This window comes from Schistocerca americana, chromosome 2, assembly GCF_021461395.2.
Source record: "Schistocerca americana isolate TAMUIC-IGC-003095 chromosome 2, iqSchAmer2.1, whole genome shotgun sequence".
Lineage (NCBI taxonomy): Eukaryota > Metazoa > Arthropoda > Insecta > Orthoptera > Acrididae > Schistocerca > Schistocerca americana.
The window spans coordinates 138,325,724-138,469,902 of record NC_060120.1 but is presented as its reverse complement, the minus strand read 5'-3'; the positions used below and the strand labels follow the sequence as shown (position 1 = coordinate 138,469,902).

General features: G+C 42.5%; 1 protein-coding gene across 1 annotated transcript; it reads right to left on the bottom strand.

Moving 5' to 3' along the window:
- Positions 1-37,207: 37,207 nt before the first annotated feature.
- On the bottom strand, positions 37,208-142,354 carry LOC124593834. Its single transcript, XM_047132182.1, has 7 exons — positions 141,930-142,354; positions 132,018-132,267; positions 120,649-120,994; positions 102,736-102,931; positions 101,104-101,315; positions 71,467-71,654; positions 37,208-37,501 (listed from the first exon to the last, which is right to left on the bottom strand). Exons 1-7 carry the CDS (start codon positions 142,352-142,354, stop codon positions 37,208-37,210), a joined length of 1,911 nt encoding a protein of 636 aa, XP_046988138.1.
- Positions 142,355-144,179: the final 1,825 nt, after the last annotated feature.

The following is a 144,179-nucleotide window of genomic DNA, read 5'->3' as shown; positions in this document are numbered from 1 at the left end:
TCCAGCATCTCTACGATCGTCTCCATGGGAGAATAGCAGCCTGCATTGCTGCGAAAGGTGGATATACACTGTACTATTGCCGACATTGTGCATGCTCTGTTGCCTGTGTCTATGTGCCTGTGGTTCTGTCAGTGTGATCATGTGATGTATCTGACCCCAGGAATGTGTCAATAATGTTTCCCCTTCCTGGGACAATGAATTCACGGTGTTCTTATTTCAATTTCCAGGAGTGTATTATCACCTACATTGAGCAACTCTTCAAAATATTCCCACCATCTGCCCATGGCATCCACAGGATTCACCAGCAGTTTTCCTGACCTGTCCAAAATACTTGTCATTTTCTTCTTACCTCACTTTCGAAGACTGCTAATTACACTCCAGAATGGTTTTCCAGCAGCTTGACCCAAGGTATCCTACCTGTTTCCAAAGTCTTCCCAAGATTTCATCTTGGATGCTGTAATTATCTGTTTGGCTTGGTTTCTTTCTTCAACATAACTTTCTCTGTCTACCTGAGTTTATGTAGCCATTTTTGATATGCCTTCTTTTTCCTTTTACAGGCTGCTTTGACTGTGTCATTCCACCAAGCTGTTTGCTTCATCCTACCTTTACACACTACTCTTCCAAGACATTCTTTGGCCACTTCTAGTACTGTGTCCCTGTACTTTGTCCATTCCATTTCCAATGACTGCAGTTGACTACATTCAACTAACTGGTACCTTTCTGTGATCACTGTTATGTACTTGTGTCTGATTTCCTTATCCTGAAGTTTCTCCACTCTTATCCTCCTACACATGGACCTTATCTCCTGCACTTTCAGCCTCACCATACCAATTTCACTGCAGATTAAATAGTGATCAGTGTCATCAAAGTATCCGCTGAATACACGTGTGTCCCTCACAGCCTTCCTGAATTCCTGATCTGTTATTATATAGTCAATGATAGATCTGGTTCCCCTGCCTTCCCAAGTATACCAGTGAATGTTCTTATGTTTAAAAAAGGAGTTTGTGATTACGAAGCCTATACTCGCACAGAAATCCAAGAGCTGTTTCCCGTTCCTGTTGGCCTCCATATCCTCTCCAAATTTACCCATTACCTTTTCATACCCTTCTGTTCGATTTCCAATCCTGGCGTTAAAATCACCCTTGAGCAGAACACTGTCCTTGTCCTTTACTCTAACAACTACATCACTGAGTGCGTCATAAAAACTATCCATCTTATCTTGATCGGTCCCTTCATAATGCGAATATACGGACACAATCCTAATTTTCTTGCTAGACACTGTCAAATCTATCCACGTCAGTCATTCGTTTACATACCTTACTGCAACTACACTGGGTTCCATTTCTTTCCTGAGGAAAAGCCCTACACCCCATTGTGCTATTCCTGCTTTGACTCCTGACAGGTGGACCTTGTATTCTCCCACTTCCTCTTCTTTCCCACCCCTTACCCGAATGTCACTAACAGCTAAAACGTCCAACCCCATCTTACTTGCAGCCTCTGCCAGCTCTACCTTCTTCCCAGAGTAGCCCCCATTGTCTTGTGACAGCCAGAGCGAGAGCACCAGCAGCAGCGAGTACTGTTTGTATAAAGCGTTTATTTTGCATTTTGTTTACGACCTTCCACTAAGGAAGGGATTCTATTTGTGTTTATATGCTCTGCATAGTAACTAACAGTTCTTGATAAAACTATACGTAGTTTTCGTGTTAGATTTCTTAGTGGTTTCTTGATCGTTTAGAACAGAAAGCGCCCTAAAACCATCTTTTGTTTGTTTCGCGGCCGTTAGCCACTAGTCACTTGAATCAGCAGTTGTCTTGTGACAGCCAGAGCGAGAGCACCAGCAGCAGCGAGTACTGTTTGTATAAAGCGTTTTTGTACTTATTTGCTGCGCTTAGCTTTTAAATAGTTTTTCTGGGAAAACCTAGCGTAGTTTTCGCGTCTCGTATTTCAGTGAGTGTTTCTTGATTATCAGAGTAGCTCATCAGAAGATTATCTTGGGAATTTGTCACCGTATAGAGTAGGGTAAACATAGTCATGTGTAGGGACTGTGGTTGTTGTGAGCGGACGCAAGGAGAATTGGCCACTCTTCGGGGGCAGGTGGAGGCTTTGTCTGTTAGGCTCATCGAGCTCGAGGCGCAGGCGTCGGCTCGTGGTGGCGTTGGGGCAACTGTGGTGAGACCTATGCCTACTTCGGTGGCCTTGGAATCACATGGAACCCCTGATGTCACTGCGTCTTCTGGCAGTGAGCATCTTACCGGTCAGCCATCACTCCAGGGTGAATGGCGGACAATGGTGGGCTCGCGCGTGCCTGGCCGAAAGGCGAAGGTGGGATCTGGCCGCGTGGCAGCTGCCTTACCCCTTTCCAACAGGTACGGGGTGCTTCCTAGTGGTGATGACATCGTTTCCGAGCCACCACAGGATGCCTCGCCTGTTGGGCCAGTGGCCGATTCTCCGGCAAGGTCCCGACAGTCACAGAGGGCGGGCCTATTAGTTATAGGGAGCTCCAACGTTAGGCGGGTTATGGAGCCCCTCAGGAAAATAGCGGGTAGGTCGGGGAAGAATGCCAGTGTGCACTCGGTGTGCTTGCCGGGGGGTCTCGTCCGTATTGTGGAGGAGGTCCTTCCGGCAGCTATTGAACGCACTGGGTGTGACCGGCTGCAGATAGTAGCACATGTCGGAACGAATGACGCCTGCCGCTTGGGTTCTGAGGCCATCCTTGGTTCCTTCCGGCGGCTGGCTGATTTGGTGAAGACAACCAGCATCGCACGCGGAGTGCAAGCTGAGCTTAATATCTGCAGCATAGTGCCCAGAGTCGATCGCGGTCCTCTGGTTTGGAGCCGTGTGGAGGGTCTAAACCAGAGGCTCAGACGACTCTGCGACTATAATGGTTGCAAATTCATCGACCTCCGTTATTGGGTGGAGAACTGTAGGGCCCCCCTAGACAGGTCAGGCGTGCACTACACACCGGAAGCAGCTACTAGGGTAGCAGAGTACGTGTGGCGTGCACACGGGGGTTTTTTAGGTTAGAGGGACCCCCCCTTGGGCGAAACGATAAAATACCTGACGGCTTACCAGAGAGGACATTATCATCGTTGATAAAGAACGTCCGTCCTCAGAGACCAAAAACAGGAAAAGTTAACGTAATATTGGTAAACTGCAGGAGTATCCAGGGCAAGGTTCCTGAATTAGTATCTCTTATTGAGGGAAATAGTGCGCATATAGTATTAGGAACGGAAAGTTGGTTAAAACCGGAAGTGAACAGTAACGAAATCCTAGACACAGAATGGAATATATACCGCAAGGATAGGATAAACGCCAATGGTGGAGGAGTATTTATAGCAGTAAAGAATTCAATAATATCCAGTGAAGTTATTAGCGAATGCGAATGTGAAATAATCTGGGTTAAGTTAAGTATCAAAGGTGGGTCAGATATGATAGTCGGATGCTTCCATTGACCACCTGCATCAGCAACCGTAGTAGTTGAGCGCCTCAGAGAGAACCTGCAGAACGTCGTGAAGAAGTTTCGTGATCATACTATTGTAATAGGGGGAGACTTCAATCTACCAGGTATAGAATGGGATAGTCACACAATCAGAACTGGAGCCAGGGACAGAGACTCTTGTGACATTATCCTGACTGCCTTGTCCGAGAATTACTTCGAGCAGATAGTTAGAGAACCAACTCGTGAAGCTAACGTTTTAGACCTCATAGCAACAAATAGACCGGAACTTTTCGACTCCGTGAATGTAGAAGAGGGTATCAGTGATCATAAGTCAGTGGTTGCATCAATGACTACAAGTGTAATAAGAAATGCCAAGAAAGGAAGGAAAATATATTTGCTTAACAAGAGTGATAGGGCACAAATCGCAGAATATCTGAGTGACCACCATCAAACGTTCATTTCTGAGGAAGAGGATGTGGAACAAAAATGGAAAAAATTCAGAAACATCGTCCAGTACGCCTTAGATAAGTTCGTACCGACTAAGGTCCAAAGCGAGGGGAAAGATCCACCGTGGTATAACAATCATGTACGAAAGGTACTACGGAAACAAAGAAAGCTTCATCATAGGTTTAAGAGTAGTCGAATCATAGCTGATAAGGAAAAGCTGAACGAAGCGAAAAAGAGCGTAAAGAGAGCAATGAGAGAAGCATTCAACGAATTCGAACATAAAACATTGGCAAACAATCTAAACAAGAACCCTAAAAAGTTTTGGTCATATGTAAAATCGGTAAGCGGATCTAAATCCCCTATTCAGTCACTCGTTGACCACGATGGCACCGAAACAGAGGACGACCGAAGAAAGGCAGAAATACTGAATTCAGTGTTCCGAAACTGTTTCACTGCGGAAAATCGTAACACGGTCCCTGACTTCAGCCGTCGCACGGACGCCAAAATGGAAAATATTGAAATAAACGATATCGGAATTGAAAAACAACTGCTATCACTTAGTAGCGGAAAAGCATCCGGACCAGACGAGATACCCTTAAGATTCTACAGTGATTATGCTAAAGAACTTGCCCCCTTTCTATCAGCAATTTATCGTAGATCGCTGGAAGAACGTAAAGTACCTAGCGACTGGAAGAAAGCGCAGGTCGTTCCCATTTTCAAGAAGGGTCATAAATCAGATGCGAATAATTATAGGCCTATTTCGCTTACGTCAATCTGTTGTAGAATAATGGAACATGTTTTGTGTTCTCGTATTATGACGTTCTTAGATAATACAAATCTCCTTCATCATAACCAACATGGATTCCGCAAACAGAGATCATGTGAAACTCAGCTCGCCCTATTTGCCCAAGAAAATCACAGTGCCGTAGACACTGGCGAGCAGATTGATGCCGTATTCCTGGACTTCAGGAAGGCATTTAATACGGTTCCGCACTTACGTTTAGTGAAAAAAATACGAGCTTACGGAATATCAGACCAGGTTTGTGATTGGATTCAGGATTTCCTAGAAGAAAGAACACAACATGTCATTCTTAACGGTTCAAAATCTGCAGATGTAGAGGTAATTTCGGGAGTACCGCAGGGAAGCGTGATAGGACCTTTATTGTTTACAATATACATAAATGACTTAGTTGACAACATCGGTAGCGCCGTGAGGCTATTTGCAGATGACACGGTTGTCTACAAGAAAGTAGCAACATCAGAAGACTCGTACGTACTCCAGGAGGACCTGCAGAGGATTAATGCATGGTGCGACAGCTGGCAGCTTTCCCTAAACGTAGATAAATGTAATATAATGCGCATACATAGGGGCAGAAATCCATTCCAGTACGATTATGCCATAGGTGGTAAATCATTGGAAGCGGTAACGACCGTAAAATACTTAGGAGTTATAATGCGGAGCGATCTGAAGTGGAATGATCACATAAAACAAATAGTGGGAAAAGCAGGCGCCAGGTTGAGATTCATAGGAAGAATTCTAAGAAAATGTGACTCATCGACGAAAGAAGTAGCTTACAAAACGCTTGTTCGTCCGATTCTTGAGTATTGCTCATCAGTATGGGACCCTTACCAGGTTGGATTAATAGAAGAGATAGACATGATCCAGCGAAAAGCAGCGCGATTCGTCATGGGGACATTTAGTCAGCGCGAGAGCGTTACGGAGATGCTGAACAAGCTCCAGTGGCGGACACTTCAAGAAAGGCGTTACGCAATACGGACAGGTTTATTATCGAAATTACGAGAGAGCACATTCCGGGAAGAGATGGGCAACATATTACTACAGCCCACATATATCTCGCGTAATGATCACAACGAAAAGATCCGAGAAATTAGAGCAAATACGGAGACTTACAAGCAGTCGTTCTTCCCACGCACAATTCGCGAATGGAACAGGGAAGGGGGGATCAGATAGTGGTACAATAAGTACCCTCCGCCACACACCGTAAGGTGGCTCGCGGAGTATAGATGTAGATGTAGATGTAGATTAATAGCTCCCCATCTCGTTACCATTCGTGTGCCGAGTCATATCTTAGGAGTCCCTGGTTTGTCAATTAGAGGTGGGACTCCGTCACCTCCAAAGGTCCGAGGCATTTTGCTCTGATTGTTGCCAGCATCATATTTATAGTACCAGGGAAGCAGGTTGCTTGCCTTACTTGCCCTGGGTCCCATTGAGTTTTACCCCTAACGGTTGAGGGACTAACCGGTGGATTTGGTAGTCTTTGCCGTCTGAGCACAAAGGTGGCCAAGACTCGGAATATGTCCGAGATGCCCTGCCTTATTCCAAAGTAACTGGTATCTCGACTGTCAGGACCACTTACTTGGCCACTCATACGTTGCCCGTGGTTCATGAACTAGGACATGATACCAGGAACCCACACCATGAACCACCTGTCACTCGTTATATTCACCTAACTGCAGAGATCTTATGACTGGTATAGCCGAAACTGCGAAATAATTAAAGAAACTTTTAACAGTGGCACAGACTGTGTTATTCACAAAATAATATGAAGGTACCACATACATAAAGCTTGTAAGTAAGCTGTTTAGGATTTTATATTGGTAACGCCACGTAGCGCTCTGTATGAAAATCACTGGCTCTGCTGTGTGCAGTCTGTGGCTGGTTTGCATTATTGGAATTTGCTATTGTAGTGTTGGGCAGCTGGATGTTAACAGTGCGTAGCGTTGCGCAGTTGGAGGTGAGCCGCCAGCAGTGGTGGATGTGGGGAGAGAAATGGCGGAGTTTTGAAATTTGTAAGAACGGATGTCATGAACTGCTATATATATTATGATTATTAAGGTAAATACATTGTTTGTTCCCTATTAACATCTTTCATTTGCTAACTATGCCTATCAGTAGTTAGTGCCTTTCGTAGTTTGAATCATTTATTTAGCTGGCAGTAGTGGCGCTCGCTGTATTGCAGTAGTTCGAGTAACGAAGATTTTTGTGAGGTGAGTGATTTGTGAAACGTATAGGTTAATTTAGTCAGGGCCATTCTCTTGTAGGGATTACTGAAAGTCAGATTGCGTTGCGCTAAAAAAATATTGTTTGTCAGTTTAAGCACAGCATATATAATTTTTCTAATGGGACGTTTCATATGTCGACCCTTAGCCGAGGATACCTCACTGGAATCTTCTGATTTTTTCTTGTAGTTTGTGTAATTAGTGCAGCCTTTGTTTATTTCTACCACGTAATTGTAGAGAGAATTTCCTTTGTAGTTGTAGTTTTTTATTCTTGTAGAGTAAAACAGTTGTGGCATGCCTGTAGATTTGCACCAATTATTTCGCAGCTGCGCTTGCAATTAACGAGATATTATTTTCAATGCTATATTAATGTGTTTCCTTATTTTGCTCTTCAAATTGTGGTTTTCTCTGTTGTCGTCTGAAATATTGTGACAATAATGGCGTGTGAAAAACGTAATACTAGGCTCCAAAGTAAACTGAGAAATGACAGTGAAGACGAAAGCAGTGTGTTAGCGCCGCCGAGTAACGAATTAACTAATGTTCAAAGTAGTAATTTGGTAATTGTGCATAGGGAAATGGAGCGGGCTGCAAATAATGGTGTAGGCAGTGAAACAATTAGTGAACAGGGAAGCATTATCGATCGATCGGTAGGCAACAGCTCGCCTCAGGAATCCGAAATGACAGGACACAATCTTGCAAATACTGTAGATTCAGGTTTTGCGTCCACACCGTTTTCTCAAATAAGTCAAGACACATTTTCTGCTTGTCAAAATGTGAATGTTGCCGGTGCAAATGCACTGCCGAAAAGCATAGAGGAACAGATTCCAGACACTGATACATTATTATTGCAACTAATGCAGCAAATGAAGCAAAATCAGAGACAAACACAGCAACAGTTAGACACAATGGAACAAAATCAGAGACAAACACAGCAAAAGCTTCAAAAGTTAGACACAATGGAACAAAAGCTTCAAAAGTTAGACTCAGTGGAACATACGCTTGAACAAACACGTGAAGATTTAACTACTGAGTTACATAAAATCGAATCGAAATGTCAAAAAGTCTGTAATGATGTAAAAACACAAATTTGTGAGCAATTCCAACCTATTTTTTCGCGGCATGAAAATACATTACAGAATCACGAATTAGCCATAAAAGAACTGCAAACTATTGTTCATGAAAATCATGAGACCTTGCAAGCTAAAATTGACTCTGTTGCATCTACCGATTCGGTTATGCAACTTGCAAAATCTCAGGAAAACTTAAAGGACACAGTAGATACGATTTCAACCCAAATTGACACTCTGAAATTTGGTTCAGAAAAGCACACTGAGGAAATAAGTACACTATCGGAGAAGGTAGCCGAACTTTCGGATCAGTTCACTAACTTATCTGCAAAGGTAGATGCTGATCTGAATGACACAAGACCAGTAGCCATCACTGACACAGAAGAGTACGAACAAATTAAGAAATTCAAACAAAATCAGAATCAAATTAATACGCAACACCAAAGAGAAATCCGGGAAGTACAAGATCATTTGGCACAAGCAATACAAAAATTACATATTTCAGAGGACACTCGTGCTCCAACATGGGAAGAGGGACTTAGAAATACGGAAAAGCCACAAAATAATAACACAGGGCATTTCGGAAATTATGAAAGAAATTGGCAAGGTGCACCGAATTTTGAGATGGAACCGCCGACACCACGTAACAATCACCGATATGCTACTCGCCGACATGATGATTTTGACTATAAGCTGTTCATTACTACACGTAAATTCAAAACATTTAAGAATTCTGGCAACGACATTCTTCCACAAGCGTGGCTTCATCAATTCTCTCATTGTTTTCCTCCCAACTGGTCATTAGAGCACAGATTAGAATTTATGTGTGGCTACTTAGAGAATGAACCAGCCGTGAGAATGTGATCGGTCATTCACGATTGTCACAGTGAAGGAGAATTTTATCATGCCTTTCTCTCAGCATATTGGTCTCAAGCTACACAAGACCGAGTAAAACATAGCATCATAATGATGAAACATTTCGAACAATCTGAATTTTTCAGTCTTGTGAAATATTTTGAAGACATGTTCCACAAGAATCAGTACCTGTCAAACCCATACAGCCCCTCAGAACTCGTCCGCATTTGCTTAATTAAATTGCCTGAACGTTTACGGCATATTATTTTGGCAGGATGTTGCAAAGATAACATTAAAGCTTTTCAGGGATTGTTACAAGAATTGGAAATTGACACTGACAATCACGGAACGCGAAAATAGGAGCACAACAATTACAGGTGACATCCGTCACAATTCCGTGATGACAGATATAATAAATGGACACGACAAGGCTATTCTTACAATGTAAATCGTGACCAAGACAGACACCACCCGTATGACAACCATTGGCACAGTAGTAATAACTACAGAGAAACATTGCATTTCCATAGTAATGAATGTGACAGAGACAACCATAGAAACAGACAATATGGGAACCAAAACAGTTATTATCAAGGGAGACAGAATAACTTCAGACACAACGGTCCTCCGCGCAGTTACGACTCAGGGAGAAGTTCTCCACCACGTGCCCGACAAGAAATTACTTACAGAAATTACGGACATGACGACAGACGATATAATCATAATGACAGACCTGAATTTCATCAGAACTGTCGGGATTCAAACAGGGTTGGGCCCTCTCGACAAGGTGAATTTGTAGAAGTTAGGTCTCCTAATCCTAATAACGACGCGCGCCAACAAAGAGACAGACAATGACTCGCACCGCAGGAAGCCGCGTGCGCTGGCTGGCTCAGAGAAAATAACACAGACGCTAACATTGAGAAAAATTCCAGTATTCTTTACCGACGTATACCACATGATAATAGCTTTGAAGATGAAACTCTGCGTACTAGGAAGAGTAAAGGATTGCACCACATTTCACATGTAAAAACGTTCATTGAGAAATAATCTGTTTTTTTAACATAGTCTTTGCCATAGATCTTTTCACTTCACATTTCTAGTATGCTTTGTCAGACTTAAGAAACTGTTGCCATGCAACAATGTTTGAAGTTAAATATCCAGTCAAGAACCAAGAGAACATACTTAAACAGAAATTACGAATGCATTGATATAGTGAACAGACGACACAGTGTTTTTATTTGTACATTCTTGCTTGTCAGTTGCACGATTACATAACGACTATCAGGCTTACATACTTAGAACTTATACTGCTAATGAGATTTTAATGCAACGTTTTGGTTTACTTGAAAAGATACTCTTTATTTGAATTACATTCGGTGAGATTAAAGCTGACTTAGCATTTGGTTTCTTTGATAGCTACACGATTATATCACGACGCTGCTAATATGTGACACAATTTACATTGTTGCTTTTGCGGTTTATCTGTTTTATATCTGCACAGTTTTTCTGCATTATTCTGGAAAGTAAAACATGTTTCAGTAGTAACTTTTGTGGTATAGCTACAATGAGACAGCCTTTTTCGTAGCACAATAATACGTTACATTATAGTACTTTCTTGATCATGGTAAGATACGCAATAACTACGATATCTATACACAAAGCATTTCTTTCGTTTATGATGAGGTAAGTACATTGATTTCAGCAGAACTTTGCTTACAGAGGACGATAACTACGACACTTCCACAGAGATTATCTTACAACAAGACGCACAGTTTAGCGCTACAGGACACGCATTTGAGTGATTAATTTTGTACTTAAGACATTTATTTTTAAAGATTTTTGAATTACAAAGATACAAAGGTTTTCCGTGATACATTTCATTCCATTGCTGTAATCTGTAACATCTGAGGGTATAATTACATTAATCCTCAGGGGGGTACACGCTTACTTTGTGTACTATGTGTTTGGCAAGCACAAGGAGCCCTAGCTAATATGGCATTTGCTTATACAACTTTACACATCGGTACCATATTTCTCTAACACATAAATTACACAGCTATCTGATCACTTAACTGAGAGATAAACATTTCTTTTACTACATCAGTGACACATTTTTACGCAATTACAAAAATGGTTCAAATGGCTCTGAGCACTATGGGACTCAACTGCTGTGGTTATCAGTCCCCTAGAACTTAGAACTACTTAAACCTAACTAACCTAAGGACATCACACACATCCATGCCTGAGGCAGGATTCGAACCTGGGACCGTAGCAGTAGCACGGTTCCAGACTGCGCACCTAGAACTGAGCGACAACCGCGGCCGGCTACACAATTACACAGTTGGATAACTTCACACTTATGAAATTGTATTTTGTCTGTACTTTGTGAACTGTTCATATTTTTTCGGAACCATTGTGATACTATGAGAGCTTTGAATGATGCATTTGGTAAGGGATCATGAATTTTGAAGTACGTTTGAGGTAGATGGCTTTATTGAAGGTCTTGAAATTATTGAAAGAAGCTGCGACGATTCTGAGATGTGATTGATCTGTTATGATGTTATTATTACGATGACGATGTGTATTATGCTGTTCAGGTATGTTTATGATCAATATTTATAGGATTTTGTTTCCACAGATTTGCAACGCAAATTCTCAACCTGTGAAATTCTTATATAAGACTGTCACTGTAGTGCAAACTGGTGTGGTAAATATGTCGGTAAGAAAGTTAAGTGACCACCTTCACGTAATGCGTCGTGGACACCCAGCTGCGCGACAGTTGCCTGGAAAAAAGCAGTTAGTGTGTGCCTTTCAGAGGCACAGGTGGAGAAAAGAAAAGGAGGCCATTATCCTCGCTATTGACATTCCTTTGTAGAAAGCATCGCAAATACGACATGCTCAAACTTGAAAACATATGATTATACTGTGGAGCTCTTAATTTATGACATTTACTAAAATGCCTAATGAAATGATGAGAAACATTTTACATCTATTGTCTCTCTAGTTGAGAGAATGCTCATTTTGTTTAATGTCTGGTCTCCAGGTGTGTTGCAGCATTGGTTTTATAAAATAAAATTAAGTGCATTTGCTAATGTGAACACTTTCTGCCAACAGATCTATTAAATAATAATTTTATGATCCATATTCTTCGAGAAAGGAGCACTTGGAATGGAAAGAACCATAAGAAGGGATTAATAACAGTAACTGCATACATAATTTTCTTTTCAACTACTCGGTAATCTCTTTGGTAGAGTAAGTTATCGTGATGCAACACTCTAGTGTTAAGATGTGACGTAGGTATTAAACATGGCCATTTTTACTGTAATATTTTTTCTGCTTGAGCTTTGCCATGTTTAGGTATAAGTTATAGCATTTGCCGCTGCTGTTTGCCATGCATAGTGCTACTGAATGTCACTTTGTATTACTCTGTTAAGCCAGTTTTACTATTGATTTATTTTTCTTGTTGCTGCACATTGGCTCATATTAGTTGTAATGTTGCATTTGCTATGCTAATTTAGATTTCCTGCTGCTTGCTTTGACAATTTCCAATTTGTTTCTTTGCTGTTTGTATTAATTGTTTTATGCTGCTGCATTGCCTCGTCCCTTAGTTTAGCATCTGAGCTCAGTAGGTTTAAGTTAGCTTAAGAGGGGTAGACTATATAAGAGAACGAGTTGTGATGAATTGGAGGAAATGCATTGAGAAGCTATAAGAAAATGGTTTGGCCAAAAAGTATTTTGAAAGAGGATATGAACAAAAAAGTAGGGTTTAGGGACAACAGGTTTATGTAGGATTTTCTTGGATATAAATGATGAGGTAAGATAATGGAAAATAAATAATGAGGTAAGAAAAATGTGAACATATAACTACAGAAAGCATGCTTTGATAGAATTTTTTTGGTGGAAACAAATGTTGAAATAAGACGAAAGATCTATGGAATGAAGTTTTGGGTTGGATTGCAGTACCAAATGTTACACTGAAAACAAACCCTGCCCTTTCCTCTTGTGTTATTCTGATATGTGTTTGTATACCCTTGTATATTTGTGTTTTTCCTGTCTTTATGTGTTTAGCTGATGAGAGTTATTGTAGAATTTTTCTAATACTATGTTATTTACTTTGTAAAAATGTTTAGACATTATTTATCTGTTCTGTTCTGTTGCTCATGTGTGAAGTTGATGTTTCTAAAGTTATTCTGATGTTTTATGTATGTACTTATGTCATAATTCTTGTAACACTGATGTACATGTTTATTTCTATTCTTTTGTAAAGCCTGTTTTACTACAAATTTTATCTGTATTGTTATGTTCTTTAATGATGTATTTTGTACCTTTGTTATTGTATTCTTATGTTGTAGAATTGTAATTGACACCAGTTCATCAAATTAAGTAACTTGTAAGTTACATTTCACTGCACACGTATCTGTTGGTCACAGTATATGGACAATATGTGAGAAGTAGGGACTGTTAGTGTTTGCACGTGTGTTAATAATTCAGCAAGGGACTGATTAACAGCATTGCTGGTTCTAAGGACAATTCCAAAAAACTATGTGAGTGCACAATTGGTGGATTAAGGATTTGCAATATTCTCCGCAAGACTCTTCGATGGTGATTGTACACCTGCACAGTTGCAACAGATGGCTGCTGGCCGTCTCTACGAGGACTACAGTGGGTCTGCATCTTTGATGAACGACCAATACCATTATTTCTACTAGGACTACAGTGGGTCTGCATCGTTGATTGCGCACCAATACCATTATCTCCACAAGGACTGCAGTGGGTCTACACCTCTGGTGGCCCACCAATACCGTAATCTCTACCAGGACTACAGTGAGTCTACTCTGTGATGACCTACCTACCAATATTCTTCTGAACTTTGACTGATTCTTCGGTGGGTTTGCTCTGTTGTGGCCCATTACCTGTCTGCATGTTAAGAGTCAGCACTGTCTTTCCGTTGGAAGGACAACACTACTTCTTCTAGAGTGCATGGAGATCTACTACTTCCGTGTGCGTTTTCTTTTACTGCTTACACTTTGAGAATAACACTGCAATTTTACTATGATGAACGATCAGGACTGTCTTTATGGACTGTGAGAAAATTTTAGCTTTTGACCAACATTATATCAATAAGTGTGTGCATTTGATTTCTTTGTTATTGTAATTGTGAAAAATTTTAACAAATGTGTATTGACCAGTGCCCAAAAAAAATTTGTAAAATTTTTTGTGGGGAGCGTGGGGGCTATGTAAGTAGGCTGTTTAGGTTTCTATATTGGTAACGCGACGTAGCGCTCTGTATGAAAATCACTAGCTGTGCTGTGTGCAGTCTGTGGCTGGTTTTCATTATTGGAATTTGCTATTGTAGTGTTGGGCAGCTGGATGTTAACAGTGCGTAGCGTTGTGCAGTTGGAGGTGAGCCGCCAGCAGTGGTGGATGTGGGGAGAGAAATGGCAGAGTTTTGAAATTTGTAAGAATGGATGTCATGAACTGCTACATACACTCCTGGAAATTGAAATAAGAACACCGTGAATTCATTGTCCCAGGAAGGGGAAACTTTTTTGACACATCCCTGGGGTCAGATACATCACATGATCACACTGACAGAACCACAGGCACATAGACACAGGCAACAGAGCATGCACAATGTCGGCACTAGTACAGTGTATATCCACCTTTTGCAGCAATGCAGGCTGCTATTCTCCCATGGAGACGATCGTAGAGATGCTGGATGTAGTCCTGTGGAACGGCTTGCCATGCCATTTCCACCTGGCGCCTCAGTTGGACCAGCGTTCGTGCTGGACGTGCAGACCGCGTGAGATGACGCTTCATCCAGTCCCAAACATGCTCAATAGGGGACAGATCCGGAGATCTTGCTGGCCAGGGTAGTTGACTTACACCTTCTAGAGCACGTTGGGTGGCACGGGATACATGCGGACGTGCATTGTCCTCTTGGAACAGCAAGTTCCCTTGCCGGTCTAGGAACGGTAGAACGATGGGTTCGATGACGGTTTGGATGTACTGTGCACTATTCAGTGTCCCCTCGACGATCACCTGTGGTGTACGGCCAGTGTAGGAGATCGCTCCCCACACCATGATGCCGGGTGTTGGCCCTGTGTGCCTCGGTCGTATGCAGTCCTGATTGTGGCGCTCACCTGCACGGCGCCAAACACGCATACGACCATCATTGGCACCAAGGCAGAAGCGACTCTCATCGCTGAAGACGACACGTCTCCATTCGTCCCTCCATTCACGCCTGTCGCGACACCACTGGAGGCGGGCTGCACGATGTTGGGGCGTGAGCGGAAGACGGCCTAACGGTGAGCGGGACCGTAGCCCAGTTTCATGGAGACGGTTGCGAATGGTCCTCGCCGATACCCCAGGAGCAACAGTGTCACTAATTTGCTGGGAAGTGGCGGTGCGGTCCCCTACGGCACTGCGTAGGATCCTACGGTCTTGGCGTGCATCCGGGCGTCGCTGCGGTCCTTTCCCAGGTCGACGGGCTCGTGCACCTTCCGCCGACCACTGGCGACAACATCGATGTACTGTGGAGACCTCTCGCCCCACGTGTTGAGCAATTCGGCGGTACGTCCACCCGGCCTCCCGCATGCCCACTATACGCCCTCGCTCAAAGTCCGTCAACTGCACATACGGTTCACGTCCACGCTGTCGCGGCATGCTACCAGTGTTAAAGACTGCGATGGAGCTCCGTATGCCACGGCAAACTGGCTGACACTGACGGCGGCGGTGCACAAATGCTGCGCAGCTAGCGCCATTCGACGGCCAACACCGCGGTTCCTGGTGTGTCCGCTGTGCCGTGCGTGTGATCATTGCTTGTACAGCCCTGTCGCAGTGTCCGGAGCAAGTATGGTGGGTCTGACACACCGGTGTCAATGTGTTCTTTTTTCCATTTCCAGGAGTGTATATTATGACTATTAAGGTAAATACATTGTTTGTTCTCTATTAACATCATTCATTTGCTAACTATGCCTATCAGTAGTTAGTACCTTCCGTAGTTTGAATTTTTTATTTAGCTGGCAGTAGTGGCGCTCGCTGTATTGCAGTAGTTCGAGTAACAAAGATTTTTGTGAGGTAAGTGTTGTGAAACGGATAGGTTAATTTAGTCAGGGCCATTCTCTTGTAGGGATTACTGAAAGTCAGATTGCGTTGCGCTAAAAACATATTGTTTGTCAGTTTAAGCACAGTCATGTATAGTTTTTCTAAGGGGACGTTTCAAGCTGTGCGCTGGAAATTTCCTCGCCTGTCATCATTACGCATTTTCTCTCAGCATGGTGTCATAACTTTTAAGAAAACATTGGATAGTGATGCGTCATAGCGGCAGAACCATTTCCTTGAGCTATGACTCACTCCACGTTTACCATGCCATTTTACACTGCTGGCATTAAGAGTGCAAACCATAAAAGAGTAAAAAGTCATTACATATACTACATTCTTTGAGAAACAAATTATTAGCATTTGGGCGCAATTGCACCAAGTAAGTAGGATTAATGCTGTGAGGATAAGTCCAAAATTATGCGGAATTTTCATAAAGTAAATTATTTACATTAAATATACAGTTTGACTTACACATTACTTTTTAGTGAAGTCTCCATTCTTTGAAACGCAGTTGGTCCAGCTGTCAACAAATTTGTATATTCCAGATGAAAAGAAGGTTTTCGGTTGGTCGTGAAGCTACTGATACACCGCTTCTCACACCTCTGTGTCTGAAGGAAATCCTCGCAAAGCTTCTTTCAGAGGCCCAGGCAAAAGAAAATCTCACAGAGCAAGATTGGACTGTGAGGTGGATGTTCCAGCAGCTCGAAACCCAGTGTCTGGAGGGTTTCAAGGGTAAGGCAGGCCGTACGAGGACGGGCGTTATCGTGCAGCAGCAACACTCTCCTTGACAATAGGCCTCGTCGTTTGCTGCGAATTGCTGATTTAAGTTTGTTAGTCAACAGTGCACAGTGACAGTCTTTATTTATGGTTTTCCCCTGCTCCATCTAGTTTTCCAGTCTAGGTCCTTCTACGTCCCAAAACACCATTAGCATAACCACTCGCCGATACCGAAGACTTCAATATTTTTCTTCACTGGTGACTCTGGGTGCTTCCACTACGTACTCTGGTGTTTTGATTCTAGCTCATAGCGAATCGCCCTCCCTGTTGTAACGGTCGAGTAAGCGTTGGCAGATCTCAAGACTTTTGAGTTTGTGTTCTTCAGAGAGTTGCCGTGACACCCATCAGGAACAAATTTTGCCATACTGAAGCCAGGTTCATCATGGGTTATCGAGTAGGCAGAACAACGTATGATACTCGACGCAGACCCTACGCCATCGATAATAACCTGCATATTCTTCAAAACCATCAATTGAGCCTGCAGCATTTTGCCCGCCGTTTGGACGTTGACGGGCACACTGCTAGCAGTCTGTGCGACGTTATTACTGCAGCTTTTGAATTTCTCGACTCGCTCTAAAACACTTGACAGCAGCCGTGTACCGTTCCCGCAATGTAGTAACAGTCTACTATGAATTTCAACCCCTTTCACCCCTGATCAAGAAAAACGTATCACTGCCATTTGGTTCTTCGTTCGTGCAAACTCCTAGCGTAGCGTACATGTTTACGCTGTCACTGCCGGTTCACCTTTATTATGATCAAGGTCAACTGTGGCCCACGTCACCGCAGAAATACCAACTGTAAGCACGCTTTCGCGGAATGCATTATGAAAGTCCGTATAATTTTTGACTTAGCCTCTAAGTTCATTATGTAAGGAAAGATTACGCAACAGGTTTCTTATTCAGAAATTGCATCTGAACGTCGACTGGTTATGAAAAGATCGTTTTGAAGCCTTGTGTAAGGAGAAGAAACGTCTTCAAGGTCGTGTCAGAGTTGCACTGCGGCAGGCAGAATGGTATCCTATCGAGACTATGGATTATGGTTCTGCGACAGTACTAGTAGCTGTCTGTCAGGATCATGACTGTGATGCGAATATGGAATCGATAGCCTCAGCAAGGCCATTACCCCTTGTAGCCACACGCGTCTTGCGCCAGAGAGAACAGTCTTATCACATGCTTGCCGTGCGAGTCAAACGACCACTTCACTTACCCTCAGTCAGGAAATGGGCTTGCTTGGTAGTGCGACGTCTAGAGCACCATTGACGGCTGCGGTATGAATACTGCTGGCTGACACTTGTGCACTCAAAGGCACACGAAACACAGTACTGGAACCACGTCATTTCTCCAGACGAATCCTGGTTCTCGCTTCAGCACCAAGATGGACGTATGCCTTTTTTGCGTTACCGAGTAGATAAGAAGTGGCAGATTGCATTCGTCATAGTCATATGAGCGCAGCGCATGATGGTACAGTGTGCCATTGGGTATCAGTCTTCATAGCTTGTAATCTGAAGAGCAAGTGTGACACTTCTGTTGCGTTAAAGCCAGCGACAATGCCCTACCTTCGCAATCTCCGTGGCTTTACCTTCAACAAGATTAATCAATACTGCATGATGCCTCTGCTGAGCTGGCCTACTTCGAAATACAGGGCGTTGGACATTCGCCCTGTCCACCAGATCTTTCGCCTACTGAAAACATCTGGACACTTGGTCCCAGGGAACTGGCACCTCACCCCATGCCAGCCTTCACTGCTGACGAGCTCATAGATTTGAAGTAGCGTGGAATGTTGTACTCGTATCTGCCAATTCAGTCTCAGCTTTACTCGATGACCAGAGAGGATAAGGCAGTTGGAGCTACCACAAGTGGCGGCTGAGTGCACTGGATTTCACAAACTGTATTCTCCCAAATCATCCACAAGTTTAATCACACTTACTTCTTACCGAAATGTTCGCCTGTAATACGGAAAGATTTATCATTTGCTTTCTTTCCTGGTCTTGCAGTTTTAATGAGAACATGGGACTACGCAAGTTCACATAACCCGACACCCGTGAACCGGATTTTATTGACGACCATTTTAGAAGTTTGATGTGTTTATGTGGCTTCTTTCTTGTTAACTTCTAGAACTAGATTTTGTTATGAAGCTCACTTCGTTGAGTCTCGGGAAGTGGAACAAGACAAAACTATCAAGGATCGATATTAAATACAATTTACTTTTATCTTAAGCTAAAAGCCATTCAATTACTCCTCTGATTGATGTTAATCACAAATAAGAAATGTCTTTCACTATCTGATTTTATAGTTTCGGGCCTAGCAAACTGAGATGTACTTTCGTTGTAACTTAAAACTACTTTTTCGTAGGAAAAATGATTTCAGTGCTTCCTTGCTACAGCGACCACAGACGACAGGCTGGTAGTTAATAGTGTCTACTTATTGAACAATGGATTAGCGCTGCGCTGCGCTGCGAAGCGATTTAACAGTTATCTTTTCTCAATTGTATTTCAAAATGAATCCCTCAGAGTGAATTAAATTGATTTTTCACAAAACCAGTTGTGAATTGGACTTTAAATAAAACTGAAACTCTTTCCTAGTTGACTTTTCCCCATAGTATGTCTTCAGAACATAGGTAAGGTAATTTTAAAAAATTAAAGTTTTTAGATCCTTTTGATCTCATATATTTTCATAACTCAAGATTCATATTCTCAGATAAGCTATCACTGAACCAAAATGAACACTGAATGAGTAAACGATGTGACTGAATCAAAATGAGCTAAGAGAATAATCTGAACAAAATGAGGGCGATACACTATTGTCTTTATTGATTATAGATTAATACAAAAAAATTATAATCAAGACTGTTCTTTCTCCTTCAATGTCTTAGGATTATACTGCAGTCCTTTTTATAAGTAATACTTAAATATTCCAATTAAACTAATGAAATTTTATTTTTCATTGAAATTACGGCTTAAGGCCGTCAAAGCATAGCTACAATGGGAAATAAAACTCAATTCAATTACCCTTTGATCCTCTGTCTGTCTCTACGCTTAATCTTAAACTGCACTGGTAATCAGTAGTATTACGGTTTCATTGTACGAGGGCTATCCACAAAGTACATTACGTTTTGGAATTAAAAATAAATAAAGTATTGGAAATTTTTTTTATTATATACAGATGAAAGCCACACTTAAATACTACTTTTCTACATAGTTGCCATTTAAATTAAGGCACTTATCGTAGCGATGGACGAGCTTGGAAATTCCTTCGTCGTAAAATTCGGCCGCCTGCGCCTTCATCCACGTGGCGACTGTCTTTTGGGACAGAAAAGGTGTGATTTTTGTGGATTTCCTGGAAAGAGGCACGACAATAAAACCTCAAAGTTATTGCCAAACTCTGCTCAACCTCAGAAGAGCAATACTAAACAAGCGCTGGGGAAAGTTGGGCTCAAAGATCTTGCTGATTCACGACAACGCCCGGGCCCACACGGCAAATGTCACTCGTGAAGTTCTCGAATCTTTTAAGTGGGAGTTGTTTCCCCATCCGCCGTACAGTCCCGACCTGGCACCAAGCGACTTCCACTTATTCCCAGCAATGAAGAAGTGGTTTGCTATGCAGCGTTTTGATGACGACGCACAGTTTCAAGAAGAGGTAACCACGTGGCTGAAGGCGCAGGCGGCCGAAATTTACGACGAAGGAATTTCCAAGCTCGTCCATCGCTACGATAAGTACCTTAATTTAAATGGCAACTATGTAGAAAAGTAGTATTTAAGTGTGGCTTTCATCTGTATATAATTAAAAAAAATTCCAATACTTTATTTATTTTTAATTCCAAAACGTAATGTACTTTGTGAATAGCCCTCGTATTTTATGTTCTTCGAAGTCCAAATTTGATCTAGTGACTATCGGATTACTCCTAATACTTGCACTGGAATATATGACTAGGCTTACATGTGATATACATTGCTAATTCCCTCCTTGCAGGTGTTTGTCAACGACAGTGGACGTTTATAAGACATTCTTGCGTTACTTTTTTGTCAAAGTTATCACAAGTCACTATTTTCCGTGTTAACTGAGAGCACATGCAACACAAAGTGAATTTAATTCATTCACAAGTTGAACGCATTTCCTCTTCAACATCGATTTCGTCCCAATATTTGGTACATGCAGGACTTGGGCGGAAACGAAAGTAACAGAATTGGTGGCTCCAGATATCCAAGCGTTCAGAAAAAAATGGATTTTTGGCGCGAGTCTGAGAAGGGATTAGTCATTTATGTCAGTGTTGTTTCCAAGCAACTATTGGCACAGCGGGAAGCGTACATGTCGGTAATCCATCGAGCAGTCCCTATGTGGAAGCTTGTTTTATTTTCAGGTTTTACCTTACTGACACTCCAAATTAATCTAAATAATGCTCAGAATACTGTATTTATTAATTATTTTATAAAATACATCAAGAGGAAAGGCAAAGAAAACTTTGGGATTGCAAATAAGTTTCGAAGATGGGATTGTAAGGCGTACATAGGAAGTTGGTATGTAAAATAAGATACTTTTATTATCTTAAGGTCGCTGTTTTACACGTGCTGGGGTGATATTCATCATAAAAAAATGGTGGGCAGTAATATTCTCGGCATTTTGCTTTCGTTATAAACGCCGCATTTTTATAATTATTTGTCCTTTTTAAAGTTTCAACAGAAAACCAAAATTGTTTTACGTTCATAAAAGGTTCTCTCTCTACATCTACATCTACATCTACATGATTACTCTGCAATTCACATTTAAGTGCTTGGCAGAGGGTTCATCGAACCACAATCGTACTATCTCCCTACCATTGCACTGCCGAACAGCGGACGGGAAAAACGAACACCTAAACCTTTCTGTTCGAGCTCTGATTTCTCTTATTTTATTTTGATCATCATTCCTACCTATGTAGGTTGGGCTCAACAAAATATTTTCGCATTCGGAAGAGAAAGTTGGTGACTGAAATTTCGTAAATAGATCTCGCCGCGACGAAAAACGTCTTTGCTTTAATGACTTCCATCCCAACTCGCGTATCATATCTGCCACACTCTCTCCCCTATTACGTGATATTACAAAACGAGCTGCCCTTTTTTGCATCCTCTCGATGTCCTCTGTCAATCCCACCTGGTAAGGATCCCACACCGCGCAGCAATATTCCAACAGAGGACGAACGAGTGTAGTGCAAACTGTCTCTTTAGTGGACTTGTTGCATCTTCTAAGTGTCCTGCCAATGAAACGCAACCTTTGTCTCGCCTTCCCCACAATATTATCCATGTGGTCTTTCCAACTGAAGTTGTTCGTAATTTTTACATCCAGGTACTTAGTTGAATTAACAGCCTTGAGAATTGTACTATTTATCGAATAATCGAATTCCAACGGATTTCTTTTGGAACTAATGTGGATCACCTCACACTTTTCGTTATTTAGCATCAACTGCCACCTGCCACACCGCACAGAAATCTTTTCTAAATCGCTTTGCAACTGATACTGGTCTTCGGATGACCTTACTAGACGGTAAATTACAGCATCATCTGCGAACAACCTAAGGGAACTGCTCAGATTGTCACCCAGGTCATTTATATAGATCAGGAACAGCAGAGGTCCCAGGACGCTTCCCTGGGGAACACCTGATATCACTTCAGTTTTACTCGATGATTTGCCGTCTATTACAACGAACTGCGACCTTCCTGACAGGAAATCGCGAATCCAGTCGCACAACTGAGACGATACCCCATAGGCCCGCAGCTTGATTAGAAGTCGCTTGTGACGGTGTCAAAAGCTTTCCGGAAATCTAGAAATACGGAATCAACTTGAGATCCCCTGTCGATAGCGGCCATTACTTCGTGCGAATTAAGAGTTAGCTGCGTTGCACAAGAACGATGTTTTCTGAAACCATGCTGATTTCGTATCAATTGATCGTTCCCTTCGAGGTGATTCATGATGTTTCAATACAGTACATGCTCCAAAACCATACTGCAAACCGACGTCAATGATATAGGTCTGTAGTTCGATGGATTACTCCTACTACCCTTCTTAAACACTGGTGCGACCTGCGCAATTTTCCAATCTGTAGGTACAGATCTATCGGTGAGCGAGCGGTTGTATATGATTGCTAAGTAGGGAGCTATTGTATCAGCGTAATCTGAAAGGAAGCTAATCGGTATACAATCTGGATCTGAAGACTTGCCCGTATCAAGCGATTTGAGTTGCTTCGCAACCCCTAAGGTATCTACTTCTAAGAAACCCATGCTAGCAGCTGCTCGTGTTTCAAAATCTGGAATATTCCATTCGTCTTCCCTGGTGAAGGAATTTCGGAAAACTGCGTTCAGTAACTCCGCTTTACCGGCACAGTCGTCGTTAACAGTACCATCGGCACTGCGCAGCGAGGGTATTGATGCGTCTTGCCGCTTGTGTACTTTACATACGACCAGAATTTCTTCGGATTTTCTACCAAATTTCGAGACAATATTTCGTTGTGGAACCTATTAAAGGCATGTCGCACTGAAGTACGAGCTAAATTTCGCGCGTCTGTAAATTTTAGCCAATCTTCGGGATTTCGCGTTTTTCTGAAATTCGAATGCTTTTTCCGTTCCCTCTGCAACAGCGTTCGGACCTGTTTTGTGTACCATTGGGGATCAGTTCCATCTCTTACCAATTTATGAGGTATGAATCTCTCAATTGCTGTTGCTATTATATCTTTGAATTTGAGCCACATCTCGTCTACATTTGCATAGTCAGTTGGGAAGGAATGGAGATTGTCTCATAGGAAGGCTTCTAGTGACACTTTATCCACTTTTTTAAATAAAATTATTTTGCGTTTGTTTCTGGTGGATTTGGAAGAAACGGTATTGAGCCTAACTATAACGACCTTGTGATCACTAATCCCAGTACCAGTTATGATGCTCTCTATTAGCTCTGGATTGTTTGTGGCTAAGAGGTCAAGTGTGTTTTCGCAACCATTTACAATTCGCGTGTGTTCGTGGACTAACTGCTCGAAATAATTTTCGGAGAAAGCATTTAGGACAATCTCGGAAAATGTTTTCTGCCTACCACCAGTTTTGAACAAGTATTTTTGCCAACATATCGAGGGAAGGTTGAAGTCCCCACCAACTATAACCGTATGAGTGGAGTATTTATTTGTTACGAGACTCAAATTTTCTCTGAACTGCTTAGCAATTATATCATCGGAGTCTGGGGGTCGGTAGAAGGAGCGAATTATTAACTTAGTTCGGCTGTTAAGTATAACCTCCACCCATACCAATTCACACGGAGTATCTACTTAGACTTCACTACAAGATTAACCACTACTGACAACACAAACACTCCACCACCAATTCTGCCTAATCTATCTTTCCTGAACACCGTCTGAGACTTTGTAAAAATTTCCGCAGAACTTATTTCATGCTTTAGCCAGCTTTCTGTACCTATAACGATTTCAGCTTCTGTGCTTTCTATTAGCGCTTGAAGCTCAGGGACTTTCCCAGCACAACAACAACAATTTACAACTACAATTCCGACTGTTCCTTGATCCAAGAACGTCCTGTATTTGCCATGCACCCTTTGAGATTGCAGCCCACCCCGTACTTTCCCGAGGCCTTCTAACCTAAAAAACCGCCCAGTCCACGCCACACAGCCTCCGCTACCCATGTAGCTGCCAGCTGAGTGTAGTGATCTCCTGACCTATTCAGCGGAACCCGAAACCCCACCACCCTACGGCGCAAGTCAAGGAATCTGCAGGCAACATGGTCGCAAAACCGTCTGAGCCTCTGATTCAGACCCTCCACCCGGCTCTGCACCAAAGGTCCGCAGTCGGTTCTGTCAACGATGCTGCAGATGGTGAGCTCTGCCTTCATCTCGTAAGCAAGACCGGCAGCCTTCACCAAATCAGATAGCCGCTGGAATCCAGAGAGAATTTCCTCAGATCCAAAACGACACACGTCATTAGTGCCGACATGTGCCACCACCTGCAGCTGGCTGCACCCTTTGCTCTTCATGGCATCCGGAAGGACCCTTTCCACAATAGGAATGACTCCACCCGGAGTGCACACGGAGTGCACACTGGATTTCTTCTCCTCCTTAGCCGCCATATCCCTAAGGGGCCCCATTACGCGCCTGACGTTGGAGGTCCCAACTATCAATAAGCCCACCCTCATTGCACTGTTTCACAGAAAGCACGCGTAACGCATCATTTCGCCAAATAATTGTGACGATAGCTGTTGACGCAGAACAGAACGTATTTCGATATAGTCCTCTCGGAATGTGACTTCTATTTCTTTCACGATGAGATAAGAGAATTTTTGAAGCTTTGTGATCAAATAGTTTAGTTGACGATAAAAACAGACATCGCCGGGTACCCTCAGCTGCCGATCGCTGCTCGATCAGAGAATGAAGCCAGCAAAATAATAGGTCCTTCACGCTTTAATTTCAGTCTCTTTCTTAGAAATTTATGTGCACTACAAATATCACTTAGCCTTTCCCTTCCACGCCTTTTATGAAAATATTAATAAGTACAGTATCGTGGGCACTATTTCGGTTTATTTGCAGTGTCAGCAAAGTAAAAATTAAAAACAAAAAGCCGTTTCGTATACATACGCTATCCCAGGACCCTCTGATTACAGCTCTGTACTTATTCGGCTGCTCAAACCGTTGCCCGTAAACTACGGTAAAGTAAATGGATCACGTCTTGGCGTAAGGGTTGATTGGTTTGTGGGATTTCACGAACGTGAAACATCCATAAAGAACAAAAACAAACAATGGAGTTCACAAGAGACGACACAGGACAAGAAAGACTCAGAGACCAAAGATATAGGATTAAAATCACGCAGAATGTGACAGCAATACGAAGAGTAACAAGTTTTCAGGAGACAGTATGGTGATACAAAGCTCTAACCTTAATTCAGTCCCAGAACTCGTAACTTACTAGCCGAAAGCTTAAAATTTCGCAGTATGGGTGAACTCATACAGAGACGAAACAAAAGGAATTAAAATCACACAGAGTGTGACAGATGGTGGCCGACCATAGAGACAAAAAAGGAAAAGCCAACCACCGAGAAATCATTAAAAACTCAATTTAAAACCGTAGGCCAAAGGCCAGACTCAACACAAAAAAAGACAAACCTTTAGATTAAGTGCCATGGCAGTGTCATCTGTTGAAAGGGTAGATAGTGTATCAGGCAGCGCAAATGTCTTCTGCCTGAGCACAGCTAAAAGGGGACAGGCCAACAAAACGTGGACCACCGTCAAAGCCGCCCCGCAGCAACATAGAGGCGGGTCCTCACGGCTCAGTAAATGTCTGTGCGTCAGCCAGGTGTGGCCAATGCAGAGCCGACAAAGGACAACAGAGTCCCTCCGAGTGGCTCGCATGGTTGACCGCCACACAGTCGTCGTCTCCTTGATAGCACGGAGTTTATTGGGTGTGGTCAGATCGCGCCATTCAGTGTCCCAAAGCGTGAAAACTTTACGGCGTAAGACTGCTCGCAAATCAGTCTCCGGTAGGCCAATGTCCAGAGTTGGTTCACTGGTGGCCTGTTTGGCCAGGAGGTCAACACGTTCATTGCCCGGGATGCCGACACGACCAGGGGTCCACACAAAGACCACAGAGCGGCCACGACGGGCAAGAGTATAGAGGGACTCCTGGACAGCCATCACCAGACGAGAGTGAGGGAAGCACTGGTCGATAGCTCGTAAACTGCTCAGGGCGTCGCTACAGATAACGAGGGACTCACATGAGCAGGAGCTGATATGCTCTAGGGCACGAAAGATGACGACTAGCTCAGCAGTGAAAACGCTGCAGCCAGCCGGCAGTGAGTGTTATTCGTAATAGTCCCCTGGAGTGAGAGCATAACCGACACAAACAGCAACTATCGAACCGTAAGTGTAAACAATGCCAGAGCCCTGATACGTGGCAAGGATGGAAAGAAAGCGGCGGCAGAAGGCCTCCAGAGAGAGTTAGTCCTTCAGGCCCTGCGCCAATTGAAGCCGAAGGGAAGGGCGGGGCACACACCGTGGGGGTGTACGCAGGGGGGCTCGGAAAGGAGGTGGAAGAGGGAAAACCCCAAGCCCAGAGAGAAGCTCTCTGATGCGGACCATGATCATACAACCCGACTGGGGCCGATGTTCTGGGAGATGGACGACCGACTGAGGGAATAGGAGATGATAATTTGGATGCCTGGGCATGCTACAAACATGTGTAGCATAAGCGGCCAGTAAACGTTGGCGCCATAACTGCAGTGGAGGGACACCTGCTTCCACAAATATGCAGTTCACCGGGCTGGTCCGGAAAGCACCAGTGGAAAGACGGATTCCACTGTGAAGGATTGGGTCCAGCACCCGCAACGCAGGAGGGGATGCTGAACCATAAGCCGGGCTCCCATAATCCAGACGGGACTGGATTAACGCCTGGTAGAGCTGTAAGAGGGTTGATCGGTCGGCGCCCCAGCTGGTGTGGCTCAAGCATCGCAGAGCATTAAGATGCCGCCAACACATCTGTTTAAACTACTGAATATGTGGGAGCCAAGTCAACCGGGCATCAGAAACCACACCCAGAAACCGATGTGCCTCCACCACAGCAAGAGGTTCGCCGTCGAGATAAAGCCGCAGCTCAGGGTGAACAGTGCGTGGCCGGCTGAAATACATGAGGCAGGCCTTGGCAGCCGAAAGCTGGAAGCCATGCGCTACAGCCCACGACTGCGCCTTGCAGATAGCGCCCTGCAGCTGACGTTCAGCAGCTGCAATGCCAGTGGAGCTATAGTAGAGGCAGCAGTCTTCAGCATACAAGGAAGCTGAGACAGACGTTCCCACCGCCGCAGCGAGCCCATTAATTGCAATTAAAAACAGGCAGACACTTATGACAGACCCCTGCGATACCCTGTTCTCCTGAACTCGGGGGGGAACTATGGGAGGCTGCGACTTGCACTCGGAAGGTACGATGCGACAGAAAATTTCGTATGAAAATCAGCAGTGGACCTCAAAGATCCCAACTATGATGCATACAGAGGATGTGATGGCACCATGTCATATCGTACGCTTTCCACATGTCAAAAAAGACAGAGACGAGATGCAGACGGCGAGCAAAGGCCGTACAGATGGCTGACTTCAGGCTCACCAGATTGTCGGCAGCAGAGCGGCCTTTATGGAACCCACCCTGAGACGGAGCCAGCTGGCCCCGAGACTCGAGTGCCCAACTCAACCGCCAGCTCACCATGCGTTCGAGCAACTTGCAAAAAACGTTGGGGAGGCTAATGGGGCGGTAGCTGTCCACCTCCAATGTGTTCTTGCCAGGTTTCAAAACGGAGATAACAATGCTTTCCCGCCATTGCGACGGAAACTCACCCTGGACCCCGATACAGTTGTAAAGGTCGAGGAGACGTCGCTGGCAGTCCACTGAGAGGTGTTTCAGCATCTGAAAGTGGATGTGATCTGGCCCAGGAACAGTATCAGGGCAAGCAGCTATGGCACTGTGGAATTCCCACTCACTGAATGGAACATTGTAGTATTCAGGATGGCGGGTGTGAAATGAAAAGCTCTGACGTTCCAACCGCTCTTTAATGGAGTGGAAGGCCAGTGAGTAATTCACAGAAGCAGAACTGAGAGCAAAATCGACTGCTAAGTGGTTTGCAATTATGTCAGAGTCAGTACAAGCTGCTCCATTCAGTAACAGTGCAGGACGCTGACAGGGGTCCGATAAACCATAGCGGCGCCTATTCTTGGCTCAAACCTGCGATGGAGAGATATGGAGGCCAATGGTGGAGACATACCGTTCTCGGCACTTCTGCTTGTGTTGGCGAATGATGCGGTGTGCCCGCGCACGGAGCCATTTAAAGGTGATGAGGTTTTCTAATGAGGGATGCCACTTGTGACTCTGGAGCGCCTGCCTGCAATCTTTAATCGCCTCGGCGGTCGCAGATGACCACCAAGGCAGAAGAACGGGGAATGGCAGATTTTGCGGCACTAACGATGCCGGTGGTGACTGAGTGAACCACCGCATCAATGGCTTCATTAGAAAGAGGCTCAATGGCGGCAGTGGAGGAGAAGTCAGCCTTATTCATAGCCCATCTGCAAGGGCGCCCAGGAGAGTGACTCTGTGGTAGTGACAGAAATATCGGGAAGTGGTCACTACCACACAGGTCGTCATGCACACTCCATTGGACAGAGGGTAAGAGGCTAGGGCTGCAGATCGAAAGGTCGATGGCGGAGTACGTGCCATGCACCACACTGAAATGTGTGAAGGCACCATCATTTAAAACGGAAAGGTCGAGCTGTGTCAATACATTCTCAATGGTGTTGTCACTGACCCACCCCACATAGGGTTATGGACGTTGAAGTCACCCAGTAACAGGAAAGGTGGCGGCAAATGGGCTATCAGCGCAACCAGGACATGCTGCGGGACATCACCATCTGGTGGAAGATAAAGACTGCAGACAGTAACAGCCTATGGCGTTCACAACCGAACAGCGACAGAGAGGGACAGACTCGCTGTGAAGGGAGTGAAGGACGTAGATTCAGACGCCACCAGATACCCTTTCATAAGCTGACCGGTTCCTATAATAACCCCAATAGCCTCGGAGGGTGGGGGTTCGCATTGCTGGAAACCAAGTTTCTTGAAGAGCAATTCAGAGGAAAGGGTGAAGGCTGAGAAGTTGTCGGAGCTCAGCAAGATGGTGGAAGAAACCGCCACAGTTCCATTGGAGGATGACATTGTCCATGGCCGAGAAAGGCGTGAAGGGACTGGGGAGGCAGATTACGACTCCTGGACACCTGCTGCCACCGACTGAGTGTCGGTTCAACTGCTATCCATTGCGTCTTAGCGACCGGCGAGGTCCAGGTCCTCTGCAGACGCCAGAATGTCCACCTCGTCCTGAGACACAGAGCTGGAAGTTTGCGGTCGCATGGGTGCCACCGCTAGTTCCTTGGGCTTAGAGCTCTTCTTGGATTTCTCATGCTGCTCCTTGGCTTTCACAGGCTGGGAGGGCTTCACCGATTCAGTCTTTGGGATGAAGGAGGATTGCGAAGCCCTATGACCAGCTGGTTGTGGGCACTTATGCCACTGTCAGACGTCCGCCTTCCCGCTTGTGGAAACCTCGGAAGGTAGAGATCCAAGACGTTAGACGCTTCTCCGGCTTAGAAGCGGTGACGGACGTCCCCGATGGGTGGGGAGGGGGGGTTGTTGTTCCCAAGGTAAGTGGCGTAGGAGCAACAGGGGTTATAATGCCCCCTATGGGCAAGGGGGCAGGTATTGTATGGTTCGGTGATCCGACTGGAAGTCGCAGAACTGATGGGGCTAACGCAGTTGGTTGGTTGGTTGGTTGTTTCGGGGAAGGAGACCAGACAGCGAGGTCATCAGTCTCATCGGATTAGGGAAGGACGGGGAAGGAAGTCGGCCGTGCACTTCGAAAGGAACCATCCCGGCATTTGCCTGGAGCGATTTAGGGAAATCATGGAAAACCTAAATCAGGATGGACGGACGCGGGATTGAACCGACGTCCTCCCGAATGCGAGTCCAGTGTCTAACCACTGCGCCACCTCGCTCGGTGCTAACACGGTTGTTGTTGCAGTGGCATAGGAGGAAGTCATTCGCACAAGGTGTAGTCGTTCATATTTCCTCTTAGCCTCAGTATAGGTCAGTCGGTCCAGGGCCTTATATTCCATAATTTTGCGCTCTTTCTGTAAGATCCTGCAGTCTGGCGAGCAAGGTGAATGATGCTCTCCGCAGTTGACACAGATGGGAGGCAGGGCACATGAAGTATTGGAATGTTATGGGCGTCCGCAATCTCGACATGTGAAGCTGGAAGTACAGCAGGAAGACATATGGCCGAACTTCCAGCACTTAAAGCAACACATCCGTTGAGGGATATAGGGCTTGACATCACAACAGTAGACCATCACCTTGACCTTCTCCGGCAATGTATCACACTCGAAGGCCAAGGTGAAGGCACCGGTAGCAACCTGATTATCCCTCGGACCCTGATGAACTCGCCGGACGAAATAAACACCTTGACGCTCTAAGTTGGCGCGCAGCTCGTCATCAGACTGCAAAAATAGGCCCCCATGGAAAATAATACCCTGGACCATATATGTGGTGTGATGGTAACGTTAACATCCCCCAACGTGTCACAGGCAAGTAACCTGCGTGACTGGTCAGAGGATGCCGTTTTTATCAAAACTGACCCAGAGCGCATTTTGGACATGCCCTCCACCTCCACAAACTTGTCCTCAAAATGCTCTACGAAAAACTGTGGCTTGGTGGACATGAGACACTCCCCATGAGCTCTCGTACAAATTAGGAACCAGGGCGAATAACTGTCGCTGCCATCCTGAGACTTACGCTCCTCCCACGGTGTGGCCAGAGAGGGGAACGTTTTCGGATCGTATTTCTGAGCATTGACTTGATCCCAAGAACGCTTAGTGACTGGTGGTGGCTGGCCATCAGCGAGAGATGATGTACCACGCTTCATTGTGGGTCATCCGCACTGATGCCACCCACTCCGAGCAAGGGCCCTCCCCACTGGCACCACCCAGCCTCAGCAAGGGCCACCTGGCAGGAAGGCCATTGCCGGGAGTTCCGAGCCCCCAGGGAAATAGGCGTCTACTCCTTGGCATACATGGGGACTTAACGGCGCAGGCATCAGTAGAGCGATCCCTGTGTTGTCAGGGGGTTACAACCAAAAGGATACATGGCGGCCACACCACAACAGACTGGCTACCGTGCTGGATTTTAGGTGCAAAATGTCCAAGGTCGTCGTCTCAGCAATCGTAATTGCACCCAGGAACGTATCCACGCCCAAGAGATGGAAAACGAGCGGGACAGCATTACGACGACGAGAAAGCCGGCTAAAGTTCTCAACGCACGACGGATACAGTGCACCATGTAAGGCGCCCTTCCCCAGTTGGCTCGCTCTTCGGAAGAATTTAGAAAGATGGAGGTCAAACCCGAGATGGTACCATCACATAAGGTCGAAACTTTTGAGACTCCTTTTAATCGCCTCTTACGACAGGCAGGAATACCAAGGGCCTGTTCTTACCCCTGGACCCGCAGGGGGTCACGCCTTGGCCGACCAGCGCCATAGACGTTATTTTCTTAGAACTATTTTTTCTGAAGTATTTGGTCATCAGGAGCTCCCACTGCTGCCACTTTCATATCTGGTCAAATCCTGCATATACCACAAACTGGACGAAGTTGGTGATGACTATTAGTTGTAGTCCGCTTGACAATAAATTTGTGTGATAAAGTTTTAAAGCGTACGAATGAAAGTTACTGTTATTGCTGTAGTATACAGTGAAGTTGTAGCATCAGAAAATTGTAGCGAAATGCAGGAAGATCTGCAGCGGATAGGCACTTGGTGCAGGGAGTGGCAATTGACCCTTAACATAGACAAAAGTAATGTATTGCCAATGCATAGAAAGAAGGATCCTTTATTGCACGATTATATGATAGCGGAACAAATACTGGTAGCAGTTACTTCTGTAAAATATCTGGGAGTATGCGTGCGGAACGATTTCAAGTGGAATGATCATATAAAAGTAATTGTTGGTAAGGCGGGTACCAGGTTGAGATTCATTGGGAGAGTCCTTAGAAAATGTAGTCCATCAACAAAGGAGGCGGCTTACAAAACACTCGTTCGACCTATACTTGAGTATTGCTCATCAGTGTAGGATCCGTACCAGATCGGGTTGACGGAGGACATAGAGAAGATCCAAAGAAGAGCGGCGCGTTTCATCACAGGGTTATTTGGTAACCGTGATAGCGTTACGGAGACGTTTAGAAAACTCAAGTGGCAGACTCTGCAAGAGAGGCGCTCTGCATCGCGGTGTAGCTTACTCGCTAGGTTTCGAGAGGGTGCGTTTCTGGATGAGGTATCGAATATATTGCTTCCCGTTACTTATACCTCCCGAGGAGATCACGAATGTAAAATTAGAGAGATTCGAGCGCGCACGGAGGCTTTCAGACAGTCGTTATCCCGCGAACCATACGCGACTGGAACAGAAAAGGGAGGTAATGACAGTGGCACGTAAAGTGCCCTCCGCCACACACCGTTGGGTGGCTTGCGGAGTATAAATGTGGATGTAGATGTAGATGTATTCCCGTATGATAATACTCATTTCACAGCTTTTCAGAATATGGGAGGCATAAGGTTTTTTTTTTTTTTTTTTTTTTTTTTTTTTTTTTTTTTTTTTTTTTTTTTTTTTTTTGTAATTCCTTCGAAGCAGTTCCACTAGAACTACGCTTTCTCTAGTAAGCAACATAGAGAAAGTAAAGAAAGGAAGAAAATTATGAAAAATGTGGGAACGTTGCGGGTTTAGTGTTTCAGACAGAATTCAATCAGTAGCTCACAGTAGTTTGTGCAACAAGAACGAAAACTTTTTTATGTGTTTTCAGTTAAAGTAATTCCTTATTCTGCTACTAGCAACGTTTGTGTACTTGATTTATTTTCAGTTATTAACCAATAGTAAAACTTGAACATTTTTACAACGCATAATGGCGCAGTGATTTACTTAAAATATAAGCGCATTAATGTACATAGAAAATTTTTAATACACTTTCAAAGTAGCGGATAGTAATCATCGTTCACATATATGTTGTCTACCTAGTCCATCAGAATGTAAATCACAGTTTGATGTTATAAATAACTGATTAACCATAAGGTCATTTGCGCTGGAAATGTGCGTCTTCTCTTTCCTGTCACACCTTTCTTGATCTACGTTTCTCATGCATAGCGGTATCACCCTCCCCGTGCCACTATTAATTTTACCGGTCGGATTCCTAGCCTGGGGACGTTAGTTCATTGTTTTCGATAACCATCTAACTGTTCTCATCTGAAGCCGGAGATCTCTCTGAAAGTTAATTTGAAAGGTGCAGTAACCCTAACTGCGCTCTAGTCCACATTTGGCTTCGACCTCATCCAAAGATACACTTCTGGAGGCTAGTTGTTTGGATTATAACACTGGGTGTAGGTTTCTTCTGGATAAATCACATTTCTATCACGTTTAGTACGTTGTTACTCAAACATGTTTTGGCCCATTTTTTACTATCTTCTGTGAATAATTGTTGCCTGATATATCCTGAAGATAATTATTGTAAATGGTGCGGCAACAAATACGTAATAAAACTAGGACAAACACATTTAGGACTCTTTATTTTGTTTGAGGTTATCAGTTCTTCGTTTAAGCTTAGGTGATAAAAATTAAACAGAAGAAATAGTTACACGATAAGCGTGAACAGCCTGAAATTCACCTGACTTACCATGTCCGCTACATAATGGGAACTTAAGTGCTTAATTCGGTGACGCTCGGTTGAATGGTGTGTTATTCGAATCCTCAATTTGGGACGACGTAGTGTTGTACAGTTCCCTGTCACCGAAGTAAGCGGTAATGTTTTGGGTTGAATACTACCTCGGTCTTTACTTTCTACTGAAATTTGGGTACGCGATGCATATAACAACAGCACAAACTACTGCAAAAAACGGAATAATTTACTTTCTTGGTCCTTCCAAATGTCTGTAAATGGTAAACTTGAATCCACTGACGAAAGTTTGGAAGTTTTTCAGGAAATACTTTCTGATTATTTTCGTACATGGGACCGTAGTTTCCGCTGGCTTGTTGCAGAGTTGTTAGATAGCAGTGGACTGGTCAGGGCGATTCTCTTCCACGGCCAACTCGACTAGCAGACACTGCACCAATGAACTTATTCTTCTAGTGGCATGTGAAGAGCGTATTTTACTTGATTCCGAGCAATTCATACGATACGTGGACCAGGTTGCTAATACACGAAATTAGGTTGCCTAACTCTGCAGATCCTTGGCGTGTATGGCAGCCGATGATGTGTCACTGTACACTCTGCCGTGACCATGATGGTTCACATTTTGAATAATATTTCGAAAGGCGTTTAGGTGTGTGAAAAAGGATAGACCATGCCCATAAGTAGTGATAAAAACTAATACTTTTATGATACGCAGAACACGTAATTTTCATTCCTCGGATAACGAGAGTTCAAATGGTTCAAATGGCTCTGAGCACTATGGGACACAACTGCTGTGGTCATAAGTCCCCTAGAACTTAGAACTACTTAAACCCAACTAACCTAAGGACATCACACACATCCATGCCCGAGGCAGGATTCGAACCTGCGACCGCAGCGGTGGTGCGGTTCCAGACTGTAGCGCCTTTAACCGCTCGGCCACTCCGGCCGGCGATAACGTTCTTACGTAGCACACACTTACTCATAATCAGCGTAATGAAAAGAAATGGGACTCCATATTCAACAACGCAAGAGTGTATTGGTTCGCAAATGAAACAGGTTACTTTAAACATGCCTTCCGCTTGTACCATACACCAGTGTGCTGATTCTCCTCGCTTATGTAAACGCAGATTCAGAATGCAGACATTACTGGTTATCAGAGTGATCATTTAAATACTCCCTTTGAACATAATATCGCAGAAGTTCACAGATACAGCACAATGTCTCACAATAGCAGCTAGCAACGGAGTATACGTAGCCCTAAGTAGACGTAGTTAGCATGCAGGAAAAATTTCACTGATTGTTATTGATAGTTCTCAGTGACAGCTCAGTAGTTGAAAGTCTATATCTGAGCGACTGTGACTCGTTTAGCTAACTTACGTGTTAAGGCAACAAGACGGCCGTCAAGCAACGTGGCACAATCTAGGTGTTACATACAAAGAGTGATATGTCTCTGGCAAATGAACTCATAATAATTAGATTTAACAAGCAATATATTGAGTTCAAATACAAGATGAAAGCTTTAAAGCTTCTTAGACATATTCCAAACTACAATTCGAAGATTTAGATTTACATGCAGAAACAAACATCGTCTGTGCAACGTCTTATTCAGATATCTTCAAAAGTTAAACTTTACATTTCAGGACCGAGTTCACATGTGACTTTACAATAGCACGGTGGGAAAGAAAGTAATATGTGGTGCAAAAGCCAACATCCGCGAAGTCTGGCCTACCCGGATCCTCATGCACTGTAATGTCTCCACAACAGCATGGATCTGCTCCAGACAAAGACAGCATCCTTCAGAACATCCGAACACGATACAAAGTGCCTCTTCGACTTTACCATACGAAGTCCTAACAGCAAGTGACCAAGAAATATGGCCTGCTAATTTCGAACTACAAGAACCGCATGTCCCAACACCCGCGAACGAATACTATTGGTCGAGAGAAAACCTACTGACCAATGATTTAAGTGTGTCACAGTAATCAGGCAAAGAGATTGATCAAGACCTTGTATCGATAAATCGGAACTGGATAGAGAAAGTCCTCAAACCGTGATGCACGAAAAGACAAAATACGCTTTAACGGAGTAAAAGAGCTGAGAAAACATGTTCCTTACAGCCGGTAAGGGAACAGTTCTGTGTTTGTCATGCACTGTACTGTACACTCACAGATCAGACTTAACACACTTTATTGAAAGTGTACGTGTCTCGTCTGACTGTTGTGGACTTATTCTGTGTTCTGTGTCAGATGTTTTAGTGATTGCACATTGCAGGCCTTTCCATTATTGTGAAGTTATTTTCACAAAATGAAGGCAATTTGAGTAACAAACCAAATAAAACATGTTTTTCATCATTATTCAGTAACGAGCAACACGCGAATATGGGTCCCATATATAAAAAATCAGAAAAAAATTCTTGAACAACATCCGAAACTTGATCGGCGAATTTCAGGTTCACTATGAATATTACGGTGATGTGACTTTGCTAATCAAGTTAAACCAGTTTTAGAATGTATTGTTGTGTGAGGCAAAAAGAAAGTAATATACTGAAAGCATTGGATACAGTAAGTTTGAGTAATGGACGTGTAAGATGCATGTCGTTAGCGTAGCGTGTTTCCTTCACGCATGCGGAGGCGGTTGCTGCGAAAAGTTAGAAAAATGGGATCCACGATGTAGGGTGATGGAAGCTTGGCTCGCTCATCAGAGCACGAAACATGTTGTGCAGCCTGAAACTTTGTTAAAGTGCTAAAAGGCCATTATTGCTGTGCATATACATGTGGGCTCCGTAATAGGGCAAAAGATACATACATTGCAGTGTCTAGTGCGAGCTGTAATCTTAAATCCCCGAGCATCTGCCGCGATCCGTTTGCTGTACGAGCAAGATCGTAATTATGCTCACGATTTGGCAATCAGCGGATCTGAGTGGTTAGTTTGTGAAAGTGAATTAGATTTATGTATGAGAATAACGTGTAAGCACTACTCCCCTGAAAAAGAACTATTTCTGAGTATGTTTGAATTTCTCTGGAACTGTGTTACCCAAATCAGTACAAGAGGGTACATTCATTCCTTTCGTGTCCAACTTTTTACTATCGGAATAGATGACTCTATTCCCAGACCAAGTTCTCGACCACAAAATAGCAGGATAATACCAAATACAGGTGGCTGTACTAACTGGAAGGAGGTAGGCAACATTGTTACTGTGGCAAGTGCGTTCTAAATCTTCTGTTGCACTGTACTTTCAATGCAGTCCAAAACGTTAACACTAAGCCCACATCTTGTCTTGGTGACAACTGGAGCTACGATGTTTCCGGTTCGGGGCGAGACGTTCTCTGCTCGGATACACGCTGACGACATTCCTGGTAGTAATTTTGTAAACAAGCAGCTCAGCAAGGAAAGTGATTATAGACAGCACCAGCCCTAATATGAGCAGCGCGAACTCGCCCTGGACGTGTCCGAGCCGCAGTTTCGTTGGGCCGTCTCCAGCGTGCGACGAGGACGACGAGATTGCCGTCTGCACCGCCAGCTGCACGCGGGCGGCCATCCACTGGCGAGACACCTGCGAAAACGAAGAGGAGTTGGAGCTCATGGTGCCCTCAACGTCGAGGCAGTTAATGAAGGAGCACTGGGTCACTGGCACATGGATAAGGTAACAATGGGCTGACTGGAAATTTAAGAATTCAAGAACCTTCTCGAGGGTTTCACCTGCATCGATCAGGGAAACCACAAGAAACTTTTATCTGTGGTTACCAACAGGTGAAGGGACCAGTATTTCTTTTAAATGGAAGTCCTGTATCGCCATCACTGCGCCATATCGATCATTACGACAGCGAAAATAATTAGGGAACGCTGAACAGTTGGATTTTGGGAAGTAATTCTTTGTGGCCGTATAACGGATTCTCCAGACAAGAGATTATTAGACAAAATAATCAGTATTTGACTAGTTCAGTTATTGTTGCATCATATAAATTCGAAAGTACACTTTGGGTATTTGGTTTTATAGAACTGGAGAAAATCAATCTGGGTTCTTAAAAAGTTTAGCAATAAAATACACAGCTGGGAAAGATCAATTTGTGTTGAAGAATTACATATAGGGAGCGAAACGTATTCTTTGACTTGTGCGAAAACCAGACTCCAGTTACACGTGTAGATGGACATGACCGAGAAAAAATTGTTGAGAAGGGAGTAAGCCATAGTTGAAAGCTTCCACAAATGTACATTAAGCAACCAGTAAAGGAAACAAAAAAGAAATTTAGAAACGGAGTTAAAGTTTAGAGAGATTAAACAAAATCTATGATGTTTCCCGATAACTTTGTAATTCTGTCAGAGAGGATCCACTGAACAGAATAAATAATCTCTTGAAAAGAGGTTATAAGATAAATACCAAGGAAAGCAAAGAATGGTAATGGTGATGCGGTGGGAATGAAATTTGTAAATAAGACAATAAAAGCAGTAAATATATTTTACTATCTTGGCATCAAAATGACCTCCCATGGCAGAAATAGCGAGAGTATAAAATGCAGACTGGCAATAACCAAGAAAACGTATCTCAAAAGCAAAAAAAAAAAAAAAAAAAAACAAACTGTTATCATCGAATTTGAATTTAAATGTTAGGAAGCTCTTTCCGCGCGCGTCTGTCTGGGAGTGAAACCTGGATGACAAACAGATCAGACGAAAGGATAGCGGAAGCTTTCGAAAAGTGTTGCAACGTCAGAATGCTGCAGATTGTATGGGTAGATTGTAAAACTAATGAAGAAGTTGGGAGAAAAGAAATTCGTGCAGATTACGACTAAAAGTTGGAATCTGTTGATGGGACACTTTCTTAAACATGGCGGGAAAGGTAGAGGAACAAAACTGTAGACAGAAAGACCAATGGTTGACTACACAAGGGATTTACATGGATGCGTGGTGCAAAGGTAGTGGAGAGATGCATAGGCTTACAGGGTCGACGTGCTTGGAGGGCTGCGTTAAATGAGTCTTCGGACCAACCGAGAAGTCAAATACCAGTTGTCATAGGTGTAACTTTGAAAATCCCTTACTAATTTTTTTTCAAAGAAATTTTCACCCACTACTTTGCCCCCTTAGTGGCTGAATTTCCAAAAATGCTGAACCACGTACTTTTTATTTTCTGACTGAGAAATGAAATACCAGTTTTCATAGTACTAGCTTCAAAATTCCCTTAATAGCGACATACATTGAAAGAGCCTTTCATTCCTAGTTTCACGGCCTTATGAACAGACTTTCGGACAATCCCTTATTAAACAATGCCTACAATATAAGATCCACAGCTTCTCCAAACTTCAAGCTTCTATCCTCAGATGTTTCTGGCGGGCCATTATGAGTCAGGTGAATCAGTGTGACCCTATTTCACCCTCTTAGGGGTCGAATTTCCAAAAACTGTGAAACACATATATAGTTTCATCGCTAACCAATAATCCAAACACCAATTTCAAAGATTTGGCTCTAAAATGCTTTCGCAGTGAAATACTTTCATAAAAGATTTTAAACCGTATTTCATCACCTTAGGAGTTGAGTTTCCAAAAACAGAAGCATGGGTATGTTTTATTCCTAACAGAGAAGCCAAATACAAATTTTCATAGAGTTAGCTTCAAATACGCTTGCACAAAAAAAAAATACTTTCATAAAACCTTTCATCACCCGTTTCACCTCCATAGGGGTTGAATTTCTAAAAACAGTGAACACCAATTTTTTATTTCTAAGTGAGAAGACAGATTTAAATTTTCACAAACTTTGCTTTAAAAATACTTTGATAATAAAATATTTTCGTAAATGGTCTCACTTTCTATTTCACCCCCTTAGGAGTTCAATTTACAAAAACACTTGAACAGGTACTTTTTTATTTTTAACCGAGAAGTCAAATACCAGTGTTAGTAGAAGTAGCTTTAAAAATACTTTACAAGTTCTTTAATAATGATAAATTTCCAAAAACAAATACTTTCTGTCACTCTGTGAAATTTCGAAAAATGCTGAAACACGTATTTCTTTATTTCAGACCGAGAAACCGAAAACAAATATTTATAGGTCTGTCTTCAAAATTACCTTAATAGTGACATTTTTCAGAAAACCCTTCATCCCCTATTTGATCCCTTAGGGTTGGATTTTCGAAAAATTCCTTCTTAAACGTCCCCTAAAGTATAAGATCCACAACTTTTCCAAACCTCAAGTTTCTCTCCTTAGCGGTTTGGGCTGGGTGATGATAAGTCAGTCAGCACATTGTCTTTTATGAATAGAGATTAGATATGGAAGTACGTACTTATACATACCTACTGATTTTAAAATAATTAATTATAATTTATAAATTTTGATGCATAAACTATTTTTGTTGCCAGGAAAATACCTTCGCAGTAGGAAAAAACCTGTGCTATGCGGTCAGCAAAATGAACAACACAAGACACAGGATAGTTCTTCAAACCTCAGACGCAAATACGCTGTGATGTGGTTGCCGTTGCTGCGGGAACCGCTCAGTATAATATGTCGGTGCCGTTCTTCCATTGGTTACACATGCAGTAGCTACATATCGGCCACATATTCATCAATAAACCTACGCGAACTGCTGAGTAAACCTATGTGTACTGTTTACGAACAGAATAAGCAGCTGATGCCGACTGAATACCAGCGTGAAGGCGAAGTCAGAACTGCGCGTTTCTGTTTTCAACAACAAATAATCTGAGTGAATGGAAGAAGTTTGTTTCCAAACGAAACAAGCAGCGCATAACTTTGCCATTTATGATGCTTTGCTGATATTTTCAGGGCAACACAGAAAGATAAACAGGATTTAAAATGAAACCAAATTAAGTTTCTTTTTAACACGTTACTTACAGGAAAGTACTCGCAAAACCTTTGAAAAAATTGGTCGCTGGAGTCCAAGTTTGCTTTGTATAATGCCTTCAGTTCTTGGTTGTACTCTCAAAAATATGTCACGATACGTGAAAAGATTTATGACAGCTGGATAAAAGAGGGGATTAGGTTAATAGGACCAACTGACACCATCGGCACAGTGCAGTAAGCAGGTTCATGTGATTCACATATAAAGATACACAGGATAGACTAGCGTGGAGCACTCCATGAAAGCAGTCTTCAGACTGAAGATCACTACCACCACGATAATCTCAATGCAAATACCAACGTTAATCAATATTCGATGCAAGAGGCATCGTTGATATTGGGCATCCATTTCAGTGATCTGAAGTAGCTGCAGTATTATTTCTTCGGTACAGCGGCATTATGATGCACATTAGCTATTATTTAGTGATGGTGTTGTCTTGTAAAACACTAGGTGGAGGAACAGTGAATGTTAATAAACCGTATTGGGAAAAAATCGCGTCAAGAAGGAGGAGTCGGGTGACTCCGTAGGTGCGTTTCTACTTCTAAAAGGTGATGTCTATTCAGGTTTCGCTCCAGTCGCATAAGAGTGGCGCTAGGTAGCGCCACTACTAGGATGCAAATCAGGTTTCTGTAAATATACGCTGTAATTGTCGTGAGCGTTAGTTACCTTTGAGAATGGACGTGGTGAGTTGATGGTAATAATGAATGACTTTAACGCAACGAAGACGCCATTATCAACACCTCACAGAGTTTGGGCGAGGTCGTGTAATATGGGTACGAGAAGCTGGACGTTCCTTCTGCGGTACTACAGAAAGACTTGGCAGGAAAGTAGCTAATGTACTTGATCCCCGGCAGCGGTGGTCACAGAATGTGCGGTCGGAAGAAGACCAGCCTCCCGACGACCACACAGCACTACCGAGTGGGAAGACTTTCACATTCGATGTATCGTTCCCGCGCAACGTACGGCATCTGCAGCAGTAATTTAACAGTAGTTGGCACCACAGTGGCACAACGAACTGTAACGAGTCGGTTACTTCAAGGACAACTACATCTACATCAACATCTACATCTACGTCTACATGATTACTCTGCAATTCACATGTAAGTACTTGGCAGAGGGTTCATCCAACCACAATCATACTATCTCCCTACCATTCCACTCCCGAACAGAGCGCGGGAAAAACGAACACCTAAACCTTTCTGTTCGAGCTCTGATTTCTCTTATTTTATTTTGATCATCATTCCTACCTATGTAGGTTGGGCTCAACAAAATATATTCGCATTCGGAAGAGAAAGTTGGTGACTGAAATTCCGTAAATAGATCTTGCCGTGACAAAAACATCTTTGCTATAATGACTTCCATCCCAACTCGCGTTTCATATCTGCCACACTCTCTCCCCTATTACGTGATATTACAAAACGAGCTGCCCTGTTTTGTACCCTTTCGATGTCCTCCGTCAATCCCACCTGGTAAGGATCCAACACCGCGCAGCAATTTTCTGACAGAGGACGAACGAGTGTAGTGTAAACTGTCTCTTTAGTGGACTTGTTGCATCTTCTAAGTGTCCTGCCAATCAAAAGCAACCTTCGGCTCGCCTTCCCCACAATATTATCTATATGGTCTTTCCAAATAAAGTTGTTCGTAATTTTAACACCCAGGTACTTAGTTGAATTGACAGCCTTGAGAATTGTACTATTTGTCGAGTAATCGAATTCCAACGGATTTCTTTTGGAAATCATGTGGATCACCTCACACCTTTCGTTATTTAGCGTCAACTGCCACCTGCCACACCATACGGCAATCTTTTCTAAATCGCTTTGCAACTGATACTGGTCTTAGGATGACCTTACTAGATGGTAAATTACAGCATCATCTGCGAACAACCTAAGAGAACTGTTCAGATTGTCACCCAGGTCATTTATATAGACCAGGAACAGCAGAGGTCCCACGACGCTTCCCTGGGGAACACCTCATATCATTTCAGTTTTACTCGATGATTTGCCGTCTGTTACTACGAACTGCGACCTTCCTGACAAGAAATCACGAATCCAGTCGCAAAACTGAGACGATACACCATAGGCCCGCAGCTTGATTAGAAGCTACGATCCACATGTTCGATAGCCTGCATTCCACTGACCCCAAACCACAGCCATCAGCGACTTCAGTGGTGTCGAGTGAGACCTTATTGGACGGCAGGATGATGACAGCTGGTTCCGTCTTGGTGCCAGTGATGGCTGCATGTTGGTTAGAAGCAGGCGAGGCGAGGGCCTGCTACAAACATGTCTGCGTGCTGGACACGCTGACCCTGCCCTGGAGTTATGGCCTGATTTGCGATTTCATATGACAACCGGAGCAATATCGTGGTTACTTCACGCACCCAGACTGCAAATTTGTACGTAAGTCAGGTGATTCTAGCTGTTGTGCTATCATTCATGGTTCTAATGGCTCTGAGCACTTTGGAACTTAACATCTGAGGTCATCAGTACCCTAGACCTAGAAATACTTAAACCTAACTAACCTAAGGACAGCACACATTTCCATGCCCGAGGCAGGATTCGAACCTGCTGCCGTAGCAGTCGCGCGGTTCCTGACTGAAGCGCCTAGAACCGCTCGGCCACAACGGCCGGCTATACCATTCATGAGCAGCACTCCACGGGATGTTTTCCAACAGGATAACGGTGCCCCCTTCCGACTTGCTCTATCATCAGCTCTGTCTCCAACTGAACACATGTGGTGCATCATCGGACGACAACTCTGGCATCATCCACAAACAGCGTTAACCGCCCCTCTATTGGCCGACCAAGTTCAACAGCCATGGAACTCCATCCCACAAACTGACATGCGGCACCGGTAAAACACAACACATGCACGTTTATATGCTTGCATTCAGCGTTCTGGCGGTTACACAGGTTATTGATGTACCAGCATTTCACATTTTCAGTGACTTATCTCGCTCTTACAATAACGTGTGATATTACAGTGTTCATTACGTAGTTATATTACTAGACAAATGCATTCCCGAAATTTCATTACTCTATAGTTTTTATATTTTATTGTTACCGATTTTTTTATCACGTCAGTATATTTAATGGTTGTACTTAGTGGTCGTTTTGACCTACTTCGACTGAACCTCTTTCCTAACATTTCGTTACGAGGAGGCATGACCCTTCTCAAAAGATAAGTTCAATGTACATGAATACCGAGTAGAGTTTGTTTTCAGTTTTACATTTCTTTAGTCCAGGGTGATTTAGCCAGTTTTCACGATAACTTCATTCTTTCATCTTTTTCTAGAATGCACCTGTGGTCTAGGGGTACCGTCTTTGATTAGTAGTCGAAATGCCTTCAGTCCAGAGTGCGAGCCACGCCATCAACCAAGGCAGCTTAAGATTTCCGGATTAAGAAGTCACCATCACTCAGCCACCAACCTTGTGCAAAAAGGCCAGAGGAGCAGACATAGGTTCAGGGTAGTATCTTACCCTTGGGGTGGGAGACTGCCCATAAAGTCGGAAGAATCAGCAAAGATTAATGGCATGAGGATGCAAAAGGCAATGGGAACCATCCCATCCGAATCTCCTGGAGGGGAACGCCAAGGAGGAGGTGACCTTGAGAAAAGATGGAATAACCAACGAAAAGATAACGTTATGCTTGGTCGGCGAGAGGAATGTCATAAGCTTGAACGTGGTGGGTAAGCTAGAAAATCTGAGAAATGCAAACGCTCAATCACAGCAAACCAACACCGACAACGATAGCTCAGGTAGATATGCCGACGTCAACTGGAATGCGATCGTAGGGGAAGGAGTGCCACAAAGCACTGCGGGAAAATATGGGCTTTATAGTAGGAATGAGAGGGGAGACAGACTGAGTTCAGCAGTAAATTTGAGATAGTAGTAGAGACTGCTCTATTCAGTAATCACAAAAGGAGGAGCTATACATGGAAAAGGCCGAGAGACTCGGTAAGATTTCACTTAGATTAAATCATGGTCAAGCAGAGATTCCGAAATGAGTTACTGGATTGTAGGGCCTACCCAGGAGCAGTCATAGATTCAGATAACAATTTAGTAGTGATGAAGAGCACATTGATGTTTAAGAGATTAGAATCAATATGCAAATAAGTGGATACGGAAATACTAACAAATGAAAAGAGGTACTTGAAGGTCTCTGAGACTATTAAAGAGACTGTGACAAGAAATAGTTCAGTAGGCAGTTTAGCTGAAGAGAAATGGGCGTCTCTAGAAAGGGTAATCACGGAAGTTGGAAAGAGAAACCTAAGTACGAAGAATATAACTGAGAAATTGAAAAAGGTATGAGAAGGATCATGTCAGCTTCCATTAGAGTAAGAGCCCTGGACAGCAGGTTACGCACAGCGCTATTCGAAGCGCTTTTCATTTTTCACAGCAAGTTATCTTGCTCTTCCGTTACCTGTCAGTCTCGGTGCAGGGAAACCGAAATATTCTTTAAGCGTTTGTTTTCAGACCGTTCGCGCCCGTGTTAAAGCAGTTGGACTTAGTTAGTTCCCAGAAACAAAAAGCCTTGCGCCGTAGTTCTTCTCCCTAGCGAGCACCTGTGTGCGATTATATTTTATTACATGGTCTCTGCCTCGCTGCGCGGTTTTAACAGCAGCGGATTTTTCCCTCGTCCCAGCTTCCAGAACTGCTTGTGTTCAGTAATCCTGGCATTAAAGTATCTTCCACGGATCTCATTGCAGATCTCCATACGTATGTATCGTACATATACACTGCCACAGAAGCGTAATGCTCCGCTGACAAAGCGGTCGCCATGGAAGTATTACAATGGCGTTCGCGTTTTTTGTCGATAGAAGCCCAACAAAACTTAATGTTAATACTTTTATATTGCTGCGAGATTGTGCCAGCATTAACGTGAGCAGGCACTAAATCTGTAACACGGACGTCTTATATGTCTGTATACTAAAGGTTAAAGTGCAATGTGCAGCTACAGCGACCCCTCACCTGTCTTCAGTGTTAATATAACACATCGAAAACTTAGCGTAACTAAAGAGTTGTTCTTTGAGTGTGGCGCTGTTCCCACCCATATTTTACAAAAGTTCTACATCTACATCTACATTTATACTCCGCAAGCCACCCAACGGTGTGTGGCGGAGGGCACTTTACGTGCCACTGTCATTACCTCCCTTTTCTCTTCCAGTCGCGTATGGTTCGCGGGATAACGACTGTCTGAAAGCCTCCGTGCGCGCTCGAATCTCTCTAATTTTACATTCGTGATCTCCTCGGGAGGTATAAGTAAGGGGAAGCAATATATTCGATACCTCATCCAGAAACGCACCCTCTCGAAACCTAGCGAGTAAGCTACACCGCGATGCAGAGCGCCTCTCTTGCAGAGTCTGCCACTTGAGTTTCCTAAACGTCTCCGTAACGCTATCATGGTTACCAAATAACCCTGTGACGAAACGCGCCGCTCTTCTTTGGATCTTCTCTATGTCCTCCGTCAACCCGATCTGGTACGGATCCCATACTGAAGAGCAATACTCAAGTATAGGTCGAACGAGTGTTTTGTAAGCCGCCTCCTTTGTTGATGGACTACATTTTCTAAGGACTCTCCCAATGAATCTCAACCTGGTACCCGCCTTACCAACAATTAATTTTATATGATTATTCCACTTCAAATCGTTCCGCACGCATACTCCCAGGTATTGTACAGAAGTAACTGCCACCAGTGTTTGCTCCGCTATCATATAATCATACAATAAAGGATCCTTCTTTCTATGTATTCGCAATACATTACATTTGTCTGTGTTAAGAGTCAGTTGCCACTCCCTGCACCAAGTGCCTATCCGCTGCAGATCTTCCTGCATTTCGCTACAATTTTCTAATGACGCAACTTCTCTGTATACTACAGCATCATCCGTGAAAAGCCGCATGGAAATTCCGACACTATCTACTAGGTCATTTATATATATTGTGAAAAGCAATGGTCCCATAACACTCCCCTGTGGCACGCCAGTCGTCACTTTAACGACTGTAGACGTCTATTGCATTATATCATTGTACTTACATTTAAGGTAAACATTGATGACTGGAAAGTACGTCGTTTCCTTAAAAAAATGTCCACTGCATCTCGGCGAACAGAACGTTACAATATTAAACTTCGACAATAATGGAAAACCTTAATTGAATACAATGAACCATTCATGAATTCATGAAATATTTCAGATGTCCACCTTAATTGGGATATTCAGTTCTATTTGAACCCAATAATTAAGGAACTGTTTTTAAAAGAGGCAGTGTATTTTATAATTCGTATGTCACATTGTGGCAGTCTTTTGAGGTGTGCGTACACTTACATCGCTTGTGACTGCTCGTTGAACATCTTTGATCATCGGCTTTTTGTGGCGCCGTTCCAGATTCCTCACTAGGAGGTAGTGTTGTGGCTCTTTGAGCGATGTTAGTCGCACGTACGTCTCTCTGCTGGGTCTTGCCTCGCTAGCTATTCCAATTCTGTAGCCTTGACACCTGCTGTTGTGGATGATTAAGCGTGGGATGCGAATCACAAAAACCCCTAATCTTTGTTGGGACCTGGTCACTGAAATTTATTTGCAACGAACAGTTCACAGTCTCGTCTTGTTTCAGTTCGATTAACAAAAGACAATCTACCGCTTCCAACACATTCGAATTTAAGTAAAAACGTTCTTGTAACGTAGAGAGAAACGGCAGGGCCTAAGCGTTGTACAGTTGAGGGTGAGGAATATAGGATGTGGCAGTGTTGCAATGACAGTTAAAATAATGCGGGGACACGAAAATAAAGAGAATTTGTACTCTTCCGAATGAATGGTCACCTTGACATTCTGTGAGTCGCCTCAGGCGACGGAAATTAGGCCGACTGAAAAATCTAACAGTGCTTTCTGTGCAAAACAGTGCCGAATTCATTGTTCAACAATGTTTTGCCTAACGTTTAGCATTAATTTCGTTGAGAGTAGTGTTTTACGTGTCGTTTCTTAGATCACAATATATTCCTTTGTGTGTTGTATGTATGATTTTGTTTGCAAGATGGTATTTTTTCTGATTTAGAATTAGAAGATGCACAAGTTAAAGATGACGGTGAGGGTGACTGGTTTGTTGTCTTTCTGTGACGGACCCGAAGCTGGGCTATGAACTGCTCTGAAGAAATGGTGGTTAGAGCCTCATATTCAGCAGAACAGTGTTCGATCTAACACCTCTGTGGAAGCTTACATACCCACAGTGCTAGATGTCAAAGATGAAAAGACAAGTTAATAAAATTTGTAAAGGGTGATATTCAGATGAACGGAATGCTGTTACTATGAAGATATGGAAGAAAGGATTACTGGTGGACATGTGCTTCGGGATTGGAAGATGAGGGGAAAGAAAATTCTATTTCTCCGATAGATCCGAAGTCTCTGTAGTGCACTCCTTCCTAAACACAAGAGACGAAGTGTGTACCTTGAAAGACTGGCAGACAGAAATGGATATGAACTATGCTCCATAATATGTATACGAATATTTAGAAATTGAATTCAACAATTCAAAGCAGATTATGGCATACATTTTAATTATAACTTAACAGCGATGAGCAGCAGGCTCAAATTCAACAAAATCAAAATGATATGCGGAAGAACAGGACACTGAAAATTTAGGGCAGGAAGGTAGCAATCTCTGAGGCAGTGACCAAGTGGTTAATTTTCAAGAGTATTTACATATGAGTGGAATTTCTTAAGTTAGGAATTAATGTGGGCATAATAAAAACCTAAAGGTGTATTGAATGGAGACATTTCTATTGAGTCATCCCTTTGTTCAGATAAAATTTCCACTGACAGTTTTTTCTTCATCTGACTGATTTCATGCAGCGCGCCACGAACTCCTCTCCTGTGCCAACCTCTTCACCTCAGAGTACCACTCACAACCTACATCCTCAGATATTTGCTGGATATATTCCAATCTCTGTTTCCCTCTGCAGTGTTTACCCTCTACAGCAATTTATAATGCCATGGAAATTATTGGCTGGTATCTTAACATATGTTCTACCATCCTATTCCTTCTCGATGACAGTGTTTTCTATGTATTCATTTCCTGGCCGATTCTTCGGAGAACCTCGTCACTCCTTACCTTATCAGTCCACCTAATATTCAACATTCTTCTGTAGCACCAAATCTCAAATTCTGCAATTCTCTTCCTTAACGGTTACAGTCCATGATTCACTACCATACAACGTTGTGCTCCAAACGTACATTCTGAGAAATTTGTCCCTCAAATTAAGGCTAATGTTTGATACTAGTAGACTTCTCTTGGCCAGGAATGCCCTTTTTGCCGGTGCTCGCCTACTTGTTATGTCCTCATTGCTCCGTCCGTCATGGGTTATTTTGCTGCCTATGTAGCAGAATTCCTTCGCTTCGCCTACTTCATGATTACCACTCCTGATGTTAAGATTCTTCCCGTTCCCATTTCTGCTATTTCTCGTTACCTTCGACTGTCTTCGATTTACTCTCAGTCCATATTCTGTACTCATTAGACTGCTCGTTCCATTCATCACATCATGTATACTTCTTCACTTTTACTGAGGATACCAGTGTCATCAGCGGACCTTATCATTGATATTCTTTCACCTTCATTTTTAATTCCACAACTGAACCGTTCGTTGATTTCCTTCAGTGCTTCTTCGATGTACAGACCAAAAGGTAAGGACAAAAGACTACATCGCAGTCTCACAGTGGTTTTAATCCGAGCACTCCTATCTTGATCTTTCACTCTTACTGTTACCTCTTGGCTCTTGTTCATATTATATATTACCCGACTTTCAGTATGGCTTACCCCTATTTTTCTTAGAATTTCGAACAACTTGCACTACTTTAAATTACATTACAGTAATAATTATTCAACACTTTATGAATACGACGTTACGTAATGATGAGGAACGTGCCAGTGTAACGTAATTTTCCTTTACATGGAATAATCTTTTTTTCCCCAATTAGTACTTCATGTCTGAAAATTCATCTCTTGAGTAGAAATTCTTTTAATTTATTTTTAAATGTTCGTTGGGTATCTGTTGGACTGTTAATGCTGTTTTGTTGGTAAAAGACCAAAGATTTTTGTGCGATCTCTTAAATGACCTAAGATTTTTATGGCTGCATAATTCACCCCTTTCTGTACCAAAGTCAGATTTAACACATAATAATGATGGTCATCCATTCTTCTAGTCTTGTAGCTATGCACTTCAGTACAATTTTTGAATTGGGAAGGGTTATCAATAACATATTTAATAAGTTAACATACGTCTTGCGAAGGTACTATGAATATCCCAAGTTCCTTAAATAAATGTTTGCAGGATGGTCTTGGGTGGGCTGAAGCTATTATTCTGATCAAACGCTTTTGTGTAATGAATACTTTTTCTCTTATTGATGAATTACCCAAAATATGATGCCATATGAAAGCAGTGACTAAAAATATACAAATGTTTCAGCAAATCAGCAATGTATTTCCTCCATTTCAGTTTCTCATCAATGCACACACCCAGAAATTTTGAATACTCTGCCTTAGCAACAGACTTCTGTCTCTATATTTATCAATGGTGTTAAGCCATTTACTGTGCATAACTGTATATACTTCGTTTATTCAAATTGTAGTGAGAGCCCATTTGCAGACAACGACTTAACAATTTCCTGAAAGGCATTATTTACAATTTCCTCAGCTAAATTTTATTTGTTGGGTGTGATTACTATCTTGTGTCATCAGTAGAAAGAACTTGCTTAGCATATGCTTGAATATAGAGTGGCAAGTCATTAATAAGTATTAAGAACAATAAGAGACTGAAGACCGAACGCTGTGGGACACCACTCTTGATACCTCATCGGTTAGAGGACTCTGTTTATATTTGTAGACTATCTATACTGTTAATGTCAACCTTCTGCATTCTTCCAGTTAAATATGAGTTAAACCATTTGAGCACTGTCCCACTGATACCACAATACTTAATTTTATCTAGAGGAATTTTATGATCCATACAGTCAAAAGCTTTTGAGAGATCACAAAAAAAATCTCAATGGTTGGTGTTTTGTTATTCAGAGCATTTAATATATGCTTGGTGGAAGCATATATATAATTTTTTGTTCAAAAACCTTTGTGAAAAAAACTGGCATTTCGTTAGTACTTCATTTTTACGAATATGTGAAGCTACTCTTCAATACATTACTTTCTAAACAATTTTGGATGGGGGTGTCAGAAGAGAGATTGAACGGTAACTGCTAGCATCAGAGCTACCCCTCTTTTATGCAATGGTTTAACGATAGCATATTTCAGTCTATCTGGAAAAATGCCCTGTTTCCGTGAGCTACCGTATATGTGACTGAAAATCCTGCTTATCTTTTGGGAACAGGCATTTTGTACTTTCTTGTAAATACCATCAATTCCATATGACCATTTACTTTTGAGTGAATTTGTTATTTTCTTAAATACAGTAGTGAGGTTGGTTGACTTTTAGTTTTACCAAATTGCACAGGCATTGTTTCTGCCATAAACAGTCTTGCATTTTCTAATAAACAGTTGGATCCTCTTTTCTATAAAAAAACTTTAAAATAGCTATTAAAAATAATTTCAACTCCTGATTGTTACAATATTCCAAATCGTTTTAATTTTATTATGAAAGCTGCTAATCTCAGACATAATGCACACACTTCTGTACTTTTTAATAGCTTGCCTTAATACAGTGCAGAATTTTTTTATAACGTTTCACTGTTTCTGAATCATTATTCCTTCTACCTATAAGATACATTTCCCTTTTGTGTTTACAAGAAATTTTATGTCTTTGGTAAGCCGAGGTTTTTTTTGATGGATTCGTACAATTATGTTTCAGTGTTTATGCAGGGAAATTGTTTCCGAATATACTCACAAAGGTATCATGAAATAGGTCAGTTTTTAAAATTTCGTGAGGTTCCCTGTACACATCATCACAGTTTAACTATTGCAAACTTTCCCTAAAACACACAAGTTTTAAATCTTTAATTGAACACACTGTTATGGAGGACTGTTCTGCATTACTGTGTAGAGCTATGTCATATATTGTAATTGGTAATGTATCATAATCAGAAAGACATTTCTTAACAGGTAAAATTTTTATTTGATTGAATTGTCGGACGCTTTTTCCAGGTCGACAAATCCTACGAACGTGACTTGATTTTTCTTCAGTCTTCTTCTATTATGTATCTAAAACGACAAATTTCCATCTCTGGTACCTTTACCTTTCCCAAAGCCAAACTGATCGTCATTTAAAGCATTATCCTGTAGGTTATTCTTGCCAACAACTTAGATGCATGAGTTCTTAAGCTGAATGTGCGGTAGTTCTCGTACTTGTCTACCCTTGCAGCCTTCGGAATTATCTGGATGATGTTTTCTCGAAAGCCATATGGTTTACTGCCAGACTCATAGACTCTACACACCAACGTGAATAGTCGTTTGCTGCCACTTCCTTAATGATTTTAGAATTTCTGATGGAATGTTATCTATCCCTTCTGCCTCAGTCTTTCTTTCAAAGTTCTTTTAAATTCTCATTCTAATGCCAAACCTCTTATGTCATCCCTGTCGAATCCTCTTTCCTCTTGTATCACGTAAACAGATACTCTTCAAGTCTTCCCCGTCATAAAGACCTTTAGTGTACTCTTTCTACCTATTCACTCTCTTCTATGTATTTAAAAGTGGAATTCCATTGCTATCTTAATATTACCACCTTTGCTTTTAATTTCACCGAAGGCTGCTTTTACTTTTCTGTATGCTGAGCTAGTTCTTCCGACAATCATACCTTTTTCAATTTCTCAGTTATATTCATCGTACTTAGGTTTTTCTTTCCAACTTCCGTGATTACCCTTTCTAGAGACGCCCATTTCTCTTCAGCTGAACTGCCTACTGAACTATTTCTTGTCACAGTCTCTTTAATAGTCTCAAAGTCCTTCAAGTACATCTTTTCATTTCTTAGTATTTCGTATCCACTTATTTGCATATTGATTCTAATCTCTTAAACATCAATGTGCTCTTCATCACTACTAAATTGTTATCTGAGTCTATATCTGCTCCTGGGTAGGCCTTACAATCCAGTATCTCATTTCGGAATCTCTGCTTGACCATGTGTAAGTAGGCTGTTTATGTTTTCTCTATGTAAGTAGGCTGTTTACGTTTTCTTATTGGCAATGTTACGTAGCGCTCAATATGAAAATCACTGGCTGTGCTGTGTGCAGTCTGTGGCTGCTTTGCATTGTTGTAATACTCGCCATTGTAGTGTTAGGCAGCTGGCTGTGAACAGCGCGTAGCGTTGCGCAGTTGGAGGTGAGCCGCCAGCAGTGGTGGATGTGGGGAGAGAGATGGCGGAGTTTTGAAATTTGTCATGAACTGCTATATTTGTATATGATGATATCAAGGTAAATACATTGTTTGTTCTCTATTAATATCTTTCATTTTGCTAACTATCCCTATCAGTAGTTAGTGCCTTCAGTAGTTTGAATCTTTTTTTTAGCTGGCAGTAGTGGCGCTTGCTGTATTGCAGTAGCTTGAGCAGCGAAGATTTTTGTGAGGTAAGTGATTTGTGAAAGGTATAGTTTAATGTTAGTCAGGGCCATTCTTTTGCAGGGAATTTTGAAAGTCAGATTGCGTTGCGCTAACAAAGTATTGGGTGTCAGGTTAAGCACAATCCTATATAAATTGTTCAAAGGGGACGTTTCATATGTCGACCCTTAGCCGAGGATACCTCACTGGAATCTTCTGATTTTTTCTTGTAGTTTGTGTATTTAGTGTAGCTTTTGTTTATTGCTAGCGCGTAATTGTAGAGAGAATCTCCTTTGTAGTTGTAGTTTTTCATTGTTGTAGAGTAAAACAGTTGTGGCATGCATGTAGATTTGCACCAAGTATTTCGCAGCTGCAATTAACTAGATATTGTTTTCAGAGCTATGTTAATGTGTTCTCTTATTTTTGCTCTTCAAATTGTGTTTTTCTGTGTTATCGTGTGAAATATTGTGACAATTATGGCGTGTGAAAAACGTAATACTAGGCTCCAAAGTAAACTGAGAAATGACAGTGAAGACGAAAGCAGTGTGTTAGCGCCACCGAGTAGTGAATTAACTGATGTTCAAAGTAGTAATTTGGTAATTGTGAATAGGGAAATGGAGCGGGCTGCAAACAATGGTGTAGACAGTGAAACAGGTAGTGAACAGGGAAGCATCATCGATCGATCGGTCGGCAACAGCTCGCCTCAGGAATCCGAAATGACAGGACACAATTTCGCAAATACTGTAGATTCAGGTTTTGGGTCATCACCGTTTTCTCAAATAAGTCAAGACACATTTTCTGCTTGTCAAAATGTGAATGTTGCCGGTGCAAATGCACTGCCGAAAAGCGTAGAGAAACAGATTCCAGACACTAATACATTATTATTGCAATTAATGCAACAAATGGAACAAAATCAGAGACAAACACAGCAAAAGCTTGGAAAGTTAGACACAATGGAACAACACCAGAGACAAACACAGCAACAGTTAGACACAGTGGAACAAAATCTCAAAAAGTTAGACGCAATGGAACAAAATCAGAGACAAACACAGCAACAGCTTCAAAAGTTAGACTCATTGGAACAAACTCTTGAACAAACGCGTGAAGATTTAACTACTGAGTTACATCACATTGAATCGAAATGTCAAAAAGTCTGTAATGACGTAAAAACACAAATTTGTGAGCATTTCCAACCAATTTTTTTGCGTCATGAAAATGTATTACAGAAGCACGAAGCAGCCATAAAAGAACTGCAAACTATTGTTCATGAAAATCATGAGACCTTTCAAGCTAAAATTGACTCAGTTGCATCTACCGATTCGGTTACGCAACTTGCAAGAACTCAGGAAAACTTAAAGAACACAGTAGATACCCTGAAAATTGGTTCAGAAAGACACATGGAGGAAATAAGTACACTATCGGAGAAAGTAGCCGAACTTTCGGATCAGGTCACTAACTTATCTACAAAGGTAGATGATGATCTGAAAGACACAAGACCCGTAGCCTTCACTGACACAGAAGAGTATGAACAAATAAGAAAATTCAAACAGAATCAAAATCAAATCAATACACAGTACAAAAGAGAAATCCGGGAAGTACAAGATCAGCTGACACAGGTAATACAAGAATTACGTATTTCAGAGGACACTCGCGCTCCAATACGGGAAGAGGGACATAGAAATACGGAACAACCACAAAATAATAACACAGGACACTTCGGAAATTATGAAAGAAATTGGCAAGGCGCATTGGATTTTGAGATGGAACCGCCGAAACGAAGTAACAATGACCGACATGCGACTCGCCGACATGACGATTTTGACTATAAGCTGTTCATTACTACACGTAAATTCAAAACATTTAAGAATTCTGGCAACGACATTCATCCACAAGCATGGCTCCATCAATTCTCTCATTGTTTTCCTCCCAACTGGTCGTTAGAACACAGATTAGAATTTATGTGTGGCTACTTGGAGAATGAACCAGCTGTAAGAATGCGATCGGTAATTCACGATTGCCACAGTGAAGGAGAGTTTTACCATGCCTTCCTCTCAGCATATTGGTCTCAAGCCACACAAGACCGTGTAAAACATAGCATCATAATGATGAAACGTTTCGAACAATCTGAATTTTCCAGTCTTATGAAATATTTTGAAGACATGTTGCATAAGAATCAGTATCTTTCAAACCCATACAGCCCTCAGAACTCATCCGCATTTGCTTAATCAAAATGCCTAAACATTTACGACATATTATTTTAGCAGGACGTTGCAAAGACGACATTGAAGCTTTTCAGGGACTGTTATAAGAATTAGAAATTGACACTGACAATCGCGGAACGCGAAACCAGGAACACAACAATTACAGGTCACATCCGTCGCAAATCCGCGATGAAAGAAGTAATAACTGGACACGACAAGGCTATTCTCACAACACAAATCGTGACCAAAATAGACAACACCCGTATGACAACCGTTGGCAGAGTAGTAATAACTACAGGGAAAGATCACCTCTCCGTGGTAATGACTATCACAGAGACAATAAGATAAACAGACAATACGGGAACCAAAATAAATACTATCAAGGGAGACAGAATAACTTTAGACGCAACGGACCAGCGCGCAGTTACGATTCAGGGAGAAATTCTCCACCACGTGACCGACAAGAAAGAAACTATCGAATCTACCGACATGACAACAGACGATATGATCGTAATGACAGACCTGAATTGCATCAGAACTGGCGAGCTTCAAACAGAGCAGGGCCCTCTCGTCACGGTGAATTTGTAGAAGTTAGGTCTCCAAATCCCAATAACGACGCGCGCCAACAAAGAGACAATAGGCAATGACTCACACCGCTGGCAGCAACAAAACGTACTTATGAAACTTCCCCTTTGAACAATTTATATAGGACTGTGCTTAACCTGACACACAATACTTTGTTAGCGCAACGCAATCTGACTTTCAAAATTCCCTGCAAAAGAATGGCCCTGACTAACATTAAACTATACCTTTCACAAATCACTTACCTCACAAAAATCTACGCTGCTCAAGCTACTGCAATACAGCAAGCGCCACTACTGCCAGCTAAATAAAAGATTCAAACTACTGAAGGCACTAACTACTGATAGGGATAGTTAGCAAAATGAAAGATATTAATAGAGAACAAACAATGTATTTACCTTGATATCATCATATACTTTCCTTTTGTGTTATCCCAGTATGTGTTTGTGTACCCTTGTGTATTTGTTTTCTTCCTGTCTCTGTGTAGTTTCATAGAATTTTTTTTTCTTTTAATATTAAGCTACATTCACTATGATGAGGAATACTGTTATCCTCAAATATAATTGGCATTAATAATATGTTATTTACTTTGTAAAGATGTTAGACATTATTCATTCTGTTTAAATGCTCATGTGTGAAGTTGATGTTTCGCAAGTTATTCTGATCTTCTATGTATGTACTCATGTCATAATTCCTGTAACACTGACGTATATGTCTATTTCTATTCTTTTGTAAAGCCTGTACTACAAATGTTATCTATAGTGTTATGTTTTTAATGATGTATTTTGTACCTTTATTGTATTCTTATGTTATAAAATTGTAATTGTCACCAGTTCATGATATTATTAACTTGTTAGTTACATTTCACTGCACACGTTTCTGTTGGTCATAGTATATGGACAATATGTGAGAAGTTGGGACTGTTAGTGTTTGCACGTGTGTTAATAATTCAGCAAGGGACTGGATAACAGCATTGCTGGTTCTAAGGACAATTCCAGAAACTTTGTGAGTGCACAAGTGGTTGTTATGGAGTTGCTATATTATCCGCAAGACTCTTCAATGGTGATTGTGCACCTGCACAGTCACAACAGATGGCTGCTGACCATCTCTACAAGGACTGCAGTGGGTCTGCATCTTTGATGACCCACCAGTACCATTATCTCTACAAGGACTACAGTGGGTCTACATCTTTGATGATCCATCAATACCATTATTTCTACAAGGACTGCAGTGGGTCTGCACCTCTGGTGGCCCACCAATATCGTAATCTCTACCAGGACTACGGTGGGTCTGCTCTGTGATGACCTACCTACCAATATTCATCAAAACTTCGACTGACTCTGCAGTGGGTTTGCTCTGTTGTGACCCAATACTTGTCTGCATGTCGAGAGTCAGCACTGTCTTTCCGTTGGAAGGACAACACTACTTCTTCAAGACTGCATGGAAATCCAATACTTCCGTGTGCATTTTCTTTTACTGCTCAGACTTTGAGAAAAACACTGCTATTCTACTGTAATGAATGATCAGGGCTATCTTTATGGACTGTGAGAAAATTTTAGCTTTTGACCAACATTGTATCAATAAGTGTGTGCATTTTATTTCTTTGTTATTGTAATTATGAAAAATTTTATCAAATCATTATTGGCCACTGCCCAAAAAAATTTTGTAAAATTTTTTGTGGGGAGCATGGGGGCTATGTAAGTAGGCTGTTTATGTTTTCTCTATGTAAGTAGGCTGTTTACGTTTTCTTATTGGCAATGTTACGTAGCGCTCAATATGAAAATCACTGGCTGTGCTGTGTGCAGTCTGTGGCTGCTTTGCATTGTTGTAATACTCGCCATTGTAGTGTTAGGCAGCTGGCTGTGAACAGCGCGTAGCGTTGCGCAGTTGGAGGTGAGCCGCCAGCAGTGGTGGATGTGGGGAGAGAGATGGCGGAGTTTTGAAATTTGTCATGAACTGCTATATTTGTATATGATGATATCAAGGTAAATACATTGTTTGTTCTCTATTAATATCTTTCATTTTGCTAACTATCCCTATCAGTAGTTAGTGCCTTCAGTAGTTTGAATCTTTTATTTAGCTGGCAGTAGTGGCGCTTGCTGTATTGCAGTAGCTTGAGCAGCGAAGATTTTTGTGAGGTAAGTGATTTGTGAAAGGTATAGTTTAATGTTAGTCAGGGCCATTCTTTTGCAGGGAATTTTGAAAGTCAGATTGCGTTGCGCTAACAAAGTATTGTGTGTCAGGTTAAGCACAGTCCTATATAAATTGTTCAAAGGGGAAGTTTCATACATGATGTAATCTAAGTGAAATCTTACCGAGTCTCTCGGCCTTTTCCAAGTATAGCTCCTCCTCTTGTGATTACTGAATAGAGCAGTCTCTATTACTATCTCAAATATATTGGTGAAATCAGTTAGTCTGTCTCTCGTCTCATTCCTACTGTCAAGCCCATATTTTCCCGCAGTGCTTTGTTGCACTCCTTCCCCTACGATCGCATTCCAGTTGACGTCGGCATATGTACCTGAGCTATCGTTGTCGGTGTTGGTTTGCTGTGACTGAGCGTTTGCATTACTCAGATTTTCTAGCTTACCCACCACGTTCAAGCTTATGACATTCCTCTCGCCGACCAAGCGTAACGTTATCTTTTCGTTGGTTATTCCATCTTTTCTCATGGTCAACTCCTCCTTGGCGTTCCCCTCCAGGAGATTCGGATGGGATGGTTCCCATTGCCTTTTACATCCTCATGCCATTAATATTTGCTGATTCTTCCGACATTATGGGCAGTCTCCCACACCAAGGGTAAGAGACTACCCTGAACCTATGTCTGCTCCTCCGCCCTTTTTGACAAGGTTGGTGGCTGAGTGATGGTGACTTCTTAAGCGGAAATCTTAAGCTGCCTTTGTTGATGGCGCGGCTCGCACCCTGGACTGAAGGCATTTCGACTACTAATCAAAGACGGTACCCCTAGACCACAGGTGCATTCTCCAAAAAGATGAAAGAATGATGTTATCGTGAAAACTGGCTGAATCACCCTGGACTAAAGAAACGTGAAACTGAAAACAAACTCTACTCGGTATTCATGTACATTAAACTTATCTTTCGAGAAGGATCATGTAATGACATCCGTGAAGTACGATTGTAAGACTTCTGTTAAACGCAAAATAAGGAGTATTCTCATGATAACTCCACATAGGAGTCCTACACGACAGAGGTTAGCTATCAATTAATGTGAAAGAAAAGAAGGCTGAAACTGAAGAGGAAATAGATGATAGCCTTACTGCGGAAATTTGTCAAAGCATTTGAGTTATGAGTTCGAAAAAGTTCAGAAGGAATCAAAACTATACCCTCTGAGCTTCTGAAATATTTGATAGTTGGCTGTTTAAATGACTATAAGAAATATATAAATCGAGACTTAAAAAGATCAAATAATAATAAAAATGAAAATAATTGGAACATCAGTCTAACGAGCCACATCATGGTGGCTGGCGGATGGTGCTTTGTGCACGATTGTGACCCACCCACTTTCCTGATGCGGTCGGAAACGGTCGGTAGGAAGAAGGAGTGTTGGTAAGCCACCGAGTGTGCTTGAATCTGCTTTTACGTTCATTGTCCCATTGTGAAGTAAATGTAGATGGGAGCGCTAGGTAGGTTCCTTCTTCTAAGAGCGCACACACTCGGAATTTTAACCGCAAATTACACGTCGACCCACTACACCTGTCTTGTAGCGTTTACCACTGGAGCTGGCTCCGGCACTATGCACTTTCGTCTCACTTTCGCGCTTGCTAAATGAACCTGCAACAAAAAGAGCTGCTCCTTTTTTGGACTTGTCTGTTTCCTCTGTCAAAATTATCAGGTATCGATGCCAGATAGGTGAGCACAATTCAAGTAATTGTCGAACAAACTCCTTGGAAGCTAATTCCCTTGTGGGTGGATTACGCTATCTGTGAATTCTTCTAATGAATCTGTGTGGCATCTGACTTACCTACGATTTGTTTTATACAATCGTCTTGCGTACTGTTTGCTATATCCTCAATCAGCATACAAGAACGCTTCTCAGGACGTAAAGAAACAAAGATTATTTCGTGTCAATAGACACAAGTACCTTTCTAGTGGTGATGACCAAGGGTGAACGTAGAAATAAGAAACAACAATTGGCAGATGGCCGAAATTCAACAAGAAAAAGTAATTTCCTGACTAAATAACTTTTGGCAGAAAGGTAATTCTAATAGAACATTTAGTACCCCCATTAGCTAGTCGGGCGGATGGCTCGTACTTCCTGGAGCTAGAGATCAATCGGTGACAGTGTCCACAATTAAAATGAGGTCCTTTAGAGTTTGGTGCAGCCACAGTCAACCATCGTATAATTTACAGACCCAGACTGCCGATTCGGTGTCTTAGGTCACACGTCGATTGGTAATGGTCGTCGTCCTGTGAAGACGACTCGGCTGTGTAGCGGCGGTGGGCTGCGACACGTCTTCCAGCATGTACCGTAGTAATCCCCTGACTGCAGAAGAGAGGTTTCTCTCATCGAAGACTGGCTTGTGGTCTGTGCGTGACTTTAAATGGGCTGCTTGCGGCAGAAGACCATGCGCACAGTTTTCAATCACATGTCTATGCGCATTAAATTAGTCCGCATACTTTGCGATCTCTAGCGGCGTATCTAATGCCTCCTGGCGGCTGCTGGTGTTATCTGGCCTCTGCTTGGCGGCCGACAGGCTGGCCCCTGCTCGGTCCGGAACCCGCCTGACGGGTCTGTTGTGGCGGTGGCAGGTACGTGTAGGTCCCCAGCCGAGACATATTACTGAATGAAATTTTCACTTTGCAGCGGAGTGTTCGCTGATATGAAACTTCCTGGCAGATTAAATCTGTGTGTCGGACCGAGACTCGAACTCAGGACATTTGCCTTTCACGGGCAAGTGCTCTATATTACCGTTAGATGTTTAACAGCCATGACTGCTTCCATTATTTGTTCTGCAATCGCCTAATAATAAAATACTGGGTCTTTCTACCTAATTTTGCCAATGCATTACATTTATTTAGATAGAAGGTTAATTGCCAATTATAATAGCCTACCGTACTTTCTCTTCAATAAAATAAAAAAATACAAATAATTAAATGGTGTTTCCACAATTTTACGATATTCGTACGATAACACGACCTGTGTAGGCCTAAGACACTGAACTATCAATAGAGATGGCATTACTCAACCACACACTAATTTCATTATTTATATAATTTAGTTTACGAATAGTCACTGGTATAAATAGTTATTCCCATTGTGTAACATTAATAGCACCTATTAAGTACTGACTTAACTAGATTAATTTACATGCAGGTATCCTTAACAGAAAGTATTCTTCAAACATACTACCATAACTCGTGCTCTCAAGGCAAAAGAACAATATTTTAAGTTTTCTCACAAAAAATTGATACTTGTGGATAGAACAAACCTGACGCAGTGCGTCACAGTGCAGGAATTATTAAAAGCATAATGATCTGATACTGAAGTCACATGGAACTAAATAGAATTGTAAACTACTGTTCTTGCTAATCCACATCTTCTGTGTACGAATTCATACCATAATTCTTAGGAGCGAGGGTAACATTTTGCATTAGGGTCTCATGAATAAAGTAGCTCTGTCTCAGACTTTCGACAAACAAATATTACTTTGATAGCAAACCAGTAGAAGTGAACAGTTAGTTGAACTTACTTTTTAGATCGTTTCTGACAGTATTAACTACATCCAGATTCGTAATATCAGTGAGTTGAAAGTAATTATGCCTCAAAAATAATAATAATACCCGCTTTTTCCAGCATCTTCTCCTTCAGTCATAGCTGATCGTATGTCCTTTTACACAGTCGCAACAAACTGCGTCAGTTTTGAAAAGTACACTAAACAATTTTTACCTTAGAGGCAAAGAAATGACAAAACGAAGTTTTTCTTGGTTAACTGAAGAAGTTCTAAATTAGTGAGGACGTAAAAATAGAGCAAACATTCCTTTCTAAAAATAACATTTAACACAGTTTATAAAATAAAGTTCTGGAGAGATCAGAACTGTATTGACTTTACAGACCAAAACTAGCATTAAGTCGCCGCACAACTGAGAAGTCTCAAAACGTACAACAATGTTACCAACAAACATCAAATTAACATCTTCATAATTAAATATCTGAGCACCGGTGATTATAATCGTGATGTGTGGTCTAGGTTGTCTTCATTAAACCATTCACTCTTCAACCAAACCACAATCATACAGCTCATACCTTACGTTTATTACAGCAGTGGATCTCCACCTTCAAATGTCGTAACGCATCCTTGCGGCAGTTCTGTGCGTTGTTCGCTCCAGAAACTTCTTTCAAAGTCTCCAATAAGTTGTTGAAGTAAAATAGCCTGACAAGCATGTGCAATTAACTTCAGTCAATGACTTTATATGAAACAAAGATTTTCCTCCATCTAGCAACATATGTAATTACAGATGTTGCCTTTTAATGAATAATATTTACAAAAACATAATCATGCTACACGATTTACAAATCAGACATATTACGTTTGCATATAATAAAGCGTAAAATCGATCCTAAAGCCTCATACCACCGGGTGGTATTAGAGGCGCCACAGTAATAAGAGACGGCGTCAGCATTCATTCATTCTCAAAGCCCCTCACTCTAGGAACCTGTTCCAAACGTGTTGAACGTGTTGCGCACAAATTCAGCATTTACACTGTTCACTGATACGTTTCATAATTTCTGCACCAAGCTACGATCCTCTACTGGTCATCCTTCATTGTTGTTGTTGTTGTGGTCTTCAGTCCTGAGACTGGTTTGATGTAGCTCTCCATGGTACTCTATCCTGTGCAAGCTTCTTCATCACCCAGTACTTCCTGCAACCTACATCCTTCTGAATCTGCCGTCCAATGCTAAATTTGTGATCCCTTGATGCCTCAGAACATGTCCTACCCACCGGTCCCTTCTTCTTGTCAAGTTGTGCCACATACTTCTCTTCTCCCCAGTTCTATTCAATACCTCTTCATTAGTTATGTGATCTACCCATCTTATCTTCAGCATTCTTCTGCAACACCACATTTCGAAAGCTTCTATTATCTTCTTGTCCAAACTATTTATCGTCCTTGTTTCACTTCCATTCATGGCTACACTCCATACAAATACTTTCAGAAACGACTTCCTGACACTTAAATTTACACTCTATGTTAACAAATTTGTCTTCTTCAGAAACGCTTTCCTTGCCATTGCCAGACTACATTTAATATTCTCTCTACTTCGATCATCATCAGTTATTTTGCTCCCTAAATAGCAAAACACCTTTACTACTTTAAGTGTCTCATTTCAAAAACTGATTCCCTCAGCATCACCCGACTTAATTCGACTACATTCCATTATCCTCGTTTTGCTTTTGTTGATGTTCATCTTATATCCTCCTTTCAAGACACTGCCATTCCGTTCAACTACTCTTACAAGTCCTTTTCTGTCTCTGACAAAATTACATTGTCATTGGCGAACCTGAAAGTTTTTATTTCTTCTCCATGGTTGGCTGTCAGTAGTTCTAATGGAATGTTGTCTACTCCCGAGGCCTTGTTTCGACTCAGGTCTTTCAGTGCTCTGTCAAACTCTTCAGGCAGTATCGTATCTCCCATTTCATCTTCATCTACATCCTCTTCCACTTCCATAATATTGTCCACAAGTACATAGCCCTTGTATAGACCCTCTATATACTTCCACTTTTCTGCTTTCCCTTCTTTGCTTAGAATTGGGTTTCCATCTGAGCTCTTGATATTCATACAAGTGGCTCTCATTTCTCCAAAGGTGTCTTTAATTTTCCTGTGGGCAGTATTTACCTTACCCCTAGTGAGATAAGCCTCTGCATCGTTACATTTGTGCTCTAGCCATCTCTGCTTAGCCATTTTGCACTTCCTGTCGATCTCATTTGTGAGACGTTTCTATTCCTTTTCGCCTGCTTCATTTACTGCTTTTTTATATTTTCTCCTTTCACCAATTAAATTGTCCGCTCCCGATAGCTGAGTAATCAGCGCGACAGACTATCATTCCAAAGGGCTCGGGTTCGATTCACGGCTGGGTCGGATATTTTCTCCGCTCAGGGAATGGGTGTTGTGTTGTCCTAATCACCATCATTTCACCCCCATCGACGCGCAAGTCGCCGAAGTGGCGTCAAATCGAAAGACTTGCACCAGGCGAGTGGTCTACCCGACGGGAGGCCCTCGTCACACGACGTTATTTAACAATTAAATTCAATATTTTTTCTGTTACTCAAGGATTTCTACTAGCCCTCGTCTCTTTACCTACTTGATCCTCTGCTGCCTTAACCACTTCATCCCTCAGAGCTACCCATTCATCTTCTACTGTATTTTTTCCCCCATTCCTGTCAATTGTTCCCTTATGCTCTCCCTGAAACTCTTTACAACCTCTGTTTCTTTCAGTTTATCCTGGTCCCATCTCCTTAAATTTCCACCTTTCTGCAATTTCTTCAGTTTAATCTACAATTCATAACCCATAGATTGTGGTCAGAGTCCACATCTGCCCCTGGAAATGTCTTACAATTTAAAACCTGGTTCCTAAATCTCTGTCTTACCATTATATAATCTGTCTGATACCTTCTAGTATCTCCATGATTCTTCTATGTATACAACCTTCTTTTATGATTCTTGAAACAAGTGTTAGCCTTCATATCGCTACAATTTTCCAGTGTTGTGACTTCTTTGTGTATAACAGCATCATCCGCGAAAGCTTCACGAATTTCCGAGGTTATCCACTAGGTCATGTATACTTAATTATTAGGAAAATCGGTTGTCCAGTAATGCTCGCTTCTCGTATGCACGAGATTAATCCATGTCTGAAGTTTTCTCCCCGTGAAGAATGAGATGCTGTGTTGTTTCCTATGAAATCTTTATTTAAATCAGGTAGCTGGTCTGTATTTTGTTTTAGATGACAGCGTGCAATCGTATCAAATGCCTTCTGGAAAGCTAGGAACACAGTAACAATCTGGAGACCGTTGTCTACTGCAATCTGTGTCTCGTGGATTGACAGAGAGAACTAGATTTCACACTACCGTTGTTTCCTAAATCGTTGTTAATTCATACAAAGGAGATATTATGTCATCAGAAATGTAATAGTGAATGTTCAAAAATTCTATAACATACTGACGTCAGCGATAAAGGTTTGTAGTTTTTGCATTTGTTAGACGAACCTCCTTCGAAACGAGAATGACCTGAGCTTTTTTCCAAAGCACTGCTCCTCGGAAGACCGACGGTACACGGTGTAGATATAACGTCATGTTCAGCAACCTTTACTCTGTTGAGAAATTTAAGTTTACTTTCTATTCAGTGGTTATTTATTTCGATATGTGTTATTTCGAAAATGGTGTACGATTTTGAAGAGAACCGCTGTACGATCTTCCTCAGTGAACCGGTTTTGGAAAAAGAGAATCTAGAATTTCTGACTTCTCTGTGACATACTCCGTTTCGATGCCATTAAGGATACAGAGAGATTTGATCCGTTTTTCTTATATAACATCAAGAGTTCTTACGTTTTTCTGTCAGATCAGGTGAGTTTTATTTAGATATCGCTGAAAGATTCGCGCATGGCTCTCCGTACGGTCATTTGGCTTCGTTCACTTTTTGTTTGCAGTGAAGCTCTCTGTATTTCCGGAGGAGCTTTCTGATGCGGCTTTCGAACCATGGTGGGTCTTTCTCATCTGTCAAAACTATAGCAGTTCTCTGATTAACTGCTCAAGGTAATTTTCGAATAAGGAATTCAGAGCAATTTCACAAGATTTCCTGCCCTATTACGCGGTAATCACATTAGTCTCCACGTCTGTAGCTGTTAAATTGAAATTTCCTCTCAATACAATAATATGATAAGAAATGTTTCGTGCAACTTCAAGTTTTTGCTCAAGTGTTCCACCACTACTGCTAATTAAGCACGGGATCCATAAATATATCCGATTACCCTGTTTGAACTGGCTTTCACACTTACCTTAACAAAATTATATCGCGTTCGAAAAGTACACTAAACTCACTAAATGTTATTATCATGTTTACGGTTGTAAACACGACTCTACCACCGGCATACATTGGAATCGCAATTTAGGAATTCATTGCCAGAGTTCTTAAATCTGTGGCATAGGTAGTAAATGATTTATAGGCGAGCTCTAATTCCTGTAAAATGTCATTTAATGACAAAACAATACACAGTACAGAAAAAAAGCAAAGCAGTTTGGGATGTCACTGAACAGGAAACACATAAAAGCATAATAACATACTGGTAAGGGAAGAAGATTAAGTACAAATAATACAGATCACTTAGCAACCTAAGTGAACGTACATTTTTAATTATGGTAGAGAAATTGTAACGAAAATTCCCAGAAACAACTGTAACTCCTGTAAATAAAATGCGCCAAGTACTATGTTGCTACCAACAACAGAGCATGAGGTCACGAATACAATAGAAATAGATAAAATACAAATACACTCATGCTCATAAATTAAGGATAATGCTGATACATGGTGAAACAACACTCTGGTGGGTGGTTTGCGGGTTTAAATCACCTCGGGGTATGACCATGCGGTGCATTTGACCTGCAGTCGTCGCACGGTGGCGCTGGCTACAGTGCACATACGCAGAGGTGTGTTGGTGCATGTCAGAGTACGGTGCAGCGAGTAAGTGTGCAGACGTTTTCAAACGTGCTAATGGCGACTGTGTGTTGAAAATGGGTCAAAGAACACATATTGATGACGTTGTGAGGGGTAGAATACTAGGGCAACTGGAGGCTGGTCAAAAACAGCAGGTCGTAGCACGGGCCCTCCGTGAGCTACAAATTGTGATCTCACGATTATGGCAACGATTCCAAAAGACAGGAAACGTGTCCAGGCGCTACAGCACGGGACGGCCACAGTGTACAACACCACAGTGCCCGCAGACGGCCACGGAGTACTGCAGGTAGCCTTGCTCGGGACCTCACCGCAGCCACTGTAACAGTTGTCTCCAGACACACAGTCTAAAGACGACTGAACAGACATGGTTTATTCGCCCGGACACCTGCAAGGTACATTCCACTGACCCCTGGTCACAGGAGAGCCCGTAAAGCCTGGTGTCAAGAAAACAGTACAGGGTCATAGGAACAGTGGTCCCAGGTTATGTTCACGTACGAGTCTAGGTATAGTCTGAACAGTGATTCTCGCCGGGTTTTCATCTGGCGTGAGCCTGGAACCAGATACGAACCCCTTAATGTGCTTCAAAGGGACCTGTATGGAGGTCGTGGTTTGATGGTGTGGCGTGGGATTATGATTGGTGAACGTACACCCCTGAATGTCTTTCACAGAGGAACTGTAAAGGGTCAGGTGTATAGGGACGTAATTTTGCACCAGTATGTCCGCCTTTTCAGGGGTGGATGATAACCCACGGCTCCACCGAGCTGCCATCGTGGCGGAGTACCTTTAAACAGAAGATATCATGCGAATGGAGTGGCCTACCTGTTGTCCAGACCTAAACCTCATCGAGCACATCTGGGATGCTCTCGGTCGACGTATCGCTGCACGTCTTCAAACCCCTATGACACTTCAGGAGCTCCGACAGGCACTGTGCAACAATGGGAGGCTATACCCCAGCAGCTGCTCGACCACCTGATCCAGAGTATGCCAACCCGTTGTGCGGCCTGTGTACGTGTGCGTGGTGAACATTTCCCATATTAATGTCGGGGTACACGCGCAGGAAACAGTGGCGTTTTGTTACACACGTGTTTCCGGACGGTTTTCTCATATTATCACCAATACCGTGGACTTACAGATCTGTGTCGTGTGTGTTCCCTATGTGCCTATGCTATTAGCGCCAGTTTTGTGTAGTACCACGTTGTGTGGCACCACATTCTGCAATTATCCTTAATAATTTATGTGCATGAGTGTAGATGCGCTGAAATCTTGCATACAGAGAATACAAGGTATAATAAATTAGTTATTCACGTCAGGGATTTAAAAGATACAAAAAATTAGCGGCTCATTTAACTGCTGATATAATTTTCAAAAATAATGCAATCATTTACGAATAACAGATTAATGAATCACTTTAATAGGCACATCCTTCAAAGTGAAGTGAATACCACAGTGATAGAAGTCAGGATTAGCCATAGTAGAAATCACGAAAGTATACTTGATGCACTTGACAAGACTGAGTGTAACAGGGGCATTTTCTTAGTAGACAGTACAAGTAGTGCCTGGCTGGAAGTTACATAGTGGAGGAAAGTACTGTAGTGTGGGAAAATAAACGACCAGTACAGTAAGACATGAAATGTTTTTCTCTTTTTATACCGAAGCAGACGAAATTGCTACTACTAATAGAGTTAAACAAATTCACTATTAAAAAGGAACTTACGTCTGTCACTATTAAGACAACGGAGCTTGTATTTCGTTGGCTTAGATGATAATGATTTCTCGTATGTGGGGTGCTCAACTGCGTGGTTATCAGCGCCCGTACAACTTCCAAACCTCTGCTCAGTCCAGTCGCGCCACTTCCACGAATGATGATGAAATGATGAGGACAACACAAACACCCAGTCATCTCGGGGTAGGGGAAAAATCCCTGAGCCCGCAGGGAATCGAAACCGGAACCCCGTGCTCGTTAAGCCAGAACGCGACCGTCAAACCACGAGCTGCCAACTGTTGACTTACAATCGGTTAGTTATCACATAACGAGTGAAGTATAACAATTTTTTGATGTCATGCGGTAGATATTTGTATGGGAAACCAAACGTAAGCTAACTGTCTGCTCTATAGTTTGTACTAAGTTCTTGATGGATCTTCGAACGGCTAGCCAATTCCAAATTACCTGTCCTTCTGTCGTGATTAAATCAAGTTACATCCGTTTGCTGCCTTCAAGAGTAGTTAGGCTCTGAAAATGTATAACACACCTCTGAAGACATTAATGTAACTTTATATTCTTCTCTAAAGGAATGAGCCACGCAGTGCATGTGGGTGCTATTTGTAGAATCTGCAAACCTGTACCAATATCTTGAATAATGACAGCTTGGCTGCTTTTGTAAATAATTGGCTTAACGACCGGTTTCGTAGTCTAGAAGCCACATTGTCACGTTGAATATGGTGAATGATGACATATACTGAAAAGGAAACAAAACAGGATCAGCGGGAAAATGTTCCTGAATGCACAAAAAAAGGAGAATATGCTCCTGTTTAAAAGACTCTGTCTGAAAAGTGTGGGTCAGTTGCCTCATTCTACATCGTATAAAATTTTTCCCAACAACTTTGCATTGTGAACATGTACACGCTCTTTTTAACATGCAACACACCTCTCATATCCACAGTCTCCCCTAAATGTAACTCGCTCACACGCACAAGTCCATCGCTGTAAGTCGTTCATACCCATCCACTCCCACTTGCCCATTCTCAATCGCGTTTATAGCCCAACTCAATTGTCATTATCTGTTTGTCTTCCTACCCGTCACAGCCTCCTTTTACACAGCCATAGTCTCCATCGTTCTGCTAGTATTGTCTCGTGTCACTGTCACAGTCTCCCTCTTGCCCTCTCTTACTGATACTACCTAATTCAATTGTTTCCACTGCTTCTTTCTCGTCTCATTGTCACTATTTCTCGCTTCCTCTTTGTCACGGTCGTAGACTCCCTGTAATTATTACTGGCTCGCAACCACATCAAGTTCCTGCTTATCTTTATTCCTCTCAAACTGACAATGTCTCTTTTACTCTTTCTAACTTCCTCACACTGTTCTGTCACTGTGACCTATGTCCCACCGCCGCTTGAGCCTCTCCTTCTCTCACACTGCCATTGTCTCCTTCGCTCTTTCTAGACCATAACCACTGTTTGCTATCTTCCAGTATTTATTAATTTTCCCTCTCTTCTCCACTGTCTGTGCCTCCTTCTCTCTCAGTATAAAAGAGCGCGGATATTTTCGTTTGCCAACGATTCTGCAAACAATTTTAAAGGTGCTGAGGAAAGTACAATGAGGCAGTTGGTACACGACATTTCAGTCCGATATTTTTTCTGTGTAGGCCTTGTTTTTCTTGCTACAGCAGATCATATCACACATACGAAAATAGCATATTAGGCCAGCAAAATTTTGATGTATAACTTCTGTGAAACGGAAATACGGCAAAAGCATTTTTCACCTCAGAATGGATTGAACGTACACAAACATTTTTCGTGCGCTACAACAATGTGCATGAGTGTAGATGGGAACTCAAGAACCCTCCTGATGATAACAGTCATACTTTACAGCATATTTCTCCATGATACGTCACTTTATATACTACGTTTTAACCTCACATCGGATTTTTAGTGCGTATTTTGCGTAGACAGGTAGGGTAATTTTGAATCTGTTTTTCTCGGACATGGATAAAGGTACCAAGAAACTGTTCAAGGCGATTCGAAATCGGTGTCTTAGAAATACATCTTAAGAATGTGAGCCATTTCCTATCCATAGCCGACTTGGAATCCGCGGCTCAGATGTGGTACATAAAAACCGTGTTTTGGGGTGTTTGTTGATGACGGATAACGATTTTTTCAAACAGTGATATGTCTGCATAAATGCCTAGAGAGTGTACAGTTAAAATTTCAAAGTTAGGTATTTAGATATCGGTGCTGACTGCAAAAAACTGGTGAAAAACGCTTCTTTCGGATTTTCTCAGGAAACGCCCATAAAATAAATTCTGTCTCCATAAGCTTCTTAACGCGCACCGTAGACGACGTTTAATGGAAAAAAGAACCAACCAATTTGCTTCATTTTCCTAAGGTGGCGGAAGCGTGTAATATTCTGATTTTTACCCTGTACTGTAGGATATTTACAGTAAGTCGTTCAAATTGTTCAAATGGCTCTAAGCACTATGGACTTAACATCAGAGGCCGACGGTCCTCTAGACTTAGAACTTCTTAAGCCTAACTAACCTAAGGATATCACACACATCCATGCCCGAGGCAGGATTCGAACCTGCAACCGTACAGCAGCGCGGTTCCGGACTTAAGCGCCTAGAACCACTCGGCCACAGCGGCCGGCACAGTAAGTCGATCATTCTGTTGGATATACAAATGGTATGTAGCTCAAGAGCTATCCAAAACAATGGACCCTACCTCACCAACATAACCCGAGATATGAGTCCCAAAACAATGGACCCTACCTCACCAACATAACCCGAGATATGAGTCCCGGAAAAAACTCTTTCTTATGCACGGCTTTTTGGAACATGTTCGTAGAGATACGGCACTGACTACAAATTAAAAGCCTATAAATTCAATATAGGATGAGAAGGTACTCAGGTGTACCATGGGCTAGGACTTCCGACACTCAGCGATGGAGCGTCTAATGAATTACATCCAGAAGGACCTTACCTGCCCCTCCCAGGCTAGCAGAAGCCCCGAGTCGAGCAGCCTGTCAATGAGGGCGTCCAGGTGTCGCAAGTGCGGCCAGCCCTTGCGGACCACCACGTTGCTCCGCTCCCAGTAGATGTCCTCGCGCATCGGTCGCAGCCACCTGCTCGCCGCCTCCTCGTCGATGTAGTTGCCAATGGCGAAATACCCTAGAGGACGCAAAATAAACAGACGTACAGCGGCACCAAAAAGTATTTGCATACCTCCCATTATACACTAATGGCCACTAAAATTGCTACACCGATAGGAAATGCAGATGATAAACTGGTATTCATTGGACCAATATATTATACTAGAACTGACATGTGATCACATTTTCACGCAATTTGGGTATATAGATCCTGAGAAATCAGTACCCAGAACAACCACGTCTGGCCATAACGGCCTTGATACGACTGGGCATTGACTCAAACAGAGCTTGGATGGCGTGTACAGGTACAGCTGCCCATGTAGCTTCAACACGGTACCACAGTTCATCAAGAGTAGTGACTGGCGTACTGTGACGAGCCAGTTGCTCGGCCACCATTGACCAGACGTTTTCAGTTGGTGAGAGATCTGGAGAATGTGCTGGCCCGGGCAGCAGTCGAACATTTTCTGTATCCAGAAAGGCCCGTACAGGCTCTGCAACATGCGGCCGTGCATTATCCTGCTGAAATGTAGTGTTTGGCAGGGATCGAATGAAGGGTAGAGCCGCGGGTCGTAACACATCTGAAATGTAACGTCCACTGTTCAAAGTGCCGTCAATGCGAACAAGAGGTGAACGAGACGTGTAACCAATGGCACCCCATACCATCACGCCAGGTGATACGTCAGTATGGCGATGACGAATACACGCTGCCAATGTGCGTTCACCGCGATGTCGCCAAACACGGATGCGAACATCATGTTGCTGTAAACAGAACCTGGATTCATCCGAAGAAATGACGTTTTGCCATTCGTGCACCCAGGTTCGTCGTTGAGTACACCATCGCAGGCGCTCCTGTCTGTGATGCAGCGTCAAGGGTAACCGCAGCCATGGTCTCCGAGCTGATAGTCCACGCTGCTGCAAACGTCGTCGAACTTCGTGCAGATAGTTGTGTTCTTGCAGACGTCCCCATCTGTTGACTTAGGGATCGAGACGTGGCTGCACGATCCATTACAGCCATGCGGATAAGATGTCTGTCATCTCGACTGCTAGTGATACGAGGCCGTTGGGATCCAGCACGGCCTTCCGTATTACCCTCCTGAACCCACCGATTCCATATTCTGCTAACAGTCATTGGATCTCGACCAACGCGAGCAGCAATTTCGCGATACGGTAAACCGCAATCGCGATAGGCTACAATCTGGCCTTTATCAAAGCCGGAAACGAGGTGGTACGCATTTCTTCTCCTTACACGAAGCATCACAACAACGTTTTACCAGGCAACGGCGGTCAGCTGCTGTTTGTGTATGAGATATCGGTTGGAAACTTTCCTCATGTCAGCACGTTGTAGGTGTCGCCACCGGTGGCAACCTTGTGTGAATGCTCTGAAAAGCTAATCATTTGCATATCATAGCATCTTCTTCCTGTAGGTTAAATTTCGCGTCTGTAGCACGTCATCTTCGTGGTGTAGCAATTTTAAATGCCAGTAGTGTATTACACATTACAAACACACAAAGGTGATGGAGAGACGCTGTTGGGGTATTTTAAATTTACAGTATTCTGAACATGAGGTGTTTCCAGTATAATTGATTTGTCACGAACAAAAATATTTCTTTACAAAATGTTATCATTTGCTCTACACATCAAGAAGGTATTGGCACACCTACACAAAAATGTTAAATTCACGTAACTCAGTTATACCAGCCTAGGTACCATCGACATTTATGGCAGCTTGTAGACGTCTTGGCATGGAGTGAACAGAGTTGCGAGTAGTAAGTAATACCTAGTAGGATCTTCGACCATTCCTCTAACAATAGCATCTGAATCTCCCGCTTCCCTGTACAACGACGTTTTCGAACTTTTGTATCCACGTGTCTATCGAGTAGAGATTAGGGCCCTGTGATGGATTGAGGAGCCTCGTTGAAGCATTATATAGTAACTACTCAAGAGTTCTCAGAGCTTTAGGTTTAGCTTCGTCGTCTTGCTGAAAGTAGAAGATACCTTCAAGACCCAGTTTCTGTGCGTTGCGGCGTATATGCTCTTGTGGTAACGGCTGCTAGCTGGTCGCCTACACATTCAAATATGCGCGCAGCCAGTTATGCTGCAGCGTTTCCTACAGCAGCCACCGTGGCACGAGGGCGCTGCCACGAACGATTAAGTCGCTGACAATGAGATGCAAGCATTCCCTCTCCGGAGCTCCAGTGTCGTGTGTGCTTGAGTTCGAAAACTCATGTGCGACACCATTTTGAGTGTATTTCAGGTATAAATACGTGGATTCTCTGTTGATGAACGGCATCTATTCCTCGCTCTTTTATCCACTTAAGAATCACCCAGCGTGCAGCGAAGACATAAAAGGTCTCACAGCACATCAGTATCTACGACGATCCATGGCACCTTCAATAACTGCAAAGTCATCAACACCAGAAGTTGCCATGAATCCGCAAATCATTACTCTTCCTCCCTCTTGCTTTACTGTAGACGCGAAATTTTGTGATTGGAGTTCTGTATTTGATTCGCGACACATTTTTCCCTTTCCGCCGAACCAAACAAGTTAAACTTGGATTCGTCAGAAAATAGCACAGTATTCCTAAATTAAGTCAATTTATTGATATGACGTTTGGATCACTGCAAGCGTTTTTTTTCGGTTAACTTCCAAAGTAAATGGCGTTTCTCTGGAAGATCAGCTATGAATATCAGCTGTGTTCAAAATATTCCTAACAGTTTGAGCACCCACGTGTTTGTGGGACGTTGACTGAATGTACGATACAAACGACCCTGTACCTTTAAAGACGATCTATCCTTTGAAGGTCGTTGTGTCTAAGAATTCTTTAATGTTCTGATCTGCGTTTATTGTCTGTTGTACCGGTCTCTTGAAACTTCTTAATAACTGCCTGTACGGTTGAATAATTAACAGAGAGTTGTTTACCGACCTCACGGTAACTTTTACGTTGCGAATGCAATAAAACTGCCATATTGGGAAACGACACGCAATGTTCCTTCCCCCTCGGACTCATCGTGATAAGTGAATGAACCTGTCAGACAAGGGTCGTAGAGCGTGCAATACTTTTTTCAGCAGGGAAAGCCCTAATTTAATCGATTATTTATTTTCCGTTTCGTTGGGAATACATCTTAATATATAAATTATTTCTTTTGTTGAGTCAGAGTTAATGGTATACAAACAGAGTGTTTAAAAAGATGTGTTGAATACCATGAGAGGTGGTGATACTGACTGAAATAAGAAAAATAAGTCCCATAAACATGAGTCCGGAAGCGCATACTTTTCGAGATAAACACGTGTTTACAGGTAGGGCTGCGCGACGCTTGGTTGCGCATATTTGAACAGTCGTTGCATTGGCGGACCGTCAAATGTGTCGGCGGGGTATTACGACATCTTACTCACAGTACTCTTCCTACCACTAGGTGGTCTACAGTCAGTTATGTGGTTCGAGTCGCGCAGTAGGCTATGTTATTTTTCGTCGTGTTTGTGTGCGTTATCTTATAGTACTTTCAATCCGGGGTACATATCATGATGTTTGATCTTCTCCAAACGAGGATTCACTTATGTGTTTACTGTTATTGGGCAGTCGGTGCGTTCAAACCGTATAGTACATTTACATTTTCTCTCTTCCTCCATTTGCTAGCAATAGAAGCGTACTACTGGACCAGTGAAATGGCTGATATCTGCCATGGTATAGCAAATGGGTGTAGCCTGTGAGGCCGAGCTTGCACCTGAACATTATGAAAGATCCCCCAGGATGCAGCTAACTTAACATTTATTTAAGAATAAAGCAAAAGTGAAACACCGAATGAACGGATGCATTGGCAAAGACATTAATTATGAATGCGCGGTAATGCGCAGACAAAAGAAAACATTTTATCGTTCAATTTGTTGTACAGTTGTTTTTTCTTTTAGGAGAGAGAGTCAGACTTTCGAGTATGTAGCAGGACGACGTACTGTGATAGCGATGTATACTATTGTATGAGTGAATAATAGAAAGTTAAAGAACGCATCAACCATTTTTATTTATTGAGATAAATGGAAGATAAAAATGAAGAAAGTGTATTTTTTGTGATTACGACAAGCACCGGAATCTCAGGAGTCCTCTGCTGCCTACATCTTTAACTAGGTCAGCGAGGTCCGATAGTTAAACGAAATTAAGATAAGCCCAAACAAACTTTTCAACAACGCTTTAAATATATTAAAAGCTATAAGCTGAAAAATATCCATTCGCAGGGTGCCCTCTGATAACGACGTCGGCAGACTTTTCCAGCGTCTGAGGGACACAGATACCGTTGCACCTAGGGAGATTGACATGGGAAAGCATCGCACATTCCGCATGCCTGACGTGGAGCATCGTGTGCTACGTTCGGTGGAAGAAACCCCTGGGACCAATGTGTAACGATTTGCAGCAGTAGAAGGCCTGTCTCTCTTATATGGAGGGAAGGGTACTTCATGAACTATTTCTGCACAAATATCATCTACCGGTTATCGATCAACGTACGGGTAGACGTACTTGGCGATAGATTAATACGGTCATACCTACTACCACAACTCTTAACTGAGGAGCATTTCCCGGACTTTGTCATTAATGTATTTTCTACCTTGCTGGAATCTGTGCCACTGCAGCAACGAATACAAATGTGGTTCATGCGTGATGGTGCACCAACAAGGTTTCGTCACAATTGTGCACGAACGTCTGATGTAGTCGTTTCATGACCGCTGGATTGGTCAGTGGGGAAGGGGGGGCTGTAGTTGGGTTGAATGCCTTCACATGCTCGTTCTCCAGAACTCAATTCCCTAGACTTTCGGTTATGGGGACACTTAAAGGAATTGGTTGACGCCATGGCATTGAACGATGTGCGGACTCTACAGGGTCGCGACTTCAATACCTGCCAGCAGGTACAACGAAACCGGGTATACTTTAAAGGGTGCGTCATTTCTTACGTCGGTCGGCAGAGATGTGCACTGTCATGAGTGGACGCGGCGTTGAACACCTCCTGTAAACACTTCTTTACTGCAAAAGGTATGCGTTTCTGGACCAGTGTTTGGCCGGCCGGGGTGGCCGTGCTGTTCTAGGCGCTACAGTCTGGAACCGCGTGACCGCTACGTTCGCAGGTCCGAATCCTGCCTCGGGCATGGATGTGTGTGATGTTCTTAGGTTATTTAGGTTTAAGTAGTTCTAAGTTCAAGGGGACTGATGACCTTAGAAGTTAAGTCCCATAGTGCTCAGAGCCATTTTTGGACCCGTGTTTATTGGACTTATATCGGAAAGTATGCATTTCTGTACTCATGTTTATTATAATTTTCTTGTTTTTATGAGTACGACCACCTCTCAAAGTATTTGACACTTTTTTGAGCACCCCAAAAAAATGGTTCAAATGGCTCTGAGCACTATGGGACTTAACAGCTGTGGTCATCAGTCCCCTAGAACTTAGAACTACTTAAACCTAACTAACCTAAGGACATCACACACATCCATTCCCGAGGCAGGATTCGAACCTGCGACCGTAGCAGTCGCACGGTTCCGGACTGCGCGCCTAGAACCGCGAGACCACCGCGACCGGCTTGAGCACCCCATATAATATTCCAAATATGTATACATTTGGTATTAGACACGAAAATGTGTCTGTGCCAACACTTTTTTGTGCCACCATATCTTTCAGCCGGCGATATGTCCTGCTTGTCGTGACGTGAAAAAGTGAATTGACGTAACTCACAGAAATCGCTTACACCTGCCGAAATGATACATTTTAATCAGCCTCTGTGCAGTTACTGTTGTCAACCACTTGTAAGTGACAGCACTGGGCAAGCCACATGACAACTAAAAACAGATGGAATCAATGAAAGCTATTTTGTCGAAAATTCGTAAGGTGTGACCGTGACTGTGTGAAAGTACAGAATAACTTTTACAATAAATAAAACGGCAAGAAGCCACTGTTAACGATACTATTAATTACGGACAAATCGCGCCCTTCCCACTTTCAAACAGATGGGTTTATTTTAGACCGCGACGGAACTATCCCCATTGCTAAAATCAGCCAAACTCGCATGTACGGGTACATATGTAATTTTAAAACTCGAAGAGCGACCCGATAATGAGTACGACGGTTCTAAACCCGTAACTATCTGTTCTTAATAAATAGCATTATTAACATTGGGTACTACCTGATGTTGCTTAATTATAAAAACCACTGGACATTTAAATCGAAAGTGACTCAAAGTTTAAATTTGGCATTAGTGTTTTGGTCTCCCCACGTCATGGGTTGTATTGATGTTACTTTAGTGGTTAAGAAAATCGAGTCAAATTTACAAAGATCAGTTTTTAGCCCACTTATCAATATGACGTAGCACCTCTCTGGTCTTGATGCATGCACTGATTCGGTTGGAAGTGTGTCATAAAGCCGGCGTATCCCTTCCTGTAATGAGGAGTCGGCTCCTGTTTTCCTCCAGCTGGATGCAGGTCACGCAATTACTCGCAGGTCGCGCTCACATCACATGGTGTTGTTGCTGCCTGTTGCACTCTGCGGGCCGGTAGCTAGGTTGTGGGAAGCCTATATTTATAGTCCCTGTTCATGTTGTTTTATTATTTGTATGCCTACTTTGATCTTGCGTTTCGCCAAACCCGGTTGATGGCCAGTACGCAGGTTTCGTTAAATCTGATTTCGTCGCCGCAGTCTTGCCGGCCTTGGCCCACCGCAGACTTGCAACGCTGCCTCAGACGAATGTGTCCCTCGTCTCGAGTTATGAGCGTTGTTATCGACCTGCCGGCCCCTCTTATGTATACTTCTCCTCATTGACATTTCACATTGTGCGCACTTGCATTGTTTGCGTAGCACATCCTGGATCTCGTGACTGCTGTAGTAGACAGGCTGGATACTGCTATGTCCCCGTTCGGTTCAATTTATGCTATACTAATTAGACGTCATCAATTGCTTTGTTAACAGTGCGTAGCAATCGGACTCCTAAATTACAGGAAGGCTTCTCTAGTAGTAGATGATCAGCTATGTGACGGCTGATCACTCGCTTTTGTACGTAAGAGTTTGCAATCTGCCTCACGAATTAGTTTAAATGATAGCAAACAGATGTTAACAGCTAATGATCGTAGAAGAAATCTAGTTATTTTAATGTTGACTGTGTCTGAGGTGACTGTCCTACAGGATGTTAGTTAAGCCTGGAGCACGTAAATTCATAGGAATACCTAACATTAATGTGTGAAATGTTACGTTGTAAATGAAAAAACTCCAAGTTTAATAAACTCCTGAAAATATCATAAATAATTTTACATATGTAAATTAATTTGTATATTAATTGAAAGAAGCGGTATACTAATGAGATGATGTATTTTAATTATTCATGAGTTATTTTTTAAAAAAAGTGTCTACTAATTAAAATAAGTAAACAAAACACTGTTTAACAAAACATAGCAAGTACCATCTTTTGTGTACAGATATAAGAAAGCGGAATGCGACTTGCTCGCCCTCTCTCTCTCTTTCGTCCTCCGCTATCGAGATAAGCTGTGTAACAGTCATTTGTACGGTTTTGTTGAATAATTGTGTTAAGTTGATGTTAAGTAGTCGTGTTTTTCATTTGAAGATCCCTTTCTTTCCTATTCATGTTATACGTGTTTTATTATGCAGCTTTTTAGTCGAGTGTCAGGCTGCATCGAACAGAAGTTGTGACGCATTGCTTGGTGTCCACGGCCGAACACGGTTAGTGTTAATGCACCGTTTAATCCATCGTATTATAATTCATACGTCCCTAAGACCATTTTTTATCGATATTTTTCTCTCAAAATCCGGTTAATGTTACCACGCGGACCGCGTAATATTCAGATCGGTCGCTGGCCACCAAACAATGTCGCATACCAACGCACTCGCCGCTCTGATGTAGTGACGTTGCTGGAAGGCTGCGTTCTCCATAACTAGAAAAAAGAGTAAAATTTTTCTGTGCCATGTTCTATCATTTCAATAGTATTGTCTCCAGCAAAGCAGGAAACGTTCATGTACTCTTCTCAACCAGTACTTACCAATTGTTCGATGCTTTCTTAAAAGTCAAGTTTACTAGCAGAGATAAAATCCATTGACAATCCATTTTAATTAATTAATTCATATCTATGTAACCAGGAATAATAATATAAAATATTTTATTTTATTTTTTATTTTTATTTTTATTTGTGAAACGCTATCTGTGCTTGTATTCACACACTTGTAATTACTTTAAATAGCACAGCAATTTTCATCAAAATTAGCATACTAAACTTTTAATAAATAACCTAATAAGCATTGAAAATACTTATCTACTGTAGTGGTAAAATATTTAAAGTTAATATTATAGAAATATTTCAGACAAGGTATAAAAAAGTTTAAGTCACACAGAAACATGTAATCAGAAAATATGTAATGGATATAATTACTACCTATACCTCATGTAACTAATATAAGCTTGGATGTCGTCACACGCCACTGATTTCGATATGCAAAGTACACAAGCCACCACAGTTTCCTGAAGAGGTGAAGCAGAAGTTTCTCTTTACCTTGTGGTGTTTTCGTCTCAACAGTAACAGCTACACACAGCATCCATTACGAAATTACAAAATAAGACTGTTACACGTTGTAGCGTAGACCAAGTAAAACTGTAGAATTTCTCGAGATGACGAACTATGTCGAAGTCTTTTTGACAAATGCTACTGAATGTAAAGTGGCAGCTTACTATTTGTGGCTCTGGATGCTTCAAGGTCTTAAGTTGTACGTCTAGCCATCAATACATCTCTTGCAGCTTGCAGAACCCCATTACCCGCATTACTACTAATTTTTTACTCCACGGTAAGTCAAAGCAAATCTCTTCTTATGGAACACACAGTTTAGCAGCAGCTTTTATAAAATAGTAGCATCATACAGCTAAATTTACCAGCTCTCGATTTGCACCATGCTGACACCACACATATGAACTGTGCTAACACTACTACTGACAACTTAGGCAGTCTTTGTTCGAGATCTGTCTCTTCTCAGAAAGGGTGGCATATCGCTGCTCAGATTAATATGTGGGAAGACACTTAACAATTATTACGTATTTCTAAATCCACGACTATTCTTAATACACAATACGTCATTTTATGGTTCCTTTAATGCTCTAAGCTTTTTTAATAATAAACAGACCATAATACATTTTATTATCTCTCAGTATAGTCTAGTAAATGTGTAATTTGTTTGCCATTTCAGCAACAAGTTGGCAACATGTTACGGTGATTCCTAAGCCATCAATTTCTATCACCAGATTTCGTTTTTGCAACGGCTAGATGGCATGAGCTTCTACGTTAGGCAAGCCTGACACAAGCGCCTCTTTCAGTGCCAGCGGATCACTGATCGACTGGTGCTAACTATTACTTTTCAAAGCTATGTTTTACCTGTACGAACAGTTTTCCTGATCTAAATTTAGTAATTCTGTTAATAAAAGTGTTGTTTAGTCTTGTAATAATACCTGTATCGTTACAATACAAACCTAGCGAAAGAGTTCACTGATCCGGTCAGCCGGCTGGTGTGGCCGAGCGGTTCTAGTCCCTGCAGTCTGGAACCACGCTACAGCTACGGTCGCAGGTTCGAATCCTGCCTCGGGCATGGATGTGTGTGACGTCCTTAGGTTAGTTAGGTTTATAGTAGTTCTAAGTTCTAGGGGACAGATGACCTCAGATATTAAGTCCCGTAGTGCTCAGAGCCATTTAAACCATTTAATCCGGTCAGCGAGACTTTAGGAACAAGGTCAGTGCGCTGCTGACAGCAGTTTGTCGATTTATTGCTTGTCTCATTTCTTTTTGTGTGTTTCCATGGCAGTTTGGACTAATGTATAGCTGTATCCATTGCTCACGAACGTTGTAAACAGCGTTTTGTGCTCATGTGTTTAGTGTTGACCATCGTTTAGGGGCTGCGTATGGATGGCCAAACAACTGATAACTGAGTTCTTCTGTCCTGGATACTGGTGGGCGTGTAAATACCCGTTCCTATGTGTAAGCTTCCGATATACTCTGTGTTCTAGTGTGCCACCATGAATACACTGATGAGTCACGGGATAGCGATGTACACGAATTACAAAAGATCAGTGCATTGGCCAATCCCTCACTTGCACTCAGGTGATTGATGTTAAACGTTTACCGATGTTTTTGTGGCCACACGACGGGAATTAAAGGGAGTTAGAACGGAATTTTTTTTCTTATTTTTGGATTTTTATCTCATTATAAAATCTGCAATTTTCCGAATAAAATTATTTATATATCACTTATAAACTCACATGGGAAGTATTTTTTTTTTAATATAATCTACACTGGTTGAAAGTGTTAAAATTTTTACGTGCATTACTTCAAGACCTAATAAAATCGGTAATTTTTTTTATATAGAAGGCTGTGGACTGTTGTGTTATAAAGTTTAATTACGCCTTTGTATTGGTAGCACTGTCAAAAACAGTATCTTATTGTTTCATAGTATAAACACGAGTTGTGTTGTGACGTGCTAATGTTTTTCTAAGGAAAAGTGACGAATAGATTGGTAAATCTCTCAAAAAGTAAAGTATGATTCCAAAACGAAGTATTTTTGAGAGACGTGAATTTCATGGTAATAGATTTTCGTATAAAGGGAAACATTGTGTTCAACATGTGTCGTGTGAACTTGCAGACAATGAAATAGATACAGGCAAAGTCGTCAGTGTCTAGAGAAACACCCATTAGTGCTTCGAAGATTAAAATAAAACGTTGTAAGACACGTTTTTCTCAAAACGAACGTGATGTAAATGATAGGTTAGGTTATATTCTGATAGATTTACACATAGTAACAAGGGTTTTAGGTGACTATGTGTGTTATAAAATATGTGAGGTTTACAAGAAAACAGTAGGTATCAAATGGACTAGACAGGAAACTTATCATTAATTGTGCCAGTTGTAAATACACTCATTCATTTTGGAATTCTGATAAGTGTAATGATAATTATTTTGAAGTAAATGTTAGGTGGTTTATGGATTGAGAGCTATTGGCAAAGGTCACACTGCAGCAGAGACAATGTGTGCCGTGATGAATATGTCACATCTACCTTGTAAAATTGACAAGTATGCAGAATTTTTTGGAGCTGCTGTGGAATCTGTTGCATGTTAATCAGTGATGGATGCTGCAAACGAAGCTGTTGAAATAAATGATGGTATGACTGACATACCAGTAGCTTTTGATGGCACTTGACAGAAGTGCAGCTACAGTTCTAAGAATGCTGTTGCTATGGTGACCAGTGTGGACAGTGGAAAGGTAATAGATCTCCAGATTTTAACCAATCATTGTTATAAGTGTAAATCAGGGAAGAAGGGCATATCTCTGACAGAAATTATGCAGGAACAAGTGGTGGTATGGAGGCCTCTGCAGCTATTGAAATTTTTAGTCGATCTAGGAACGAAAGGGGAGTGTGTTAAGACTAACGTCTTAGGAGATGGACAATCAAAAGCATATAACGGTGTAGTAGCAGCTCAGCCTTATGGTGAGAAGATTATCACAAAACTGGAATTTGACGGTAATGTCCAGAAGAGGATGGGCACCAAGTTGAGGAAGATCAAAACAAAGTTTGAGAGACAAGACACTTTCTGATGGTATAACCATAAGAGACAGGCTGACAGACAAAATGATTGATGAACTACAGCAGTATTATGGGATGGCCATTAGAAATAATACTGAGGATAGGATTTGTTGAAAATGAAGCAGGTAGTATGGGCTACCTTCTTCCATAAACTGTCAGCTGATATAAAACCACCTTTGCCCTGCTGGAGCTGATTCATGATGCAATTACCGGTATGCCCAGTACTCAAACAATTCATACAGCCATAAACATTCCACCCCAGCACAGCAGTCATGGACATTATAAAACGTATTTACAGAGACCTGACAAATCCTGAATTACTGAAGGTGTGTGTGCACAGTGAGACTCAAAACCCAATGAGTCGCCGGCCGGAGTGGCGGAGCGGTTCCAGGCGCTTCAGTCTGGAACCGCGCGACCGGTACGGTCGCAGGTTCGAATCCTGCCTCGGGCATGGATGTGTGTGATGTCCTTAGGTTAGTTAGGTTTAAGTAGGTCTAAGTTCTAGGGGACTGATGACCCCAGCTGTTAAGTCCCATAGTACTCAGAGCCATTCAACCATTGAACCCAATGAGTCGTTCAATAATCTTATATGGCTTACCAAAAAATGTTTTTATAAGAATGAAGACACTAAAGTGGAGGGTTAGTGATACTGTTATTGCTTTTAATGATGACAACACTGGTAGCGTGAAAGTGCTACAGCATATGAGAATTAATCCTGGAGCAAACTACATCAGAGAACTTGAACAGATGGACAAGTTTCGCACTGATAAATCAGATTATGCAGCATAGTTGGCCACTAAGGCGTCCAGAAAGAAGAAAAGAAGAAAAAATTTGGAAAAATATCAAGAAGATGATATACATTATGGTGCTGGGTGCTTCTGAGTGACTAAAAATAAAAAAAAAAAATTAAGCGTATATTCAGTTACAGTCTTCTAAAACTTTAGAAGCCGTTCCTACAAATTTACGTTTTCTGTTGCATTTTTCCCTAAATCTCAGAAACCACTTGGAGTAGAGTATTCAAATTTTCAGGGAGTAAAGACATACATATCCTGAGTCTACTGAACGAAAAGAACGACATAATGTTATGTATAATTAAAATTATTTAGGATTACATGCAAAAAAGTACACACAATTTTAACTATGCAATTAAAAATTGTATTTCCGAAATCAGTGGCTGAAATGCAATTATTGTAGTTCAGTAGACTCAGAACACACAGTAAAAGTTTCATGTCAATGGTTACAGTGGTTCCTGAATTACGGGGAAGCCAAGTCAACGTTGTCGGGATAGCGCGAACCAGCTCCCCTTAACAGACTGAACATGGAATGGTAGTCGGAGCTAGATGCACGTGATACTCCACTTCAGAAATCGTTGGGAAACTCAATTTTCCGAAGTCTACAGTGTCAGGAGTGAGCCGAAAATACCCAATCTGGGGCATTAGCTCTCACCACGGACAAGGCAGTGGCCGACGGCTTTCATTTAACGACCGAAGGCAATGGCGTTTTCGTAGAGTTGTCAGTGGTAATAGACAAACAACACTGCGTGAAGTAATTGCAGCATGGGACGTACGACTAATGTATCTGTTAGGGCAATGCAGCGAAATATGGCGTTTATGGGCTGTGACAGCAGACGACCGACGCAAGTACCTGTCCTTACAACACGACATCGCCTGCAACGCCTTTCGTGGGCTGGTGACCAAATCGCTAGGACCCGAGACGACTGGACAACCCTGGCCTGATCCCAGTGTCCCGATTACAGTTGGTAAGAGCTGATGATGGGTCTCGGGTGTGGCCGCAGACCCCTCTAAGCCATGGCCCCATGTTGTCAATAAGGCTTTGTGCAAGCTGATGGTGGCTCCCCAATGGTGTGGGCTGTGTTTTGTTGGAACAGACCAAGTCCTGTTTGTGTTCGGCTATTTGGAGACCGTTTGCAGGCATTCATGGACTTCACGTGTCCAAGCAAATTTGGAATATTGTTATGGATGGCAATGCACCATGTCACTGGGCCACAAGTGTTCACGGTTGGTTTAAAGAGTATTCTGGACATTTCGAGCGAATGATTTCGCCAACCTGATCGGACGAACTGAATCCCATCGAACATTTACTGGACATAATCGAGAGGTCAGTTCGTGTACAAAATCCTACGTAGGCTACACTTCCGCTATTATGAATGACTAGAGAGGCAGTATGGCTCATACTTCTGCAGGGGATTTCGAACGACTTGTTGAGCCCATGTGCCTTTGAGCTGCTGCACTATGTCTGGAAAATGGATGTCCGACACGATATTAGGAGGTATCCTATGTGTTTTGCCACGACAATGTGCATCTACTGCCCACTGCTACGCCGTCTGTCTTTTCATTGTATTTTCCTTGACGTGTCAAGTATGTCCTGGTGCGCGCTGCTTAAATCATCTGTTATACGAAAATTATGACATTCAGTTACTGTGCCAGACACTTTCTCTACGCAGTGGCCTGTAAAGATAAGTAACGCTATGCTAAGCAAGTCGTCCAGCCGTAGATACCTATGCTAAGATGGGGTAGCTCGCTAGCTGTTTATAGTTCATAAATGTACTTATCTTCAATTAGCTACCCAAACTAATACTACGAGGGTTGCCCAGAAAGTAATGCACCGCATTTTTTCTCAGACGAAAACAATGCTATGAATGCGAAACGTACGTATGCATTATTTGAAGTCTCCTGAGTGAGCGAGCCAAGTTTCCGATGCTTCCGATAGATAGCGGAGGTGCAGGACAATTTCAAAATGGCGTCCTGGAAGGCATTTTGAGGCCGATGAGGAGATGATTCACACAGTGAAGCACTGGTTGCGCCACCAGGAAAGGAATTGTTACTGACAGGACATACACCCCCTTTTTTTGCGGTGGAGGAATCCCGTAGAACTGGATGGAGATTACGTGGAAAAGTAGGGTGTGTAAGTAAAACGCCATACTTTTGTGTGTAATTCTCATTATCTTCAATAAAGAATTGAAAAAAAAATCATTACAAGCAACGTGCCGTCATTGAACTTCTCACTGCAGAAAAGAAAACTGTGGGGAACACACACAAACGCTTATGAAAAGTCTATGGAGCGTCTGCTCTCGACAGAAGTACGATTAGTCACTGGGCACGGAGGGTGAGGTCATCAGAAAGCCGTTCGGCGGAGCTCCACGATTTGCAGCGGTCGGGGAGATCATCCTCGGCTTTCACGCCTGGCTCACCTGACCTAGCCCCCTCGCATTTCCACTTGTTTGGACCACTGGACCATTAAAGGATGCCATTCGTGGAAGGCATTATGAGGACGATGAGGAGATGATTCACACAGTGAAGCACTGGCTCCATCACCAGGACAAGAATTGGAACTGACAGAACATAAACGCCCTTGTTTCGCGCTGGGGAAAAGCCATAGAACGGGATGGGGATTACGTGGAAAAATAGGGTGTGTAAGTAAAACACCATTCTTTCGTGTGTGTAATTCTCATTATCTTCAATGAAGAATTTTTGAAGAAAAAATGTTGTGCATTACTTTCTAGACATCATTTATAATGTGTTTCAGATACATTCAACCAATTTCAGGAAACTATATTTTGTACTTGAATTAAGGAAGAAACTTGGGCTAAATGTTAACTTCGTAACTAAGATTTTACATTGACGCCAGTTGTAAGTGGCACATCTCTATGACTGCTCGTATGGGTCTACCTGGTGCAGTGTTCGCTCATTCGTCGAATGGAGTCAACACAGTAATAAAAGGCATTGAGTCTTCTCCATTTCAGCAGGACAGGGCACAACCACACAGGCAGATGCATATAAGGGCATTTCCTAACAATGAGTTGCCTTAACGGCGGTTAAGTTTTACGGGGCGTACGGCTCTCGCACTGCTCCATTGAACTCCGAGGTTACCTACTCTCTTGGGATGTGAGTTTCTTTGTGGGATTCTGAAAAACGCTCTCAATGTGTCCCTCCGTCTCCAGCGCTCCTCTCAGCAACTGGGTGAATGGTGACGCTGTGTAGCAATAGAAAAAATGATGCTACTCCAGATATTTTAGCAAGAGTGTGAGACGAGACTATCTTCTGTGTTTTGTACTGTGGACAATTAAGAACACAAAGATTGCTTCTGAAAACTGAAAGGCAAAGTAACACATTGATCGTAAATATAATTTTAAAAAGCGTAGGCTTTATACTGCATGTACATAAAGAAGAGACCTTAATAAAATCAAATGGTCTTCTAAAAAAAAAATGGTTCAAATGGCTCTGAGCACTATGGGACTTAACATCTGAGGTCATCAGTCACCTAGAACTTAGAACTACTTAAACCTAACTAACCTAACGACATCATACACATCCATGCCCGAGGCAGGATTCGAACCTGCGACCGTAGCAGTCGCGCGGTTCCAGGCTGAAGCGCCTAGAACCGCTCCGCCACCGCGGCCGGCAAATGGTCTTCTAAAATTGAATCTTTGTAGATCATTCCCAAGGTACAATGCAACCCAAGTATCCATCTGAACTGATATGGAAGATATATTACAGTGAAATCGAATGAATCTTTTTGAAACACCATGTATAATACACCGATCTCTGCATGGCTGGAAACATCGTTATAAGCCAAAAATGTAGCTGTAATGTGTCTTCAAATGGCTCGACTTTTTGTTGGTAGGTGCTACTGGATTTCAAACTTTCTGACATGTACATATGAAACTGGACGTATAAAATCTCCCGCTGATAAATATTTTGCGAGTTTTGCTATTGGTTAGAGGCTTGCTGAGGATCCCGCGCTATTGTGTTACAGCAATTTCGGCAGGCGCGCCTCCATATGTAAGGCAATCAGCTGGCATGCGTAATTCACGCTGTGTGCGGGAGAGCGAACACACAGTGGAGAAGAGCGGCTTTCGCCTCGGGTAGCGACCGTCTGAAATCCTATCGTAACGGCGATCATGCTTGATTTCGCAGCCACTGCGTCGCTAACAGCAGTGTGAAACGCACGGCTTCGGGTAGCATTCAGCACTCAAATCGAAAACGTGCGTATGTGTGTACGGAGACGCGTGTAGGATAGCGGGAGAAGGTACTAAGCCACGGTTATCTGCCTTTTCCCCCCTGAAATACGCCATATACTTGGGACAAGTTTTTCCATATGCACTGCTGGAAACATTCGTCTACTGAATTAATTGTATTGTCTTTGAAATTAGCCAGACACGTTACACGCGGTAACTCAAAACACGCTTTTTCCATATGCACTGCTGGAAACATTCGTCTACTGAATTAATTGTATTGTCTTTGAAATTAGCCAGACACGTTACACGCGGTAACTCATAACACGCTTTTGTGGTTGCGTCTTCATTTCTGCGAACCAGTGTTTAAAGCTGATTCTGGCAGTCAGCGACATCGTTATCCCACCCTCCGCCTGTTTGCTCACACGTTATTTTTTTCTAGTTTGCTTCAGTACTGAGCGATTCCCATTGCCGAGGTAAGAGGAGATTACGCCGGGTAATCGCATTACACACTTTCCATTACCAGATTAAACACATTCAGAGGTATTTTACCAGCGTTTTAGTGCACATTGCCGGATGACTTTCTCTCTTACGTACATCAGTGTTACGTTTGTTCAGGGCTAGAGAGCTAGCAAAAGGGTAACAGGACTTATCTTATATTCATGCAACATAATCGCAATCACCTCCCAAAATGGCGTCTCTGATTTCAGTCAGGCAAAGGCCATTATTAGTATGTCTAAACGCACGCTACATGTATTCAAGTCCGTCTTCACCTATAGTTATTACCCTATACAATTCCATGTTGTAACACGTGGTCTAGGGGTACTAATGAATACGTCATCGGTCCCGGGTTTGAAACCCGCCTCAACTTAAATTTTGATGAGGCCTAACACTCAGCATTTGGCACCCGATGACTTCTGGCAAAAGAAGCCACCCTTAGTCTGCCAACGGCCTTGCCAAAGAGGGCGGATGAGGGGACGCAGGTTTGAAGCACTTTTTTGTCCATGGGGTGGGAAACTGCCCCTTAAGGCAGAAGAATCTGCTATGAACAACGGCATGAGGATGCAGAAGGTAATGGAAACCACAGTATCCACAGGACATGTGCCCTTTAATTGAAAAAGTGTCATGATGACCTCTCCATGGCAAAAGATTCCGGAATAGTCCCTCATTTGGCTATCCGTGAGGGTATTACCAAGGGAGAGGTGACCAAGCAAAAAATACTGAATAATCAGCATCAACGAAAGGATAACGTTCTACGAGTCTGGGCGTGGGATGTGAATGTGGCAGGGAAGCTAGAAAAATTGAAAAGGGAAATACAAATGCTCAATCTAGATATAGTAGATTGAAGAGACAGAGAAAGTATGTGAGGATACTCAGAAAGTAATACACTTATATAAAAGCAGATGACAATCTAGTAGTCATGGGGGAATGGAATGCAGTTGTAGGGGAAGGAGTAGAAGAAAAGGGCACAGGAGAATATTGGCTTGAGACAAGGAATGAGAGAGGAGGAAGACTAATTGAGTTCTGTGGTAACAAATTTTAACTAGTAATAGCGAATACTCTGTTCAAGAATCGCAAGAGGAGGAGGTATACTTGGAACAGACTTCATGATAAAGGAAGATTTCAGTTAGGTTACATCATGGTCAAACAGAGATTCAAAAATCGGATAACGGACTGTAAGGTGTACTCAGGAGCAGATGTAGACTCAGATCACAATGAAGTAGTGATGAAGAGTAGGCTGAGATTCGTAAGTTCAAGAGATTAGTCAGAAAGGATCAATATGCAAGGAAGTGGGATACAGAAGTACTAGGGGATGACAAGAACCGCTTGAAGTTCTCTAAGGCTATAGATACAGCAGAAAGGAATAGCTCAGTAGACAGTACAGTTGAAGAGGAATGGACGCCATTATAAAGGGCAATCACAGAAGTTGGGAAGAAAAACATAGGTACAAAGAAGTTAACTGCGAAGAAACCATGGGTAACAGAAGAAATGCTTCACTTGATTGATGAAAGGAGGAAGCACAAAAATGTTCAGGGTAATTCAGGTACAGGTCGCTGAGGAATGAGACAAATAGGAAGTGCATGGAAGCTGAGACGAAATGGCTGCAAGGGTAATGAGAAAAAAACTAAAAAGAAATGATTGTCGGACAGACAGACTCAGCATACAGGAAAGTCGAAACAGCCTTCGGTGACATTGAAAGCAAAGCAGGTGACATTAAGAGTGCAACAGGAATTCCACTGTTAAATGCGGAAGAGAGCGGGGGGTGGGGGGGTGGGGGGGTAGGTGGAAAAAATAAACTGAAAGCCTCTGTGTGCGGGAAAGCAGAATTTAAGAGAGCTTTGCTAAACTTAAGATCAAATAAAGCAGAAGGGCTGTATAACGTTCCATCAGATTTTCTAAACTCTTTGGGGGAAGTGGGAACCAACCGACGATTCATGTTGGTGTGTAGAATCGTTGAGACTGGGGACATACCATCTGACTTTCGGAAAAATATCGTCGACACAATTCCGAAGACTGCAATAGCTGACAAGTGCGAGAATTATTGCGCAGCTTAACAGCTCATTCTTCGAAGTTGCTGACAAGAATAATAGGCAGAAAAATTGAAAAGAATATTGAGGATGTGCTAGATGACCGTCAATTTGGCTTTAGAAAAGGTATATGCGCCAGAAAGGCAATCCTGCCATTGCTGCTGATAATGGAAGCAAGACTAAAGAAAAATCGAGACACATTCTTTGGGTTTGTCGACTTGTAAAGAGATTTCGACAATGTAGAATGGTGGAAGATATTCGAAGTTTTGAGAGAAGTAGGGGTAAGCTATAGAGAGACAGGGGTAACGTACAATATGTAGAGTAGCTAAGAAGGAATAATAAGAGTGGACGACCAAGAACGAAGTGCTCGGCTTAAAAAGGGTCTAAGACAGGGTTGTAGTCTTCCCCCCCCCCCCCCTCCCCCCTTCTGTTCAACCTGTACATCGAAGAAGCGATGATGGAAATAAAAGAAGTTTTCAGGAGTGGAATTAAAACTCAAGGTGAAAGAATATCAGTGACACGATTCGCTAATGACACTGATATCCTAGTGAAAGTGAAGAAGAATCTAATGAGTACAGAATATGAATTGATATAAATCGAAAAAAGACGAACGTAATGAGAATTAGCATCAGGATTGATAGTCGTGAAGTAGATGAAATTAAGTAATCCTGCTAACTGGGCAGCAAAATAACCATGACTGACGGAGCAAGGAGAACATCAAAAGCAGACTGTACCGGCAAAATGGGTATTTCTGGCAACGAAAAGACTACTAGTATCAAACACAGGCTTTAATTTGAGGAAGAAATTTCTGCGAATGTACGTCTGGAGCACAGCATTGCATGGTAGTGAAACATGGACTGTGGGAAAACCAGAAAAGAAGAGAATCGAGGCATTTGATACGTGTGCTAGAGGCGAATGTTGAAACTTATGTAGACTGTTAAGGTATGATATGAGGGGGTTCTGTGCAGAATCGGAGAGGAAAGGATTATGTGGAAAACATTGACAATGAGAAGGGACAGGATGATAGGACATCTCTTAAGACATCAAGGAATAACTTCCACGACACTAGAGGGAGGTGTAGTGTGCAGAGATTAGAATACACTCCTGGAAATTGAAATAAGAACACCGTGAATTCATTGTCCCAGGAAGGGGAAACTTTATTGACACATTCCTGGGGTCAGATACATCACATGATCACACTGACAGAACCACAGGCACATAGACACAGGCAACAGGGCACGCACAATGTCGGCACTAGTACAGTGTATATCCACCTTTCGCAGCAATGCAGGCTGCTATTCTCCCATGGAGACGATCGTAGAGATGCTGGATGTAGTCCTGTGGAACGGCTTGCCATGCCATTTCCACCTGGCGCCTCAGTTGGACCAGCGTTCGTGCTGGACGTGCAGACCGCGTGAGACGACGCTTCATCCAGTCCCAAACATGCTCAATGGGGGACACATCCGGAGATCTTGCTGGCCAGGGTAGTTGACTTACACCTTCTAGAGCACGTTGGGTGGCACGGGATACATGCGGACGTGCATTGTCCTGTTGGAACAGCAAGTTCCCTTGCCGGTCTAGGAATGGTAGAACGATGGGTTCGATGACGGTTTGGATGTACCGTGCACTATTCAGTGTCCCCTCGACGATCACCAGTGGTGTACGGCCAGTGTAGGAGATCGCTCCCCACACCATGATGCCGGGTGTTGGCCCTGTGTGCCTCGGTCGTATGCAGTCCTGATTGTGGCGCTCACCTGCACGGCGCCAAACACGCATACGACCATCATTGGCACCAAGGCAGAAGCGACTCTCATCGCTGAAGACGACACGTCTCCATTCGTCCCTCCATTCACGCCTGTCGCGACACCAGTGGAGGCGGGCTGCACGATGTTGGGGCGTGAGCGGAAGACGGCCTAACGGTGTGCGGGACCGTAGCCCAGCTTCATGGAGACGGTAGCGAATGGTCCTCGCCGATACCCCAGGAGCAACAGTGTCCCTAATTTGCTGGGAAGTGGCGGTGCGGTCCCCTACGGCACTGCGTAGGATCCTACGGTCTTGGCGTGCATCCGTGCGTCGCTGCGGTCCGGTCCCAGGTCGACGGGCACGTGCACCTTCCGCCGACCACTGGCGACAACATCGATGTACTGTGGAGACCTCACGCCCCACGTGTTGAGCAATTCGGCGGTACATCCACCCGGCCTCCCGCATGCCCACTATACGCCCTCGCTCAAAGTCCGTCAACTGCACATACGGTTCACGTCCACGCTGTCGCGGCATGCTACCAGTGTTAAAGACTGCGATGGAGCTCCGTATGCCACGGCAAACTGGCTGACACTGGCGGCGGCGGTGAACAAATGCTGCGCAGATAGCGCCATTCGACGGCCAACACCGCGGTTCCTGGTGTGTCCGCTGTGCCGTGCGTGTGATCATTGCTTGTACAGCCCTCTCGCAGTGTCCGGAGCAAGTATGGTGGGTCTGACACACCGGTGTCAATGTGTTCTTTTTTCCATTTCCAGGAGTGTACATTCAGCAAATAGTTGATGACGTAAGTTTCAAGTGCTACGCTGAGATAAAGAGAGAGTTTGGCACACGAGAGGAAGTCGTGATCAGTCAGAAGACTGATGTCAAAAAAAAAAAAAAAAAAATCACGGAGGCTAATCTCTGACGCCTTATGACAACGGCCCATCAACCTGGCCCTTCTTTTTGTCGGTGTTTTCCTTACATTCATTTTTTCGCCGCTGAAGAGAACCTCATACTTCCTTATCTTATCAGTCTACTTCAGTTTCAGCACTATTCTGAAGCACAATATCCCAAACAAATCGATTGTCTTCTGTTCCCGTTTTCCCACTGTCCATAATTCACTACCATACAATGGGGTGCTCCAGACATACATTCTCAGAATTACTTCCTCAAATTGAAGCCCATGTTTGACACCACTAGACTTCTCGTCGCCAGAAATGCCCACTTTGCTTCTGCTAGTCTGCTTTTTATGTCCTCCGTGCTTCGTCCGTCATGGTTCATTCTGCTTCCAAGTCAATAGAATTTCTAAACTTCTTTTACTTCCTGATCCCCAGTTTTTCCGTTAAATTTATTGCTATTCTCATTACTGCTGCTTCTCATTACTTTTGTCTTTCTCCGGTTTTCCTTCAATTCATATTCTGTACTCATCAGACTGTTCATGCTATTCAACATATCACGCAGTTCTTCATCAATTAGAATAGTAATGTCGTCACCGAATCTTACCAGAGACATCTTTCCACCGTGAACTTCAATCCCGTTCTTGAACCTTCTTTTACTTCTATCATGTATTTATTGAACATTGGGGCTGAAAGACTCAATTCCTGTCCCACACCTTTTTTAATTGGAGCCGTTCATTCTTGATCTTCCAGTCTTATTGTTCTCTCTCTGTTCTTGTGCATATTGTATAACAAGCCGTCTCTCTCTGCAGCTTATTCCTGTTTTTCTCGAAGTTGCAAACATCTTTCGCCAATTCATTTTCCTGAATGCTTTTTCTAGATCGACAAATCCTGTCAGCGTATCTTAAATTGCAAAACGTTGTCAGGAGCAGATGTGGACTCAAACAAAATTTTAAGGTTACGAACTGCTAGTCAGAACAAAGGAAATTACTTAAAGTTAGGAAATTTTGTTGAAGGAATCAGTAGTTGTTGAGATATTCAAAGAAGCCTGTAGGCAAATGTTAACTGGAAAGCTGGTAAGGTGCACAACGTAACAAGTATAGATGTCTTTGAGGGGGGGAAATCGTGAAGGCGGTGGAGGATGAAGTAGCCAAAAGACAAGGCCCACAAAAATCCCAAAATCCTGATGACGCAAGAGGTGTTTAATCAAAAAGTAGTTAATCAAGAAAGCAAAAGTTGAATGTGGATGATGATGAAATGTGACTGACAGGAAATGCAAAATGGCAAAACAGGTATGGCTAAGGAAAATGTAAAGTCGTTGAATTACGATTGACTATGCTACCAACGGCTAAATTACTAGGAGCAGCTGTATGAATATCAACATAAAAAGTGTGATATCCAATATTAATAAAAGGAAGTATGGCGGGATGGTGGAGGGAGTATACAGAAGCGTAATACGTAAGAAATATATTTGAATAATAGTTTGCAAAGCGATGAGGATGTAGATGAAGGTTGGATGCGAGAACAATGTGAGAACTCAGGAAACCTGAAAACAAGTTTCTTAATTCGTTGACGATCCATCAGAACTATCGAGATGTTGGGGAGACCTTACTATGACAGAAATATTCCACCTGGTACGCAAGATATTTGAGACAGGGGTAGCATTCTCAGGCATCAAGAAGAATGTAGTAAGTCCAGTTTTAAATAAGGCAGGTGCTAAGAGGGCTGAATATTACAGAACCATCAGTTTCATAAGTCATAGTTTAAGAATACTGGCATGAGTTACTCATCATATGGCTGATAGAAGCCACACTCAACGAAAACTATTGTTAAACTTGCGTTACAAGTAGGCTGCATTGTATTATTTTATTAGACTAAAGTCGAGCAGTATTTACAGCTTTTGTCAATATCGACTGGAATATAATAACCGACATTCGTACGACACTAGAGATAAAAAGACAAGCAGAGTAGGGTTATGTACTACTTTTACAGAAGCCTTACTGCACTTACAAGAGGCGAAGGGCGTAATAGGGAGACAGTAGTAGAAAATGGAGTGAAGTAAAGTTGCAGCCTCAACCATATGTTATTTAATCTGTGATTTTAATCAAGCAGGAAATTATGGTTCACGCATAGTGAATAAAAAGTTCAATGATTAACGATAACACCCTAGTTCTGTCATAGTAAAGGAGATTGAAGAATAATTGAACGGTGTGTATAGTGTCTTGAGACAAGAATATATAATGAACACCGACAAAAATAAAACGACGTTAATGGAGCGTAGCTTAATCAAAATTGAGCAAATTTCTTCCAAGTAAATATAAATTTCTGTTATTGGTCATACGGTCAGGTCATTAACAAACGAACCATGGCTCATGGTAATATTGCTTTCAGGACAGAATTTTGCGAAAAATTGATTCCCAGCCTATAGGAAATGGACTATAAAATCAATATTTTAATTCTTGCAGCTATGTTACAGACGTTAGGAGTGACATTACTGCTGCAATGAAATTATCTGGCGTATTTGGAGCGATCGCCAGAACGAAACTATTGAGACTACCGTGGCCACTTCTTGATAAACTGCTTGCTGGGTTCTGTCTAAGTTCTTCTGCTGACGTTTGTTTCATGACTTTTCTGACGCTTCGCCAGCAAGAGTAGCAACCATTGTCAAAGCTTCATTCGCCATTGCTGGCGAAGCGTCAGAAAAATCATGAAACAAACGTTGGTCAAAGAATCCCTGACTGTAGTCACAGGCAGTTTATCACTTAAAATGTAGTTATTGTAGATTCATGGCACCAGAAGACATGAATAATGTCTTAGAAATATTGACATTAGAAAATAGGCTTGTAATTCGAATCTTGCGCCGTGTGACAAAGCTTGTAAAACATAATCCAAATGTGCGGTTCCCTGAGTAAGAAATACAATGTTTCATGCGCAGTTAAATCAATTAAAATAAATGTAGTTGAAAGAGTTATTGCGGAAAGCACCGAACAGAATAATAAGTTAAACAACGTTTTAATTATGGGAATTAAATGATTATCTGTAGCATCAACTCATTCTAACGTATGTTTATTTATATTCAAATTTAGCACTTATGAATCGCTGTAATGGCTCTGAGCACTATGGGATTTAACTTCTAAGGTCATCAGTCCCCTAGAACTTAGAACTACTTAAACCTAACTGACCTAAGGACATCACACACATCCATACCCGAAGCAGGTTTCAAACCTGCGACCGTAGCGGTCGCACGGTTCCAGACTGTAGCGCCTAGAACCGCTCGGCCACCCCGGCCAGCAATCGCTGCAATCTCCATTTTTGGTGTAAAGATATGGCACTGCAAAGCTAATGTCTATTTAAAGTATTTTGTTATTCAGTTTAGACATAATATCTACGAGTACTGTGTACTAGTGTGAAATATACTTAGTTATAGGAATGAAACAAATAATACGATAATTTAGATTACAGCTTTTACTTGTTCACTGTTCGGTTTCCTTTACGATTAATCCTGATCGTATTGATCGGAATTTACCTGTGGTCTTGAACTAGTGGATTTAATTAATGCAAAGAATTTAGCTTCTTGTTGCAGTAGTTACAAATGCTGTATCCGACTATGTTGCACTCATTCACGTGCTCATATCTCCGGTAACTTTTACTTCAAAGACTGGGGCAACTACACTTGGATGTTTGATGTACGAGTGTCTGTATACGTTTAAAAAAAATGATTTGTTCATGTATCCGGGATGTTTCGCGGGAATCTCTTTCTCAGAGTTATCGCATCATTGAAGAGCTGTCGCTTACTGTAAGTTTTTAGCTTCCAGTTTATTTTTCTGAAGAGTAGCATTTTAAGCGTATTGTCATATCGCTGGCTTGGTTGCGGAGTATCTTTGCGGGCAGCGCGTTTGCAGAGTCGAGCACGGGACACGGAACTGGTATGTTGTGTTAAGGGTAACTCTGCATGCATGAGCAATGTTAGTATTGAAGTTGAAATGTTGCTACAAGTGCTATTAGAGTAAAGTGATGATATATGGAAGCGAGGAGGACGGGTACCATAAGAAATCTGTGTATGTGTGGCGAGTGTAAGAACTTTGGTTCGATTACTCGGTTTTCGCATCATCGACAATCATCCGCGCTGTGTTCGGTTACGCGCACACTCGTCCAAGTAATATTCTAGACTGGTAATCATCTAGAAGTTGGCATCAAACTTATGACTTCGAATGTAAACAGTGCAACCTGTGATTTCATATCGTCTCAGAATATAGTTGTTCATACCAGGCGTAGAACAGTGTTGTGTCTAGACGTCGAGTGGCTCCCCTAAACCCGCTTGCATATTTCGGTAGATAATTTCAGACAAGCCAGCAGCAGTGTGGAGCAGAACAATACGAACGCTGCGGAATTATCACGTCCGTGTTGTGGACAGGGCGCACGGTCAAGAAACTGTCCAGAAGAAGAGAAACCAGTTTAAGGGTTCCCCACCCATTTGTACCACTGAGCGTGTTACACATTTTCTATGTGGTTGATCAGTCCATGTTTGGTCCCTTTACCACTAGGTGCCACATCAGGTGTGTGGTTCGATTTCCATCGTGACTAGCGATCAACCTCGGCTTCTCACAGGAAGCACAATCTGCAGTCTGATAACTAATAAGCTAATCAGAGCTCCCAAATGAATCCGTCAATCAGTGAAAACCATGTAAAAATTCTGAGACTAGTTCCTGAGATTAACCTTAATGTACAGGCAGTAAGACGCAGCGGCTTAAAATTACAGTGCGTGTAGTAGATACGTACAGACTTACAGATTCTGGTCGAACTTCTCTGATGTCTGGAATTGTGGCAGCCATATAGTTTACGGCTTTTGTCACTAGATAAGGCCTCCTCTGTGACCGACCAGTTCGTAGTTCCCATCTTAGTCATGAAATGTCACTCAAAATGTCAGTTAAACATGGAACAGATGACAATACATATTTAAACACTTACCATTACTATAATTATAAATTATATACCGACCCTTCCTTGTGAATCAATCCATCTATTAGTGAAAATCTTATCAAAATCCCTACAGTAGTTCCTGAGATTATCCTTCAACACGGAGACAAAAAAACACGACGGGGGCTTTATAGTATGTATAGACGTTTCAGAAACGTTGGAAGGTGGTCATTTTAGTTCTCTTCATGCATCGAACAGCTGCGCTATACGTAAATCACTTGTTAATCGACAGACGGTCAATCAATGGTTATCCCTGTTCACAAGAGCGGTTCGTCTTTTTCAAACAGGTAAGTGCGGGGATCTTTTACCTAAGGGCACCCCATAGCCCGGGCCAAGAAAGGAGGGGGAAAGGTTGCCACACTCCTCCCTAAGCTCTCAGTGAAAGGGTGAAATATAGTGTAGCCAAGTGTTTTTCTGTAGACAAAAGGTCGACATTAAGCAGGTCTCTAACGCGTTCGGAACTGGACTTTTGATATGGCTACTTACAAGTCGCCATTCGTCTCACAATATATGAAACGCACTCTCGTCTCGCCTTTCAACATGGTCAAGTCGGAGTAGAAGTATTCAGACATTTAACTTGCGTATTTGATACGGGCATATTCGACAAGCAGCCCTTAGCATAATGGTGAGAATTCACTAAGTTTCGAGCATTCCAGTTCATCCATATGATTGGGAGACATGATAGCAGTGAAGATAAGCAAAGGATTTGCTCTTCCCGTGCGTAACAGTGGTTCTTTGTTTTTGTTTTCGTTTGCTGGAGAACACATTTTGATTGGTACCAGTCTCTGAGTTAACCATAAGTAAAGTCATGTAACTTACCAGCAGATTCTCTCACTCAGAAGCATATAATATTAGTAAACAGTTTGGAAGGTTATTTTATTCATTTTTGTATCATGATGGTCGGAAGAGATGTTAAAAGTTTGGAACTGGACTTTTGTTATGGCTAATAAACTTGATGTTTATTAGTAGCCATGACGGCTAAATTGTATATGACACCTGTTCATGCACATGCACATTATCTCACACTTCCCTTTGTTAGCAAATTATACAATGTGTGCCTTTGCTCCACGTTTGAATATTTAATCTATATTTCATGCAAAAAGTCCTCTATTCACTGGACCAGAGTTTCACTCAGGAGGTACGCCACTCATGCTCGCACTGCCGGAATTTTGTTTCCGAAAGAAATTATAGCAATCCAGGTCAGGCGGCGTTGATTAAAGACTTCAAATTACACGTCGACGGAGACGAGGCTAGCGGAAATCGTATATTTCATCACACAAGATGTCTAGTTCCAGGTTAACAGGTAGTTAAGTCAGCAGTATACAAAGACATTTCTCCGAGCACGAATCGAACCTTTAGGGGATGTTTTTAAAACACATGACGTCTTGTGATTTGTTCGCCATGTCTGAATTAATTTAGTAGGTCATATCGCGTTGCCATCGCGTCATGTTCACTGTCGGGGTCTGCATTTCAGGGCGTAAAACGTGTTTATAATGTTGCATGAACATTTAGGCATACTTCTGAAAGGTATGGCAGCTTACAACACAAAAGTTCATTGGCGGCTCTACAATAGGGTGACCTAACAAGAAGTTTACCTAAGTGTATAACTTTAGTCGAATATAAATTTCAGTAAAGAATATCAGTCATTTCTGTCGACATGAACTTGTCACCAAATCACCGACTCGAAAACATGGCTGGGTTTCTTGGGCAATAAATTTTCTCTGAGAGTCACACCATACAGAAGAAAGTGAGAAAAGGGAAACATCAGATTGACACGGAACTTTCTCTACAGCATAGTTGTGGAGCCCTAGGATAGGCAGCAGGAAGATGACATGACTTGATCCATCAGATAAATTCAGGAAACTTCGATCGGAACAGTGTTGCCTGCGACGCGTTCATACGGGAAAATTGTGAGACATCGTAGACATATAATGTCGCAGATGCATCGTACACTGTCTAGAATAATGTATTTTTATCTTAAATCCGTAGTAACTTCCAACTCACTCGAGTGTGATTAGACTGGGGAACGTCAGTCAGTACACTGAATTACCTTTATCATACTCATCCTTTGGGACTCTCGACCGGCTACGGTCTTCATGTTTACATCTTCCCTTTGGTCAGCCAATTCTACAGAAACTCTAGACTTATTGCCTATCGACAGATTTTGGAAAACATCCATTTTCGTCAATTCTGTACGATATCTCCAATTTAGACTTTATTCTATTGTTTTCGACGTTACAGCTGTAACTGCTTAATATATACCATATATCTTCACTTCTATTGCTTTCCCTTTCTGACACGCCACCACTGATCAGAGCAATCGCATTTCGGCGGTTTCGACTCTTATTTTGTCCTTGTTAGTAAGAAGCCATGCTTCATCGACGCAAAAACTTTCTGGTACCGTCATTCTCTAGTGGAACTTCAGCATTGTTTCCTTCCTTACTTTCTGCCATAGCGTTCTACTTACTTCTCTAAAATTTTTCAGTTTTCATATCAACGTCAAGTTCAACGTAAGGTGTGAGTGTGCATCCAAGGTAGGATCACAAACTGTCATGGGTTCAGCGTTTTGCAACGAGTTTTAAAAATTGTTTTATTCCAATACTCTTTTTAAGAGCTAATTAGGTAGTAAAGGAAATTTTATGTTAGTGTAAATAAAATGAGAAATTTGATACAAGAAAAGATAGAGGACAATAAACGCAATGAGGGGTTGAAACAGATGGCACACAATTTGACACAAAGTGCACACAAACTCTCACCTGCTGGCAGCCGTTCGATGGAGTATGCGAGGTCTCTGGCGACGGTCCTGGCGTGCAGGACGTCCTCCTTGTGGACTCGGAAGCGGTGGTAAAGGTCAGTGATTACCGGTTGAGTGGCTTCCCTGAGCGAGAACACCCACGCCTCGTGGGTGGCCGCCCACTCAATGCCGCTCTCGTAAAGGTCGCGCACACTGTCGATGGGCGGCTCGTACCTACGGCATAGCAGCAGTGTGTACTGAGAGGATATACGGTGGCCACAGGCCCATAGTAATATGCGTTACCTCGTAAGCTTTATTAAATGATACAAGTAATATTTATTTAATATACCGTAGGAATATTTCATAAAATATCATACATTCACAATTATTTCTAATTGTTAATTTCTGTATTACGAGGCGTATTACAACACTAAGTTATGTTTGATCATAAAGTATAAGGTCGTGTAAAAAGGTTTCTATTGACAGTAATATTTTACTACAAATCTACTTTAATTTTCCACGTAGTCGTCATTCACACCTACACACTTTCTGTAACGCTGCACCAGCTTCTTCAACCCCTCTGCACCGAAGTCTGCCGCCTGGGAACTGAATCAACTGCTAACGGCAGGCTTGAGTTCATCGTCGTTTTGAAATCGTCAACCTAGTCATATTTTCAAATCCAAGAAGAGAAAACAGTCGCTTGGTGCAGGTTCGGGACTGTACGGAGGATGATAAAAACGATCCCAACAAAGTTCCTCTAACTTAATCTTGGTGTTGGTAGCGGTGTGAGGGCGTGCGTTGTCGTGTAGGAGGACCATGCCACACGACAGTTTTCCGCGACGTCGATTTTGGATCATTGTGATTGGTTTGCTTTCACAGCATACGTCAATTGCAATTGCTGACACACGGCCCATGAAATCACTCGAAAGGAAGGATCCTCGTCCCAAAAAACGGTAGCCATCATTTTTCGAGTCGAGAACTGAGATTGGCTGAACTTTTTTGGTTTTGGTGAACTTGAAAGGCGCCAGTGCATTGACTGTTGGTGTACGACATTTGCGTCTCGTCATCTGTAACAATGTGGGAAAACAAATCATCTGCAACTTGTCTATCGGGCTCCAAACACTGGTGTGTTTACGCATTCTTTGCTCTTTGTGCTGATCAGTGAGCATATTTGGAAACCACCTCGCGCATGGTTTGTGATATCCAACCTGTTCAGAGACAATTCTGTAAACTGAGGTTGGAACCACATTTTGGAATTCATTGGCCTGACCACTAACCGTCAATTGCCGATCACTTGGACCTTATTGGTTCACATTATCAACGATGTCGCCGGTCCAAATACTGGGCCTGCCACTCCACTGTCATCGTGAATATTTGTGCGACCATTTTGAAATTCTCGGCACCGTTTGGAACTTGTACGATACTGATTATTTCACGTCTACTCACTAGGCATAATTCACCGTGAATTTCAGCAGCTGAAGATTCTTCTGACCTTAGTTTTGGAATACGCCTCGTATTTTCAAATAATTTAATCCCAGGTTAAAGAGCAGAGGTTTGATAACTCCCAACCCCTCTTAATCCCCCCTCTGCCTTATGGCCAGAATTTCAGGTAAATGGAGAATAATTTTGTCCTTTGGTTAGATATGTGCGTTACTTTGGTACGGTGAGCACGGAGGAGAGTCCGCTGCCGTAGCTGGCGGTGACGAGCAGGTAGGCGATCAGCAGCCAGGACAGCACGTGGCGCGTGGGGCCCACGACACGTGTGTGGCGCCGCTCCACGTCCGGCGTCTGCAACACCAGCAGGCCCACCGACCGAAAGAAGCAGTCTTCTATTGTAGAGTACCTGCTGCCTGCAGCCGCGCGTACCGCGTCTTCCCCTGTAAAGTCGCTGTCACTAATCTCAGATTCCCCAGATGGCTAACAATCGCATTGCACGTCGTACGTAAAAAGACAACTGAAACGATATGGGCTGTTTTGTGCAGGGCGTGCACCACAGATATTTTAAGATGGTCATCTTTAAGAAACATCAATAGATATTGTTAAAACAACGCCTTATTCACCATCAGCTTCGATCGATCGATCACCAGCAGGTAACAGAATATTATTTACCTTGCCTTGTACGTACAGGTGTTAGAGTAGCATAAAAATAAAAATAAAGCAGTAAAGTTAAATTAAATAATTAAAATAAAACCCAAGACCGATTTGCTTCGTATTTCTTAACAAGTCATTATGAACGAATGCATGCAACCTGGTTCTAATTTTCATGTTACCTGATGATAATCGATAACTCGAAACTAATAATGGTTGAAGGATTGCAGTGATGAATCAAACATGTTATGGCCAATTGCTGAATAGCTTGTTTGTCCGTCTTATGCACGAAATACACCATTATCAGGCATGCGACAGTTTGTTGGTAGGTTTGTGGAGGTATGTCGCATTAGATGTCTACGCACAGGTAATGCAATTCGCGTAAATAACGGGTCGCTCATTTGCGTACGCGGCGATGGCGCCCGATACAGACCCAGATGGGTTCCATAGGATTTGCATCAGGAGAATTTGGTGACTGAGACATCAACGTGAGTTCACTATAGTGCTCCTCAAACCACTGCAGTACGATTATGACTCCGAGACACGCATTATTATACTGCTGAAAGATGACACCGTCATTAGGGAAGACACAAAGCGTGAACGGATGTAGGCGGTTCGCAGCTGTAAGCGTGTCTTCGATTACTACCACAGGTCGCATGAAAGCGCAGGAAAATAATGCTCCCGCCAGCCTGCGTCCGTGGCGCGCTGCATGTTTCGAGCCGCCGTTCACCTCGATGATGACGTTTGTGGAGACACCCATCAACCTAGTGTAGCAGAAACGTGATTCCCCCGAAGAGCCCACACTTTTCTATTGATTGACGTTCGACTGCCGATGATCCAGTGCCGGCTGCAATCGTAATTGTTGATGTCGTTGGATCAACGGCTGAACACGTATGGGTAGTATCCTGCGGAGCTCCATGTTCAAGAATGTGCTATGAACTGTGTGCTCCGAAACACTTGTGCGTGTACGAACAGCGTGCTCTTTCAACGCCCGCATCTCGTGGTCGTGCGGTAGCGTTCTCGCTTCCCACGCCCGGGTTCCCGGGTTCGATTCCCGGCGGGGTCAGGGATTTTCTCTGCCTCGTGATGGCTGGGTGTTGTGTGCTGTCCTTAGGTTAGTTAGGTTTAAGTAGTTCTAAGTTCTAGGGGACTTATGACCACAGCAGTTGAGTCCCATAGTGCTCAGAGCCATTTGAACCATTTTTTTGCTCTTTCAACAGTGATACCACAGATCACCAACTGTCCCTCTTTACAAAGCAGATAAGCCTCCGAACCCCACGTTATGTGAAGTATCGTGGGCGTTCAACCATTTAGTGCCAAGTGGTAGTCCACTGTCCTTCTACCTCCTTCTATGTATGCTCCCGACAGTACCATATGACCATTCGACCAGCAGAGCCATTTTCTAGTTACTGGTTCACAGGATCTGCGTAATAGTAATCTGTCCTTTGTCAGAGTCGCTTATCTCGAGGAATTTCCCCATTTGCATATCTTCGCTGAGGTGATACCCCGTGCGTCTCTGCTCCGCTTCCATACTTCTGTTACCGCATCACGAGCCCGCAACGCCACCAAGCCACATCCACCGTCGCGGTGGGAAGTAGTTATAATGTTTAAGCTTATCATCGTATTTCATCAGCAGCTCTTGTTGGCTATCTCCACATCAAATACGCTGACTTAGAGAATAAGACAAGTTACACAGAGGTATAATGGCGCGGCCAGTCTCTGCGTGAATGAATTTCCACTCTGCTGCGGAATCTGGGCTAAGTTGAAACTTCCTGCCAGATTAAAACACTGAGCCGGACCGCTACCCAACGGCTAAAAGCCCTGCTGTCTGAGCCATCCGAACACAACTCACGACCCCCTCACTTACAGCTTTGTTTTTGGCAATAGCTCTTCTACTATCTTTCAGACCTCTCCTGCATAGTTGCTGGACTAGCTCTTCTACAAGAAGTGATGTTATAGGGAAATGTCTTATCCATCGCTGTGGGGAGAACTCACAGCGCTTCGATCCCCATTCGCATACTTGTTGTAAAATCTTCCAAGATCTTAGCGTATGACGAAACCACAACTCAAATGCAGTTTCATTTGGCATTCAGGTATTAATTCTGATGTCTTTGGACACGAAATTGCAGATGAAGGGCTTCGCACAGTGTACATAGAAAAAAAATGGGTTTACAGGCAGAGTGTACGCAACATTGAGGATATTTATCATTTTGCTACAAGACGGGAGTAGAATTTTTGTGCGTCTTGAAACATGATGAATACCAGGCTAAGGTGTAGAGTAGATATTGTTCTATTGACGCATAGAAATAGCTAGTTTTAAATATCATACCGGACATATTTATCAGGCATATCATAGTGTTTACTAGCCTTTAGAAGAGACAGATAAAAGTACATCAAGGATAACAAAGCTTGCTGTAACACTCGTTATGTTTATTGTACATTATCTTTTATTGTCTACCAGCCGAAACGAATTATATGTCACTAAAGCGTTGTGGTCACAGTCTTACTAGCAACCTCTCACTGTGGAAATACCGCTATTTTTCGCCGCTTCTATTTTTTCCTGTAGCTACATTGGCTATTTGTTACGTTTTCATACTTTCTGTAAGGAGATGGTCGTAAATCTTTATACATAAAAGGAAATATCTTGACTGACTGACCCATCATCGCTCAGCCCAAAACGCCACGGATAGAAACTTAAAATCTGGAGAGGACGTTGAGCTTATACTGTAGGTGTTGTTTACGGACGGATTTTTTTTATTCCATCCCTAATGGCGTTAGATTGGGGACGAAAGGCTTTCTTGAAAATACGTCTCTATTAAGGAAGTTTTGACGCTACAACTACAAAAATTAGTATTTAGTTTTTCGATGAGAAATGGAGAAAAACTTGTTTCAGTACCTTTGGAATTTTAATCGCTATGAGGGTGAAACAGGGGGTGGAAAAATGTTTTTTAAACAAATATTATTAAACTACCACTAAGACATTTTTAAAGCTACACAATGAAAATGATATTTCACTTCCCGATCACAAATACAAAAAATAGTATTTCAGTGTTTTCGATATTCAACCTCTAAAGGGATGGAAAAGGGGTTGAAAATTTTTCAGAAAATGTTTCGTTATGAAACCATTTTTAAAACTAAATTAAAGAAATTTTGCTTTTGGCTTCTGTTTTGAAAATAAAAAACCTAATTGTTACAGTGTACAGTGTTTTTTGGATATTCGACCCCCAAGGGGTTAAAATAGGGGGCGAGAGGTTTTATGGAAGTGATTCATTACAAAACGGTTTTCGAGACAAAATCTCAGAAAATTTGTATTTAGTTTCTTGATTAGAAATAAAAAGAAATGTATTTCAGTGTCTTTTGGATATTCAGCCCTTAAGGGGGAGGAATAGAGGATGAAAATTTTAATGAAAATACTTCATTATGCAACAACGTATTTAATGCTATGATCATTAGTATTTGACTTACAAATAAATTTGGGTAGAGGATGAAAGTTGTAATGGAAATTAAGAGAGAGACCTCTTGTCTCCAGCTATCAAAATCGCTTTTTCGTCAGAGGTGCGTTCGGAAACGACTATGCTTCTATGACCTTAATTAGCATTTAAAGTTAGAAGATGTTACAATTTCTAAATAACATAAAAATTCTATTAACAAGAAAACCATGCAGCCAATATAGTCTACGCGAAGGAGGCAGCGGGCGCTAAACTAGTACTGTACACAAAAACGCAACAAGCCAACTGCACATCTGGAACGGAATGCGTCCACGTAACGAACAATTGTGAAAGCTTTTTCTGGGTCGTGATTCAGAAGCGTAAGCAGTTTACGAAACCTTGTCTCTCACGTGTTGCCCAATCAGGAACTCGTGCCACCTAGTATAATCATATCCGATCATTGTTTCATCATCTGAAAATACTCGAAGTGCGATTCCCTCCCCTCTCTATGATTTTAGCCCTGCAGTCTTGGATATTCCTCATTCTTGTAATCTACAGGAATTGCCTTACCTGTATGTGGAGACCTGGTGCCAACTACATCTGGCTTAGTGTATAATCTGCAACGATTTAATGTTACACCTCTCTGCCAAAGTACAACTAATTTTGTTACGTAACGGACAATTTTGCCCACAGACAGTAGCCTGTTGTGTACTATTTGGTTTATTATGAATGTGTTGTGACAGATTAATATATGTTCATAACATTCTCAACTGTCATTCTGGAAAAGATTCGTTTTTCGGTACATAGATACATCACGTGGAACGTTGGCAAACAGTCATTATTTCAAATTATTTGACTGTGGATACTTGGGGAAGACAAAGTTATTTCTCTAAAAAGAAATTCACGTTTCTTTAGTTACTAACTGTAGTTGCAACTTTTTCATAAATAACACAATTATCCAGGTAAATACGTAAACCATTCATACACTACGCATTTCACCGTCACCGACTGGTGTAAAAATATGTAAAATAGGCGTGTCTGGATGAGTGAAGAACATCCAATTGTAAAATGTAAACTTTCACGGCCGACCGGAACTGTCACAATTAATAAAATATTCCGTGGTATTACGCTGTGGTCTAAGGGATCTCACTTCAGTTAGGTGAAATCCGTTAGACCACGGCATAATAGCCCGGAATATTATATTAATTGAAAAATATCTGTGAAGTAGTAAGCCCTTTAACGTTACAAAAACTTATGTTGTATGACGACAAATTGTATTTAACGTAAGCTTCTAGCTGATTGTTTTTGGATTTCCAGTTAAACCAGTAATCATTAAAAATTAGTGTCTGATGCCGAGAGTAAGTTCATTTTGGATGTGTTTGTGACACACAACTCTCACAACACATTCCCCGATGAGGACAAAATGGTTATTAAACAGACATATAGACTACTAAATAGAGAGTGATGAGGCGGTGGTAGGAGAGAAAAAAATATCATCTATAGAATGACTTTATCTATGATAAACATTACACACCTGGGCTAGTTCAATAGCAAATAATTTGGAACGCTACACCCCTCGCATGAGCTAATACTTTAATAATCACAGTGTAATTTTACTGTGTGAAGTTGTTAAATTTCATTTTTTAAATCGCGTAGCAAGGTGCTGATATTTTGACCTTTGCATTTGATACGTTATTAGACGCTTTCATGCGTATGATATATATATATATATATATATATATATATATATATATATATATATATATTATTTCGATATTCGATATAACTAATTAACGCTAATACCCCTTGTGCACTCGTGCGCACCGATGTCCGCACTGTATAAGCTGTAATCCACTCACCGATGGCTTTTGTCCACCAGCGGTACATCATTCGACATTTAATGAAAGTCAAAGAAACAGCTATAGGATGAAAACAGAGTTATTTTTCTCTTGGGAACTCCGATATCTTCGGAAAAATGGGGAATATTTTAAGATAATATTTACGTAATTTTATGAGTGATGTTCTCGCTGTGCAGGAAATAGACCAAAGCAAAAAAATAGCCATCTTCATCAAATAACAAAGCGATTTAAGCTGTTACACAGTGCGACAAATCACAGAAAACAGGAGGCGAGAATGAATATTCACTCTGAAGCGGAATCTGCTCCTGATTTGAAACTCCCGAGTAGATTAAAGTCCTATGCCGTACCCGGACTCGAATCTTGGACCTTTGTCTCTTGCGGACAAGTGTTCTACCGACAAAACTGCGGCAGCAGGACTCAAGACTAACCCTCGCAGTAATCACAGCTATCATCTGTGACAGCCTGCAAGTGAGACAGCTAAAATGAACAACTTCCCCTTTTGTTAATATAAAGTTGCACCACCTCTCATGACAATATGGCTACGAGTGATAGCTACATTGTTGCTGGTTTTGTTGTTGAAGAAAGCTTGTGATGGGAGCCTGGAACTTGAAACGTTTGGAATGAAAGAAACAGAGTGCATAGCTGGTCACAATAACAGCCGAAAAGTATCTCGAAAATCTAAAACCAAAGAATTCTGACGATGTGAGGAAGGGCTTCTGCCGAAAAATTTCTGGCCTACGACACTGCTGCCCGTAAATGCAGCCCCGCTTCTTACTCATCACGTTAATAAAGTAGTAGAAAAGAAGTCTCTTAGAAAACCATACGTGTTTCGCCACTATTCCACCACCAATAATTAGTCCATTTTTGACGTAATACCAAATCGTCTCATTTCTACATACGTTTCCCTTACAAAATTACCTTCGAACCTTGTAAGTTGCAAGGGGATTCATCTACAGCAAATGAAATACACCGACAGAGATGGAAATTATTACATAAATCATCAGCCCGAAATGTAACAAATTTTGTGGCAATGTTCATTACATAATGGATATTTATGGTTATACTTTCAATATGTTCCTTTATTCGCTGATTCTCTGGAGAACCTTCTCATTTCTTATTTCATCAGTCAACCAAATTTTCAGCGTTCTGTGTAACACCACGTTTCTAACTCTTCGATTCTCTTCTGTTCCAATTGTACCACTATCCATGATTCATTGCCGTACAGTGCTGTGCTTCAAATGTGCATTCTAGAAATTTCGTCCTCAAATTAAGGCCTATGTTTGATACCAGTACACTTCTTTGGTCTGTGTTAGCCTTTTTACGTGCTCCTTGCTTCGTCCGACTCGGTTTATTTTGCTGCCAAGGTAGCACAGTTCCTTCACTTAGTCTATGACGAGCGCTAATTCTGATGATAATTTTTTCGCCATTCTATTTCTGCTGCTTCTCATTACATTTTTTCCTTTCCTGGATTCCTCACAATCCATATTCCGTACCCATTATACTATTCATTCTGCTCAGCAGATCCTGTAATTCTAGTTAACTTTCACTAAAAGTAGCTATGTCGTCATCAAATCTCATGACTGACAACCATCCAACATGAATTTTAATCTCACTCTTGAAACTTTCCTTTACTTCCGTCATTACTCCTGCGTTGTATAGATTGTTCAGTAGGGCGGAAAGACTGTATCCCTGTCTTACACCCATTTTAATCCTTGGTTTTCCAGTCTTATTGTTCCCTCTTGGTTCTTGCACGAGCTGTACATCACGCGTCTTTCCCTGTAGATCATTTCTATTTTTATCAGAATTTGGAAGATCTTGCAGAATTTTACGTTGTCGAACGCTTTTTACAGGCAGACAAATCCAAGAAATGTGTTTTAATTTTTCTTCAGTCTAGCCTTCATCATCACTGAAAATGTTAGAACTGGCTCTCTGGTCCCGTTACCTTTCCTAAAGTCACTCTGACAGTCATCTAACAGATCCTCAGTTTTCTTTTCCATTCTTCTATATATTGATCCTGTCGGCAGCTTGGATGCAGGAGCTTTTAAGTTGATTGTGTGATTGTTCTCGCCAGTAACTACACTTGGTGTTCTCGGAATTGTGTGGATGATATTTTACCGAAAGTATGATGAGACATCGCCAGTTTCATAGATTCAATACACCAACTTGAATAGTCGTTTGGTTGCCACGTACTCCAATGGCTTTAGAAATTCCGATGAAATGTTATCCATCACATCAGCCTTATTTGATTCTAGAGGTCTTATAAATTGTGACTCATATTTGATCGCCTATGTCTTCCACATTGACTTCAATTTCTTCTTTTATCAAGTTATCAGAAATGTTCTACCGCTCACAGAGGCCTTCAATGTACTCTTTGGCTCCCTCACCTGCGTTTAACCGTGGAATTCCCTTTGCACGCTTAATGTAACCACGTTTTTTTCCACTGAAGGTTGTTTTGACTTTTCTATAAGCTTACTCAGTTTGTAATGTATATGTCCCTGTCTCTTTAGTTTGTCAACGTATTTAATTGCAGCTTTCGGATCGTGATTTGATGCCTTTACTGAGAGAACGAATTTTGTCACGAAGTAAGCCAGGACATGTGCCTAATAAGAATACGAGTTGTTCAGTTAAGGAAAATGAAAAATATCACTTTGAAATAATAACAGAACCAGTCAAATTACTTTGTTTTATTGTCTGTTTAGCACGTAGCACACTTCCCTAACAATGACTAAACTCATGCAGTCTTGTGTTAAGAGATAAACTCCTGTCACATTTGTACTTAAGTAGCCAGTACTACGTCGCGTTTTCACGGTAATTAAATAAGTAATCACCGAACTTGGAAGCATTTTCATTCAAGTTCTACCATTAATATATTCCTCCACGAAAGTCGCAGATTAACAAACACGATACTGGTTTAACTATAAATCTCAAAACCAAACCCGCGCGCCCTTCTGCCAAATAACTGAATTACTCAAACACTTTTGTCCAACAAACCAACTCTTAATTATACAATCTAGCTATTTCTTTATACTACGTATGTATCCGTGACGTGGCTGCATGCCACCGCTCTTTGCTAAAGCTCAACAACGATCCTGTCCGCACTAATTAGCGCGAAACCAGTATCTCAGGGTCATTGTTGACGTTACACAAGAAGACAATGCTTCATCCAGAGAAAAGTCGAGGTCAAGTCGAAAATTCCACAAGCCAGTGCTAAGTAAAATGTACAATATCGCTACACCATTACATCCAAGATAGCAGTACTCCTCGGAACTCCTCCCAAAGATCGTTTCTTATTAGATTTCTTCTCATCTTTCCTACAGCCATTGCTTCTTACCTGTTCTACATTCCCTCTTCATTTCATTCCTAAGGGATTTGTTTTCCTGTATTCGCATCTTTCCCTGAACATTTTTGTACATCGTTCCTTCGTTGATCAATTGAAGGTCCACTAATTCGAGACCCTGTGTTTAGAGGTTCCGTGTAATTCGAACCGGTCTTAAGACAATTAAAATTTTACATTAAACTAGAGTAAAAACACTTTTCATAAGTTGTAAGTTGTCCGCATCTAAGTTTTACCCACTTTCGAATGTGTTACATTCTAAATTTCCTTTCAATTTTCCATGTACAACACAGGTGTTGTCCCACGGGTTTCCGTTCATAATGCACAGAAATAACCTTGGCCTCAGACTGTTAATGCATTTGTATTGTTGATGGACAGGTACTGTCAGATTTCGGGGACTGTGCTTGATCAGCCTTTGTCGACCCTTCACTAACTGGAACCGCCTGACATACAGTCGTACAGTGCATACCTCCATTACTGTTACCCCTACTGTTGTGCCTATTCAGAAACTGTGGACATTAAATTACAGTACACCTAAGTAACAACACAGTACACATTTTACCACATTGGCAGATCATTGTTATATGTACTGTAGTTGGTTGTGTGGTTACATCCGTAATGTAGTGAGCCCACCTGTGTCGCGGTATTTTTAAAGTGTTATATGTATGTACAGCATACTGGATATCTCCAACTGTGTGTTTATTAATGTTTTAATTCGCAAATTACAATGAGTGGTAGAGGCAAGAGAAAGTTTGTGACGCTGAATGTGAAACTGGATGCTTTGAAAAGACAAGACAAAGGGGAAACTTAAAAAAAACTTGTTGCTGAGTCGTCACTTGAACAGAAGTCAGTAAAGATTTGAGTAAGAAAAAACGAATAAAGCTTTGTTCGTTTGGTTTACTCAACAAAGACAAAAAGCGAATCTAATTTTAGGGCCTACTCGGCAAGAATAAGTTGTATTAATTACCGATGAGTTAAAGGAAGTTGAGGACGATTTTACTGCAAGGAAAGCATTACTCCTCATCAGCTGTATAACTACGATGGAAGAGATCTAAATTATAATACGCTTCCATCTAAGACTCTAGCCTCAAAAGGAGAAAAGGCTCTCCTGGCGTACAAAAAACATGAAGAGATCTTGCTACATCGAACGCTAATGGAAACAATAAACTGAAGCTGGTGGTAATAGGGAAGTCTGCTAAGCCTAGACTTCTAAAAAATATCACTGGTTCTGCACTGCCTGTTACGTATGTCCACCAAAAATCTGCTTGGATGTTTCTAAAAAGTGGTTCTTCGAAGATTTTGTTCCAGAGACCAAAAGATACCGAAGGAAAAAGTGCTTGCTTTTGAAAGCAATCTTAAGGCTTGACAAGGCTGGTTCACAGCTTGGTGAGGAAGATTTACAATGTGACAGTATTTGCCTATTATTCTTACCCCTAACGTATCGACTACCATACAGGCTATGGACCGAGGCGTTTTACAGTAATAAAAAAAAGGTATTGTTTTCGTTTGATTCAAATGATTCTACAAACAAATGAAGGTGAAGGAACCACCAAGAGTTTCTAAAACAAATCTTCAGTAAAAGATATAGTTCGCTGGATAGTCGATTCACGGTCTGAAACAAAAAGCGGAGACATTAAAAAAGTCTTAGAAACAGATTTTAAGCAATAAAAGGGATACCTACAGTACAGATAAAGATGACATACCACTGGAAGAACTGATGAAAAAGCTTGCTGGATGTGAAAATACGAATGCTAGTGATGTTTCAGAGTGGATGAACAGCTATGAACAGTTTGAAGTGACCGATCTTACAACTGTTGAAATGGTTAGTGAACCCGCTGAGCCGGCCGGGGTGGCCGAGCGGTTCCAGGCGCTTCAGTCTGGAACCGTGCGACCGCTACGGTCGCAGGTTCGAATCCTGCCTCGGGCATGGCTGTGTGTGATGTCCTTAGGTTGGTTATGTGTAAGTAGTCCTAAGTTCTAGGGGACTGATGACCTCAGAAGTTAAGTCCCATAGTACTCAGAGCCATGTTTTGAACCCGATGAAGACTCATAACGAGGATCTGCCTGAAGAAATTGTACCAGTGATCACTCGCACCGAGGATTTCGCAGCGTTAGATGTGGCATAGCCTTATATCTAGCAACAAACGAAAGCTACTCCAACGGGCAAAGTGCTTTTTAGAAGACGGCACGACATTGCTGCTAAAAATCGAGGTTCTATTTTAAACCAGAGGATTATGGACAAATTCTTTAAAATGTAACTTATATTTTTGCCACTTGGATATGTGTGTGCCATATATGTACATATAACACAGGTGTGTACTATAGTGTTTTTTTATTTATGATTTTAGTAATATTGTGTTCATTAATAATTTATTCATGATTTACCGATCGGTTTAGTGATATTTCCGAATTATCTGAGATTTTCGTAATTCGAGGTAGCCTCGGACCAAATTAGTTCGAATTACTGGGGCTATACTGTATTTCTCTTGCTATACATGGTTTCTTCGCAGATACCTTCCTTGTACCTAAGTTTATCATTCCTACATCTGTGATTGCCCCATCAGAGATTACACTCCTCCTCAACCGAAGTGCCTACTCTGGTGTTTCTTGTCGCAGTGTCCACATCTTTAGCGCGTCTCGTCAGTTGTCAGTACTTCAGTGTTCCACTTCCTTCCGCGCTGATTCTTCCAGACGATTCTCTGAACCTTCTCTCTACTCTTCATCATTAGTAAATTATGATCAGAGTCAAACATCTGCACCTGAGTACGCCTTACAGTCCCATATCTGATTTCGGAGTCTCTGTCTCATCATCGTGTAATCCGGCTGGAACCTTTCCTGTGTTCGGGTCTGTTCCAGTTAAACTTTCTCCTCTAATGAGTCTTGAACAAAGCTTTCTCTATTACCATTTGAAATTTATTGCAGAAATTGTTAATCTTCCTCCTATCTCGTTTTTACCGCCATTTCCAAATTCTCCCGTAATCCTTTCTCCTATTCGTTCCCCTGTAACCGCGTTCCTACCGGCTATGATTATTAGATTTTTATCCCTCGTTCAGTATCCTCATATACTTTTTCTATCTCTTAATCTTCTGCTTGTATGTTGTCATGCACACCTGAATTATCGTTGGTTTGCTGCCGAATCTGGTGAGATGAATACTATCACTTAACTGTTGCCAGTAGCTCACTCTCTGTCCTACAGGTCGGACTGATGGAAGACATCGAAGCAGATCGGCGGCGGGCTGCTAGATTTGTTACCGGTGGGTTCGAACAACGCGTAAATGTTACGGAGATGTTTCGGGAACTCAAATGGGATTCCCTGGAGTGAAGGCGACGTTCTTTTCGAGGAACGCTATTGAGAAAATTTAGAGAACCGGCATTTGAAACTGACTGCCGAACGATTCTACTGCCGCCAACATGCAATTCGTATAAGCATCACGCAGATAAGATACGAGAAATTAGTCTCAGATGGAGGCATATAGATAGTGGTTTCTCCTGCCCTATTTGCGAGTGAAACAGGGAGGATGGTACATAGTACTCTTCGCCACAGAACGTACAGTGGCTTGCCGAGTATCTATAAAAGTGTAAATGTAGACGTTCCCATTCATGACGAATCCAACGCCAATCATGCCATTTTTAATGCTTTTGATATAACCCAATATCCATCTGATGAGAAATTCTTTTCTTCTTTCCGTTTCACTTCACTGACCGCCACTACATCTAGAGAAAGCCTTTTCAGATTTTGCTAGTTTCTCTACATTTCATCCTCGGACTCGATGAATGTTATCTCGTTGTTGGTTGGCCCGTCTTTTTCTCATGGTCACCACCCTCTTCGCAGTCCCCTCACGGAGTTCCGAGGGGGGAACTATTTTGCAGTCTTTTGCCAATTGAGAGATTATCATGACACTTTCTCAGTTAGAGGCCACGTGTCCTGTGGATACACATTATATAGCTTTAATTCAGCGGTGTCCATTGCCTTCAGCATCCTCATGCCGTAGGTCGTTGCTGACGCTTCCGCCTTTTAGGGGCAATTTCTCACCCGAGGGCAAGAGAGTGGCCTGAACCTCTGTCCGCTTCTCCTCGCTCTTTGACAAGTTTCTTGGCACAACAAGGATCACTTATTACGCCGGAAGCCCTCGGTCGCCATTTGCTGATGATTGATATTGTAGATTTAAGCAGTGAGTCAGTTCGAACTCTGGAATTTGGACGTTTTGATTAGTAGTCAAAAATCGTACCCCTAGACCGCGGGTCCATATTAAACATTGATTCTAAATTGTTTGAAGTTCATTTACTGGGTCCATATTAAATACTGATTCTATACTGTTTCAAGTTCATTTACTCTAAGATTTAGTTAAGTTGCTTAAACGCTATACCTTTGGGAAGAAAATAAAATTTGCGATAGAATTTTGTATTTTGTGGCTTACCCCTTACCGATCCCATCACCACGCGTTGCTATCATTTCACTAACTGATCACTGTCAACATCTACTCCTGGATTCGCTGCGGCATGGAATCAAGCAACCTCCGAATTTTATCCATCTTAAGCAGTTTCTTTGCATGCCAAAAATACTTGGTGCATCAGTTCGTAAAGATTTGTGGTTGGAAGCTTGTAGCAATGCGGTGTACGTCTCCCTATCGTATTCCAAAAGCGTCTATGAATGACAAACCACGCCACCGACAAGATGGTCACGAATCCGTTCGTACCTCAATGTGGTTTCAGCGTGAACTAAAGGGTGGGGTCTTGCTTTATCTAATTGGAATGCGCCACGTGGTATCCTCATTAGGGTTGGTAGGTAATATGTTTTACCTTTCTTGCTAACTCCCGGTGAGCATTCAGCCTCCTTTTAAGTTATCAAATGAGACCTCTATTCAAATACGAGGCCTGTTTAGAAAGTAAGCGTACGAGATTTTTACACTTTCTTTCAGAAAACGTGTCTTTGCAAGATAGTACAGGATATTGTCCATACCCTTGTTGACTTCCCACATAATCGCCTGCCCGTTCAATGCATATAGTAGGCCGTGGCACAAGCTTCTTTATGTCCTGCTCCCGCTAGCTCCTTCCTCCACTCCAGAACCTCTTTCTGCGCCCGCTCGTAGATTCAAAATTTCATTCCACTCAGGCGCCCCTTCAGGGAGGTGAAAGGATGATAATCTGAAGGCCACAAGTCAGGGGAATACGGGGGTCGGTTCAAAACATGCCAAACAAATAAGTCAAAGAGCGCATTGAATAAGGCTAAGGAGGACAGACTTTGTCACGTTACTAATTACTTATCTCCTCAATACTCCCCAGTTTTGTTTTACGCTGATGACCTCGATGTTGACCGCCCATAATCCCCCCCCCCCCCCCCGCCCCACCATTGTTTTGAAAGCTTCTTTTAGTTTCTTTAGGGTACTGTAATATCTTTGTGTATTAATGCACTTCCCTCAGGCAGACATTTGATCAAAATTACATGTTTTCAGTCACAAAACAATGAGGCCATGATCGTTTTGCACGAAATTTTGGTTTTAAATTTCTTTTCACATGGGAAATGACGCCACTATAATGACTGTCTTCTCGTATCAGGCGTGTAATGAGCCACTCAATTCTTATCTCTGTCGCAGTATGGCTCAGAAAAACCTCACTATATAATTCAAGTCGCCGGAGCATCTCGCGAGCGTTGCTGATCAGATTTTTCTTGTGCTGCTCTGTGACATGTTTTGAAATCCCATTAATCAGTCAAAATTGGAGGTTTTCCACTCCACTGTTGGCCACGAACAGTTGTTCTGCCTCTAGTACACTTCCTGCACCACTTAAACACACGCGTTCGGTTCGTGACACCTTCACCCATAAACCGTTCTGATTCGCGAAAAAATTCGGTATGTGCTATTCTTTCCGCGATTAGAGAGTGGATCATAGCATGTGGGATTTTTTTATCAACATGTTCCACGCAAATGAAAACTACAACGTGTCTAAGGCGCTGCAGTCGTGGACTGTGCGGCTAGTCCCGGCGCAGGTTCGAGTCCTCCCTCGGACGTGGGTGTGTGTGTTTGTGCTTAGGATACTATAGGTTAAGTAGTGTGTAAGCTTAGGGACTGATGACCTTAGCAGTTAAGTCCCATAAGATTTCACACACATTTGAACATTTGTTTGAAACGACAACGTGAGGTTACGTACTACCATGATTCTGCGATTCTCACTCTGATTATGGGGTACTCACCACCATTCAGGATCTACAACTCTCAAAAAATAAAAATCACAGCCCTTTTTGGTCAAAAACCACAACCATTTATGGTTGCGGTACACTTACTTTCTGAACATGCGTCTCACAATAGCTACCTAGACCATATTTAGAGTTGTTGGAGAAGTACTGGTCTCGAGAACTGCTACTTCCTATGATATTTCACCAGGTAGTCTACGGATTGGTTAGCGTTGATCTGACTGCCCCAAAAAAAAAAGATAAAATAAAAAATAAATAAAAAAAAGCTAGTCTCGTCGCTAAACAACGTAGTACCTCACTCAGTTGACTCGGGTTCTACAGCCTGCAGGTCTCTGTTGTCAGTGGTGATCAGCAGTGAACAATACATGAAAAATCGAGTTCTTCATCGATGTTGCAGTAATCTGTTCCCGACGGTTCGTGGTGGCACTCTGCCAGTATCCTCTGGTCAGGTTACTGCTGTTGTAATTTGTCTATTTGTCACAGCCAGACGTACGAAAATACGATGGTCTCGAGATGTAGTCCAACTGGAAGAATTCGTGCATACTCTTCTAGCCACACAGCTGTCCTGAGTCCATATCGTCATGAATGCTCCCATGGCACGAGACAATGATCCGATCCTCCTCAAAGTCCGAACTGTGTGAATAAGCTGAAAGTGGAGATACTTCTGACATTGTGTGTTGCCAGTAAAGACACATACGAAAGACACTATATACTCAAGTCATTCTTCACCTATACGAACGGCTATCCTCTGTACTGAAAATACTGCTAATAAGCTCACATAGTGATGAAATTTTAATCAACATGTCGTACAGGATGGAAATGCTGAGGTATTAGTTTTGCAATGCACTATCAGTTTGTCATAATGTAGCTCTACCTATTCCTGTTCGTGTAACATCTAGTGCACCCCAAGGGAGCTTAACATCAACGTATCTGTTCATGTTATACGTTAATAACGTAGCAAATAATACAAAGACCTCCGTTATTGCATGTAAAACGTAGTACGTGATGTGCATTATTCATATCAGTTGATAGCTCCACGATAAACAGAGAAATGGAAGCTCTGTCTCACGTTACAGATTCTCACCAACATCAAATTTGTCAGCGAATGGGCAGGTAAACAGTGGAAAACGCCAAAAACCTGACTTTCAGTAACGTTTGTGGTGTTACTGCTCTTGGATGGGTGACCGTCCTGGGTGCCATGCGCTGTTGCCATTTTTCTGGGTGCACTCAGCCTCGTGATGCCAATTGAGGAGCTACCCGACCGAATAGTAACGGCTCCGGTCGGAGAAAACCATCATAACGACCGGGAGAGCGGTATAGTGACCACACGCCCCTCCTATCCGTATCCTCATCTGAGGATGGTCCAGATGGGCCACTTGGGGCCTGAAGACGGAGTGCTTTTTAGGGTGTTACTGCTATGAAAATGCATTTCAGTCACGATTTGTACAAATCTGAGATCATGTGGGGAATTATGACACAGATAAAAAAAATGTTCAGATGTGTGTGAAATCTTATGGGACTTAACTGCTAAAGTCATCAGTCCCTAAGCTTACACACTACTGTACCTAAATTATCCTAAGGACAAACACACACACACCCACGCCCGAGAGAGGACTCTAACCTCCGCCGTAGGACACAGATAAAAATCCTGAATATGTTTCTGAAGGAAAACGTGTCTCAAAAATTGTTGTTACTCAGGTAAATCTGAATAGTTATTTAAGGAAGCAAACAACGTAAATCTGTATCCCTTAACACTGTTTATGTTAATTTACTTGACAGGCTGATGGCAGAAACGTTAATGGCTGTCGATAACATGATTTATGTGCTGTAGTAACTCAACAATAAAATTAATTTTGTGTTATGCTCAATAACAGAATACAGATTGAGGTTGTTGTTCTTTATTATTGAAAAAAAATTGATGATGCAAAACTTTAGTATTATAAACGGAAACAATTTGAACCTTTTGGGAGGTTACACAGAGCTGTTTCGTTAACCTCGTACTTGAATTTTTTTATATTTTTTGTGACCAAGTCCATCGAAAGATTCCAGTCCTCATTTAGGTCTTTGTGTTGTGTTGGCAGAAGAGCCAACACCGTGTTACGAGAGGAGGCCGAAATGCACGCGTTTTAGCTCACGCAGGCTGGCGTGAGGATGGACGAACTATACCGACGTGATGTCTGGAACACGACAAGGAATGAGAATTCAGAAAGCGGACGTAATTAGATACTTAACTTTCATCCATTAATGATGAACGTCGCTCTTGACGGTACATGATTCACAATATTGTCTGTTCAGAATAGTACTGAATATGGCGCCTTGCTAGGTTGTAGCAAATGACGTAGCTGAAGGCTATGCTAAACTGTCGTCTCGGCAAATGGGTGCTTATGTTGTCAGTGAACCATCGCTAGCAAAGTCGGCTGTACAACTGGGGCGAGTGCTAGGGAGTCTCTCTAGACTAGACCTGCCGTGTGGCGGCGCTCGGTCTGCAATCACTGATAGTGGCGACACGCGGGTCCGACGTATACTAACGGACCGCGGCCGATTTGAAGGCTACCACCTAGCAAGTGTGGTGTCTGGCGGTGACACCACACTTTGGGCGCCCCTTTCTTCTCAGCGACCTAGTAGGGGGCCTAATCCGTGCTAGTAGAGAACGAGAAGCGTGGCCCACCGAGCATCCTGTCGGAGCTCCTCCTGGCAGCAAAGAGCGCGGCGGTGGCGACGAGGACGGAGGCTCCGACGGCGGCCCAGAGGTGGGCCGAGAAGGGCAGCAGCGGCACCTGCCAGCCCGGCAGCGGGCGCGGCCGCGGCGCCAGGCACGTGATGCCGGTGCGGATGTAGGGCCGCGAGAAGTCCAGGAACAGGTACTCGTGGAACCACTGGTAGAGCGCGCCGTAGCCCGCGTCCGCCACGTCGGTCACCACCGCGCCCAGGATGCCGTTCCCGGAGCCGTTGTTGTCCCAGATCTCGCCCCATTCGTGCTCCGCGTCCACCGTCAGGCGCCAACTTGCGTTTACCTATAAGTGGGACGGTAATGACTATTTGATAAAAAAGAAGTATTTTCCATTTGATTGTTATACTAGTCGAGTACCAAACGGTGCACGGGTATGTATTTATTCCAATCTCCTATTATCTCTTCCTTCCTCCTCATTATCGTCATATCCTCCACCAAACCATCTCCATCATCTCTTCCATCCCAAGTCTCTGTCTTCCTCCTTCACTCTTGACTCTGCATCCACCACCTACTGCCCCTCTATCTATGTACTCCTCCCCCTCCTCCTCCTCTCCCTTATGTAGATCTGTTTCTTTCCTCTCTGTTCGTCCCCTCTTCTCTCTCTATTTCCACCTTTCCTCGCTGTCTCTTAATCAATCTCCTCCTCCCTGACTCTCCATCCATCTTCTCCTCCACCCACTCTCCGTTCATCTACTCCTACCCCTCTTCTCCTCCTGTCCCTCTCCCTGTTCATATCTTCCCCCACTCTCCCTACATATCTTTTCCTACCCCTTGTCTCTGCTCCTCTTTCCTTTCTCTATCTCCTCCTCTTCCTTCTCCTGTGAATAAGCCCCTCTGCTCTTTATATTCATCTCTCCCTCCCACCTATCTGTGGCCATTTATCCTTATCCGTCATTGTATGTTCCACCCTCATTTTTCTCTCCATGTTACAACTATCACCGCAATAGGAGGCTGGTGGTTCGCAACCCTGCAGTATTTCTTACCAGACTGTAACTAATATGTGTGCCAATTTTGGGTGAAACCGTTTCAGAGGTATTGAATGAGATTTTTACCTCTGGCTTTGCTCACGTACCCACTTACCAAACATATTCCTCACCTATTTAACATATTTTACATGTATTTCTACACATGCGTCACATCGATCTCTAGAACATTTCGCCTGGCCGTTTCATTTTCATGCAGCTCAATGTATGTGAGGTGATATCTCCTAACCTATGTGTCGTAAAACGATATACGCTCATGCTCATAAATTAAGGATGATGCTGATACATGGTGAAACACGTTCTGGTGGGAGGTTTGCGGGTCTAAATCACCTCGGGGTATGACCATGCGATGCATTTGACCTGCGGTCGTCGCACAGCGGCGCTGGCAGCAGTCCACATACGCAGAGGTGTGTTGGTGCATGTCAGAGTACGGTGAAGCGAGTAAGTGTACATACGTTTTGAGATGTGCTAATGGTGACTGTGAGTTGATATTGGCTCAAAGAACACATATTGATGACGTTAGGATTGGTAGAATGGCTCAAATGGCTCTGAGCACTATGGGACTTAACATCTGTGGTCATCAGTCCCCTAGAACTTAGAACTACTTAAACCTAACTAACCTAAGGACATCACACATATCCATGCCCCAGGCAGGATTCGAACCTGCGACCGTAGCGGTCTCGTGGTTCCAGACTGTAGCGCTTAGAACCGCACGGCCACTCCGGCCAGCGATTGGTAGAGTCCTAAGGCGACTGGAGGCTTGTCAAACACAGCAGGTCGTAGTACAGTCCCTCTGTGTGCCACTAAGTGTGATCTCAAGAGTATGGGAAAGATTCCAGCAGACAGGAAACGTGTCCAGGCGCTACATTACGGGACGTCCGCAGTGTACAACACCAGAAGAAGACCGATATCTCACCATCAGTGCCAGCAGACGACCACGGAGTACCGCAGGTAGCCTTGCTGGGGATCTTACCACAGCCATTGGAACAGATGTCTCCAGACACACAGTCTACAGACGACTGAACAGACATGGTTTATTCGCCCAGAGACCTGCAAGGTGCATTCCACTAATCCTGGTCACAGGAGAGCCCGTAAAGCCTGCTGTCAAGGACACAGTACAAGGTCACTGGAACAGTGGTCCCAGGTTATGGTCATGGACGAGTCCAGGTATAGTCTGAACAATGATTCTCGCCGGGTTTTCATCTGGCGTGAACCAGGAACCATATACCAACCCCTTAATGTCCTTGAAAGGGACCTGTATAGAGGTGGTTGGTAATGGTGTGGGGTGGGATTATGATTGGTGCACGTAGCGCACGCATGTCTTTGACATAGGAACTGTAACAGGTCAGGTATATCGGGACGTCATTTTGCACCAGTATGTCCGCATTTTCATGGGTGCAGTGGGTCCCACTTTCCTCCTGATGGATGATAACGCACGGTCCCACCGAGGTGTCATCGTAGAGGAGTACGTTGAAACAGAAGATATCAGGCGAATGGAGTGGCCTGGCTTTTCTCCAGACCTAATCAACATCGAGCAAGTTTGGGATGTTGTCGCTCGACGTATCGCTGCATGTCTTCAAACTTCTACGACACTTCAGGAGCTCCGACAGGCACTGGTGCCAGAATGGAAGGCTATACTTCAGCATCTGCTCGACCACCTGATCCAGAGTATGCCAACCCGTTGTGCGGCCTGTGTATGTGTGCATGGTGATGATATCCCATATTGATGTCGGGGTACATGCGCAGGAAACAGTGGCGTTTTGTAGAACATGTGTTTCCGGACGGTTTTCTCATGATATCACCAATACCGTGGACTTACAGATTTGTGTCGTGTGTGTTCTCTATGTGCCTATGCTATTAGCGCCAGTTTTATGCAGTGCCACGTTGTGTGGCACGACATTCTGCAATTATCCTTAATTTATTAGCATGAGTGTATTGGTGTAGGTATATTCGGTGGCAGATATGGATACTGTCCGCCAAAAGTGTTGTGAATGGGGTTGGTACTAAAGAAGCAATAATTTAAACGTCTTGCATAATGTGGGCGCTTTTCACACATCTCAGTGTTTATTACTTCATGTCTCCTGAACGGTGTGTCGTATGACTACGTAACGTTTTTGGTGAATTCAGTGGTATATGCGAATACCGTCTGAAAAATGTGACACTGGGCCAGTTAGTACTAGAGAAGTAATAAACTGAGACGTAACACTGCACAGACCTACATACAAGACAAGTATCTTAAAAAGGGTGTCCTATCCCTTAAGTTTATACCGAGAAAGTAAAACTTTTTTTATCGCTGCATGCGGGATTGAATGCGTTGCTACACGTAACGTGGTTAAGAGAGTGGGGCAGAGACGAATCATTCTAACGTAAGAAGAGAACCACTGACATAGTGATTCCGACAAATGGCCTGTTGCCTGGGATCAGCATCTCGGATTGCTGCCTTGGCCATCCGCGGAAAGTGGTTGAATGCCGGTGAATACACAAATGGGCTGCAAGACCTTGGACACACATGCCTCATTATAGAATGTGGAGGTTGGAGGGTTGCCCATCTTGTAAAGCGTGACAGACAACGATCTGTGGCAGATATGAGGACAGACAATAGCGATGGTTCTAAGACAGAGGTCACCGGCCGCTGGCGGCCGTGTATCGCTATGGACGGCGTTCACCTTGGCTTCCATGGGGAATGAAGTTGTGGATACGTTGTTGCGACTTGGCTCCGACTGTTGTGGCAGCAGAGTTCTGTGACTAACTTAACAAGAGATGTCATAGCGAGAAACCGCAGCATCGTGGAGCGAATAGGTATTTTGGCAGAAGAAGCCATGTTCAAGCTTAGGAAGAGCTGAATAATGAACAGAACGTTACTATATTATACTTAAAGTGTGCAAATATAACAAAATTTGCGCGAATTAACAGTACACGCAAAACAAATGACAGTACAGAGTGATTAAAAAAGAAAGAACAGATTTCAGTTGTTTACTACAGACAAATTATAAAAGATGGAAACGCCCATGTTACTGGTTAGAGAGAGGTTCAAAGTCGTAAGTTCGCACAGACGTTGTATCATATCCTCAACATGAGCGCTATGCATTGCTTGAGAAAAATTGAAACCATAGTCCCTTCCAAGGGCTCCGTGTGAACGCACCTCGGATACGTTTGACATTTTCATTGGACTTGTGTGGCCGGTCAGTTCTCTTCCCTTTATATATGTAACCAACTTTCAAGAGGTTTGCATGTTAGTCACGGATTTGCGTGTGCATAGGAGGCTTCTTGCTGAATCGACGGCGGAATGCACGTTGCATCTGAACAGTGGATTAACTTCACGTAGATTCCTCTTTACAATGATATAGGCAGTGTGTTTCTATCTTTCGTAGTTTGTAATGAACAATTGAAAAGTATTCTTTCTTTTTGAATCAACCGGTATTAATAAAACCATAAATACAGAGATTCTGTGTATACGTCTTCCAGAAAGACAATTAGTTAGATGTCATCCAAAATCTTCTACATAGCAGACCTCGAAGCGCTTCTCACCAATTCCATACACACAGTAACTTCCAATGCAATGCCGAGTTAAGATCTATCCCACTTCGTGGTCTCGATAACCACCAGAGTTTCCCATTGGCTGAGAGCCTGAGTAACACTTCAAAGATGCAAACACACTTTCGTGGTGGCAGAACGAGATAATCAAAGGTTTGCTGCAACATGGCGTAGTCTGGCCTGGAAAAAGAATCGTGTAACCAGTGTAACAAGTGACGTCCTAGCATGAGTGACGCAAGAAACCTCAGCATGAAGGGTAAACAGGTGTTTTTGCAAAAAAAATGGTTCAAATGGCTCTGAGCACTATGGGACTTAACATCTATGGTCATCAGTCCCCTAGAACTTAGAACTACTTAAACCTAACTAACCTAAGGACAGCACACAACACCCAGCCATCACGAGGCAGAGAAAATCCCTGACCCCGCCGGGAATCAAACCCGGGAACCCGGGCGTGGGAAGCGAGAACGCTACCGCACGACCACGAGATGCGGGCTGTGTTTTTGCAAGAGAAGCTCTTTTCAGGTTACTCTAACATTACAGTAGTGGACATCGACATGGTGAACTGTTAAAGGGCATATAAATAGAATACAGGACTGATGGTAGTTTGTTCAGTGTCGTTAGAACAAAGGCCAAGACTGAAGCAATCTTGAATGCAATTGATGAAAGAGATACGAGCATTGGTCTAAGTCTAAATATCCAAAAGACTCAGATCCCACATAAATCTGCACCTAACGCTGTTGCCATACATCCAACAATCACAGTCGAAGGTAAAATCCTGCGGAACATAGAACACTTCCCATACCTCGGCAGCAGCTTTCAGCAAGTGCAAAAACTGTTGTGAAAATGCGACACTGCCTCAAATGTGCCATTACGGCTATTGGTCGTCTTCGGATAAGAATGTTTGATAATCACGATATCATCATTATCACCATACTCTACTTATGCCAAGCTACTGTTACACCATCTCTTACAATGAGTGCGAAGCATGGACTACTTACAGAAGGCAGGTATGGAGTCTGGAAAGGTACCATCAGCGCTGCCTGAGAGGGACCCTAAGGATGAAAAGGCTAACATCAATATTCCGGAGAAAGCAAGCTCTTCTAACATTGAAGGCATGATCATCTAGCATCACCTCCATTCGACGGGCCGCATCGTTCTTACGCCTCAGTCCCGTCTACCAAAACAAATTATGTATCCCTAGCTGTAGATGGGAAAAAAACAAGGAAGTATCCAAAAGTTATACAAAGACGTATTAAGGAACAAGATGAAAAAACGTCTAACTGAAACTGTCAAATGGGAAACTACTGCACTCAATCGTCCTGCATGGTGTAGTAATGCGTGGGAAGGAATTCAGAGGGTCAATAAACTGAGGCGGGAAACAGAAACTGACAAGGGAATTTTAGGAAGCAACTGGAGCTGCTGAAGATAAGCAACACTACGCACCCAGTCACCACCAGAAACAACTTTCTGTCAGCAATGTAGAAAAGTCTGTAACTCCAGGTTCGGCCTCTACAGACAAAGATTTCATAGAAACCTAATTTCGAAAAACACAGTCATACATTTCAGCGAGTGATAGTTCCTCACATCACAATAGTATAGAAATGGCTTCTGAAAAGAGAAATTACTAAATGAGTGGCGAACAGCCGGGGAAAGACTAGAGCAGTGATTTAAGCGGTGTAGGACGTCAAACGGGCCGACTTGGAGCAGGAGAGGCACCTCAGGACATTTTAATTTCCAGTGTCTATACTTTTACAAATAAATTCGTAAAACTTTCTCAGCATCACGAAGAAGGATTCAGGATCCACACTCATTGCAGTGGAAGTTCTAAAACATAACAAAATAAATTTTTTTACGTGTGAAATTTCATCGTTTTTTACTTACTAATGGCTTCATTGGTTGCTATAGGTATACTTTTCTTCACAAGTTAGAGAGATTCTTCGATGAATTTTGCGCAGCATACACACCATACTTACAGGTGTATGAAACTCCATAATTTATTTAATTTATGAAAAAACGAACGATCTTTTGTATTTTAAACTTCACGTTTAGAAAAAACACAAATTTTGTAGTTAATCACCTCAATTTTTACCACAGTTTTTAATACTTGGAACGGTATATACTGGATAAGCTAAATCTATGTACTTGTACATCACAGAGTTTATGTGAAATATGATATGTGTCAGGTCACAAGCCTTTGAAAATACGTGGTACATAGCAAGTATATACGTGCCCACATATATGCATTACGCGCAAAGCATAATTAGTCCATTACGGCCTATAGAAGACGCCGATTCCAGTCACGTGATGTTTATTTCAGCCACGGTCCGACGTTTCCGCTCAGAGTAGCTGTTAGCAGCAGTCAATGCTTCTGTGCCCTGTTGTTGTACTATTGCATTGTAATAATATTAACAATTATTATTACGAGGATATAGCTACTTGCTACTCAATACATTTTCCGTAGAGCAGAGAAAGGCCAAAACTAGTAAAAAAAAGCGAAATATAATGCGGTCTGCCTGTCAATGAATCCGATTAAACATCAAATCTCTGACAGCAATGCGGCCGGAAAAAGACCCAGCAAGAACGAGACCAATGACGGCTGAAGAGAATCGTTCAACGTGATAGAAATGCAAACCTTCCACAAATTTCTGCAGATTTAATTGTTGAGCCATCAACAAGTACCAACATGCGAACCATTCAACGAAACATAATCGGTAAGGGCTTTCGGAGCCGAGGGCCCACTCGTGTACCCTTGATGACTGAACGATACAAAGCTTTACACCTCGCCTTGGCCCGTCAGCACCGACATTGCACAGTTGATGACTGGAAACATGCTGCCTGGTCGGACGAGTCTCGTTTCAAATTATTGAGCGGCTGGACGTGTACGGATATTGAGACAACCTCATGAATCTATGGACTCAGGATGTCAGCTGGGGACTGTTGAAGCTCGTGGAGGCTCTGTAATTGTGTGGGACGTGTGCAGTAGGAGTGATATGGGGCCCTTTATACCTCTAGACAGAACTCTGACAGGTGAGACGCACGTAAACATCCTGTCTGATCACCTACATCTATTCATGTCCATTTTGCATTCCGAAGGACATGGACAATTGCAGCAGGACAATGCGACACCCCACATGTCCAGAATTGCTAAAGAGCTGTTCAAGGAACACTCTTCTGAGTTTAAACAATTCAGCTGGACACCAAACTCCCCAGACATGAACATAATTGAGCATATATGGGCTGCCTTGCAACGTGATGTTGAGAAGAGATCTCCAACCCCTCGTACTCTTACGGATTTATGAACAGCCGTTCAGGATTCATGGCGTCACTTCACTTCTGCACTACTTCAGACATTAGTCGAATCCATGTCACGTCATTTTCTGGCACTTCTGTGGGCTTGCGGGGGCGCTACAGTATATTAGGCAGGTGTACCAGTTTCTTTGGCTCTTCAGTGTATAATACGATATAAGTTACTTTGAAAAAAAAGAAAAAAAACTGGATATTTGCTTTTGAAATTCATTAAGAGTCGAACATCTGCAAATGACTCGTACAGAAGAGATCTTGCTCATATTTAAATGCTCTTTTGGAAGGAATATTTTCATTGTAGATTTGATTTACAGATATGAACTACCTTTTGGCGCAAATGTAGAGGCGTTGGGTTGCAATATATTATTTTCATTGATTTGTTTTTGAGTCATCAGTCTTTTTAATGGTTTCATGCCCCACCACGAATTCCTCTCCTGCGCCAACCACTTGCAACCCACGTCCTCAAATATTTGCTGGATGCATTCCAATTCCTGTCTTCCTCTACAGTTTTTGTCCTCTATAGCTCCCTCTAGTACCTTGGAAGTCATTCCATGATGTCTTAACAGATGTCCTATAATCCTGCACGTTCTCCTTGTCAGTTTTCTTGCCATAATCCTTTCTTCTCCTATTCTGCACACAACCTCCTCATCAATCAACCACCTTATCAATCCATCAATCCACCTAATTTTCCACATACGTCTGTAGCACCACATCTCAAATGCTCGGATTCACTTCTCCTCTGGTTTTCCGACAGTCCTTGTTTCACTACCAATAATGTTGTGCTCCAAACGTACATTCTCAGAAATTTCTTCCTCAAATTAAGGCCTGTGTTTGATACTACAGACTTCCCTTGGACAGGAATGCCATTTTTACCAGTGCTAGTCTGCTTTTGATGTCCTTCTTGCCCCGTCCGTCATTGGCTACTTTGCTGCCTAGCCAGTGGATTCCTTAATTTGATATACTTGTGACGATGAATCCTAACGCTAAGTTTCTCACTGTTCTCATTCAATCCACTTCTGATTACTTTCGTCTTTCTTCGATTTATTCTCAGTCAGTATTCTGTACCCATTGGACAGTTCATTCCATTCACTAAGGATAGCAATGTCATCCTTTCACCTTGAATTTCAGTTCGACTCCTCCACCTTTCTTTTATTTCCATCATTGCTTCTTCGATATACAGATTGATCAGTAAAGGAGAAAGATTGCGTCCCTGTCTTACACCCTTTTTAATCTGATCACCCTTATTATTCCCTCTTGGTTCTTTTATATGTTGTATGTTACCCTTCTATCGCTATAGCTTACCTCTAGTTTTCTCCGGATTTCGAACGCGTAGCACCATTTTACAATTTAGAATACTTTTTCCACGCTGACAGTCGTATGAATGTGTCTTAATTTTTTTTAGTCTTGCTCCCATAATCAACCGCAACGTCAGAATTGCCTTTCTAGTGCTTTTGCTTTCCTAAAACGAAACCAATCGTTATCTAACACATCCTCACTTTTCTTTTCCATTCCCCTGTATACTATTCTCCTTATCAACTTGGACGCATGAGCTGTTATGTTGACTGTGCGATAATTATTGCACTTGTCAGATCGTGCAGTCTTTGGGACTGTGTGGATATTTTTCCGAAAGTGAGATGGTATATTGCCAGACTCATACATTCTACATACCAACATGAATAGTCATTTTGTTGCCACTTCCCGGATTGCGTTTAGAAATTCTGAGGGAATGTTGTCCATCCCTGGTGCCCTATTTGATCTCAAGTCTTCCAAAGCTCTCTTAAATTCTGATTCTAATTCTAGATCGGCTATCTCTTCTATGTCCACTCCTGTTTCTTCTTCTATCACATCAGACAAATCTTTCCCTTCATAGAGGCCTTCAATGTACATTTTCTACCTATCCGCTCTCTCCTCTCCATTTAACAGAGGAATTCCCGTTGCATTCTTAATGTTACCAACCTTGCTTTCCATTTCACCGAAGGTCGTTTTGACTTTCCTTTATGCTGAATCAGTCCCTCCGACGATCAAATACTTTCCGATTTCTATACATTTTTCATGCAGCCATTTCGTCTGTGCTTCCCTGCACTTCCTATTTATATTCCTCAGTGACTTGTATTTCTGTATTCCTGAATTTCCCTGAACGTTTTTGTACTTCCTTCTTTCATCGATCAACTAAAGCATTTCTTCCGTTACCCACGGCTTCTTCGCAGCTACCTTCTTTATACCTATTCCAGCTTCTCTGACTTACCTTTTGAGAGATGTTCATTCCTCTTCAAATGTACTGCCTGTTCAGGTATTCTTCGTCGCTATTTCCACAGCCTTACAGAATTTTAAGCGTGTCTCGCCATTCCTCAGTACGTCTGTATCTCACTTCTTTGCATGTTGATTCTTCCTGACTGTTCTTTTAAACATCAACCTAGTCTCCACCACTACTAAATTGTGATATGACTTTGTTTCTCCTCCTGGGTAAGCCTTACAATCCAGTGCCTCATTTCGGAATCTCTGCCTGTCCATGATATGATCTTCCCCTATCACCTGCCCTTTTCCAAGTATGCTTCCTCCTCTTGTGGTTCTTGATAGAGTATTCGCAATTACAAGCTGAAATTTCTTACAAAACTTAATTAATCTTTCTCCTCTCTCATTCATTGTCCCAAGCCCATGTTATCCTGTTACCTTTTCTTCCACTCCTTCGCCTACAATTGCGTTCCAGTCGCCCATTGTAAATTTGCTGTTACCCAATGAATTATAGTAATTTTTTTAGTCCAGATATGGAGTACACAAAACAATATAAATGTTTTCTTGATGAATGATTCTTTGTTACGTTCTATTACACTTCACTGAAGCAGTGTATAAACTACTGTATAAATAAATAAGGTGTCCCAGGAAGAATGGTAAGTTTCAGGGATCTTCGAAGCACGGTATTATAGTAAACATGAGCCTTGAATGGTTACTTAGACCAATGAACATGTCTTTATCTTCGATACTGTGGAACAAATTTCTTCTAATGTGAGCTTTTTACTTTTCTCCGGAGGAGTTAGTACGGTCTAAAAAAGAAAAAACAGTCCAGTAAACATGGGCTCTAAAACGCATACCTTAAAAGCTATGAAGACTTGTTCAGTAGAAGACACGTGTTTGACGGTACTAAAATGGACTAGTGCTCATAGCTCTTAAGGTATACATTTCAGTGCCTATGTTTATTGAATGTTTTTCTTATTTTGGTTCATACTGGTGCTCCTCAAAACATGGAGAGCAAAGACCTTACTGCACAAAAGATTTGTTTCATAGTATAGAAGATGAAGCACTCATATGTCTTCTGGTATGCATAGAGCCCACGTTCATCAGACATTTCGGGTTAGAATGGTCATTCCTGTCATATTCCTGTGTACTGAACACTATTCGTGGGACACCCAGTGTAGATTCCAACAAAATCAGATCTGAATGCCCTGAACCAACCTGCAGAAAGTTGTGTTGACCCTGGCCGCCACTGACCTTCTTGGCAAATTCCAGCAGTATTCGCGTCTCCATGCCGTCCTGTGTGCCGGTGGAGTCCTCCAGCACGGCGTACGGCGGGTAGTGGAAGGTGGCGAAGGCCAGCTCGCGCCCCTTGAGGTCGGCCAGCTTGTCTGGGAAGAGGTCGGCATCCGACGGCGCGATGCCGCAGCCTCGCACCCACCGGGCCAGCACCACCTCTTCCCGCCACGTTCGGCGACCGATGAACCTCAGCGTCACCAACTCGAAACTAGCAGGGAAGAATGTACATGACATCCTTCAGTAAGATATTATATACCAGGCGGTTGTAATTATAGTGCAGCTCCCCGCAGACGTTGAGTGTGGACTGTAATTATCGTATGGCAGCGAAACTTGGTAGTTCCAATTCTTGGCCACCAGGTGCAAATATGGCGCTTTACAGCAACTCGTCGACATCTTGGGTTCAATAACCAATAAAGTATGTGGTGGTGAATAATACAATCAACATAATGCCTTTCTTACTTGGTTGAACTTTTCTGCTTAAGTCCCATTGCTAATCCATTACATATGGAAACATTTCTGCACGTCTTTCGTGCATTCACAGCGTCAGAGTTGCACCTGGTGGTCAAAATTGGAACTAATTTTCCCAACGTACATCGATTTCGCATTAACGCATTAGAATATCTACCGACTTTCGCTGCCACATTATAATTGCAACCCACACTGGACCTCTCTGAGAAGATGCTCTTTCATTATAACCACCCGGTATTATCTATACTATCTGCTTGCCAATGCAAAAAATAGAGAGAAAATTTATCTGCAGTTTACTGCAGTAATCCACATCCAGGTAAAATGAATTACTAGACAAACAGGGAACGTAACATATACGTTATTTATCAAACAGATATCTAGAATGGCTTGTAGTTTGAAGGTAAGGCCAGTCAACACGAACCATCTCAAATATATACAATTAACCACTGAGCAGCCTTTCATTGTGAGTTTATGCGTTTCCAGCTCATACTGTAGCAATTGTATCTATTCTTTGATACATCTCGGATGGCGTGCTTTCCACGGCTGTAATCAGTAGGCCGGTACACTCTAACAGTATTCCTCACTGTGCACCAAAGCTAAGCCTCTAAACCAAGTAACCGACGTGAGATAGTGTCAGTGAAATACGTTTCACAAATACAGCACAGAACACTTTCGCACCAATTACTCCGCAAGGTAACTTTAGTCAGCCACTCATGTTGTAGGTTATCGTCTGTTCGTAGGCAAGTGTTATTAATACGGCCCTGCGAAATGGGAGCTGGGGCTGCAGATAATTCGCGCAGTAAAACACAGTTCCGGAAGATATGCCTTCGTGTTTGTCTAACCCAACCTTGGCCAGCAATGTAGCCGGAGCTCTCCCAAATCTAGAAAGTTTGGATCATTATGGGGAACCCACTCCCACAACCGGCTCAGGACGTTGACCATCTAGCGCGCCATTTGGACTGAATTTAGCACAATATCCCTCAGCAGGACATCCAATAACTCTTTCAGTCAATGCCAAGGCGCATAACTGCTTGCGTAAGGGCCAGAAGCGGACCCACGCGTTATTGACTCAATTCGTCAAGCTCTTTCTCTTCAATAAATCATCCAGTTTTCCTTATACTGTAATCAGTTTTTTGTCTGTACATGTGCATCACATCTATCGACGTCCGTCCCATTCGGAAAATGCCTTCCTGGTGCCTCACATTTTTTGTCTTCTCAAAGTCGCGACTGAACAGCTTTCTTTGCTAGCTCGTGCATTTCCATCTCATGCAGGTGCAATGGTACCTTTCCTTTGATAAACCTCTGATGAAATATTTTCTACGAACATTGTCTGTAAGGTCAGACCATCTAACAGTAATACTGACGGTGCGCACTACCTATCTATGTCTCTTAACCCTACCAACGATCTGGAACAGAGTCAGTAGAATGTGATCCAGGAATGTAGCAAAGAACATCTTGCCCATCAGATACTCCGGAAGGTAGCGTTAGTCAATCACTCATATTGCAGGCAGTTAGTCTGTTCCGACGCAAAAGCAATTTCAAATGCCCTGGAAAATGGGCATTGGGGTTACTGATACAGTACACTCTAGAGAAGTCAGCCTACAACTAATTAATATAATGAACGTTTACAAATATTTGAATTTAATAAATTTAACGGCAGTTAAGTGAACGAACGTGGTTAACAGTCTTACCGTTCTTAGATATTTTGTGGGCTTAGTTAGTCCACGGCTATCGTATTGTGCAGGCCGGAAGGGCAGGCCTTTGTAGTGGGCAGTGGAATCGGATGGCAGAGGTTAGGAGACCAGTAGTTAAAAAAAAATAGCTCTAAGCACTAAGGGACTTAACAGCTGAGGTCATCAGTCCCCTAGACGTAGAACTATTTAAACCTAACTAACCTAAGAACATCACACACATCCATTCCCGAGGCAGGATTCGAACCTGCGACCGTAACAGCAGCGCGGTTCCGGACTGAAGCGCCAATAGTTCACCACCAAAAGGAGTAGTCCACTGAGTGGATACCTAGCAGTCGACGGACGTATCATCATGGAAACCTTACTGCTAAAACGTTCATTTGTTCTTCATCATCTACAATAATCGTGATGATACTTGGAGAGGATAATATCCCCTAGTCGTAAGTGGTTGGTGACCTGCGAGTACGTGCTGCTGTCAGCAGACGGTCCGGCGGTGTGGAGTGTCGTGGGACCAGTAGAGTAATGGCCGCAGCGATTCGGTGAGGTTGCTGATCACAGCAGAAGCTGGCAACCCACAATACGAGCTAGGGGTTGCACAGCTTCACACAACGGAGCATATTTAAGCGTGCACGATCACGTCATTGACCCAGAATGACTGAGACGCAACAGCAGCACCAGTGTCTGCCCATACGACTCGCATACTTACATACCATTGTAGATCACCCCTCGGAACTGGTGTCTGACGGACTTCAGTCCTTTCCGCTGGACATGAGGAGTATTTGTAAGTGTCTAGACCATCCTCATTTACTGAACCATTTGTTTCTGTCAAGTAAGCCAGAAGGGAACCATAGCTCGGATATGAAACAAGCAGGTCACTCACGCGCCAGTAGCTCTGTCTGTCTGCTGCATCAATGGTGCAGTGTCGGTTGTAATTATTGTATTGCAGCAAAATTTGGTCCATATTCTCAAGTGTTAATGAGGAACCGATTTACGCCGGAAAAATTTCAGTTCCAATTTTGGCCGCAAGGTCCACACCTGGCGCTCTGAATCCAAGAAAGATGTATAGAAATGTTTCCATATGTGGTGGATTGGGAACCGTAAGTGGACAGAAAAGGCCAAACAAGTGAGAAAGGCATAAAGCTTATTCTATTATTAACCACGGCTTACACAATTTGTTCGATGTGAACACCAGAGATGTCGGTGAGATGCTGCATCGGTAAAACGACAAGATCAACAGTTGCTCGCAGCAGTTCCGGTGGACTTCAGCAGCATGTTGCTGTATACTGGCCCTCAGACCAGGTTGAGACCAATCATGTACCCGGTAAAGGCGTTGATTTAGATATTCCTAGAGCCAAAAGTTTTGTGGTTTCAGATCAGGTGATCTTGCAGGCCATGAATCTGGAAAATTTCTGGAGATAACACTTTCGTGAACGGTCGCTTTAAGCAGAACATTCACTGAGCGAGCGACGTGAGGTGCTGATACCTTACTGAAAACAGAGGTTACCACACCTCTGCACTCTTCCAAAGCAGGAATCGCACGTTATGTGATGAAGTCTCCATAACGTGAAGAAGTGAGGAAAGCCTCTCTGTGTGTATTCTCTTCAAAGAAGAACGCGGTTTAATAGTACCACAAGTCCGACATCCGTGTGTGCTCATTGTACCCTTTAGTGTAAAATGTGCCACATCATTCCGCAGAATATTTCCCGACCTCATGTCATCAACTTCGGTCCGTGCCAGAAACCGAAGAGCAAATTCATAAAGTTGCTGTGCATGATGAGCTTTCAGTTGCTGCTCTGTCTCGAGCACCAGTGTAAATCAGTCCGTGAAACTTTCCGTACTGTTCACCACGCGATGGACGATGCTTGTGACATTTCACGAGCACTAGCAGTAGCCGGGGCACGTGCTGCATGATCAGTTACCACAGCAGCCACCTTATTAATAACTTCCACCGGGTCAGGACACTTTCCTCCTGCAGATACCGCACCAAGCTCACTCTGCTTTTCAGTTTCATAATCGTCTTCTTTAAAACCAATTAATGACATCAGGCCCTTCCTCAGACCTTTCAGAGGGCGATACTCTCTCAATACAGCACTGTTATTACTGCCGTCCACATAAAACAGATTCAGCAACAGCAAACGATTTATCTTCCCGATAGCCATTCTGTTCACTAATGTTATGGCTTTGTCAAGTGACAGCGTGTATCTCGTACCCTCATGTAAAGCAGTGAACAGCGCCAGTTTTGCACTTTGGCGTCAAAAATTAGTATTAATTTTTTTCTAGAGTAAATCGGTTACGGATCAACGCCTTACCGTATCTACAAATTTCGCTCCCGATACCATAATTAGAGCCCACATTGTACCTTCGTAAGTAGCTGCACTTTATTTGTAACCACTATGTATTACGCCTCTGGTACCTCCGCTTGGCCAGAGCATGGTAACCGCTTCGACGCTTTGGGAGGTAGTATTTCCCACATCAGAACCTAGCCGCTGATGTAACTTCGCTTGAGCGTTCCGAACTTACGGACCTCCACGGTGTCTTGCATTAGCCATCGAAGTTGTCTCAGTTTTACATATCTGTGCTCAGTAAATTATTAGCGGAAGAACGGTATTGCAGGTGTATTACCATAGACTACATTTGTAACTTTGTCCGGAAATTATATGACAGTTCATCATATACGAACAGTGTTTCCACCGTAATTAAGTTATTAGCAAAGAAATGCTACTCATTCCAAAATAAATGTGAGCTGCAGCAGAAACCCATCGCTGCTGTATTGGGGCGAGTCAGCACAACAATTATGTGTAATGGTACAAGTCTGCTGGTAGGTATTAGGAAATAGTGTCAGCTCTTTCACGGAAAGATAAAATGACATTTATCACTCGTATCGAAAAAATTGGAAGGAACTAGTTGTTTCCTGAACATGGTCCAATAAACCGAAAACTAGTTAGAAATAAAGAATAATCAGTAGAACAAACACAGTTTACTTGTTATTCAACATTAAATATGGAACTTTTCTATCGAAAAATGACGGAAGAATCCATAAGTAAGGAACTATTTCTGATTTCCAAGCGATCATACACTATGTGGTATCACATTGTCGTAGCATTGAGGAAACAAGCATACAACACCAACTTCGTCGCTTTAGAATTTGTACACTTTCAGAAGAAGTGGAATCGCAAGTGCGCTTATCATTTTCATATAATCTGAAATCATCAGTTTCGGTAAATATGCACCGTTCGCATCACATGCAGATTGCTTGTTTGGCACGCACTTTTTGTGCACGTTTACGGAAAGGAGTCCATGAGTACTATCCGAAATCAGTGGTGATAAAGATCACCGTTTAGGTCAAAGTTGATATCGTCTCACTTATAGCTTGATACTGATTAATTTCTACATGAAGAAAACAATATGTTTACCATCTGTTGACAGAATGCAGTCACCGTCGCATGTTAAGTTCGCCTGATGGCACTGTCGCACTCACAAATGGACATGTAATTTTCCATACAAATAGGTGGCTGCATGGCGGTAACCTATGCGAAAATTACAAATTGGAAGTCTAAGAAACCTAAACCAATCGCAGTTTCGAAATCAAGCGAAGACCTGCCTCTCTACCCACCATGCCATGAAATACTGAAGACGTTAATTCTCAATCGCATCGAAGATGGCATTGACAAAATAAGCCCAATCGAGCAGGATGGCTTCAGAAAAAGTCCTAGTAGATGCAGTCGGGTGCTAAAATTTGTAGCATTAGCAAATTAATGGTTTTAGAGAGGCAGCAAATCGGATGCTACTATCGGGATCTGATGCCAGCTTACGGTGAAGTATGGGGAGGAAGTATGGTGCGAAAGTATGATTATGTAGTTCCGTGTCAGACGCTAGCACGTTTACTCATTAGCGTGCTCTGCTAGATACATTTTTAGTTTTTCTGATTGGAGAAACAATCAGATGGAGAAGCCGTACAATGGTCTACCTCAAAGATGAATAATGAGTCCCGTTCTGTTTAATTTTTATGCTGACAACCTTCCAGCTACTAACTCAGAGAAAATTTAGTATGCACATATTTTTCTTATAAAAATGTCGAAACTAATACATCAAACATTGTGCGGCACCAACACTCGCCGTTGACGTTACCGTATTGGGTGAGGATTAGGAAAAGGTGGCTCCATCGAAGCCAAAGTAAAACAGAGGCTGAATTTTCTCCTGTTGAGAAGACCGAAGGAGCGATCTGTTCTACTTGCTAAAAACATTCAACAGTCAAAATCGCATAAATGCTCATTTACTTAAAACAATATAAAACGTTTGTCATAACTAAAACATTTAAAAAGCCTTTTATAATGTACTGATTTCTAGCCACATGTCAATTTGGTGTGAGGTCGAACGTGAAATGAACACTTTTCATAACGAAAAGATTTCGTAAGACCTGAAGATTACAACACAGTCTGTCAAAAACCGGTTACTTTAAATAAACAAAATTTTATACGATCTGGACTGTTGCATGATTTTAGCAAACAGAGGTATCACTGTTCCTTGTTACACGGGGCACTTGATGGACTCGAAGTAGTTCAGAAATACTTCCTAAAATATCTAAGCTTTACGCACTGCCGGACATTTAAACAGCTTGGCTCTAAATACTCTCCAGAAAACAGCAGCAGCAAGTGCAGGTACTTATGAAATGCTGAACTTTCACTTGTGTATTCAGTTTCCAAATGTTGTGACCCTGTATGGGGAAACAGCACGTACAAATGAGAAAGATGTATGTCTGAATGATGCCCACGGCACTGTCATATCAGTTCTCTTTTCAGCCATAGCCTGTCCTATCCAATATTATTTCTCCAGATCTCAGAAGGAATGCCGTCAAGCGACAAGTTCATAAGAAGAGTCATCGTAAGGAAGTTCGAAATAAGACTCTCTAGAATTCGTTGTTGGTACGCAAAACAACTAACATCGATCTCCAAGTAACAGACTTTTTCACCCGCCAAGAAGTGGAAAGAACGTGTTTAAGCCCTGGTCGAAGCTAGAACGGCAAAGTAATTCAGAGTGCAACGAATAATGTTGCGGGATTTTATCTTGGCAATTGAAAATTGACGAGGCTCAACCACTCCCACACTGGCAAGGGAGTAGTGGGCTTTTTTCGTGTAAGCAGGTTCATTGTGAAAGAATTGTGGATACTTTCGGTAATAGTTGGTCTTACGGGGCAGCTGGAACTGTAAAGTCCATTTTCAAAAGGGAACAAAACAGCAGGACAATTGCTTAGCCCACAACATTTTATAGGGTACACGGCCGGTTTCGGAACTGTTACAGTTCCATTATCTGGTGTAAAAAATAAAATCACTTAATCATTTGAGTTCATCCTCACCCCCATGGTTCCCTCACAACATTGGCGTGAGGATGTCCTCAGATGATTAAGTGATTTTATTTTTTACGCCAGATGATGGAACTGCAGCTGTTCCGAAACCGATCGTGTACCTAATAAAAAGTTATGCATTAAGACCTGTCCTGCTGTAGTCTTCATTTTTCACAATGAACTTTCTGTAAGGAGGAACAGACAATTAGACATACGGCAGAGTGTCATATACTCTGCATTTGAAGGTGATCTGAGAAGCATGCATGCAGTGACACAGAGTGTTGTGAAGTGCGCCAGACTGGCACTAAGGAGGGGAAAAATCTCAGGAAGTGAAGGCATCGAAATGTCGTATGGACACACATCAAATGCCATCTGCCAGAAGCCTACAAATACCTATACATTTTGCAGCTGGACATGAAGCACGAGCATGTAAAATATGTGGTAAGCGAAGAGCACACACAGAGGCGGGAAAATTTTGTAAACCAACCTGAATGGCTTCAATTCCATCAAGGCACTCTACACGCGGGATACATCCGTTCATCAGATACACTTCTGGTACTGTGGACTGGAGAAAAGTAGAGTTGCGTAATCTGGATGCAAAACGAAGGAAACTCATGAAAATTCACCATGCATTCCGCTCTCTTAGTGGCGTCGATGGGCTTTACTGCCCAGAACATCACGTGGTGGAAGACTCTTGTAAGTGAGACAGCCAGTGAAAGAAGAGAAGCATGCATTGGCAGACTCTGTGAAAAGCAAAGAATCAGCTCTGAAGTCAACAACAATAACAAGCCCATGGACGTGTGGCTAACCAAGAATCAACACCGAAAGCTGTACGCCAATGCCGAACTGACAGCCTGAGCAATAACGCATTGCAAGGGAAGTTTTTGGAGAAGATTAAAAGTAAAACAGATAAAGGAAAGACCAGGTCTGGCATGGCTAACGGACTACTAAACAAGAAAACCGAAGGACTGATTGGCCGGCCGGAGTGGCCGAGCGGTTCTAGGCGCTACAGTCTGGAGCCGCGCGACTGCTACGGTCGCAGGTTCAAATCCTGCCTCGGGCATGGATGTGTGTGATGTCCTTAGGTTAGTTAGGTTTAAGTAGTTCTAAGTTCTAAGGGATTGATGACCTCCGCAGTTAAGTCCCATAGTGCTCAGAGCCATTTTTTTGAAGGACTGATTTATTTATGCACAGGAAGAAGACATCAGAACTAACACCGTCTATGCTAGAACTGAGAAATCAGCAAAAGACGCAGAGTGAAGACTCCGCAAGGAAGCTGACGAAAAAATTACACGTGTTTTTTTAGTCGTTCCAAAAACATAGCTCACAACGATTGCAAGCAGACAGTGATGTGAAGCTAAAATGGTTCAAATGGCTCTGAGCACTACGCGACTTAACATCTGAGGTCATCAGTCGCCTACAACTTAGAACTAATTAAACCTAACTAACCTAAGGACATCACGCACATCCATGCCCGAGGCAGGATCCGAACCTGCGACCGTAGCGGTCGCTCGGTTCCAGACTGTAGCGCCCAGAACCGCATGGGCCACTCCGGCCGGCAGTGTTGTGAATCGAATGGTCCACCGGTACCTATGTCAAAATCCGCCGGTGATTAAAAAAACCTACGGGACCAGAAGCCAGTAAATGTGGTAGAAAACGAACATGCAAAATTACTGTGGTACTTCCGAGTTCAGACAGGTTGATTGCTGGAACATAGTACACCAGACTTCATAATTGGGGAGAAAAATAAATCTTGCACCATTAAAATTGCCCTCCTAGGTTATAGAAGAATCGACGGTAAAGACTTGGGATGCTTACCAGATACAACGATTTGAAAATCGAACTACAGCTACTCTGTCCGTTTTGAACAGTTGCAGTTCCGTCATCTGGCACTAAAAATAAAATCACTTCATCATCTGAAGTCATCCTCACGCCAGTGTTGTTATGGAATCATGGGGTGAAGATGAACTCAGATGATTTGAGTGAAATTTGACCGAATGGTTCTCGGCACGCTAAGTGCAGTTCCAAAAATCTGGGTCGCCGCTTGAAAGCGATTGGAAATGGTGAAATATCCGTGCTATACTCAGGTCATACGTTCGATTCCTGCTGGTGCCAGGGATTTTACCTTGACTGGAATGGGGTGCACTCATCCTCGCGATGCCAATTGAGAAGCTACTTGATCTACTAGTAGCAACTCCGCATCACGAAAGTGGCAACGGTGGGTAGCTTGGTGTGCTGATCCCACGTCACTCCATAGCACATTCAATGATGCCATTAGAGGAGGATTCCATGGCGGTTGGTCGGTGCCGATGGGCTCTCCATGTCTTGTGGACGGAGTTTAGGTTTTTACTGTGAATGAAGAGTGCTTACCTAACTCCATCGTCCAACAGTCTGGCCACCAGGGTGTCGGGCGCAAGCTTGATGTCTGTCAAAGCGAACAGCGAGTCCGTGTCGACAGGTTGGAGCCTGGATGTTGGCAGCACCAGCAGGCGTCTGTTGGCGCGGCGCGTGGCATGGCGCGACGCTTTCAGCAGGGCACCAACGACGCCAGCGGCGTCGCGACAGCGCACCACGACGCCCAGGCAGTTGGCGTCCAACGCAGACACCAGCATGGCGTCGTCAGAGCCTTCCATTGTGACTCGCACTGTGGTCGTCAGCGGCGTGACCACGTCCAATAGTATGTCTGGCGAGTCCGATACTGACGCGACGCATGTGAAATTGCAGAAATGTCCAGTCAGAATGTCCAGTGTCATTTCCCGGAGCATCAGGTCAAATGGGGCCGCGTCGTGCTTCATCTGTAGCACGCAATCAGTGCAATTCATCAACGCAATCGTGGACAATACACGAATCAATCTTCTATCCATAATTGCTAGCACTTCGATGAACAACCAAGTTGTTGGTTTCAGAAAGATGGTTGTACAAATTACTACAGGAGTAGGTGTGTGGTGCTAGCTCCCCAGTAATGTGGATGAATTACACAGGTGGTGACAGAATTGTGTAACCAGTAGGACATGTACGTCACTCATCTAAGCTCGTACGTTAACTTATATTTTGTGAGGAGAAGGTTCCTGCTGTGTGGTTGAAATTATATTGTCTCCTTTCTCCAGATTTCTTTTGATCACTCTCAGAGTAAACTATGTCTCGTTGCTACGGTAACAAACGTGACAGAACGAATATATCTTACTCTCCGTGCTCCAGATCAAGGCTCCCTCTGTTTCACATTGCTTTGCTATAATTGCTCTTCAACGTCTGTACCACGCTCAGCTGCTGCCTATTGTATCTTCTGTAAGCTACCTTTTCCGTGGTAAACCTCTCCCGTTCCGTGATGGCTATCGTTGGACCTTTATACCATCGATGAGTTCTCTCATGTCAAACGTAAACACAATTCCTGACATCGACCATATGACGTGCAAACAGATACCGCCGTGACTTAGGCGGAAGATCAAACGGCGGAGCAGTAAAATATGGAACCGGCGGCCAAAGGCGTATTCCTTCGTGCTCCTACGCCGCGGAAACAAGACGGCGCTCGTTTACGGAGAGCCTAAACGACTTAGATCTTTCACGCAGTAGACGAATATAAGATCAAAGACTGGCCCAGTGTGTGCTCAACGTTACCTTTAAAAGACTGAAACCCAAAACTGATTAATACCGAGCAGCGGGAAGTTGATGCAATTTTTCTTCGTGGTGATTCTGTTTCAAGATGCTCTTACCGATGTAACATATGAAAGCTATAAATGTAGGTCTCCTACACAAATAGTATGTATTCACGGCTGGCAATTTATAATGTCATAAAGCACAACATAATGAGGATGTGATGGATAAAGAAGTGGTACACAAATTCTGACTCGATTTGAACCACTACCCCATTACTGCTGTTTGCATATGTAGCTAGGACACTGTACTGTGGTAAAAACGAAGAGTATTCAATATTCAATGTTCAGTAATCATCTTCTTTTCTAAGACATATTGGCTTTTCCTGATACAGTAAAATTAACTTGGTAACTTCGTGAAATATCCGCTTGTTAAATCTTTCTTATGATATCCATTTTTTGCCTATATTCTCCATTATTTCATTATTCGGTATGTTACTGTCCTATCACTCATTTCTATTCATTATTTTATGATAAACTATATGTAATTTTAGAACTTTTTATTCTTGTCTTAAAAAATTTATCAAGTTCAGTTATATGGTTCAGTATGTGTCTCATTTAATTTTATGGGTATATTGAAGCGACGGTATTCTGGATAGCTCAACGGGAGAATTAAGTGTGTCAAATTAGTTGTTGAAGCACTACATATGAAACGCGCAACTATATGGATGTTTTATAGCAGAACATCCATATTTCTGTGATGATAACATCGAAGTATAAAGGATTTCTACTATGCAGCTACCGAAGAATCAATGGACATCACTACACGTCATGTTAATAATGTTCATAGTACGTTCTGTTACACCGTTAAACTTGTTCCGGAATTGCATTTATGACGCTTGGTGACAGTATAAGAATATTATACACTGCTGGAGCAGAAGCCCAAAAGTGTCCACAGATAGACTCACATACTTTATGTCAACGATTCCTTGATACGGAATCATGAGGCATTTGCAAAACCGCCTAGAAA

Coding starts and splice junctions, on each gene's coding strand:
- LOC124593834 (XM_047132182.1), bottom strand. CDS start 142,354: ATGAAGCACGACGCGGCCCCATTTGACCTGATGCTCCGGGAAATGACA. Junction 102,932..120,648: donor GAGCTCCGACAGGATGCTCG/GTGGGCCACGCT, acceptor GCGCGGCTGCAG/GCAGCAGGTACTCTACAATA. Junction 101,316..102,735: donor TCCGTGCTCACCGTACCAAA/GTAACGCACATA, acceptor GCTATGCCGTAG/GTACGAGCCGCCCATCGACA.